The 138,640-nt window shown below is 49.7% G+C and overlaps 6 protein-coding genes and 1 long non-coding RNA gene across 8 annotated transcripts; 4 read left to right on the top strand and 3 right to left on the bottom strand.

Annotated features, from left to right (window-relative positions):
* Positions 1-10,545: 10,545 nt before the first annotated feature.
* UCK2 (uridine-cytidine kinase 2) lies at positions 10,546-32,920 on the bottom strand. The gene is made up of 7 exons (XM_055815568.1): positions 32,630-32,920; positions 22,334-22,493; positions 21,299-21,395; positions 20,296-20,438; positions 15,261-15,358; positions 13,194-13,242; positions 10,546-12,641 (listed from the first exon to the last, which is right to left on the bottom strand). The coding sequence occupies exons 1-7, from the start codon at positions 32,879-32,881 to the stop codon at positions 12,502-12,504; spliced, it is 939 nt and encodes a 312-aa protein (XP_055671543.1). The 5' UTR covers positions 32,882-32,920; the 3' UTR covers positions 10,546-12,501.
* Positions 32,921-37,045: 4,125 nt separating this feature from the next.
* TMCO1 (transmembrane and coiled-coil domains 1) lies at positions 37,046-55,358 on the top strand. The gene is made up of 7 exons (XM_005241216.4): positions 37,046-37,211; positions 38,685-38,762; positions 42,209-42,268; positions 45,316-45,362; positions 45,953-46,020; positions 49,584-49,728; positions 55,014-55,358. Exons 1-7 carry the CDS (start codon positions 37,142-37,144, stop codon positions 55,110-55,112), a joined length of 567 nt encoding a protein of 188 aa, XP_005241273.1. The 5' UTR covers positions 37,046-37,141; the 3' UTR covers positions 55,113-55,358.
* A 1,500-nt stretch (positions 55,359-56,858) lies between these two features.
* ALDH9A1 (aldehyde dehydrogenase 9 family member A1) lies at positions 56,859-67,006 on the top strand. Its single transcript, XM_005241217.4, has 11 exons — positions 56,859-57,158; positions 57,846-57,991; positions 59,067-59,196; positions 59,513-59,647; positions 60,124-60,320; positions 61,145-61,285; positions 61,942-62,130; positions 64,736-64,823; positions 65,179-65,320; positions 65,865-65,977; positions 66,089-67,006. Exons 1-11 carry the CDS (start codon positions 56,978-56,980, stop codon positions 66,181-66,183), a joined length of 1,557 nt encoding a protein of 518 aa, XP_005241274.1. The 5' UTR covers positions 56,859-56,977; the 3' UTR covers positions 66,184-67,006.
* A 208-nt stretch (positions 67,007-67,214) lies between these two features.
* MGST3 (microsomal glutathione S-transferase 3) lies at positions 67,215-73,826 on the bottom strand. The gene is made up of 6 exons (XM_055815477.1): positions 73,691-73,826; positions 71,041-71,164; positions 69,789-69,862; positions 69,065-69,122; positions 67,819-67,891; positions 67,215-67,450 (listed from the first exon to the last, which is right to left on the bottom strand). Exons 2-6 carry the CDS (start codon positions 71,155-71,157, stop codon positions 67,341-67,343), a joined length of 432 nt encoding a protein of 143 aa, XP_055671452.1. The 5' UTR covers positions 71,158-71,164; positions 73,691-73,826; the 3' UTR covers positions 67,215-67,340.
* A 1,051-nt stretch (positions 73,827-74,877) lies between these two features.
* LRRC52 (leucine rich repeat containing 52) lies at positions 74,878-78,448 on the bottom strand. 2 transcript variants are annotated; one of them, XM_027792181.2, is made up of 2 exons: positions 76,670-78,275; positions 74,878-75,294 (listed from the first exon to the last, which is right to left on the bottom strand). In XM_027792181.2, the coding sequence occupies exons 1-2, from the start codon at positions 77,295-77,297 to the stop codon at positions 74,987-74,989; spliced, it is 936 nt and encodes a 311-aa protein (XP_027647982.1). In that variant the 5' UTR covers positions 77,298-78,275; the 3' UTR covers positions 74,878-74,986. The 2 variants fall into 2 exon arrangements, 1 of the variants encoding a protein (XP_027647982.1); XR_003556049.2 differs by lacking the exon at positions 76,670-78,275 and adding an exon at positions 78,282-78,448 and having other exon boundaries at positions 75,174-75,294.
* Positions 78,449-78,582: 134 nt separating this feature from the next.
* On the top strand, positions 78,583-95,191 carry NUF2 (NUF2 component of NDC80 kinetochore complex). The gene is made up of 13 exons (XM_055815532.1): positions 78,583-78,797; positions 80,362-80,436; positions 81,876-81,952; positions 82,606-82,667; positions 83,569-83,666; positions 84,260-84,333; positions 86,188-86,284; positions 87,209-87,271; positions 88,039-88,176; positions 89,114-89,254; positions 90,060-90,235; positions 92,064-92,199; positions 93,216-95,191. Exons 1-13 carry the CDS (start codon positions 78,669-78,671, stop codon positions 93,363-93,365), a joined length of 1,416 nt encoding a protein of 471 aa, XP_055671507.1. The 5' UTR covers positions 78,583-78,668; the 3' UTR covers positions 93,366-95,191.
* Positions 95,192-100,602: 5,411 nt separating this feature from the next.
* Positions 100,603-107,056, top strand: LOC129785254 (uncharacterized). The gene is made up of 2 exons (XR_008749030.1): positions 100,603-103,972; positions 104,849-107,056. It is a non-coding gene; the product is annotated as an uncharacterized LOC129785254 (long non-coding RNA).
* The last annotated feature ends 31,584 nt before the right edge of the window (positions 107,057-138,640 follow it).

Raw genomic sequence — 138,640 nt, forward strand, 5'->3', positions numbered from 1 at the left:
GTCTAGAATCATTCCTGGAGGGAGGTGGCCCGCGGGGCCCTGGGCACGCAGCGGCCACTGCCGCCTTGCTGGGACATGGGCATCCACCAGGCATCTCACTGGGAGGTGGGCACCCTGCCGGGATGCGGGGCCCTCCTCCTGGAGCACGGGTGCCTGCGGGGCGCCTCACAGCCATGGGTGCCCGTTCTCTCCCAGCCCAGCTCTCCCGCTTCTCCTGGAGCGCACGCTCTGCAAGCCCTCACAGAGCAGCCTGGCTCGCACCACTGCATTTCCTCTTCCCGCTTCCCCGGCGCCCCTCGGTACCCAAACGACACGTGCTCCAGGAGAAATACACTTTATAGATCTGAACAGCGCTCGAAGACTGAGAAAGCAGGCTGCTCCCGGCAGGAGTTTAGCCGAGTTTCCCGGGCGTCTGCTGCACAGGCATGCTCTGGCTGTCCGCTTCGAGGAGACGGAGATGAGCCCTGGCCTTTGGGATGCCGGTGGGCCCTGGCAGCACCTTGGGGAGGGTGTCGAAGGGGCCCTGCGCAGAGGTCCTCGCCGAATGCCCGTTGGCTGTTGTGCAGGGCAGGCACAGGCGGCCCACCGATGGCGTGGTCACCCGTGGGCCATGGCCATGGCCACCTTGCGGGAAGATGGTCACCGGGGCCCAGGTAATGGCCTCCAGCCAGCGGAGGAGGCTGAGGTCTGTGGAGGGGCCCTCATCCCAGGAGCCTTTGGTGGGCTGAGGCATGGCCTGAGGCAGCAGCCGGCGGTCACCCTGAAGAGAAGTCACTGTTAGCTGGGTGAAAATGCCACGGGCGGAACTGTTATCCACCGGGTCCCTAACACCTGACCCTCTGCCTAGTGGGATGCTTGCCCTTGCACCAACCTTGGAGGTCCTAAGGAACCCAGTGGGTCACGGGGAGGCACTGGCCATGGCCACCTTCCTGGGACGTGGGGAGCAACCCCCACACCCCTCACTGAGACAAGGGCACGCACCAGGCACCTCAGTGGGACACGCGCACCCACCGGGAAGCTCACGGGGACACGGGCACCCTGCCGCGATGCGGGGCCCTCCTCCTGGGACGCAGGCACCCATGCGGCACCTCACAGTACACTCTTGTAGTACTGGTGCCGGAGCTCTTTCAGGCAGAGGCGGTAAACAGTCCTCAGGAGCCTGAGCAGGCAGGTGTTTTGGGCGTCCAGCCGGCAGAGCAGTTCGTGTCTGGAGAAGGTGCCCTTTTCCCGGCTGCCTGTCCGCACGGAAGATGAGGCCGTCCATCCCCTTCCCTGCGAAGGACAGGGCCGGGAGCACAATGAGACAGACGGGGACTTGGGGGGCCAAGAAGTGTCCTGCTGGACTTGGCTTCCTCCAGAAGAGCTCGCGCCTTGCCAGTCTGCTCTGGGCAGCACGCTGGGCTGAGGAAAGCTCTGGCAGGCCCTGTGTCATGCTGGGGGCTGGGGAGGGTTTCAGCCCTGCGGCCTGGTGTGTCCCTGGGGAAGAGGCAGAGGACCTGTCGGGGCCTTGCTGAGGCTTTCTTGCCCGTGCTGGGGTTTGTTTTCTCATTGCAAGCCTTCTGGGCCAAGGCTGTTGCGGTTCCCTGCTCCCCAAAACCCAATCCCTTCCTGCGCGACTGGTCTTGATCGCTCACCTGTTCCCGGCGTCTCCTGTTACTGGCGTCTGCTCCATTGTCTCCAGAGGTTAAGTTCAATCCAAGCCATGATGAGCGGCCACACGATTTGCCCGGATTTGCAAAGCAGCCAGGTCATGTCCACCTGGGCAAGGCAGTTCCAAAGCCAGACCAGAGTGTGGGGCAGGTCAGAGGCCGTGCTCTCTGCGCCGACGGGTGGTTGCTTCAGGCCCTCGGGATAGACACCCATCCTGACCCTCACCCTGCTGCGGGGGTTGCGAAGGCCAATGGTGCTCGTCCATTCGGCGGCCATGCTCTCTGCGTCGAAGGGTGCTTGCTTCAGACCCTTGGGAAAGATGCCCAGCCTGGACCTGACCCAGCTGCGGGGGATGCGAAGGCCAATGGTGCTCATCCATTCGGCGGCCATGCTCTCTGCGACAATCAGCGCTTCCTTCAGGACATCATGAAGGATGTTGATCTTGCTTGTGATCCAGCTGTAGTAGCTAGAAAGGTCAAGGCCACCAATAGCTGGAACTGCCACACAGAGAGCCATGCTCAGGGAGGCAACGAGGCAGAGCCACTTCATTTTCTCTCCTGAGAGAAAAAATCTGGATGCACAAGCTGGCTTGGGCTGTCGCCCTGAGCAGACTTCAGGGACTGACCACCAGGTGCGAGGGGCTGCCCTGACTGTCTGCGCTTGCAAGGGTTGCCGGTGAGACAAGCCATGGGCTGATGTCACGCCAGGTTCTGTGATGTCACAATGCCCTTCCTTGCCCACCCGGCAGGTGACGAAGGATGAGGCGGAGCTGGGCAGGACCTGTGTAGGCGGGTTTGGAAATGTGCTGCTCGCACTTGCTGCGCCGCCGGCAGCCGCTGAGCCCAGCAGGGGAGCGGGACTGTGTCCCCGGGCATTTGGGCAGTGCCCTGAACTGCTCAGCGAGAAGGAGCTGTGCCCAGAGCTCCAGCCAAGCTGCGTTCAGCGCTGTGCCGCAGCTGGGCAGGCGTGACGCGGTTCTGCTCCAAACCCTCTTGGGGACCCTGCTGGGGGCTAAGTGGCAGCCCACGTTAGGAGGAGAGCCGAAAAGTCACACGCTTTGACAAAAATCTTAACTCTACCCGAGCAAGGGGCTGGACAAACTGACTGCCAGAGGTGCCTTCCAACCTCCGCCGTTCCGTGAATTTTCAAGTATTTTCAGCACTGAGAAAGCCAAAGGCTTCCCTGCTGTCCGTCTCCTTAGCCACAAGCGTGACACTTGCACGCCCACACGGGGCTCCTGGAAGGCCTTGGTCTCTGGTGCTGGTGGGCCACTGTGCTCCAGGTTCAGCTGGCAGCTGAGCTGGTGCCAGCTTCATCCCTTCTCCTGCGTCCCCGAGCTTGGCTATGACATGTGTCCCTGTCCCTCCTCATGGGGACTTCCAGCACAGCTGCCCGCAAAGGTGCCTCCGCCCCTTCCCCCAGGGCCTTGACGGATAAGTTCAACGGGACAGGACCCAGTGCTGACCCTGGGGAACACTGCTGGCTGCAGGCCTCCAGCTAGGCTCTGCGCCGCTGGTCACAGCCCCCTGAGCTCCGCCGTTCAGCCCGTTCATTATTTCTCTTTCAGGACTGACCCAGCGCAGCTCTCACCCCGCAGAGGCCTGCTCTTTTCTCCCTGGCACAACTGCTGGTTGCCGAGGCAGAAATGGCCGTGTGCCACACCAGCCAAGACCCTGACAAGCCAGCCCAGCGCCTGCCTTACCCAGAGGTGGGCAGTGTAGGAGCCCACAGGAAAATGCCTCGCTGTTCGTGCGACCCACGCACGCCTTCTGTTGACCTGGAGCGTGCGAGAGAAGGGAGGTGGCAGGGTGCTCCTGGCAGGAGGCTGGCCACGTTTGCCCGCCAGCACTGCTGCATGCGGGTGCTCGTATCCCCTTGAGAATGAGGAGTGCGAATAGTCTAGAATCATTCCTGGAGGGAGGTGGCCCGCGGGGCCCTGGGCACGCAGCGGCCACTGCCGCCTTGCTGGGACATGGGCATCCACCAGGCATCTCACTGGGAGGTGGGCACCCTGCCGGGATGCGGGGCCCTCCTCCTGGAGCACGGGTGCCTGCGGGGCGCCTCACAGCCATGGGTGCCCGTTCTCTCCCAGCCCAGCTCTCCCGCTTCTCCTGGAGCGCACGCTCTGCAAGCCCTCACAGAGCAGCCTGGCTCGCACCACTGCATTTCCTCTTCCCGCTTCCCCGGCGCCCCTCGGTACCCAAACGACACGTGCTCCAGGAGAAATACACTTTATAGATCTGAACAGCGCTCGAAGACTGAGAAAGCAGGCTGCTCCCGGCAGGAGTTTAGCCGAGTTTCCCGGGCGTCTGCTGCACAGGCATGCTCTGGCTGTCCGCTTCGAGGAGACGGAGATGAGCCCTGGCCTTTGGGATGCCGGTGGGCCCTGGCAGCACCTTGGGGAGGGTGTCGAAGGGGCCCTGCGCAGAGGTCCTCGCCGAATGCCCGTTGGCTGTTGTGCAGGGCAGGCACAGGCGGCCCACCGATGGCGTGGTCACCCGTGGGCCATGGCCATGGCCACCTTGCGGGAAGATGGTCACCGGGGCCCAGGTAATGGCCTCCAGCCAGCGGAGGAGGCTGAGGTCTGTGGAGGGGCCCTCATCCCAGGAGCCTTTGGTGGGCTGAGGCATGGCCTGAGGCAGCAGCCGGCGGTCACCCTGAAGAGAAGTCACTGTTAGCTGGGTGAAAATGCCACGGGCGGAACTGTTATCCACCGGGTCCCTAACACCTGACCCTCTGCCTAGTGGGATGCTTGCCCTTGCACCAACCTTGGAGGTCCTAAGGAACCCAGTGGGTCACGGGGAGGCACTGGCCATGGCCACCTTCCTGGGACGTGGGGAGCAACCCCCACACCCCTCACTGAGACAAGGGCACGCACCAGGCACCTCAGTGGGACACGCGCACCCACCGGGAAGCTCACGGGGACACGGGCACCCTGCCGCGATGCGGGGCCCTCCTCCTGGGACGCAGGCACCCATGCGGCACCTCACAGTACACTCTTGTAGTACTGGTGCCGGAGCTCTTTCAGGCAGAGGCGGTAAACAGTCCTCAGGAGCCTGAGCAGGCAGGTGTTTTGGGCGTCCAGCCGGCAGAGCAGTTCGTGTCTGGAGAAGGTGCCCTTTTCCCGGCTGCCTGTCCGCACGGAAGATGAGGCCGTCCATCCCCTTCCCTGGGAAGGACAGGGCCGGGAGCACGATGAGACAGACGGGGACTTGGGGGGCCAAGAAGTGTCCTGCTGGACTTGGCTTCCTCCAGAAGAGCTCGCGCCTTGCCAGTCTGCTCTGGGCAGCACGCTGGGCTGAGGAAAGCTCTGGCAGGCCCTGTGTCATGCTGGGGGCTGGGGAGGGTTTCAGCCCTGCGGCCTGGTGTGTCCCTGGGGAAGAGGCAGAGGACCTGTCGGGGCCTTGCTGAGGCTTTCTTGCCCGTGCTGGGGTTTGTTTTCTCATTGCAAGCCTTCTGGGCCAAGGCTGTTGCGGTTCCCTGCTCCCCAAAACCCAATCCCTTCCTGCGCGACTGGTCTTGATCGCTCACCTGTTCCCGGCGTCTCCTGTTACTGGCGTCTGCTCCATTGTCTCCAGAGGTTAAGTTCAATCCAAGCCATGATGAGCGGCCACACGATTTGCCCGGATTTGCAAAGCAGCCAGGTCATGTCCACCTGGGCAAGGCAGTTCCAAAGCCAGACCAGAGTGTGGGGCAGGTCAGAGGCCGTGCTCTCTGCGCCGACGGGTGGTTGCTTCAGGCCCTCGGGATAGACACCCATCCTGACCCTCACCCTGCTGCGGGGGTTGCGAAGGCCAATGGTGCTCGTCCATTCGGCGGCCATGCTCTCTGCGTCAAAGGGTGCTTGCTTCAGACCCTTGGGAAAGATGCCCAGCCTGGACCTGACCCAGCTGCGGGGGATGCGAAGGCCAATGGTGCTCATCCATTCGGCGGCCATGCTCTCTGCGACAATCAGCGCTTCCTTCAGGACATCATGAAGGATGTTGATCTTGCTTGTGATCCAGCTGTAGTAGCTAGAAAGGTCAAGGCCACCAATAGCTGGAACTGCCACACAGAGAGCCATGCTCAGGGAGGCAACGAGGCAGAGCCACTTCATTTTCTCTCCTGAGAGAAAAAATCTGGATGCACAAGCTGGCTTGGGCTGTCGCCCTGAGCAGACTTCAGGGACTGACCACCAGGTGCGAGGGGCTGCCCTGACTGTCTGCGCTTGCAAGGGTTGCCGGTGAGACAAGCCATGGGCTGATGTCACGCCAGGTTCTGTGATGTCACAATGCCCTTCCTTGCCCACCCGGCAGGTGACGAAGGATGAGGCGGAGCTGGGCAGGACCTGTGTAGGCGGGTTTGGAAATGTGCTGCTCGCACTTGCTGCGCCGCCGGCAGCCGCTGAGCCCAGCAGGGGAGCGGGACTGTGTCCCCGGGCATTTGGGCAGTGCCCTGAACTGCTCAGCGAGAAGGAGCTGTGCCCAGAGCTCCAGCCAAGCTGCGTTCAGCGCTGTGCCGCAGCTGGGCAGGCGTGACGCGGTTCTGCTCCAAACCCTCTTGGGGACCCTGCTGGGGGCTAAGTGGCAGCCCACGTTAGGAGGAGAGCCGAAAAGTCACACGCTTTGACAAAAATCTTAACTCTACCCGAGCAAGGGGCTGGACAAACTGACTGCCAGAGGTGCCTTCCAACCTCCGCCGTTCCGTGAATTTTCAAGTATTTTCAGCACTGAGAAAGCCAAAGGCTTCCCTGCTGTCCGTCTCCTTAGCCACAAGCGTGACACTTGCACGCCCACACGGGGCTCCTGGAAGGCCTTGGTCTCTGGTGCTGGTGGGCCACTGTGCTCCAGGTTCAGCTGGCAGCTGAGCTGGTGCCAGCTTCATCCCTTCTCCTGCGTCCCCGAGCTTGGCTATGACATGTGTCCCTGTCCCTCCTCATGGGGACTTCCAGCACAGCTGCCCGCAAAGGTGCCTCTGCCCCTTCCCCCAGGGCCTTGACGGATAAGTTCAACGGGACAGGACCCAGTGCTGACCCTGGGGAACACCGCTGGCTGCAGGCCTCCAGCTAGGCTCTGCGCCGCTGGTCACAGCCCCCTGAGCTCCGCCGTTCAGCCCGTTCATTATTTCTCTTTCAGGACTGACCCAGCGCAGCTCTCACCCCGCAGAGGCCTGCTCTTTTCTCCCTGGCACAACTGCTGGGTGCCGAGGCAGAAATGGCCGTGTGCCACACCAGCCAAGACCCTGACAAGCCAGCCCAGCGCCTGCCTTACCCAGAGGTGGGCAGTGTAGGAGCCCACAGGAAAATGCCTCGCTGTTCGTGCGACCCACGCACGCCTTCTGTTGACCTGGAGCGTGCGAGAGAAGGGAGGTGGCAGGGTGCTCCTGGCAGGAGGCTGGCCGCGTTTGCCCGCCAGCACTGCTGCATGCGGGTGCTCGTATCCCCTTGAGAATGAGGAGTGCGAATAGTCTAGAATCATTCCTGGAGGGAGGTGGCCCGCGGGGCCCTGGGCGCGCAGCGGCCACTGCCGCCTTGCTGGGACATGGGCATCCACCAGGCATCTCACTGGGAGGTGGGCACCCTGCCGGGATGCGGGGCCCTCCTCCTGGAGCACGGGTGCCTGCGGGGCGCCTCACAGCCATGGGTGCCCGTTCTCTCCCAGCCCAGCTCTCCCGCTTCTCCTGGAGCGCACGCTCTGCAAGCCCTCACAGAGCAGCCTGGCTCGCACCACTGCATTTCCTCTTCCCGCTTCCCCGGCGCCCCTCGGTACCCAAACGACACGTGCTCCAGGAGAAATACACTTTATAGATCTGAACAGCGCCCGAAGACTGAGAAAGCAGGCTGCTCCCGGCAGGAGTTTAGCCGAGTTTCCCGGGCGTCTGCTGCACAGGCATGCTCTGGCTGTCCGCTTCGAGGAGACGGAGATGAGCCCTGGCCTTTGGGATGCCGGTGGGCCCTGGCAGCACCTTGGGGAGGGTGTCGAAGGGGCCCTGCGCAGAGGTCCTCGCCGAATGCCCGTTGGCTGCTGTGCAGGGCAGGCACAGGCGGCCCACCGATGGCGTGGTCACCCGTGGGCCATGGCCATGGCCACCTTGCGGGAAGATGGTCACCGGGGCCCAGGTAATGGCCTCCAGCCAGCGGAGGAGGCTGAGGTCTGTGGAGGGGCCCTCATCCCAGGAGCCTTTGGTGGGCTGAGGCATGGCCTGAGGCAGCAGCCGGCGGTCACCCTGAAGAGAAGTCACTGTTAGCTGGGTGAAAATGCCACGGGCGGAACTGTTATCCACCGGGTCCCTAACACCTGACCCTCTGCCTAGTGGGATGCTTGCCCTTGCACCAACCTTGGAGGTCCTAAGGAACCCAGTGGGTCGCGGGGAGGCACTGGCCATGGCCACCTTTCTGGGACGTGGGGAGCAACCCCCACACCCCTCACTGAGACAAGGGCACGCACCAGGCACCTCAGTGGGACACGCGCACCCACCGGGAAGCTCACGGGGACACGGGCACCCTGCCGCGATGCGGGGCCCTCCTCCTGGGACGCAGGCACCCATGCGGCACCTCACAGTTGTGGATGCCTGTTCTCTCCCGCCCCACATCCCACCTCGCATGGACAGCAAGCACTCGCTTGCACCGCTGCCTTTCACAGTGCCAACCCACCGGGCGCACGCTCTAGCTGCCGTTGCACGGGGAGCTACCAGAGGCTCTCCTCGTCTCGTCCTCTTCTCGTGCCCTCCTCTTGTAGTACTGGTGCCGGAGCTCTTTCAGGCAGAGGTGGTAGACAGGCCTTGTGTGACATCAGCCCATGGCTTGTCTCACTGGCAACCTTGCAAGCGCAGACAGGCAGGGTGGCCCCTTGGACCTAGCGGTCAGTCTCTGAAGTCTGCTCAGGGCGACAGCCCAAGCAAGGTGACATGTCCAGTTTTTTTCCCATGGTAGGGATGAGATGAGGCTTGGCCTAATTCTCTGCCTGACCACGGCTCTCTGCATGGCAGTTCTGATTTTCGGTGGCCTTGACTTTTTGCCTACCTCAACTGGATCATAATGCACATAAACGTCCTTCCCAAGGGCCTGAATGAACAACCCGTTGTTGCTGAGATCATGGCCGCCGAATGGACGAGCACCATTGGCCTTCGCAACCCCCGCCGCAGGGCTGAAACCCTCCCCAGCCCCCAGCATGACACAGGGCCTGCCAGAGCTTTCCTCAGCCCAGCGTGCTGCCCAGAGCAGACTGGCAAGGCGCGAGCTCTTCTGGAGGAAGCCAAGTCCAGCAGGACACTTCTTGGCCCCCCAAGTCCCCGTCTGTCTCATCGTGCTCCCGGCCCTGTCCTTCCCAGGGAAGGGGATGGACGGCCTCATCTTCCGTGCGGACAGGCAGCCGGGAAAAGGGCACCTTCTCCAGACACGAACTGCTCTGCCGGCTGGACGCCCAAAACACCTGCCTGCTCAGGCTCCTGAGGACTGTTTACCGCCTCTGCCTGAAAGAGCTCCGGCACCAGTACTACAAGAGGAAGGCACGAGAACAGGACGAGAAGGGGAGAGCATCCGCTGAACAGAACTGGTTCTGTTCTCTTTTCACCTTCCCTTTTTGCATTTATATGCCTTAAGAAGATCCCCCTTAGCCTTCTCTTCTCCAATTTGAGCAGTCACAGCTGTCTCAGCCTTTCCTCATAGGAGAGATGCTCCATTCCCTTCGTTATCTTCATGACCTTTTACTGCACATCCACCAGTAGCTCCATCTCTGTGTTTTACTGGGGAACCCAGAACTGGACACAGTATTCAAGTGTGACCTCACCTGAGCAGAAGGGATGGATCACCGACCTCGGCATGCTGGCAACTCTCCCCCTAATGTAGTCCAGGATTCCTGTAGCTCTCTTTGCTGCAAGGGCACATTGCTGGGTCATGGTTAACCAGGACCCTCAAGGCCTTTTCTGCAAAGCTGCTTTCCAGATGGGTGGCCCCCAACACGTATTGGTGCATGGCAGCGTTCTTCCCCAAGCACAGGACCTTGCCTTTCCCTTTGTTGAACATCAAAAGGTTTCTGTCAGCCCTTTCCTCCAGCCTGTCAAGGTCCCTCTGGATGGCAGCAAGGACCCTCTGGTGTCCCAGCTACTGCTCACAATTTTGTGTCATCAGCAGACTCCCTGAGTGTACACTCTGGCCCATCGTCCAGATCTTTAATGAAGATGTTGAAGAGATTTGGACCTAGCATTGACCCCTGGGCTACACCACTATTTACTGGTCTTCAACCAGATTTCATACTACTGATCACCATGCTCCTGGCCCAGCCATTCAGCTAGTTTTCAATCTATCTCACTGTCCGCTCATCCAGCCCATACACAACAGCTTTGCTATGAGGATTTTAGGGGAGACCGTATCAAAAGCCCGACAGAAGTCAAGGTAGACAATAAGCACTGCTCTTCCCTCATCTACCAAGCCAATCATTTCATCATAGAGGGTTATCAGTCTTTAAGCATGACTTCCCCTTTGTGAACCCACACCGACATAAAGTGATTTACCCCTTTGCTAAAAGCAGCCTCACCCTTGCCCGATACCCCACTAGTGCTAATGCCACCGTGGCTGTAAGGTCTTCTGATGAAGTTCACTTGACTGACGGCTGTTCAAGAGATTTACTGGGAAGGGCTGAACTTGTCCATCTCTCTGCTGTCCTGAGAGCACAGAGGTGTTTCACAAAAGCACCCCAAGCCACGTGTGCACCAGGACTTGCTGAGACCTAGCTCACCAGCCAAAAGCCGGAGCCACTGCCTTCAGCACCTCCTTCTTCACTAAAGCAGTTTGTGCCTGGAGCTTTGCTTCAGGTCTGGCTTTGATTTGCAGAACTAAGACAATGTTGGCCAAGTCTGCTTCCTCACTGGGACCACAGCCAGCAACATGCACCAAACAGGAGACAAGTAACACCAGCATCCATTTGTTCTGTCTTTATTTACAGGGCAGAGGAGGCCAGTATTTAATCTTGAGAGCTGTCTTGGCTGCTTAAGCCCTGAGAAGCCTCACCAGTTTTGCAGGTCTTTAGTTCCTCTTACCTGTGGCTGTACCTAGAATTAGCCAGTGCCAGCCCTTTGATTATGGCAACGCCGACATGCCTCAGGGAGTGTCTGCAGACAAGGAGGGGGATAAAGGGTTGCCATGTGCCCCCATCACAGATCAAGAGGGAATTAATTTCCCCCAGCAGCACTTATTGGAGGCAGTGCTTCCTTTCTTGTTCTCTTTGTTAAAAATCAAAGCTTTTCTCAGCTCACACAAGGCTGTGTTGTGTGTCTATGGTTTATAAGCTTTTAACCATGCAGAGCAAAACCAATGCTCTGGAAAGACTGAAAATCATCAGAGTGCAAGGCTAACAGTCCGTGCTCCAGGCTTTGTGGGATGCCTGTGAAACTTTGTTTTCAGTGGGGTGAGGCAGTCCCAGCAGCATGGGCTAAAGGATCTTTCCTGCCTACCATCCCACCACATCCCCTTCCCTGGCTCCCACCAAGCCCCTGCCCCAGCCCAGCTGCCCCACCTTGCTCTCCAGGCATCCCCAGACCTGCAGTACAACCCCACCAGGCTCTCCTGGAATGTGGGTGTTGGCAGCACTTCTAGGTTAGGGAAGACTAATTCTCACCCCCTGGCCAAGGGAGGGCACACTCTGGGGGCGACATACTGCAGGGACAGCAGGACACCAGCCAGGCAAGATCATGCTCTGAAAAAGCAGGGCAGAGGACTCCTGGGCTTCCAGTTTCATGCTACTCACAGCTGGGACCTGTGGATGTCCGATATGGGGATGCTAGGCAGCCCAGGAACTGCTACACATGCTGCCCCCCTCCTCAGACAGGCTGCTCAGCAGCTGCCTTTCATCTATTGCCCCTTTCTTTCAGAAGAGACTGGTTCTCCATTAACCATACCTTACAGACCCAAAATCACCCCTCCAAGAGCAAAACTGTTCCAAATGAGGAATGACAGGCACACCTCTGACATTCTGCAAGCCAATTGCCAGGCTTAGGGTTGACCCAGGGCTCTCAGCTTGGAGTCCCACCACACACGTGGCCACTGAGCTCCAAAGATATCCATGCACCTCCTCACCCAAGCTGGGCAGTGAGACTGCTAAAGATGCGAGCTGCCACATTTATATGATCACATATCCAGCATCACCCACCAGGTCCTTGCTGGAGGGTGTGACAGCAGATTCACACCTGTGGTGGGAAGGGGCAGCACACACCGAAAGGGATGCTGGTTGAGGGACTGAGACCTGGAAGTGCAGAGACAGTCAGGGGGGTATTACACATCATTATCTCAGCTCCCAGTGGTGTCGTGTGGTGCCTGCCAGTCAAAACCAGGCTGCTCGGACCTGAACAGCAATGGCAGGAGGCGGCAACCCCAGCCCAGTCACAAAATCCATGCCACATTCAAGTCGCCACCTCCACCGCAGCCTGTCCCTTCCCCGGGATGGAGGCCACTGCGATACCAAAGCAGCTGCTGAACCTCTTCCTTCCTTACCGCCTTTGAGCTGAAGATCCTGACACCTCCTGGGACCCTCTTCCCAGCCCCCTCCCAGCAACACTGAGCCTGGCAAATACCTTATGGCAAGTAATTTTACATTATTCTGCATTTACACAAAAATAGAGCAATTCTATATTTATAGAGATTTATAGCCGGTTCTGTGCTGGAGGAGTTATTGAGCAAGGCCAGGAGCTGTGGGCGGTCCAGGCTCCCGAGCAGCCGGCTGCTTCTCATTCGGCATTTTCAACATACAAAATTAAAGGCATTCATCTCCGTCTGGTTTCTTAAATAGATAAGGGGGGAATGAACGGACAGTATGTACAGGGGGGCGGTGCTGGGGCCTGAGTGCCCTCCGCCCCCAGCCTCACACCTGCTGCTTGGGGTCAGTGAGGCCGGCTGCTGGACTCTGAGGGCTGCCGCTGGCGGGGAGGAGTGTAGCCGTTCAGGTAGCCGTTGCTCTGGCGTTTGCTGAGTCCTCCGTTAAGAATGTCCTGGATGTGCTGCACAATCAGGTTTATGGCCACTATGAGCAAAAGGGAGGGAAAGACACGGAGGAGAGCTTGCATTAGGATTACTGCAAATAAAGCAGAGCCAAGCCAGAGATGATGGCCCTGCTGTCTCCCCTGCTCCTATCCACCACCACCCCCTCCCCCCCGCCATCACACGGTGGGGAGCTGCAACCCTGTGGGGAGGAGCTGTCCCACTGGGACTTCATCCCTCCTGCCCCAGCTGAGCCTGGTGCTCAAGCCAGTATGGTCAGGCTGATTCCAGCCAGGTGGAGACCTGGCTGTCCCAGTCACACCTCTAGCCTTGGAGAAGCACATTTCCCTTTGTGTGGGATGAACCAGGAGTTTGCCTGGAGGCACTGCACATAGGCCGGCTTCCAGGCTTGATCAGAGGAGCACGAACTCCCAGTCACTAATGCTCCAGGCAGGAGCCAAGGGGATCTCAGCGCATGTGTGGTAACAGCACTCTCTCTGTGGCAGGTCCTGCTACGTCCTACCTAACTCCGCTGCAACAGCAACAACCCAAAGCCAGTTGCCAGGGCGTAACAACATGGTCTGGGTTCACTCACCTTCATTATCTGCTCCTCGGGGAATGATCACGTCAGCATATTTCTTGGTCTGGGAGGAGAGAGAATACTGCGTTACAGGGCAAGTGGAGAGCCACCAGGCTGGGGCACTGTCCTTGCTTCCCAGAGCAGGTCCTCCCCTGCTCCTTACCAAACCCAAACCCACTGGGAGGTACACCATTGCTGATAATACATTTTGGATGCTCTTACTTGTCTTCTGCTCTGTATTTCAAGGGCCATGCTTTGTGCCTTGACTCCATTTCCACAAGCTCATGCAGATTTCCATTAAGAGGCACCCTAACAAAACCCAAAATTCAAAACCCTCATGATTGCAAGATTCCAGCAGCTGATGCTTTTGGGAACAACCTCCCCACTGAATCCAGCCAAACTTGGTACAAGAGCAAGAGCTGGCATGTCCTGTGTGGACATGTGGGGCACAGCCACGTGACCTGCTTCGGCTGTGGGGAGAATTTTCTATCAGCATCACTTGCAAAAAAGATCTGATTCAGGACACCAGTCCTGACCTATTTTCATTTGCAGGTGCCAGTCTGTTTCCTCTCCTATTTGCGTCAGCTTTTACAGCTGATCAGCTTCCTGACAGCCAAGCTCTACCACCAGTAAACAAGGCAGCCCGATGGGCAAAGGGTGTCATCTGACATCCCCAGGTGTTTCCAGCCATATCAAAAATCACCAGGACATGCTAGACCATTTCAGTGCTGGACCACCTGGCCCAGAGCTGGTTTAGGAGTCGAGTAACAGCAACAGTGGGTGCTAAGCCTGCTCGACATCTGCATGCAATTGCTCTGCAGCTGAGCGCACCACCAGGTTGGAAATGGGAGCAGACCCCTGCAAAGCTGCTGGGTATGGTCAAAGCAGTTGTGTACTACCCTCCTTGTTTCACATTTTGTCCTCCTACAGACCCTTCAACAGAAGACACTGATGCAGCATCTCCTGCCTTGCAAAGCAGAGGATTTACCTTGCTCTGGGCACTTGCAAGGAGGGGAGCCACCATGCTGGACCTGCCTCTCAGGAAAAGCCTTTCTGGGATTACACTGAAATTGGACCTTGGTCCCCACAGCCACAGCTGAGTGAAACAGAGGAAAGGGTGCTGCCCAGGAGCCAGGAAAAGTTCTTGGACAGAAAGAATCAGCCCCTCTCATGGGAAAGGGCAGAGCTGGCCACACAGGCACAGAGCTGCTCCTGAGCCTGGAGGCATGGGTTCAATTCCTGCCTGTGGTGCTGGCCAGCAGTTCCCAGGTTGCAGGACCTGCTGGCTCAGTTCCTCCAGAATAAGAAGAAATTCCTCATGTTACTAGTACATCTACTTTAAAAACCCTGAGAAACAAGGCACCGGCTCCTCTCCACAAAAGCCAGGAGGGGTGTGCAAATGTGCTATTGCACCTGCAAGTTCTGCAGGACTGCTGTGGTCTGCCACACACGCAGTCCCCATCTGCCAGGGAGCCCTGCCTCCGTTATCAGCTCCCAAAGCAGCTTCCTTTATCCAGACAGCCCTTGCAACCCTGGCCCCCAGCAAGGTCTGTCTGCTCTGCACCCTGGCCTCTCACCAGCCACAAAATGCCACCTGCAAGGCCACATCCCTCAGGACGGAGTGAAGGAAGAAGCTCCCCCGCTCTCCCAAGCATCCAGCCAGCAAGAAGCCAGCAGCGCTGCAGGGTGAGAAGGGCAGGCAGGACAGCCCAAATGTGGAGGCAAACACAGCGGATGCTGCCTGGGGAGAGGGATCTCCCCTTCCCCGGCCAGATCCCTCCTGGGCTGGCATCTGCTGAGCTGCTGGTGTTGGTTTGTCAGCCCCTGTACAGAGAGGGGTTTCTCTTGCCATGTCAGCCTTCCTATAGCTGGGGGTTATCTCACCAGGAAAGCAGTGGCTGTATAAATAGTCCCCATCTCAGCCAGCATTGGCACCCCCGTTTTTGCCAATGCCTGCAGTGAGGAAGCAAGGTGAGGCAGGCTGACCTGAGCTCTGGGGCACAAAATGCTCCTGCCTGAGGAGCTGGGCAGGGTGTGAGGCATTTTTAGCAGATTCCTGTGAGTGTTGCTCCCCTTACTTACTGGCAAACAGAACTCCTCAAAGGCAGGCTTGACGAAGGTGATGTACTGAGATAAGATCTGCTCGAGGTCCCTGCCTCGCTCACTGATGTCTCGTAGCACTGTAGGGAAGATGCAAGGCACAGTCACGAGCTGAGACATGAATTGCTCCACCTCCCTTCCCTTCAGTACAGCCTCTGGCCAGCCACCCGGGTATTTTGCCCAAGGTCTGAGTTCCTGGAAGCTGTTGCCCACATGTGTCCCAGCACACCCCAGCCCAGGTACATGCTTATAACCCACTTCCAAGCTTTCCTGGGAGCCAAGGGCTGGCTGACCTGACCCAAGGCTTTTCTTGGCCTCCCTCTCTTCTCAGCTCTGCAAGCACATTCCAGCTGTAACCAGTGCCACCCTGGTCCTGACTGTTCCCAGCCTCAGCCCTCACATCCCTTCTGTCACTCTGCCCTGCCCTTGGCCTAAGGACGGGGCATTCTCCCAGTCATCCGAGAGCTGAAGTGCGCAAAGAATAGAAAAACAGTGGGGGTCACCTACGCACACCATCCCGACACAGGTTAACTCAGGTCTGCAGCGGTGAGGAGAGTAAAACTCACCCACCTACCCAGCCCTGCCAGGCTCCTTGTGCTGTCCCCAGCTGAGCGGGGTGGGAAGGCAAAGCAGGATCCCACAGCCAGAGGCTGAGAGGGCGCTTGGAGGAGATCAGCTCCGGAGGAAGCCAGGAGGCAGGAGAACAAGCCGGCCTCCTGCTTGTTCTGCCGTTCGGGCCTTACGCCTTGTTTGCATGAGGTATTTGGGCCCCTGCCATCTCCGGTCTGATGCCACTTCAGCGTGGATGAGTGCCTCAGTTCAGCAGGAATTCAATCCACGGGTAAGAGCCAGAACAGCCCTGTGGCCGAACAGACAGCTCTTGGCTCTCCCCAAGGGGCTGGCTGGCTTCTCCCCAGCCTGCTAGCGCCTGGCACTCGGCTCCGTGAGCCTGCTCCACATGCCAAGGAGAGCCAAGCCATGGCACTGCCAGCCTGCGTGACCTGCTCGGCAGCCACTGCCCGTGTGCTTGCCGGGCCAGGACAGTGCTGTTCTCCCAGTGCTGGTTTGGCACCGTCCCCACGGCTGCGTTTGCCCGCGGCCAGCAGCTTTGCAGCGTGCCTTTTCACAGCCCGGCGCAGGGGAGGTGATGGGGGGAAGCAAGGGCTGACAGCAGGATGCGTGCCAGCTCCCTGCCTGCTCCACGAACAGCTCAGCCCAGCCCAGGCTGCTCTAGCCAGCTCCTTGCCTTCTCCAGAGAATGGGAGCAAGCCCCAGCTCAAACAATACAGAAAAACAGGCGAGGAAAATAAAACAGAGACACTTTTGTTTCCCAGGTCCCACACCCTGTTTGTTGGCTGCTCTGGGGCAGGGAAGGAGCACAGCGAGGGCGTATTTACAACACACCCGGCCCAGGACGGCGTGCGGGAGGCGTGCAGGCTGCACAGGGCGAGTGCCCAGGCTGCAGAGGCTGGTCCTGGCAGGACAAATATCTCCCCTGCCCGCTCCCAGGGCAGACCACAGCAGCGCAACCGCCCCCCACACATAAGTCAAGCACCTGCTGTCTTGTGCCCAGCCCTAAAGCAACGGGTCCCAGCAAGCGCAGCCAAGACCACGCACCCTATCTGGAAATACCATCCTCTACTTCCAGGGCAGGCAAATGTCCCAAGGACAGGTCGTCACCTTTCCAGAGCCAGCACGCAGACATCACTCCGATCAGGCCCAAAGCATGCACGTGACACCTGGCTTTAGCTTTGTTTTATGGAAGCTGGCCAAGGACACAGCAGTGAGGGACTTCAGCCTGAGTCAGCTCTGCATGGATCAGGCTAAGGCACCTGACAGACCTTGCCCCTCGCGTTTGGGTAGCAGCGTTTTTCTTGGGAGAGGTGCCGAGATGGGGACAGCACAAGCTGCACGCACTGAACCCCCACACTGCTGACTGAGCTGTCAGTCACACTTCCAGGCACCCCATCTCCTGCTGCCACCCAGCTGAAAAGCCCCTTGCTGCAGCTCTTCAGGACTTTTGGCAGAGCAAGATGACTCGGGGCCACATCCCAGTGCAAGATCCTGACTTTTGCTACAAGCTGCCTCCAGCTACGTTCCAGGGACGTGATGATATCTTCAGCACCCCACACAGGCTCTCCATTTGCAGAAACACCAGGCAGACATATAGTAAACAGGTTTGCTGCCGCAGTGTCCTACCAACCGCCGCCAGCAGGTCAGGAGACTGCCAAATGGTCGGTCCCCTACCAGGAGACCGATGATTTGCCCTAACTGGGAGACACCAGCACCTCAACCAGCCTAGCTGCCCCTTTGCAAGGTTGTAGCGATTGATGGTGGGTGGGAGAAACACCCCAAGAATGGCCTGGGCCCATGTGGCTCAGAACTCCATCCAACAGCTGGAGCACAACAGGGTTCACATCTGTATTGTGGTTGGCAGCTGGATGGTCTTGGTTCTCAGTCAATGGGATCTCAGCCAGTTCTCCAGCACTGAGCTCAACACTTCTGCACCAAGTCTAAAGCGACGGAACCACACGCTCGCAGTAGGATTGCGATGCATGCACGGTCACGTGGCATGGCAAATGCACAAGGCAACACCTTGCCTTCAGACAATTGATACAGGGCACTGCCAAAAATGTTGTAATTTGAGTTGCACGTTATGGGAATGACTATGACAGGAATCCCTTGTTGCTAGCCAGGCTAGGGGCAAGGGGAGGGTTTCATTGTGACATTAAGCCCTACGGTCTGGTCCAAAGGGACCAGGGGTGGAGATTGTAATAGAAATACCTTAAAATTGTTGTAACCTGGGATTTGAGTTGATTGTTATAGGAAGTGCTATAGCAGGAACCACCCAAACCAGTAGAGGATGAGCCTTACAAGAAGCAGTGCGAGTGCAGCAGTGACCCGGCCTGAGCTGGCTTTGGTGCCCAGTAACTCCACACAACACACCACCTCTCCTGTCCCGAGTGACCACCATAACAGATGGAGCCCAAAGTCACAGGCCGAATGAACTCAGTGGACAGATTACAGACATTATACAGGGATGGTCCATAAACTAGCAGAATGATACCAGCGTATGATATCAAAGGATGGGAACGGGGTGGTGGTTAATGAGGCTGTATTGGATATGTGGGACCTGAGCGTGATGTAAATGGTGTGGAATAAGGGGTGGAGAATGTGCTGGTGTTGGCTGGGATAAAGTTGATTTTCTTCACAGTAGCTAATATGGCTATGTTTTGGATTTGTGCTGAGAACAGTGTTGATAACACTGGGATGTTTTCGTTACTGCTGAACAATGCTTACACAGCGCCAAGGACTTTTCTGCCTCCCATTCCACCCACCAGCAAGCGGGCTGGGGGCAGGGGGGGGGGCACAGCCGGGAAGCTGACCCCCACTGCCAAAGGGATGGCCCATGCCGTATGGCGTCATGCTCAGCATATAAAGCTGGGGGAAGGAGGAGGAAGGGGGATGCTCGGAGCGATGCTGTCTGCCTGCCCATGTCCCTGTCCCACGTGCTGGAGCCCTGCTCCCCTGGGGGTGGCTGAGCCCCTGCCTGCCATGGGCAGCGGTGAGTGAACTCCTGGGTTTGCTTTGCTTGTGCACACAGCTTTCGCTGTACCTGCTAAACTGTCCTTGTCTCAACACATGAGTTTTCTCACTTTTTTCCTTCCGATCCTCTTCCCCATCCCATTGCGGGGGCATGAGCGAGCGGCTGCGTGGGGCTGAGCTGCTGGCGGGGGTTAAACCACCACAGTGTGCTACCCCGTGGCTGGGTGTGAACCCAAGCTCCTGCACAGCACAGTCTGCTTAAGGGATAAGGTTCACATTGTGGGATCTTGCAAATGCATAACTGTGATTTGCTAATATGTTTCCCTGCAATGACTGTGCTGTCATCTCCCTGGATGAGTCATGCAAGAACAGTGGGCAGGGTCAAGAAGTATGCGTAAAAAGGAGCTTTTAATCAGCACTGATGACATCCCAACAGCCAAGGAGGCTGTGTATCTGTCTGACAGCAGGAGGGCAGGCAAGACCAGTTCCTTCATGGAGTGAAACAGTCCCCTGCACACAAGCAGTCCCAGGCTGACGCACTGAGACAGGCTCATCAAAGCAGAGGTTTGGATGGGACCTCTCCTCTAAGTCATCTTCTGAGGACACCCTGCGGAGCCTGTCGGAGCCAGGCAGGGGTAGGGACAGTTCAGACAGAACTGAATTCTGCCCCAAGAGTCCCCAGATGTGCTACATCAATGACCCCACTGACTAAAGGCTGCTTTTAAATGAACATCACCTTAAGCCATGCAGACCCTAGAGAGCTGGAGTCCCTCCTAGGTCAGCTGGCAACCCACAGACAAGCCAGCTGGACAAGGGGAGTCCTAGAGAGGGATGCTCTGGTTTCTAGGGCTCTTGGCCCCTAAAGCCATCACCCCAGTGCCAAGTTCCACAAAGATGCTCCACGCTGCACTGGCTGTGCTTGCACAGACCAAGATACACAACCAGACTCTTTATGTGCATCATCCATGATGGACACCCTCACATCCAAATGCCATCCTCAAATCATATCTCTACCCCAGGTCCTGAGCAGATCTATCAGGCACCACCTTCTGATTGAACTATCGACATGTTTTGCCTCACCCGTTGCACACTTCCCTGCTGGTACCTGCTGACCAGCAGTAGCTGCCATTCAGCCGATGGCACAGGACTGGTGCCACAGGGCCATGTGAGGACACAGCGCGCTCAGTAGTCACACCGCTACATGCATTGAAGAAGGAATTCCAGACCAGACAGCAAAAACCCCACTGGATCCTAACAGACATGAAGCAAGGTGTTTTCCACTGCCATAAGCTGCCCTATGCAACATTCTCCGCTGGGGAAGAAAAGGTCCCTGGCTCTTTGCTAGAAGTAGCACAGCTTTGTGCCAATTCCAGTTCTGCTCTGGTCACCATCACCTGCCTTTGCAACCAGCTGCTCAGATCAGTTAAGTGACAGTTCTGCCCCTGCTGCAGAAGCCATGTCCGGGCCTCACCTCTGCGGGACAGCCGGGTGTCTGCATCCGTGTCCACAAAGAGCTTCATGCGAAAGAGATCCCGCACCTCCTGGCTGTAGAAGGCCAGGATGCCTTCGAAGAGCACCACGTCGGCAGGGTAGACTGTCACCGTCTCCTCTTTCCTAGTGGAAGGAAGGAGAGTCAAAATATGCTGGGGGGGAAAGAAACAAGCCAAGAGAGGTGGGGGGAAGCAGCAGTGCTCCTAGGCACTGCTCCAACCCTGGGACATCGCTGCTGCACCAGGGGAACAACCAAGGAGAGGGCAGACCTACCCCACCGCGGTGAAGGGAATCCAAGGCATACGTACGCTTCCTAGAAGGACAAACGGCAGAGCAGGAAGCAGACCAGCCCTTCTCCCCCCACCTTGGTCAGCCGCTGCTTGCAAGTGTTATGTGCCAAACCAGAAAGCCCAGAAAGCCTATGCATGGGGCTTGACCCACGGGAACCTGCAAGGGCCAGCTCTGCCCCCCTGGGAACCAGGCAGTGCTCCCCTGACACCACAGCGCTTGTGTGGGAAATGCAGCAGGGTCACGCCATCCACGACCAACACAGGCATGCAAAAACAAGCTGAACACATGCAAGGGAAGAGTTACAGGAACAAGAACTATCATTCTCTTCCTTTCCTGGCAGTGCTGGGCTGTTTGAGCCTGGAAAATTTGTTAAAGCTGCAAACAGAGTTTACGGGGAGACAAAGTGTGGATGAGGGAAGAAAGGGGGGCCATAACCCCCCTCCATGACGCCTGTATGATGCTGCATGCCACTGCACGGCAGCACAGCTTTCCAGACCCTCAGACTGCGCCTGGATCTGCCCTGGATCCTCTAACCAAGGGGTCTGGAGTAGATAGGGCTGAAACTTTCAGTTGGCACATTAGGCGCCTAAGAGTGGGCAGGAGCGGTGGGGCAATGGTTTGGGCTGGCAGGGCTGCGTGCTGCACTGCAGGGCGTTAGCAGAGGCACAGCAAGGCAGGAGCGGCTGTTAGACCTGGAGTGGGAGACAAAGTCATAGACAGGAATCTGGACCGTTTTCCCTTCCGTGATCTCTTTGAGTGTTTTCACGATCAGCTCGTTGTCAAAGGCATCTGAGGAGAGAGGAAACGTTACCCGAGGCAGCTTTGCAACCTCTCCCACCCACCAGATGCTGAGCGTAGCCTTGCCAGAGCCACTGGCACCCTGCACCGGGGACAGGCAGATGCACAGACTTAGGAGGAGAGCCCTGCACGTCCCCATGGGTGTAGCAAGGCCCAGCTCTCCCGCAGCCCCCAGGGCTTCACTGCTTTGCACCAGCCTGGGATCTGGCCCACAGAGATCAATACTGCCCTTGTACGGTGGCACTGACAGCGCGGGCTCAGGAAGGCATCTCCAGGGCTCCAGCCCTCGGAGAGACTGGAGCAGTGTTTCAGCCTCAAATCGCCAGACAGACAGGGCTCTGTTTGCTCAGTGCTCTCTGCCTCTGGCCATTGTCCTTGCAGGGACGAAGGGACAGCGGCTCTGGAATTTCCCCACCAAGTGCGGACACAGTTCAAAAAGCCCCTGTTGTAGTAACAGGGCACGGCCCCCTCAGTGAAGGGCTTTGCAGAGCAGCTGCGCAAGACTGTTCCCTCCTTGAAGGAGGGACATGGAGCTGCTGGCTCCAGGGGGCTGTGCCAGGCCAGACTGCCCTGGTCCTGACCCAGCTGCACCAAAAAGGTTTTCAAACCAGGGGATGTTTTTGCAGAGAAGAGGAGCATCTTAATAAGTCTGAAGGTTCACAGCCTGCCCTTTCTCATCCTAAACACTCCACCCCAGGGGTAGTTTCTTCCCAAGAGAGACAGAGGTTGTACTGCAGGGGACACAGACAGCCCCCAGACACCCTGGCAGGGATGCACCTGGCTCCACAAGAGCTTAACTAAGCCACCCACTCCAGCAGCACGCAGAGTCCCAGTGTCTACACGAGGCTCTTTGCTGCTGGAGCAAGGGGTCCTGCTCCAGCCCTCACCCCCCAGCACGAGGCAGAGCCCTGGTGCCCTTCTCCATTCACCTGGGTGGTCAAAATTGAACTGGCCTTTGAGCGCTTTGGATTTCTGTTCTGAGGTGAGGACCCGGTAGAAGCTGTCTTGGCTCACGATCACCACCTGCTTCTGGCGGTAGTCCACCTCGTTCTGGCCCAGCAGCTGGACGATCTTGGAGCACACTGAGGACTGGGAAAGGAACAGCAAAGGAGACAAGTCAGCGGTAAGCGGTGTCTGAGCCACACAGGGAGTATGTCCCCTGGTAAGTCATTCCCAGGTCCATGGGGCACTGCTTGCTGGACCTCCAACTGAGAGTTCGTGGTCCCCTCAAAGGCACAGCCCAAAGCCACTGAGGGAAAAGTGCTCCAGAGGCATCACTGTGGAGCCCTTCGATGTGAAAGCAGCACCAAGCTTGCTCCCTGCCTCCCTCTCCCCCGCCCCTATGGCCTGCCCACAACTCCTCTTTAGGGCACAAATGGCAGCAGGAAACCAGTTGGTTGCTCCTGGGTTCAGCTGCACCCCCAGGGCCCCTGGAGCCAGCTCCAGGCTGGCCAGCAGCTCCCCAGGGAGCGGAGCTGCATGTGGCACCAGGGCTGAGCATCCCCGCTGGGAGGCAGCCTCAGTGCCTCGGTTCCTCCAGCGCTGGTGCAGCCCAGAACCCCCAGCACAGCACGGGTAAGGAGGGAGAGAGTACTCAGAGAGGGAGACCCAGGTTGTTTTCATGCCCTAAACAAAGCCCAGGATGAAAGGGCACCGGGAGGAGAGCCCTTGGACTTTATCAGGGATCTCTGCCACAGCTGCCAGGGCTGGGAGGAGCAGCCACAAGCCTATCCTGGTGCCTCTTGGCACAGGGAGGCTAAGGGCACTGCGGAGCCACTGGCTGAAGAGCCACGTGGCTCCGGCTGCTGGTGCAAGATCCCCATGAGCGCTGCTGGCACAGGGACCGGCACCTCGCACTCCAAACGGAACGAGCTGAGTGCCGGTGGCCAGCATCGACTCTGCTGGCACCACAGCGGGCACTGGCTGTAAAGCTGAGGGCCACGCCAGACCCCTCCATCACGACACAAGTCAGAGCACAGCTTGGGGGACAAATCCCAAGCCTGCTTCAGTCCCTTCTCCCGAGTCATATGAGTCCTTGGCCACCGTGCAACGCAGCAGTGTTAACTGCATCAGTAACTGGCAGGCAGCACGCCTGCCCTGGCCAGCAAGAGCCAAGGTCAGGCTGGCAGAAGAATGCTCTGCTGCCTGCGGGAGCCCTGTGCATCAGCCCCACGGCACCCACCGTCCAGGAGGGAGCGGGTGCTCCTGGTGCCAAACCTAGCTGCTTCACCTCACGCAAATTGTGCTTGCTGCAGATGCCCAGCTGAGCTGCTCCTGGCCTCAGTCACCACAAATACTCTCTGCCGAGTCCTCCGCTTTGCAAAGAGAGGCGTGCTTGTCCCAGCCTGCCTCCCCAGCCTGCTGGTGGCTCCTTCCATGCTCTCACCTCCCCGCTGGCTCAACCATCTGCTCCATACCTGGCTGGCAACCTCCAGATGCAGCGCTGAAGACAGCGGTAAGAGGGAACAGGGAGGGGAACGCATGCCTGGCAGAGGAGGTCACCTCAGCAGGCAGAGGGCAAGACTGTTTGCCTGAGAAGCTGGAAGATTTGACGGCATTCCTGTCCCTAGAGACCATCTCTTCCCCTCCAGGCCAGGCTGACCTGACTTGGCTGTGACCGCTGCGCTGTGAGTCAGCCCCAGCCTGGCTGGAGAGCCTCCGCACACAGCACTGCTGCAGAGCGAACCGGCTCGGGCTGCCCAACAGCAGCTCTTGTGGCCCTGGGCACAAGTCTGGGTTTGGGCACAGCGATGAGGTCTCCCTGAGCATCCCACCTTCTTCTTCTGCCTCTCACAGCTGGCACGTTGTGCTTCCTGAGCAATGTCGGCAGCCCTGCCCTGCAGCGTGCTGCTGCCACCCACAACAAAGCACTCCAAGTCGGCACCAGCCACTCGCCCTTCAGCACGCGCAGACATGAAGCCAGAGCCCATCCTTCATTTCCTCTGTTTTCCCACTCCCCTCATCCTTTTCCAGCCTGCATCATCCCTATTGCTTATCCAGCTGTATCCCACAGGTTTCGCAAAAACAGGGTGCGCTCAGCGCCGCTTCTCCTCCCTGCTCTCTCCCCCGGACTCTGCTGCCTTCCTGTGCTGCCAGTGCAGCGAGATGCAGCGCAGCAGGGTTCAGCCTTTGCCACAGCTGCTGAGGATACCACACCTCCCAGGCCCTTTGCAGTTCGGAATAAACCACCATCCAGCACAGCCACCCAGATGGATTGCCAGCCTGTAGATCAGCAGGCTCCATACAGATCTGCACCAAGAACCACTCTCCCCAGCCTGGGGGAGGGAGCAGGGCTCCTTTACTTTGGATCAGTGAAAGCAACACACCAGTTGCACTCATACCCTCCCCTCAGACCTCAGCATGTGGGTGGACAATTAAATCCTTTGAGGGCATCACACCGTTCCTGCCAGTCTTTCTCCTGCCTTATGCACACTAATCTCGGGTCTACTGATCCTGGAATGTGGAGAAAAAGAGTCCCCCGTCAGGTCTGAAAATCACCCTCCTGTTCCATGTCCCACAACTCAAGACACCCAACGGTGAGAAAAAAACAAGGAGAAAATGGTCCTCACCAGCTAGAGACAGAAACATGTTTTCCCACGGGGCCCAGGACAAGGATCAGACCATGTCTTGGCTGCATCTACCATCTGATGCTCTGGGGTGGTAATTGCCTATTGCAAAAGCATCCAGGCAGAATGCTACGGACCCTTCCCTTTTCTCTGGTGGACTTTGGAGAGCTATTGGCAGCGGGGGAGAAAGATGAACACAAGGACATCCTGCCCTCGGGACCGAGCTCAGGTTCAGCATACCGTGTTGCCCAGGATGTCACCTCTGGGGAAGAGGCACTCGTGTCACCTTCGTTCCACAGAAAGTGTGGGCCAGGGCACTGCTCATGTTATACATGCGTATATATGTGCAGTGTAAGGAACAGCGAGAGACATGGCATGTTCCTCCAACCCGAGGGCTGCATTCAGCTCGCCTTAGTGGGGCGGCAAACCCTGGCAAGCTCTAAGTGAAAAAAGTTTTTCCTTTCCTCACAATCATTTGTGATGGAAACAAGAATGGTTCTTGAGGGACATTCCCTGATGCCAGTCTGAATACCTCCTACAGCTGAACAGGCAGTTTTTCCCCTTGGTTGATAAACACCCTATGTTAAGGAGGAAGAAAAACCAGAAACACAGAGATTACAAATTCCCCTACACAGCGGGAACAGAAACCCCCAGCCTCAGGACGCACCCCTCCAAATGAATGACGCATGCCTACCGCTTAAAACCCCCTTCTCCCAAACCAGCACAGTAACAGGTACACGTGACTGACAATCAGAAGTGCAAAAAAATCCACTACTACCTGGAAAGGAGAGCAGTCAGGCTCTGAGGAGGCCTGATGACGCTCAGCAAGACCATGACCAAAGCATGACTGAAAAGTACCATGCCAGGGTGCAACCAGCATGGGTGCACAGTAACCCAGGGGACACATGATGCTGACACATGCGCTCAGCATGCACCTGAAGGGACAACCTGGATCCTTCCTTTGCCAATTCCTGACTGCTTCTCCCAGGGAAGATGACAACAATTGTCTCTCGTCCGAGAAACCCAGGACAGCAGAGGATGATGAGAAAGATTATGACACTATAGATTAATCCCGATACAGAAACTCTGGGATTTGAGCCTCATCCTGAGCTCTGCCCTGTGTGACACACCTCATCTGCAGGAAGATGAGAGGCATGACAGGGCTCCTTGCTTCCGCTCAGCCCTTTCCCCAGATCTACGTAGCCCGTGCACACCTTGCCATGACCCAAAGCAAACACTGATGGCAATTCAGCATCCTGTTGCCGGGAGCACGCTGTGGCTTTCTCAAGCAAAAGCCTTCCCCTCCTCCAGAACTCATTTAAGACTAAATATAGACAGGACACAGCAGCCTCTGAGCCTCCATGGTTGCCAAGCAGACCTTTCCCATGTTAGCCACGCAAAACCAATACAGGACTTTCCAAGCACACCGGCAGGGAGCCCCGGCCTCTCTGCCATCGCTTGTTACTTTCCACACGCTCCAGGTTTGAGCAAACTGGCTGCAACCCACTGAGCTGCACTCCCCCAGACTTTGTGCTCAAGCTGCTCCCTGGGAAAGCTGTGCAAACCAACCCACACCACAGACAGACGGTTGAAAGGGAGGTATCTGCACATCGCAGTGCAAGAAGCGAGCTCAGAGATGTTATTCCTGAGCAGATGCAGCTGCAGCTCCCCTTGCAGGATTCCTCCTCTGAACCAAGCACACAAATAACCAGTGTTTAAGGAAGAAATACAGCTTTATTCTGCTGGGAAGGGAAGATGCAGAGGGCACCTGGGGAAGAACTCCAGTGTGTTTTTGCAAAACAAGAGGTGGTACACAGGGGAAGAAACTCAACAGATGGGTGTTCAGAGCCCTACCCCTGGCATTTATTTGAAATATATTAATTACATTATATACTTAAGTCATATTCACTCATGGCATATAGGCAGCTGCTCAGATACTCTTCAGGAGTTGACTAATTCCCCAATATTATTACGCAGATTATCCCACAATCCCTCTTGGGTAGCTCTGATCAGCCAGTGAATTACAGCTTCAGATGGTATTAGAGAGAAAGCCGACGGACAGCGTTACAGCTAACACCGTGTGAAGGTAGCAGGCAGGACACCGTGGATGCCCCAGCCTTGCAGCGGCAGGATGGATGCTCCTGCCCCTGGCTGGTAAGGCCTGTCCTGGGCTAGGAGGAATCCATAAGCCTTGTGCATGTGCATATGCAGAAGTCCACTTGCTCAGAGCAGTCCCATCCCCAGGGAGCCTGGCACTGCAGAGGGGTTTCTACACCAAGCTGCTCACTGGGCTTCCGATACAGCAGCAGGGAGGACTTTCTATCCTCCCAAGGACTCTAGGCTAAACACCCAGCAAAAGTGACTCACACCTGATAAAGTGACTCCAGCCCTTAAGAAATCTGGAAGCTGCCAGTCCCCTCAGAGTGGGTACAGGGAGAAAGGCTGTGCCCGAGGCAAGACCCACCAGGAGAGGCACAGGCTGGGCTCCAGCATGGAAGGAAGGGAGGCACAGACCCTGCAGGCTGCTTGCCCTGAGCCAAGATACTGCTCACCATGAGGACAGTCCTTCCCATCACAGTAAGGCCTTGGCCCATGACAAACACTACATCCAGGAGCAAGGACAGGCTGTAGCAGCTACATCCCACCAGGGAGAGAAGCTCTGAGGCTATCTCTAGGGGCACCACTGCCATAACACCCGTCCTGTAGGATCTGGACATGAACGAGCTTGGTGGGGGCTGTCGATGGCTTTACATCTGCAGGAGCCTGGTTAGCATGTCCTCATCACATGCTTGCGGATAAAACAGTCCAGTTTTAGAATCTGACAGGATTTTCCTTAAGATGACATCAGGGACCACTGGGATGACTTCTTGCATTTCTCTGATAACCCCCATAGCATGGTTCCCTCTCCAGGCATCGCAGGCAACTTCTAGGCAATTGGGGCCCTGAAACCAGGAGCCACGGTAATGCTGCCCTTCTCTCCAGCTTATCTCCTGCAGCACACAAGTTAAGGATTTTGGTCTTTTCTCATAAGGTTATGTTAATTACACAGTATTAGGAAGTGCTTGGTGGACTGGGGTGACACAGAAGAGATACCAAATTGGGAAGGGTCCCAGAGCATCCATTAAATGTCTGCCTGCGACTGCAAAGGGCTAGTTCACGACCCACACAATCCTTTCCAGTCTTAATGGAGTACATCCGTATGGCAGCACTGGGACTGGAAACTTGCTATTCTCGTACCAAAAGCCTGGGCCTCCACCCAGAGCTTTCCCAGGCAGGTTCACCATTCCTGCCTTGCCCTTTGTGAGCCACAGGCTAACCAGTCTGAGACTGGGATAGCCAGGTTTCTGTTCACTCACCGTGGGACACCACACATGTGATCAGCAGTTCTAGGCTGGAGCATAAACAGGCACACACAAACACAGAGGATCTGGACACAGATTACGTGCAGGGAGGAAAACAAACTCCCTAACACAAGCCCTCCCAATCCACCGGGTTTAGACGCAGGCTATTCTCTAGCCCCTGCTGCAAACTCCATAGCCTGGAGCTGGCTGAGCCCACGGGACTACGGTAAGCAGGCTCCATAATGAACCTGCACATACTCCATCAGTAACAGCAAAGGGCTGACCCATCAGAACGTCCTGTGTATCAGTCTGATCAGGCACAGAATGATGTTCTACTAGAAAGTTTGACTAGTCTCTAGCACACGTTGACACCAGCATTTAACAAGTCAGACCGTGTGATGCAGGGCTCCTGCCAGCCATAGAACAAACGTCACCAGGTGTCGAACAGACACAGGACTGCTGCAATCCCTGCTAGTCCCCCTCCCGTGGCTCTTCACCGGGTCACTGCTGGGTCTCCTCCAGGCTTCCCTGCCAGGCATCCAAGTGGTGACATAGTGGCAGTGACCCCCAGGCTGCTGTAGGGGACCTCAGCCCTTGCTAGGGTAGGGAGGGGACTGAGCTCTGCCATGCTCTCTCCTGGGCAGCCAGCTTGGCCTCAGACAGCGTTTTTGGTGTTTAAAGCAGAAGTACCTAATGGATTAGCAGTGAAGAATACATCGGGCTGAACATGCTGCAATTTTGGCACTCTACACTCTGGAAACTCTCAGGCTGCATGTTCAAACAGACATTTCCAACTTTATGTGCTAACTCAAGATTCAAATGACGCAGCGCCCGGGCCACAGTGGCACCCACATTCAGCCCTCACCAGTCTGAGGGACAGGCAACCAACGAAAGTGTTCAGCCTTTTGTAAATCTATCTTTTCTTACAATCTCCTGTAGGAAGGTAGCAATCAGCACCCTGCTTTGCAACACATGGGGACAAGCAATTAATGCTTCAGCCTGAGTTTGAAGAGCTCTCCCCACCCCTGCAACCACCCCAGCACCAGATGCTTCCACTGCTGCTGGGAGCGAGCCACCCCAGCACTGCCAGCAGAGCTGCTGCAAGGTCCCAGGAAGTAAGCTGAAGGGAGGACACATGAAGAGCTTAAGGGAGCATCCCAACGCCTTCCAGCTCATCTTAGTAGTCAGTCTGCTGAACTTTCCTCCAGCCCGCAGCCTGGCTGCCTGCCTCGCATGCTGCAGTTCTTGGTAGTCAGGAATCTCTTGCATGAGGGAAGAAGCTGTTAGCACAAAGACCATGGGTGTAAGAAGGAAACAAGAACTTCAGCAGAGCACTTGAAAGCATACAGGATGAAAGAAAATGCTACAACCAGCCTTGTGAATCCCTCTGAGGAAGTGAGGCGACTGCAGTCCTCTCCAGCTTTGGCACAGGAGGGGGTCTTAATGCCATGTCATCTCCTCCCCATCAGGAGACTGCAGCAAGCTTTGGCCAGGCTGCACAGTGCTTGGATTTCATGGGACAGTGGGAGAAATGCTGTCTCCCAGTAAGCTTTTATGAAAAGCCCGTCCCAGCTGAGCCGGCACAAAACAGCCACTGTGCAGCTGGCACTGCTCTTGCAGAGGCTGCAGCATCACAGCCTGCCCAGGACCTCTGTGGCTCCCCAGTTTTGCTCCCAGTGCAGTCCAGATTTCTTTGAAGAGCCAAAACCAGGAGAGCACTCAGGTTTCGATCTCCTATTTGAGTCCTGGAAGTTGCTCAAGCCTCTTTCACTCACTAGGGAATAGCAGGCAGCTTTTGAATTTGAGTTCTCACCAATTTGCCTTTAAGAAATACCAGCCAAACACTGCCCCCAGCTCTTCGGGGAAGGCTGGCCGCTTTGGATGCCAGCTTCCCCAGGGCACCACGCGACAACAAGTTGCAGCAAGCTACAAACAGGATCCCTTCCTTCCACAGCCTGACTGTGCTGGTACATCGAGAGGGGATGGGGGTGGAGTGGGGCGGCTGTGGATCCTTTCTCCCCATCTTAGACTCAAAAGCAGCAGTGGAAGGAGCTGGGGGGGACTTGGAAGGCAAATGCCCTCTGTTATCTTCGGGCTGGTGTGCTGCCAAAGGGGTGTGTTACAACAACAACCCTCAATTGGTGTGAAGAGGAGTCAGATGGATTTGCCACTTTCCCAGTGGGAAAGATGCCTGCTTCACTTTCCCTCTAGGACTATTTTGGTTTTGCCCACAGCCAGCACACCAGCATGGCAGTCCCTAGGCTGGATTTTAGTTGCAGGCAAGCCCTTAGGTAGGCAAACCACACCGGCCCCACCACTGCTTTCCCCGAGTGTGCTGTGGCACCCAGCATCTCCCAGCACAGGGCACACTCACTAGCCAGGTGGGGGACAGCCTCACAGCACCCCTGCCTTGCAGCTGCATCAAATGTGAATTTGAGCGTCTGGGTGCACAAGCCCTGGGTCCTTTTGCCTGTTACTTCTCCTCAAGCAAGCTTTTTTTTTTTTGCCAGCATATTTCTTGCAGCCTTTTCCCACAAACTTTTTACTGATTTGCTGGATTCCCTTCAACAGGCAGCAGTGCACAGAGGTTTTTAAGTAGCCAGAAATCACTGTAAGAGGGAAATCAAAGCTGAGAGACAGGAAAAGCCAGTTAGTGCATCTCCCTTAGCTAGAAAGGACCATTTCCCCATTTTTTTTTCCTCTAGGCTGCTGCTAAGTATTTTAACTTTGAAGTTGAGAACAACTGTGGCATATTGTGCCATAATCACTGCTTTTACCTTGTGGGCCAGAGATACAGCATTCAGAGACATAACAGTTCAGCAGCGCCAGACGCGATGTTATTGGGACAGCTACAGAGGCAGACCCACGCATCAGAAAGACAAACCCAGTGCCTTTGAGTCACTGGGAGCTGTACTGCAGGAACAATCCAGCTCCAGTTCCCAGTGAGAGGAGATTGCATCCTCTCTTACCATCCCTCCCCTGTTATATCTGGATTTTCCCCCCTTGCAGTAGCAACAGCAGTCCAAGAATAAATAGGGTACTTTGAGACACATTCTCCAAACACTGTTGTTATGGGCTGAGGTACAGCAGTTGTGTTATGCCATCCTTCAAGAGAAAAAGCACCCCCCCTCCAAACCTGAATCCACCCAGAGAAATAAGGCTCTGTGACAGCCCACATTCAGTTTCCTTAGCAAGAAATATTTCAGAGGTATTACTACTTCCAAACCTATTCACACTCTCTGAAATGCCTCTTAAAAATGCTGGTAGAATGTCTGTGCTGCCCTGGCTGATTAGCTGTGGATCTAGTTTTACTGCTTTTAAATAAATAAAAAAAAAAAAGTAATTCGTCTTTTTGTATTAGGATAGAAAGCAACATACATTGGTTAAACACATGAAAAAAACACTGTATGAAATAACTAAAAAAAAAATAAAATAAAGGGGGAAAAAGCCGTAAGGTTGCCGGCTTGCCCTGCGCTGCAGTGTGGGTGTAGCAGCTCTCCCGAGAAAACCCGCATTAAGCCGGGCCGGAGCGGCTCCCCCGGCCCGCAGCCCCCCGCCCCGCTCCTACCTGCCGCTGCCAAGGACCATCCCCTCCCGGGCGCGGCAGGGAGGTCGTTCTGCCGCTGTGAGTCAGCATTTACCGCAGAATTTTCACTCCTGCTAGCCCAAAGTTGGCCAAAAAAAGGGCACCCCCATGCACGACCGACACCATTCAAAAAAAAAAAAAAGAAAAGAAAAGAAAAGAAAAAGAAAAAAAAATTAAGTCACTGCCTCGCTGCGAGGAGCCCGTGGGGACACCGCCAGTGCGGGGTGCCCGGGGGAAGCGCTGGGAATGGCACCGAAGGCAGGGGGCGGTGAGGGGATGCCACCTGCATCCCCCCCCCTCCGCAGCCCCCAACCCTGCTCGCTGTGCCCCGGCAGCCCCCCGCGCCCCTACGCCGCGGGGTCCAGGGGGCAGAGGGGGGGCGAAGCCTGCACAGACCCCCCCTCCCCTCCACGTGTCCGCGGGGCTCCCGCAGCCGCCGCCCGGGCAGAGGCCTCGGCCGGCCCGCTCTCTCCGCCGAGCCGCCCTTCCCCGGGCCGCGGTGTATAAGCCCCCGCTCAGCCCCGGAGAAGCAACCCAACCCCCACCCCCCCCCGGTGCCGGGGCCGCTCCCGGGGCAGCGCACGTGGCGGAGCGGCCGCTCGGACCCGCCGCGCTGCCATGTGGCCCGCGCGCCCGGCGGGAGGAGGGAGAGGAGACCCGGGCGCTTCCCCCCTCCCGCCGCCTCGCCGCACCGGGGCTCCCCCCGCAGCGCCGCCGCGCAACCCCCCGCACCTTGCCGCTGGCCGTGCCGCCGCTGACCCCGATGAGGAAGGGCTCGCCGCCGCTGGGCTGCCCCTGCTCCTCCAGCCGCTGCTCGCTGTCCCCCGCCATCCTCCCCTGCCAGCAGCGCCGCCGCCTCGCCTCCTCCGCCTTCGCTCGCCGTGCGGGGCTGGATTTATCTGATGAGTCAAGGGCCTTCCTCCCCGCCTGGTTCACATCCCCGGCGCTGCGGCTCCCTGCCAGGTGCCTGCCGCAGCTGCACATGCTCCGGCCCAGCCTGCCGGCGGCGCGGCACAGCACGGCACGACACGGCAGGGCAGCCACATGGCCCCACCGCACCTCACCGCCGCTCTCCCCCCCAGCCCCGGGGACAAAAGCGATGCGGCCACCCCGCGCCCCACCAACCCTCACCCCCTCTGCCTGCTCACCATCAGCCTGCAGGCACCACACTGAGGTGGTCCCCAGCAGGATGCCCCAATATACATCCCCCACCTTGGCTTCTCCCACCCCACCTTTAAAGCTTTTATTAACAACTCTAGGAATAAAAATGCTACTTATGTCTTTGGCTAAATGGACCCATCTGGGAGGAGCCGCAAGCGTTCCGGGGGCCAGGGTTCAAAGTCAAAATGCTCTGACAAAAGGGGAAAAGGTGCCGTAAAATGTAGAGTTTGGGTCCACATGGGCAGGTGTGAAGTCCTGTACTTGGGTAAGAGTAATCAGACAGGGAAACACACGATGGGAACATGCTGCCTGGCCAGCCCTTTTACAGACAGAGATCCAGGAGCACGGCAGATCAGAAGGGTCAATGTCAGGCTGCTGTGAAAAAGGCAAACGTCCCTCTGGGACATACATGGGTGGGTACCATGTTTTGGGAAGGGTGAGGCCTGATGGAGAGACTCCGGTGGGGTGTTGGGAACAGCCTGGGGTCTGGCTCCGCAGAAGTACCACAGGAACCACAGGTGTTTTGTCTGGGGAAGAGAGAGCTGCGGGGACACATGATAACCATTTCCAAACACATAAAAGGCTGCCACAAACAGGAAAGGAATACATTTTTCTTACCCACGGGGATTAAAACAAAATGTTGCCAGCTCACATTGCAGCAAGGGCAATTCAGGATAGGCATCCAGGGACATCTTCGAAGTGTGAGAACCATTAAGTCCTCAAGCAGGTTGTTTAGGGAGAGTAAGGGCTCTCCACCACTAAGGATTTCAAAAAAATGCACTAGGCAAGCTCCTGTGTAGAAAGGTTTTAGTAGAGTTGATCCTGTGTTGGGGCAGGTGATGGCCTAAGCAATGCCCCATCCTGTTCATAGGATCATGCATTTCAGTGAGGTTTTTAACTTCCCACTTCAATACAGTGAAGCAGGTGTGGAAATGTTTGCCAGATGGGTCCCACATCCCACCAGGCAGGATGTGAGAGGATCGCCCGAGAAGGCATGGCCCCTCTCTGCCCACCACTCCCAATTCCTCTCCAACTGTGCCCCTGCAGGCTGCGGCTCGTGGCATGGGGGCATAGCACCGCGCACGGCCGCTGCCAGGGAAGGAAGTGCTATATGTGGACGAGAGCTTCCTGCGGGGATGAATTCCAGTGGATTCCCACAGCCTCATGCCAGTTTCCAAGTGCTGATGGTGGGCACGGCTCCTGCTCACACCGACAGGCCCCAGGAGCCATTCACAGCTCTTCTTTCTCACCCCCACACCGACACACCCATATCTGAACGGCAAAACCCCCTCAGCGTGTCATGACCTCCCAGTTATTTGGTTCTCCTCGTGTCTACACTCGTTGCTGCCAGCCTCTCTGCTGCCCTGCTTGCAGACAGATCAAAACCTCTGCTGTGCTGAAACTGTTTCAGTGTGCTGTCCATCCACCTCAGAGCTGAGCATCTCTGTAGGATGCCCATCTTAGCATTTGATCTCCAGCTTCCCCTGCTAAACCAGAGGCTGGACATGTGGCAGGAGCAGACACACTTGTAGAAGGAAGGGTAAGTAAATGCCTCTTGATAGGCCCTCCAGGAGTACAGGCTAAGAATATTCACAGTTTATTTACACAGAACACAAGGAGAACTTGCAAAGATCAGATTAAGGGCTCTTTCAAAACCAGACCAGGGCTGTAAACTGGAAGCAAATCAAATCCAAGTCCCAGTTAGTTTTAGATGGCATCTTTCCTCAAAACTTAATCTGAGAATTTTGCACACACTTCTTCCTAGCTACTGGTCGCTAACATACTGTGCAAAGCAACTTAATTCTTTTGTTCAGTTTAAGTCTGGAGACTTCAGTATATGAAATCTGTTTGGATGAGTCTCTCTCTAATCTGGTTTCAAGGTTACCTCCATATACATTACCTCTGCTGTATCTAGAATGCTTGTAGACTGCACTGGCCCTGAACTCTTGCATCCAGAGCTACGTATTATGAAAATACTTTCAGTTTTCTCATATCCCAGGCTTGTTAGATCAAATCAAACTGCACCCAACTCTTCATCTGTCCTTTACGTGTTGATCAAAGCACAGAATGTGTTTTAAAAAGGAAATGCCACTGACAGTAATATGCCTTCTGTTGTCTGAAAAAAACCCTGCTGATAAGGATCCTGGTGTGATACAAAAAGACAGGATGAAATTACAAAGAGCTCGTGTCACCTCTACCTCCAGTTCAAAGCACAGATATTAGAGAGGAAAGAGGTTCATGTCACTGACCGTCTTCTCCTGGCCTGGTTTCTGCTGTGCAAGTGTTCTGTGAAAGACCATGCCCAGTAACTGATACCTTGTGAATCATTTCCCATAGTGGTATAAGAGAAACTATTTCCAAATAGTTCCAAATGCCTTGATTGACACCAATACATCTCACAGCCTGGAAAGCCAGGGACCTCTAAAGAGAGGGAGCGAGGACGGAGGACAGCATATAGCACAGCCAAGTGCATGAGGTGGCACACAGCAGGGCACAAAATATTATCATGGGTCCTGCCACATTATCAGCTGTCAGTATCTTCTTGCTGCTTACGCTAAACTGAAATATCTATCCTTAATTTCATTCCTGTCTCCCTGATGGCTCTTGCTCCCACACTGGACTCCCATTGCTTATGGCCAGGTTCTGCTCTCAGTTCTCCTCCAATGTGGCTGAAAGCTTGCTGTGTCTAGAGGCAGTGCTGGGACTTTCCTTGGGACACTGGGGGTGCTTAGCTGCAACTTTCAGTGACGCCTGACTCATTGCATAGCCACTGGCACACACACGTGGCTTTCATCTTTTCTTATATGCAAATGTCACCAGGTTCCGGAGGATTTGTTTGCTGTCTGATCTCCCACCCGCACTTATTACTTGCACTGCCTTCTCTGAACTGTGGTTTTGTCACTCTCCTTCTGGATGGAGGGTTTAACTTCAGGGCAACAGCAGGGCTTTTTACCTCCCCTATTTTTCACTTAGTTCTGCACATGTAATGCCACAGTGCATTGCTCTTCGCTGATGGCAAACTCCTCTGTTATGTAAGGACAGACATAAACCTGCCCTTCCCTGCCTGCCCTGTTTCCTTTTCTGTATTTCTGCTTTCTAGGTCTCCTTACCCCATTACAACTTGTGGATTGGTCTAGTTCTGTTGCTCCAGGTCTAATTGCCAGAGCCTCAACAAAAGTCAATTAAGTCTCTCTGCTAAATCCTTGCCATCATTTCACTGTCCTCGTTAGCGTTCTTGCCTCATCCCATCCGCGAGTATGTTACACACACAGAGCAATGCAAGCCTGACTTCCCTGCTTCCAGCCCCGTGAGCCATGGAACGCAGCACTCTGCTGCTGGCCATACGAGGAGCGCAACAAATCCTGCTAAAGGGCAGGCAACATTTGATCCCAGAAAATGCCTCCTGCCGCTCTGCGCTAACAGGGTATTCATGCCATTGGCAAATCAACCCAGGGCACAATTTTAGAAACCAGGAAGGCTGCTTCCAGCCAACCCCTTCATGACTGCTAGGGGTATGTTCAACAAAAGCCAAAGCTTCGTGCGTCTTCCCCCGGAAAGGGCCTCGGAGCGGCTCAGGGGCAGCCCTGCGGGACACCACGGCCTGGCAAGAGGTGGGGAAGGGTGGCGCTGGCAGCAGGAACCCCACCGCGGGCCCTGCGCAGGGCCTGGGCATCACCAGTCCCAGGTATGCGGGACGCGGGGGTGTTGGGGCAGGAGGACGGGCCGCCCGGGTCGCAGGGCCGGCGCCTAGGGGCGGTCCCGCTCCCCACGGAGCGCCGTGCCCGCACATCCCCGCCGCCATGACAGGCCGCGCGGCGGCCCGAAGCCGCGCTCCCCCGTGCCAGCACTGGCAGCCGCTTCGCCCAATCAGAGCAGCGCCTGCTCGCGCTTTCCCCGCCCCTCGCTCTTCCCGCCGCTTCTCTCCCAGCGCCGCGGCCATTGGCCGGCGTCGTCTCCCGGAAGTGCGGCCTCTCGCTTCCGGCCGTTGCTAGGCGACTGTGCTTCCCGGCAGCTTCCGGGTAGCGGGATCTAGTTCCGGGAGCGCGGCGGCGTTATTGGGGTCGGGGGGGTGGTGACGCCGCCATGAGCACCATGTTTGCCGACACCCTCCTTATCGTCTTCATCTCCGTGTGTACCGCGCTGCTGGCCGAGGGTGAGTGCCGGGCCCTCGTGGCGGCCTGTGGGCCTGTCCCGGCTGGGGCCGAGGGAGGGACCTGGCCCGGTGGTGCCGCCCGCGGGAGACACGGGGAGGGGGCTGCAGGAGGCTGCTGCTGCTCCTCGCCTGTGCCGCGTCGCTGCTGGGACGGGAGCGGGGTGAGGGGCGGGGTTAGGGTCACTGGGGAGGGTGGGCGGAATGGCGGGAGAGCGTGTGGCGGAGGAGAAGCGGGGCAGCGACGGCTGGAACGGGGTTCAGTTACTCGGGACCACCCCGGGCCTGGTGCTTGCAGGCCGGTATAGGCACCCCAGAGGACAGTAGCCAATAACTCCTGGACAAAACTGACCTGTGGTGCAAAGTGGTGGGAACTGGGTTTGTTTCCTCTAGAAGTAGAACTGCTGTGGGAGGATGGGCTGTTTTCAGTGTGCCTGAAAGGGGACACTGGTGGGTTTTCTGTAGCTGTTCCAGGAAGGATGTGAAGAAATCGTCTCAGCTTGCAATGATGGTGACTTAGGTTGCTTGAAAAGGCTTTTTACATGGTAAGGTCTTGAAATAGGTGCAGCTTTTTAAGGTGGGGTTGTATAGATACCTTTTGGGGTAGTCAAAGTCAGAGGCTGTTCCTTTTTCCTGGTGCGGAGTTATATCCCCAAATCTCCATCCCAGAGCTGCAAGACACTATCTTTGGGCATTCAAGGGCAGGGAGAGTCCTAGGTGGAATATGGTACTTGCTTTTCAGGGGCCCTACTGCATTGCACTTGGGCTTAGATGGTATACAGATCCATTGCCTTTCACAGCACAAACCTGTGTTGACCTCAGAAGTGTGGGACTCGGCAGCACAACCCCGTTGTCAAACCAAAGCAAAAAAAAAAAGGGGGGGGGGGCAGGGGAACCTTTGTGTAGGAGCTCAAGATTAAACTGTTCACAAATCAGTGGTCCTGTACTTGTGGCATGACTCGTTTTGATCATGTTTGAGGGTGGGGATTTAAAGTGGAGAATCTCTTGAGGTCTCTTCTAGCCTAATATTTCTATTTCCTTTTTCAAAGTGTGACACTAGTAATGGGCAGGTCCTGGTAGGAGTGGGAATTATTCTTCAAGCCTTAATTAGGTGCTGTGAAAATGCAGAACACAAGGATGTTTATTGCCTTAATCAACTCCTGGTTTTAAGGTGAGCAACAGCTGGTAAATATGAGCAAGAAGGAACTGAATGAGTCCCACAAAATAGCCGTGCTCAGTAAGATAGCTGGTAACTTCTAAAGATGTCTTTTATGGGCACCATTACTATATGGAACTTGAGAAGAGGATTTGAAGGGAAGTGATGATATAGCTTGCTGGTGCTTTGTGGTACCTTTGCTGTATTGTAATGTGGTTTTGTAGACACGACGTGTATTTTTTGCATGTGTACTTGCTAACTTGTATCCCTGTTGCAAGAGCTCTTTACTTATCTACTTACTTACTGAGTCTTTGTTTCAGGTATAACTTGGGTGCTGGTATACCGAACAGACAAATACAAGAGATTAAAGGCTGAAGTGGAAAAACAGAGCAAGAAATGTAAGTATTCTTCAGACATCAGCGAATGTGTCCTGCTGCTCCTGTTACACCCTGCTTTAGCAGGTGTCAAATTGAGTAGACTCTGTGATCTGAGAAATCCCAGCTGTCTCCTCTGCTGAGGGAGAGAGCTTTCTTCAGCTTGGATTTCATAGGAACCTGATTTTACATGTTATGCAAATCTGTACTGAGAGGACTTATTTCTGTCCTTTATTCTTCTCTTTTGCTAGAGGGAAGGTGAGTACAAGGACCTATCGCATTGTCTGAATTGCCCCTCCTCTTAATGGAGGGCAGAAGGGAGTATGAGATCAGTATGGCATCTTTTTTTTTTGAACATGAATAGCTGGTGTCTGTATATGTAGATTCTTTTAGATGCCTGAAATGTTCAATGATGCAGTTTCTGCTTTTTAAGGGCAGGGGAGAATTTGAGAACTGTAGTAAGAAAGAACTAGGGCTGAAAAATGAATACCATGAGAGGAAAGCATTCTATGTAAAGATTAAAAGTGATGATTAATGGTGGTGGGGTGAATAAAGACAAAGGTATGAGCTGTCATCTGATATAAAAATAAATCATACTAGTGTAAACTGGGTGCAAATAGAATTGCTGAAGCGGGGAAAAATGTCCCAGGTTACTTCCATGAGAGGCCTGGGAGGGCTTGAACAAAGAATGAGTGAGGAAGGGAAAAGGGAGCTGAGGGTGAGCAGTCAGAAGGTATGCATCAGATAGCAGGAGGAATGGTAAATGGGAAGGTCTGAGCACGGAGAGTTCAGGTGAACCTGTCTGTATCAGAAGCCAAGGGGCAGTGGAGCAATTCAGCTGATCTTTCAAGCTCAGCTGTATGTACCTGCACAAGCTGCAGCAGTAAGAGACAGCACATGACAACTGTGGCCAAACCTGGACTAGTTTTACCTTAAAAATATTTCATCATGATGTCAGCACTCTTGGTGCATGAGAGACCAATATTATCAAAGCATGCTTTTTCCAGTCTGGCTTATTCCAGCCTTCCCCTGGGCAAAATAAAGCAAAGAGTTGAAGTATAGTCGTTCTTGTGTCACAGCTTCTAAATTAGGGACCTTTGTCATCACAGCAGTATCAGATGGGGATTATGACTCTGCCGGCCTCACTTTAATCCCACACTTTAGTCCCACGTGGCTCACAAAAATGTGTAGGGTAGATCTGGCCCCAGAAGAGCAAGTTGGAGAAGTAGTTGAAACCCAGCTGAAAAATTAAGAGTTAATGTCCTAATGTGTTTGAGCTGTGGAACTCCAAAAGCAGTTAGCAGAGCTTAATCTCTGGGGCTTAATGATTGCTGTAAGAGTTTAATGCTGTTTGTTTCTATAGCTCTCCTGGTATCTAGGCTATAATCTGTGAAGGGGAAGATGTGAGGTTCATGCATCTCAATTAGTTTCTAACCTCCTTGTTTGATTTCCCACCCCCAACAACAGCAAAAAAAGTAAAACTGAATAAGGAGTCACTAAAAATTCAGCTTTGCTTTTTTTTCCCACCTCCTGTGCTAAGAACATCTGGCTGACCTGATGGTTTACAGACAACTTGCAAAGTAGACCACTTGAGCCACACCTTCCAACTGTTATCTAACACATCTGAAACAGGAAAAAACACATTTGAGATCTTTAGGCTCTCCCCTGAGAGTCCTAGCAGTCCTTAGGATTTGCAAAACCAGATGGGCCAAGTAGTGTGCTGGAGCAGACATTGTTACTCACAGTCCTTAGTTTCACCTCTTCTTTCTATTGCGAGGCACAGCATTTGTTTGAGGCTGCTGCAGAGGTTATAGTAAGTGTTATGGGGTAACTCTAGAGACAGCCTTCAGCCTCACAAATTCACCACTAGAATTGCTGCTATGTTGTAATGTCTGTTCTCACAGACAGGCTTGCCAGACTGCCTGATGTTTACTTGTTCTGCTTGAACCATAAGGGAATTAGAGTTGTAAAGTTCCTTGAGGTTGGCATAAGGCTTAGTGGTGCTGTCTAGGATGAAACTGGGGTCTAGAGGAGACCCTTTCTTCGGGCTGGGAGCACTAGGTGAGCCTGAAGAGGGTCAGGATTCCCCAGCTGGGTTTAGAGTTGGGGGTCATGGGACTGAGCACTAGGGTTTGGATGGAGTGATCAGGATCCCCTAGTTGGACCTGGCTTAAGGAGGCTTATGGAGAGAGCATTCTGTGGGTGTCTTGTGTCATCTGGCACCTCCCTCCAGCATTCCCTCTGAGCAGACTTCCCTGTTTTTTCCCTTTGTACTAGCCTTCCCTGTCAGAGAGATGCTTGTTTGTTGGAGAAAACAGTTGTCTTGCTACATTACCATGGAAGAGATGATGTTCAGGTATCCTGTTTGGGCTAGTGTGGTTTTCTTAGCAGTTGTGACTCACTTATCTTAGGTATTTCATAAGGAAGCACTACAAATCCTTGTGTGACTTGGAAGGCTGTCTGTCTTTATTTCACCTGTGCTTTGAAATCAAGGCTAGAAGAGCTGTGCTGAGCTACTACTTCATATGAGAGAAGTCCTAATGCTCAAGTCTCTAAGCTGATTCTGTGAGCTAACAAGGAGCCAGGTCTGTTGATAGAATAGATATAGTACCGGTATGTAGAGTTTAGAGTAAAAAAGGGCTGCTATCTGTTGTTAGACCGTAGTCAAGCTTTATCATCTTCACTTCTTGAGTACTTCTGTTATAGGGTTTAAATTAAAATGTCTCTTACTTCCTGGAAAAGCTCTTGCTGTCAGCAGAAGAGCACTTGCAGATGAGCAGCCCGCTTACTGTGTTAGGTTCACTATGCTGGCTTTATGTTAGGCTTTTTTTTTTTTTGCTGCAGTAGTAGTTTGCAGATGCTTGGTGAGTGTCTGATCTGGGGTTTTCGTAACTTTGAGCTTAGGCTCCTACTTTAAAATATTGGAAATGTTTCAGTACTAATTAATTGAAGAATGGAGAGGCTGTGGCCGACTGCTTGGACAGCATTTCCCCTGAGAATGCCTGCCTGTGAAGAAGGGATGTACGAGAACACAGGCTTTCCTGTGTTCTGCTTCCCACTGCAGATAATCGGGAGCAGAGCTTGCCACAAAGCGCTTTTCATTACACTTGCTGAATCAAAAGTACTGTCTAGTACTAATGACAAATCAGCAAGGGTCATTTGAGCCAAAACTGTCCCCAGACTGCTCAGTTAACAATGTAATGGGCTCTTGACAGAGTTTAAAATTAACTCTTTAAATAGTCTGACATCTTATCCAGGGTTTTGAAATTTTTTTCGTTATTTTTAAGTGTTCGGTGAAGTCAGCCTTGGTGGTTTATAACTTGTTGCTTCTGAATATGTTCTTAGTCATACCTAGCTTCCCTTTGTGCCCCTGCTCACTAAAGGACTAAAATGCTTTGTTTGGTATGTGGAAAAGCAGTAGTGATATCCCTATGCAGAAATGATGGAATATCTTTCTTTTTACTTGGTAGTGGAAAAGAAGAAGGAAACGATAACTGAATCAGCAGGCCGACAGCAGAAGAAGAAAATAGGTAAGACTGGGAAACAAGCGTGGTGCCCCAAGAATGGGGGAAAGTTGAGAAATTTATGGAAGTGATTATCCTTTCCTTCCTTTCAAAACTATTTAAAAGTACTGAACTATGCAAAACAACATGGTAGATGTTTAATGGATGCAGGCTTTAGAAAATTCTGTTATCTGCTGGTCTCTAGTAAAACGTGCAGCAAAGCTCAGTTAAATTATTACAGAAATCGTGGCAGGAACACTTCTGAGAGCTCCTGGGAGTTGGTTTCCTCATTCCTTTGTAACACCAGGTAGCTGGATTAGTCATTTGATCTGTACAAAGCTTGGGAATAATTATAAACATATCTTCAAACAGTTCTTCCTAGGTATAAAACCTGTTATCGTTGGACTCCTGAAGGGACAGGAGCCAAAATTCTTCCTCTTGCGCATTTTCAGTTCTTAATCTTGACCTGTGTGGAATGAATGCTACTTGGTGGATAAGACAACTTTTTAATGTTGCATGCTGTTGTTACATATGGGCACTTTTGAATGCATGGCAATGACTTTTTTGCAGAGCACCATCCAAGCTATGTACATAGCAGCAAATATTTCACTTGTGCTTGGACTAAACTAATAAACAGGAGAAGCTGAAGAATTCAGATGTTCCACCAATTTTTTTATACACTGAAATAATCTTGTTTTGCAAATGAAAAACAAAGCACAAAGGGACTAAGAACAGAACTTAGGAAATGACCACTGATTTTGTTTGCTATGGTGCTTGCTGGACAAGCCTAAGATACTGATTTTTTTTTTTTTTGCAAGTGCTGCATAACTTCAGTGTTTCATTTGTTTTCAGGCAAAGCTGAATTCTTAGTGTTTCTGAAAAATCAGGCCCTAAATGTCAAGTTGGACATCCAGAAAATGACTCACAGCTGTTTGCTTTTGAAGTCTCTGATTCCAGTAATTAGTGGATGTCAAATCATTCTGCAAGGTGTAGCATTGTTGTAATAGCAAACTTACTTGAGCTGGAGTTCCTTTAAATTCTACCATTCCAGTTTAAAAAGAAAAAAAGAAAGCTGAGGCTTTACAGGTAAGTTACAGCTGTGGTATAGACCTGCCTCAGTTGCCACCTGTTTTGTGCACATCATAAAGCAGGAGGTATGCGTAAGAGATTACTTGGTTACATAAAGGATGAATCATGCATGTGCACAAGGAGATGGGGTGAAAGTTGCATGGGAAGGTGTAATTTGGTGTTGCTTATCAAACTTCTTATTTCAAGTGTAAAGTGAACCAACTTCAGTTACATTGTGTCTGAGTCACCTTTCACACTGCTGGAACAGGACACCTTTAACATCACTGTGCAGCCTTCTCTCATTTCAGCTTAAGGAGTCTGTTTGTTAGCTTAAACTTTGCTACTGCTTTCTGTGTCCATGTGCCCCTAGAAGAAAAGACAGTGATGTTCCCAGAAGTCCACATGAGTGCTGGGTAGACAGCAAAACAAAAATAAAAACCCAGTGCTGGCAAATGATATTACTGCTGTATCCCAATGTCCCATGGTTTATGTTCCAATGAGTAGAATAAAGACTATTTTGGACTCCAGGGTGCTGCTTGTTGACCCAGTCCTCTTTGTGTCTGCCTCCATTCAGCTGTATAGTGAAGACCTGGGCAGGAACAGACCATTTATGCAAGGTGGTAGAATACCTGGAGCCTGTTCTGTAGAAATGGCTGAGAAACAGGTCAGGTATATTGAGGGGGTAAGGGCTGAATTCTTTATCCTTGTGTAACCTTTAGCCCATCTAAATAGATGATTAGTTATGTAGCAGAGGGGAAAAAACAAGTATTTGTGCCAAATGTGATGCCTAAAGAGCTGGCCTGAGGTTGCTGAAATGTCCCAGAACGAAACGCTCCACCTGGGTCAGGAAGCAGGTATCTGGGAAGTTCCTGCCAGAGTGTATGGCTTGTAGTTAGGAGCAATTGAAAGCAGCAGTGAGGATTGTAAGAAATTGGATAAGGGTGGTGTTATGGCTTTTCATAAGTTACTCTGAGTCCCTGGGTTTAGCAGCAGCTTGGAAGGTAACTGTTGAGCTTCTGTGCTGTGGGCCTCTTGTACTGAAACTCCAGCAGGGATCCACTGGACAAATTGCATGCTGGATAGCCCTTGGCAGTCCTCCTGCATCCCCCCCTCTCTTTTTTTAACACGGTTCTCTGGATATTTCTTCATCGTCCACATACTTCATCTAGGTGTTGCTTCCAAGCCTTGGCTGCCCCTCTGGATCCCCAGTCTGAGAGGAGCACAGTGGGGATGTGGGGCGAGAAGGGTGGCAGATGATGGATAATGCTCAAGGCCAGAGAATTCTCCATTGGGGGTTATGAAAAATGCCTTCTCAGAAAACTGCGCATCTTTGAGGCTTGTGGTGACTTAAGGACAAGCTGAATTTCCAAAGGAGTATTTTAAAGTATTCACTGCAAAGCATAGTTATATGTGCGTTACTGGGAATTCACGTAGGAAATATTTTCCTCTTTGGGGAATCTTCTAGGTGTGACAAGGGTCTGAAATTTATTACCAAGACCAGCAGGATATTAGTGTTGCTGAGGTGTGGCTCCCAGCTCTGTATACAGTTTCAGCATCCCTACTGATATATAAATAAGGATTTCATTTTGGAGATAATGTATTTATACTGGTGAGCCCGATGTGCAGCAAATTGAGACTGCTCCCTTTGGAAAGTGTGACATAGAGGCGCTGTCTCTCTTTTCTGGCAACATTGTTCATGCTACTATGTTAGTTGGTTGAGTTGGCAAATTTGACATTCTGTGCATTTCTTTCAAAAGTGCTGAACGTGTGATTCTAGCCGCCTCCTCTTTTGTGCCTGCTGTGCTGCATGTTGCTGTGGTGGAGCAGCAGTTGGCTATGTACAGTTTTTTCACTTTCTACTGTCTGGCATAGAGAGCTGGAGTTGATTTTGGAAGTGTTTTATTTGTTCAGAAAGCCAAGAAGGTTAAGTCTTCCTGGAAATGAAAACACTTTGGCTTCTAGGTTGTTATAACTGGTTATAACTGTTATTGTTTTTGTCTTTCCAGAGAGACAAGAAGAGAAACTGAAGAATAACAACAGGGACTTGTCAATGGTAAGAAAATTAAAGCCACTTCCTGACTGCTGAAGATTTCCATCTGCTTTTCAACAAAGACTTTGGTTGGCAGACAGCAAGTTTTCCTCTTGAAAGGTCCTTCTGGATTATTCCACTAGCTGCAGATCTCAGTATGAGCCACAGAGTTCTCCAGCAGTTACTGCCTCATCTCATGTCCAGCCTTAGCTATTTCCATCTCCATGATGTGTTTAAAGTAGAATTAATTTGTCTGACTTCTTCGTGTAAGTTCTGTCTTTGTAATAATCTCCTGCTGATTGGTTGTACCAGCTTAAGGAAAGAAAACCCAACCTGTGGAAGGTAACAGGACGCTTCTAGAGCTTCTCTCCTGCCTTGCCCCAAATCAGTTTGTCACATCAGTGGTCCACTCTGTGGCTGCCTTTGTACCCAGCTGTTGACCAGACTTCTCTTTGGGAATTCTCTGGTCACTTTTGCAATGCCTCTGGCCTTCTGGGTCACCTTTTTGTCTTCTAGACTCCAGTGATGCTGTACAAAGCCTGTTCTTAAGGGTGTGAGCTCATAAACCCTCAGCATAGGCCTGTTTTGATTATCTCTGACCTTTCTGCTTGCAGGTTCGGATGAAATCCATGTTTGCCATTGGCTTCTGCTTCACTGCCTTGATGGGAATGTTTAACTCCATGTAAGTATCAACTTTATGGATTTTTCTTAAATTCTCACGGTGAATGTATTCTCTGCCTTCCCTTTATCATCTGAAGTGTTACAGTGACAAGAGTCCATCCAAGAACAATAACTAATCTGTTTAAAATGAATCAATAGTTGATATGAAGATGCAGTTTGGTCACCATATGCGTGTTCTGCTCAAGAGGGAACACTGCATGCTGAATGTAATCAAATTGAATAAATTGCATTCAGTCTAGACACGACTCTTAACATCCTTCCTGCATGGGAACATCTCTACTGGGGCAAGTTTGGTAGATGTCAGGCAGGCAGCTACAATCTTCAGCTTCTTTGACTTTGCTGTGACCAAAGAATGCTCGTGCAAGCAAAACTTGGTCAGCTCCCTTGCCCTTAGAAATGAGCTGTAATTGCAGAGTTTGTTGTTGCCCTACTTAAGGTGATCAGAGTCAAGATACTAACAGGCCCAGGCATGGGCTTGAATCTTCCTTTTGCTTTAAAAATTACCTGGGAGAGGTCTAGTTTCAAAAAAAAAAAACACCTACAAATAAAGCACAGACTGATTTGCATGGTTATAGGCAGCTGTGTTTCAGATATGCAAAAATGAAAGCCTGTGCTTGACTTCCAAAACTTGATTCAATCTTGAAATATGAACTTCTCATTGGCTGTTAAAACTGAACGTGGCATGAATATGGTTGGTATAACCTTTGGGAGGCTGCTTAATAGCTGGGCATTATACTTGTCCTGCAAACAGGAATTTGCGTTCTTGGGCACCAAAACCTTTGGCCTCTGTTGCTGGCAGTCCCCAGGAGACAGTCAATTGTTGTTTTACTGCAGATCTGTGGGAGGATAAATTGCAAATAGGGGCAACATAATAACAGAAGTGCCACTGTGTGGATTCTTACTTATTCAGCTTAGAGTTCAGCACGTAGCATTTTCTGGAATGCTGTGAAACTGAGCAGAGGAGCACTGCACTGAAGGACTTTAAAATTTGGCTACAATCTTGAGTCATTGATGTCTCATTTCACTGCAGCCCTGAGTCGGGATGGAGGTGCATTGTGAGTCATGTGCCCAGCCACGTAGCATCTGGGGTGGGGGAGATTTATAGTGCTTCACCTGAGGCCTTTAAGTGCTAGCCTAGCTATTTGGGTGCAATACAACCACCACCACCTCTGCCCCTAAAACAAACTGAAAAATAAACTTAAACCCCCACAACCCACCTTACTCTGCCCGCTTTGTTAAAGTGTGAAGAGGCAGTTGAGAGTATGCTGTGACTGACAAGTGTTACAGGACTGGAAGTTCATTAATAGCTTTAGGAAGAACTGATTTTGGTTAAATCCTGTGAGGCACCTGCTTCCATAGATATTAACCTAAAAAAACAGTTTATTAGCTTCTTCTCCTTTAAAACCACCAAGTTTACTTGTCTTGTTCCTCTTTTGAGGATTCCTGCCTGCAGAGACCATGCTACCAGACACAGAGTTGTTGCGAAGCTTTGCTTTTGGGCCTATCTTTCCTTTAACTGGCTCTTTCTTTAGAGGAAACCTGGACTTGAACAGCAGGATTATCCAAAGAGCTTGCTCTTAATTCAAGCTGAAATTGCTTTCTTGCTAATAGCTGAGGCTGTTGAACTCAAATGTGAAGATTTGGCTGTCTGGCCTCTGGGGCTAGATAAATTTTTGCCTCTGGTCTCAGTACAAGGTAGCTAGTGTGTGTGTGTCTGGATGGCAGCTTTGGTGGGTTGCACCTGCACTGTCTGAAGCCAATAGAGTGGTTTGATGGAGCTGGTTCTCACTGATACATTGTCATCCTCTTGACATAACAGAGAGCAGCTGCTTGTCTCAGGAGGAGAGTACTTCAGTTATGAATTCAGAGGCTCTTAGCTTCCCTCTGGGGAACCGCTGCTGCCAGGTCATCCGTGGAGGCGCTGTGGGTGTGGTAGGAAAAGAAGGAAAATAGTGGCTGACACCTGCAGTGGCTATAGCCTCATTTGCTTGCCTTTCCTGTTCTTGAATGAGTTTGTTGCTCTGGGGAACAAAAGGAACAGGAATTGCATGGAATTAGCATGATGTGCTGCCCTTTGGACAAGTACTGTGCAGGTGCTGCTACTCTGTGGCTGGGCACCTTACCTTTGCCAAGTGCCAGCTTAGCCAAAATGGAAATTACTGTGATGACTCTCTCTTAGTGTGTCAGTAGTAATGGGGCAGCAGGGTGGACCATGCTGGAAGGCTGTTTTAAACCCAAAGAGCAGAATGCTGTGCTGAAGATGAGCATTTGAATGACTCTTGTGGCTTAAAAGGCGTACTAGGACAGTGAGTTCTGTAGCAGTGGTGGCCTCCAAGCAGATGGGATTTTTCCTGGGAGAGAGATTAGCTTCTGTGTGTCTCTATTTTCTCTTGTCAAAAACTTTTTAATGCAGTCAGTTCTCTTGTCTTACTCTAGGAGTTGTGTGTTTCAATACCCCTTCATAACTGTGAAAACCTGCTGGAATTAAAAGCAGGTACCTTGGGGTGCTACTGCTGAAGTACTTGTCATTCTCACAGCAGGAATAACGCAGAATTTTAAGCCACTGGGGGATGTTACAAGGAGATAAACATCCGTTCCTAGCTCTTTTGCCAAACTGCCTGTGAGATGTAAACAAAATTGGTGTGTGTTTGAGCTGTAGCTGTGTGAATGCATCTCCACAGGAAAGAAGGCTCATTTAGGATCTCTTGAAACAAGAAACACCTGTTAGAAAATCAGCACATGCAGAGAAAATAACATCCAAATATACACATGCTGATGAGGCATCATACAGACTTACTTCAAAAGATTGGATCAACTGTCGGGGTTGGGAGAAATCTTTGCAAACTGGCCAGAATTCACACTCTGCCTGATGCCCTGGAATGTGGACCTGGAGGGGTTCCAGGAGCAGGACAGACTGCTTGGAATATGTGGTGTCATCCTGCCTCTGCACTGCCTTTGTCTTCGGAGCTAATGCAGAGGAGACTGTTGGTATTAAAAAGCATTCTTTTGATGGCTGTCTTCTGCCAAGAGGCATAGCTGCTCTCGGAAAGGAAAGGTGTCTTTGGTTTATTCTCTGCTTAAAAAATGCTTTTTCACCTAAAGCACAGAGTCCACCTTCTCGTGGTAACTGCAGTACGGCAGGGTGAGAGTGATCCATCTTTTAGTCAAGTGCTGACTGTGTTCTGAGAAGTGATCTGCTAAATTTGACTTTTGAATAAAATGCACCAACAAAACCACGGTTGGTGTTTCGCAGTTTATGAACCAACAGCTTGTCCAGCTGATAACTTAAATCACTATGAACACTTTGACTGTGGCAAAACTGTTTTGAGGGAAGCCTGCTTACCCTGTGGATGATGGGCTCTGGAGGGATTTGAGAGAGGTGTATTAAGTTGCCTTGGTCTATTGTATATAGAGGTGGGCTAGAGAAGACAGCCTGGCTTTTTAGCCTCCCATGTGGTCTTATCTGCTCTGGTGGCCTGTTAAAGATGCTCACTTCACTTGTTCTTTCTACAGCCAAAGACTCTTTTACTGTCCCCAGTTGTGATCCAGTGCTTTCGTTTCCAGATTTGATGGTCGAGTGGTGGCAAAGCTTCCATTTATTCCCCTCTCATACATCCAAGGTCTCTCCCACCGCAATCTTCTGGGTGAGGATTACACTGACTGCTCCTTCATCTTCCTCTACATTCTCTGCACAATGTCAATCAGACAGGTGAGTACGTTTCAGTGTTTCTTGCATGCCTGGAGCAGGGAAAGCACATCTCCATCCATAAAGAGGAGTCTCTTACTGCTGTCCAGTTTTGCATGTATAATCTTTGATATGCGTGTGGTTCCTGGTTTCTGTGTTTGCCTTCATTCCTATGCTTCGTATTCAAAGCAGTTCTAGGTTGGGATCAGCCACTATCCTGGACTGACATGGAAGACTTGACTGGAGATTTGCACCAGGGCGCTAGGACAGAGTTGGCAGAAATGGGTTCCTTCCTCATGCATGTGTCTGAACTTTGCAGTGTGACATACCAAGAGATTGTCTCCATCAGAAGCCAGTCTAAGTACTGCTTCTTAGTAATTATGACTTTTACAGTAATATGAGAAAAGAGAAGTGTAGCATCTTTAAGGGAGGCTTCCTTCATGGCTTGAGGCTCTATAAAGGTTCAATGAGTCCATAAAGTTGCTAGAAAAGCAAGGAAAGAGTTAAACCTGTTCTTTTGGGTTTGTCCTTCCTGTTTTTACTGACTTCGTGATTTTTTTTTTTTTTTCCCCAGGGTCTTAAGAGCTTTGCTTTTGGTGTCAAGACTCTCCCAGTGCTGGGGTTGTGACACAGAAAGGGGGTCTGGTGTGGTAAGCCAGGAGTAGGCTACACACAGCTCTCTGGCAAAGCTGGCTAGTCCTATCTTTTGGAAAGAGAAGCACCAGCAAGGAAGAGGGAAGCGCTTGTTCGGGAAGGTTCACTAGCAGCTTAAGTGGCAGAATGGCCGGTGAGGACAAGTGAGCCTTCTCAGTGCAACCAGGAGTCTTTAATTTGTTTTCCAAATTTCCCCAGAGAGTGCTGGGGATAAATTAATAGACTCTGAGGGCTGGATGAATGCAAGTGCAACTAGCTGGAAATTATCTGTTCTTCTGTATTTGTATTTCCTTTTTGTTCAATTCTCTTCCTGAATTCTTGCTGCTTTTCTCCTTGACTTGTTGCTTTTCCTTAGAGAGTGCCAAGGGACTTAGAACAACTTAAAGCAGATCAGCAAAGGGAAGCGATGCCAGCTGCTGTCAGAAATTTGGATGAGCTTGATGAAGCGGCTTCATGATAGCGAGTTCCTTTAGCCATGAAGTGCATGCTAGTGAATAGAGTTCTCTGTAGCCCTCTGCATTGAGTGCTTGTGTTGAAATGGATCTGTGTCTGATCCTGTGCAAAAGCAGGTAATGAATTGTAGAATAAGTTGTGTTGAATGGTCACCTGGAGGCCACCTAGCACACCCCTCAGTCTGTGCAGGGCCATCTTCAGAGTACCAAAGGCCAGGGGCTTCCTCATTCCTCATTGTGTTTACTGCAAGACAAATCTTGTTTCGCTTCCTGGTTACTGGAACAGTGTTTGCTGCTTTGAAAGAAATGAGACCTTAAAAGGTCTCTAAAAAAACTCTTAAGGATCATCTTCCAGAATACCTGGGATGCTGTGGTCTGATGCTATTCCTTCAGGCAATCTTGGCTGGTGCTGCTCTGTATTATTCACCTGTTACATGGAAAGTCCCTTCTTTCCAATGTTGCAGATTATTATACAAAACTAACACTGTCAGCAAGATTTTCTGCACCCATTGTGTTGACTGGGGAACTCCCGTACTGAAAAATCCCCCACGGATTTTTTTTTTATCAAAAAATACAATTCCTGTGGTTAATTCTAGTCCTGGGCATTTCCTGATGTTTTCTATGGTGAAATCAGTAGACAGCATGAACTGAGTGGTGGTCCAGTCTGGTTCTGGGCAGAAATGCTGAGCTATTTGCAGTGAGTTGGGCTTTCAAGAGAAATTCTGGAAAAAAAATTGGCCTTGTGCTTGAGAGTTCATGCTGATGGCCCTGTGGAGGATGGAAGATACCTTATTGCTTTGGAGAAGAGTGGTTCTGCTCTGAACTGTTAAGACTGCAGTCTTCATAGTGCTGCCTTATCTATGTGGTTGTGGTTAACTATACCTGCAGTTCTCCAGCTGTTGGGCAGCTCAGTTTCTTCCTCCTCACTATGTGGAGGGAAGGGCAGAGACCAGCCACATTAACTTGTGCAAATGCTAGGAACTGAAGCTGTGATTGCTGGCATCCTGCTCTTGGCTATACTGCTATTTGAAAGAACTTAGGTGATAACAGCATTGCAAAGAGGAATTTGAAGGGCTGCTAGAGGCCAGGGGAGAAGGGAAGAAAGTAATTAAGGGCTTAAAACATGCCAAAGACTTGCTTTCTATGACCTTGGAGGTGAAAGCTTGGTGACCCTTTGTGTTTCAGTGTGTGCAGAAGGGGAAATCTCACCAGGTTGGCTTCAAAGCAGCTGTTAGCCCAGGGGAGGAGAACTGATGTGAGGGTTACTGTCTGACTTGATGCTGCTGGTACAAGAGGAGGAGTGGAGTTGTACCAAAAATCAGGGAACAGGTTGTGAACAAACACGAAGGAGACCATACTGCCCTCATCCTTCCCTTAAATCCTGGAGCTGCCTGTGAAGGCATCATAGACGGGAGAGAGACGTCCCTGTGGAGCTTACAAGTAGAGGAACTTGTGTGTGTGAAAAAGGTGACCTGGAGGGAAGTGCAGGGGGGTACGTGAGGGTGGGGAGACTAGCTGGACAGTGATTAAACTGACATTAGTGGGATGGGCAGTAGCAGCATCAGGCAGTCTCTTCATGTGGTCCTCAGGCATGTGGGGGTGATAAACTCTTCAAACACAGACTGGGAAGCTTGTTGCTTGTGACCTGGCCAGCATCTCCCAAAATAGTCAACTCACAGTGAGTAACTTCCTTTGCGCTGTTCCCAGCTCTCCCTGGCACGTAAATCCTGTCCCCTAGTTCCTCCTGCCTTCCTGTTTGGAGAGAGGAGGGTTGCTGGGAGAGGCCTTCCAAGGGTCCTTGAGCTGTTGGGTTTCAGCTGGGAAAAGTGCCGCTGGGCTGGGTGGGAGGCTTAATTGTCAGGGTTACATCCTCTGTCCCTGCTCCTGTTTCTGGGCTCCCAGCCTTCACCTGTGCTGTTTGTGAAGAGGAATATGCTGCTATTCCTCAGGCGTTTGCTGGTCTTCACTTCCTTTTCACACACGCCTGAACTGTAGATTAGGCTGCTTCTCTCTGAAATATGTTCCCAGTAGGAAGGGGAGCCAGCAATTATCCCTGCTGCCAGGAGTGCACTTTCCCACAAGGGGGCAGGGAGCTACTCACTGCCTTGTCTTTGAGGTCCCTTCAGGGTTTGAAGACAAAAGCAGAAGCAGCTCCTGTCCTTCCTGCAGTCATTTGAGGAAAGGTCAGAAGAGCTCAGATGTGGAATTTAGGTCCTTAAGTCTTACGGTCTTCCCTCCCTGCTCCTGAAGGTGATGCTCTTGGTCATGTCAGAAGTAGACTCTGTGGGCGTCCTTGTGCAACATGGCCCACAAGAGACAGGACAGGTTTCTGTTGGGCCTTGCTCCAGCCCTGGTGTTTCCAGCTGTGTAGATTTCAGGATTGCTGTCCAGCAAAACTTTCTTTGCCGCTAGTGCAGAAGGCTAGCTGCCTTCCACAGCAAGGAGGGGACTGCTGTGGAAGGGTAATACTGGAGAGTGGCTGTAGTCTTGAATCCACATACAGACACGTTGTCAACACTCTCTTGGAACTGTCCGAGCAGATGAAGTGAACTTTAGCACCACAGTTCTCTTCCCTTGATACTTAAAGGAATAGGGAGGAGACAGTGCATGCTTACTTGCTTCCATGGATGCTCCGTTAGGATCTCTGTGCTCCGTGGTGAGCCAGTACAAAGCTGGGAAGAGCCTGATCCTGCCTGCTGCTGACTCTGCAGCACCCTCTGGTGTTGCTGAATCTGTCCCTTGGCTGCTCTTGGTTTTCTCCTTTCTGTCTCCTGACTCGGGACGCGTTGAGAAGGGGAACTGCGTGAAGGAGCCTCCCACAGTAAATTCTCTCATTCAGTTGCTGAATATCAACCAGTGGCTGATTTATGTAGGCCATGGACTAAACCTGATATGATTCCTTTTCAAGTGTTCCCTTCCCTTACTTTAATGCTTGCGTATGGGCTGAAACCTTTCTTTCCGTAGTCTCCACCTGGAATGATTCCCCATTTTTTTAAAATTTTTTAGTTTAGCTACTGTGGAATTATGAAGCTCTGTCTGCCTTTTTTTTTTTAATTTTGTTCTCTTACCATGATCAAAATGGTCAACTCTGACCTCGCTATCTGACCTATCCTGACATTTATTTTGGAGAGGACATTCAGGTTTGAAGAGAATCCTTCTTCCTCCTTTTGTTGCCTTGATAGCCAGGACTCGGCTGGTGACAAGAGGAGGACACTGTTGTTTTCTTTTCCTTGCATCAGATATCCCTGTTTTGCTAGCACATTTTAATGAGCAGCCTCTTGAGCTGTAGTTATTTACATTGAAGGATGAAACTGTAGTCACACTACTGCAAAATTTGAATTTCAGAAAAATCAAGAAAAACATCAAATTTAAATATTCTGCTGTATGTTTTAGCTGACGTCTGGCTCTGCTACTTAATTCTTTGTTGTTTTGCACTGAAACACCCTGCTCAAATGCAGATGAGGTCATCTCAATAGTCAGTTTTGGGGTTTTGCTACATATGTCCTGTTACACTGCATGTCTCCACCAAACCATTGTTCTGTCTGCATCACCAGCATTCAGTTAATTCTGTGCCTAAGCTCCTGACTTGAACTTGGCACACACCCTGTTTGCCATGTTGCTGACCCAAATTCCAGCTGCATTAGGAGAGAGTCTTCCTCGCCAGCTTGCAGACCCTCAGGCTCTGATGGCTGCCATCAACAGTGGCTTTTGGAACTTGTGAAAACAGAGGGCTACTTTCGTTCTGCCTGTGAACAGATGTTAGGAACCCGCTCCTGTGCGTGCACTGCAGTTAAATTGCAAAGATAGCTATTGTAGGTTGATTTTTAAATTGACCTGTGTGCAAAGACATTAATGAGGTACCTGCCAGCTGGCTGTGTGGTGTGTAGCTGGAGGTGGAAAAGATTCCTCAACCAAAACGCAGATTTAATGATCAGATGGCTTTTGTTGAGGGGGGTGAGAGTGGCCCAGCTCTAACTGTAGCTGTTGTGGATGGTTGTCTGGCTGTGTGCTAAGCCTTTTTGAATTTATAGGGATAGAGGCCCAATATATGGGAGCCAGAGTGGTAAGGCTATGTGGGTAAGAAACTGAATCTGTTGAAACTAGTAGGAAGGTTGTGCTTGTAAGCAGAGTTGGAATTTCTTCCTTTTTGTTTCCCTCATCACGGTCTGATATTGTCATGCTCCTCTTTTCCTGTTTTTGCAGAACATCCAGAAGATGCTTGGACTTGCTCCTTCCCGGGCTGCCACCAAGCAAGCAGGGGGCTTCCTTGGCCCACCACCTCAGGCAGGGAAGTTCTCCTAAAGCACACTTACGGCCTTTGTTGAAGGTCTGACCGGTGCACAAGACTGCCTTTGGGAGGTAACAAGATGGGATTCTGCACCAGGCTTCAAGTGTCCAAAACCAGCCTATGCAGTATTTGCCACGGTCATGGAAACATCTTCCTTTTGGAGTATTCTACCAGCAGTTGTTTGCTCATCAAACCAAGAAAGTTCTCAGAAGATAATTTGACCTTTTGTTTCTGAGAAATAAATGGCATGGGCATGTTTATTTAAATGTGTCTTAATTGCGCTGTAGGACAAGGAAGAAATACATTGATGTAGTGCAGCTATGTTGGTATCATCTACTGCTGCTGAACCCTTTATTGCCTGAGTGGCTATGACAGCAGCTTTTTTGTTCGTGCTTCTTAGTTATTTGGTGAAGCAGAAGACAGTGTAGAGAGCTTCCTGGCCTAAGAAGCAAGCTTTTTAAAATGCATACTGCTCAGTCTGTTTAGCAGTCTTGTTGGCTGAAACCTGCTCACCTTGTTTAAAAGGGGTGAATAAATCCTGCTGCCACTCTCAAGTTAGGCTGACTGTTTTCCTGAAGCGAGCAGTACCCCAGGAGCTATTAATTTCTTGCTTCTGTGACGAGGGGTTTATCATCCTGTAACTCTTACTGGGAGTTTTTGACTAGATGCATGGCAAGGGGATAGATCTCAAATACCTTATGGCAGTGTGGAGCACGTGCAGGACCATATTAAATAATCGAGTTTTTAGTAGTTGTTACTAATAAGTACGGGGCACTCTTACAGGACCATTTAAAGATAAATCATGAGAGTGGAACCTCTGTTCAATACTCTACCTTTCAGAAATGAGTATTTGGCAGGTAAAGAAAGCATACTGTGTACTGATGCTGCCTGCCTCTAAAGTTGTGCGTTTTGTTTTTACTTATCATTGTGTCTGGTGTGGCTGCAAACTTCCACAGGGAACAGCCCTAGCTGTGTAATTCCTGTTTCCCTAGCATAGCCTCTCTTAGTTCAAGCAAAGCAAGCTCTGACAGCAAAGCCAGAAACACCCCAGCCTGTCACCTGCACGCATCAGCTTGGCTGAAGTGGTTTATTCTACAGGATGTAGTTGCTGGATCAAAGAGGAGCTGGTTAAGACAGCCACATCTGATCCAGTGTAATGACAAAACTGTGCTTTAATGGCTTTGGAAGTGTTATGTGCAGTGTAGTAACCTTCCCTGCTGCTGTCACTGGGGAAGGGAAGAGTTTGTGCATCCAGAGACTATCTGAAAATTGTTGATCTGTTGCTGTAAGCTGGTTACTTTCTGGTTCCCTGGGGGTTGTTGATAACAAACTGAGAACAGTTCTCCTACACTTAGCCACTGAAAGGTCTGAATTCGAAGAATCTATCAAGTGGAATGGAAAACAAGTTTATGACTGCAGGAAGGCTGTGGTTTAGAGGGGAGAAAAAAAAAAAAAAAAAAAAAAAAAAAGACCTTGTTTCTGTTTCGCATGTAACTTCAAGACAAAACCCCGCGTGTACATCTCAAGCTAAATGGCAATTGTGCTCGCATCTTTGAGGTTTAACTGCTGCCAGCTGGTGCTAATTTACATATACTCGATGCTCCATCGATTCCTCTGTTAATTTTTTTTTTTTGGTCCTTTTTGACCCAAATTGCAACTTCTAGACCTCCCAGCCGGCAGGGGGAGCCCAAGCGCTGGGCAGGGCCGCGGGTTCAGGCGGGGCGGGGGGGGGGGGGGGCGGAGCCGAGGCCCTGAGGTAGAAAGGTGCCAGTGGGAACTGCGTCTCCACGGTGGGGGGTTACGTGTCGCCTCTACGGCCTTTACCCTCTTCCCGTGGGGTTTTCCCGACTCCACCGCAGCCTTCCCGGCGGCCCAGCTCATGCTGGTGCGGTCCCGCTTGGCGAACCTCCTGCCCCGCCTGTGTGTACTCCGTCCCGGCCTCGCCATGAGCAGCGCTACCGGTACCCTCACCGTTAACCAGCCCCTCAACTACCGAGCGGGCTCCCGCGTTCAGCCTGCCGACGGCGGCCAGGCTGAGGAGGTGTATGAACCGGCCACAGGTACCTGGGGTGGGGGGGATAAGCCTGCGCTGAGGTGCGGGGCCGGGGGTTGCCCCCTTACTCCCCTGCAAGGCCCGGGTGCCTTCGGCTTCTCCCAGCTCTGCAGACGGGATCGCGCCTGTGCGAGCTGCCTGAGCGCCGCGGTGGTATGTGGTGGCTGCGTTTTGCCTCCTGCAGTGCAAGGCCAGCACTGGACTTTTTCACAGAAATTAGCTCTTGGCTCTCGGTTACACAAAAAAATCGAGTTCTGCCTGATTTTGGCAAAGGATGCGATTTAAACGTTGATAAAATTACTGATTTTTAATTGGAGGAATCTAGGTTTCAGCAGAATCACTTCAAGAAAGAGCGTGTTTAACTATGGTGAGGAATGCGTAACAGAGTCCTGAAGCTGGTAGTAGAAGTATAACAGGCTCCATGGGAAAGAGGAATTCTGTAACAATTAGAGTTAATTAGTAACTAGAAGATGGCTGTGGAGAATGGCAGATCTTTTAATTCAGACCAGCTGAATTGCAACACCTCTTCCATAGCCAATTACAAATCCATGGGGACCATAGCGTGAAGTCCTGTAGCCTGGTATAGGTGGCTGGAGTGAAGTGCTGGGGTTTTGATGCAAGATAAAACCATGTTCTTATTTGCTCCTTTACTGAAATATTCCTGTTACTAAATTCCTGTTTAAAACATGCTCAGGTCGCGTGATATGCAAGCTGCTCTCCTCTGGGGAGAAGGAGGTTGATCTGGCTGTGCAGAGTGCAAAGGCTGCCTTTAAAATATGGAGTCAGATGTCTGGCATGGAGCGAAGCAGGGTGCTGCTGGAGGCTGCTAGGATTATTCGGGTACGTCTCCTAGTTGGAGAGGGGTGGTTCTGTGTCTGAACTTTATTGTGGGTTAATTGGCTGTTAGGGGCTTCTAGCAGGTCTTCCAGAGCCCCAAAAGAAATAAAGGAGTTAACAACCCACCTTTGCCCAGAAGAGACTGTAGGCTGCCTTGGGCAGGGCTTCAGTTTTATCACTGTATTCAAGGCCAGCATATACCTTGTCTGCTTAATTCTGTTAGAATAAATGGAAGCCATCCAATCGACTTCTTGCAGGGCTCAGACTTCCTTTCTCAACTCCAGAGATTAAGCTTCACTCATTTCAAAGCTGAAATTGTGTAACGGTCATATTGTTGATCTTTCAGCTTGTCGGACCTTGTTGCATGACGAGTCTGTCTTGTTTTAGCAATATAAAAAACGCAGGAATGCTGTTTTTTATCTTAGATATCAGATAATACACATGGGAGTGGATACAAATAAGCTAGCTCTTACCACAAATTCCTTTGTGAGATAACATGTTATTGGACATTGGAAGCTAATCTCCATCAAAGCGCAGATCTGTAAGAAACCAGTGTGTATATGCGGTGAGAAAACTGTTTTATTTCTGCCAAATGTCTGCTTTTTTGCCAGACTTCTGCAGCAGGGTAATATTTCTGTCTGGGTGATGGTCTGTTAAAGGATGCTTCCCAGCTGCCTTGCTTTGTCAGTCCTTCACTAAGCCCCCTGGTTCCACTTTGATCTTGCTGTTTGCTCTTCTTCCCACTGTAGTTCTGTGAATTCTAAACATTGTTTGCCATCTGGCTTCCAAGTTCAGGTTTGCTCATCTGTTGGATAAACAGGGATGTTAAGCAAGACTGGTCTAGCAGTGAATCACAGCAGCTGTCCGTTTGACATTCCCCTGCAATCAGTTGACCCTGGGAAACCAATAAATACCACTTAGGAATGCACCTTTTAGAGATGACAGTTTCTCATGGCGGAGCCTGGCTTACTGGTGGCAGTTTTGTTCAGGACTTGTGTGCTTGGGAAGCAGGTATCTCTTTGTGGAGTTCTACTACAGGCTTCTCTCATCTGTTGTCACTGTCCTGTACCTCTCACAGGAGCAGAGAGAAGAAATTGCCACCTTGGAAACCATCAACAATGGGAAATCCATCTTTGAAGCCAGAGTGGACATTGACATATCCTGGCAGTGCCTGGAGTATTATGCAGGACTGGCAGGATCTCTAGCTGGTAAGAACGTGATTGGAGTTTACTTTGTCCTGCTACTTGCATTTCCTGGTAACTTCCATGGCACACAACCATCTTTGCTGCTGATTTCTCTTAAGAGATGGACTACTCCTTTTTCTCATGATCTTGGAAGGATTTTCAGACCTCTCCACCTAATGCTGTTGCGCTCTGTGGGCCCTTGCGCACCTTCTGTGGGCATGCCTGGGGTAAAAGCCCTGTGTCTCTCTGCAGTCAGAGCGTGATCTGGCCCCTGAGACTCTGATAAGATGGGAAGGGGCTTTGCTGTTCTCTACCTTCTGGCTGTTTCTTTTCTTTGCAGGTGAACACATCCAGCTTCCTGGGGGATCCTTTGGGTACACTCGGAGAGAGCCCCTTGGGGTGTGTGTTGGAATTGGAGCCTGGAATTACCCTTTCCAGATTGCCTGCTGGAAGTCTGCCCCAGCTTTGGCTTGTGGTAATGGAGACTCTGCCCACACAAGCTTCTCTTTGAAGCCAAATGATCCTGTGGGGGAGAGTGATTTTGTGGGTGAAGTCTAGGATTACCTTGAAGGAGGTGTTGAAGGATTAGCAGAACCTTCAGGCTGTTACTCTGGGAGCAGGGGAAAGGAAATGGAACTGGAAACACGGCAGATGCCAAGAGGGTGGGAGTACACCAGGAAAAAGATTGATTGCTTGGCTGCGTACCAGACAAGGAAGGTCTCTGGAAAATGTCTGCAGTTGCAGGACCAGCAGCCCAATCTCCCCCAGCCCTTCCCAGGAGGAAGGTGCAGTTCTTCCCTTTTGCTGCTTGCAGAGTTCAGCTGAAACTGTTTCCTCCCGTCTCCTGGGATCTGTTGAGATGAACTCATTGTGTGGGGTGGGGTTTTTCTGTTCCCTAAAGCAGTTTGCATGTTAATCCCACCTTGCCTTTCTCTCTCTGGATTCCCCTAGGCAATGCGATGGTCTTCAAGCCTTCTCCCTTCACCCCCATTTCAGTGGTGAAGCTGGCAGAGATTTTCACAGAGGCCGGTGTGCCCAAGGGGCTCTTCAATGTGGTGCAGGGTGGGGCAACCACAGGCCAGTTTCTCTGTCATCACCCAGATGTGGCTAAAATCTCTTTCACTGGCAGCGTGCCGACTGGTGTCAAGGTAAAGGCACCTTCGCACTCAGGGACACAGGGGGTGTATAGTGCCAGCTGTCCTGGTGTGTTGTGGGTGTCGATACCTCTTTGAACTTCTGTGCATGAGGCTTGTAAAAATGGGGTGTGAGTTGGCATTTTTAGACTCAAGCCATGAGCTTGCGCATATAGGGTCACACTGGGGCTCCAGTTAACCTGCTGGGCCTGGGCAGTTGGCCCTTTTGAAGAGCCTTTTGGTCCTCTTCTCTTGTTTAGCCTCTGGTTGCAGTGAAGTCTCTGAGCTGCTAAAGTGGGTGTATGTGGGGAGGAGGGTCCATAAAACAGCAGCACTGGGAAAATGTTTGAGCGTTTCTGGCAGTAATAGTTTGGTTTAGCTGCAGACAACCTACTGTTTTTAAGCAAGAGGCTAGTTTGTGTGGATTTCTTACCCTCAATTGATTCTTCAAAAATTAAAAGTCTCTAAAAAGTCTTCTAGAAATAAATTCTGATTTGAAAGAGGGGAAACGTTGCCTGTTGAATGCTCCGTGTACATGTATCTGAGGTGCAGTGACACAGATTCAGTTACAGCTGTCCTCAGCTTATGCTAAGCCCAAGACTTCCTTGTGGATGATTCTTCGGGTTTTGTTGGTTTTATCTCTAAAAAAGGAACAAGCCCCAAACCCTCTGAGACTGTCCCCAGTCTGATCTAAACACATCTAGGAAAGCTTGCCCTTTGTGCTGCTTCTGTTGTTGAAGGGCCCTGGAGGAGCTCTCCCTTGGGGGTCTCTTACCTCCCTCCACCAGCCTCCCCTTTGCCAGTGGGTCACTTGTCTCTTCTGTCCTTGTTTCCCTCAGATCATGGAGATGGCAGCTAAAGGGATCAAACCAGTCACCCTGGAGCTGGGGGGCAAATCCCCCCTTATCATCTTTTCCGACTGTGCTTTGGAGAATGCTGTGAATGGAGCCCTCATGGCCAACTTCCTTACGCAGGGTGAGGTGAGTGTCCGTGGGGAGGAGCAGACCTTCGCATTGAGGCAGGGTGATTTGAGAATTGGGCAGCAGAGCCAGCTGTGGCCTTTCGTAGTGAGGCATGCCCTGAAGTTCCCATCTTGCCACGTGTTTCCCTGTGCAGTGTCACAAGGGATGCCTTTGCAGAAGCCAGTGCAGGGTGTCCCAGCAGAGCGTGCCTTAGCCCTGTCCTTCCCAGAAGTGGAGCCTCTCTAACACCCATTACCCAGCTCAGAGTGGCTGCTTCTGTGCCCTGGGCTCCAGTCCTGCACACAGAGGTCAGAAGAAGCTGTGCTGATGTCCTCTGGAGAGGCAGAGAGTTCCAGTCCAGTGTGCTGAGCCACAGCCCTATGGGGCTCTCTCTGTTCCAAATTTTGGATCTCCACAGGTGCTGCAGATTTTGTGGAATCCTGCTGGTAGATTGGCTTACCAGGGTCATCTCTGGGAACTGAAAAGTCAGCTCAAGTTCGCTTCTGTTGGTGACGTGATGTGTTTTTGCCACCTGGTGGCATCAGTACCACCGTGTCCAGCATGAATGGTTCGGGATAATCTAGTCGTCTTTGTCCCCAGGGACAAGTTGGCTGTTTTAGCAGGACTGTGGAGTGCTGTGTGTCTTATTCTGAGCAGTCTGTCCTGTATCCCAGGTGTGCTGCAATGGCACACGTGTGTTTGTGGAGAGGAAGATATTGGATGTCTTCACAAAGGAGGTGGTGAAACGCACCCAGAAAATCAAAGTTGGAGACCCACTTCTGGAAGACACACGGATGGGAGCCCTCATCAACCGGCCCCACCTGAATCGTGTCCAGGGCTTTATCAAGCAGGCAAAGGAGCAGGTGAGATTGTGATGCTGCCTTGTGATTTCCCTGAAATGTGTCTCTTTTGTTAGACAAACAGACCAGCAGCTGCTTTTCTGCCTCTTGCCTTCCCATTTAAGCTGTTTTTTTTTTCTTGTGGTTGAATTACTCAATAGGTGTCTTGGCCACCAGATACATTAGTCTGTGGGACCTGATGAGATGCATCCCAGAGTCCTGAGGGAATTGGCCGATGTTGCCGAGCCACTCTCTGTGATATTTGAAAAGTCATGGTAGGCAGGTGAAATCTCTGGTGACCAGAGAAAGGGAAACATTGCACCATTTTTAAAAAGGGTAGGAAGGAGGACCCTGGGAGCTGCTGACCTGTTAGCCTCACCTCTGCACCTGGGAGGATCATAGAACAGATCCTCCTAGAAGCTATGCTAAGGCACGTGGAGGACAGGGAGGTGATTCAAGGCAGCTAGGGTGGCTTCACTAAGGGCAAGTCCTGCCTGACCAACCTAGTAGCCTTCTATAATAGAGTGACTACATCAGTGGTCAAAAGAAGAGCTGTGGGTGTCATCTGTCTAGACTTCTGTGAGGCCTTTAACGTGTTTCCCCCCACAACATCCTTCTCCCTGATTTGGAGAGATACGGATTTAATGGGTGGACTGTTCGGTAGATGAGGAATTGGTTGGATGGTTGCATCCAGAGGATAGTGGTCAATGGCTCGACGTCCATGTGGAAATTGGTGATGGGTGGTGTCCCTCAGGGGTCTGTACTGGGACCGATACTGTTTAATATCTTTATCGGTGACACAGACAGTGGGATTGAATGCACCCTCAGCAGGCTTGCAGACGACAGCAAGCTGACTGATGTTGACACGCCTGAGGGATGGAATGCCATCCAGGGGGACCTGGACAAGCTCAAGAAGTGGGCTCATGCAAACCTCATGAAGTTCAGAAAGGCCAAGTGCAAGGTCCTGCACCTGGGTTGGGGCAACTCCTGGTATCAATACAGGCTGCAAGATGAAGGGATTGAGAGCAGCCATGCAAAAAAGGACTTGAGGGTATTGGTGGATGAAAAGCTGGACACGAGTCAACAGTGTGCACTCACAGCCCAGAGAGCCAACTGTATCCTGGCCCACGTTAAAAGAAGCATGGCCAGCAGGGTGAGGGAGGTGACTGCCCCTCTGCTCCACTCTTGTGAGACCCCACCTGCAGTACTGCATTCAACTCTGGGGTCCTCAGCACAGGAAAGACATGGACCTGTTTGAGTTGGTTTAAAAGAGGGACACAATAATGATCAAAGGGGTGGAACCCCTCTCCTGGAGGGAGGGCTGAGAGAGTTGGAGTTCAGCCTGGAGAAGAAAAGGCTCTGGGGAGACATTACTGTGGCCTTCTAGTACTTAAAGAGGTCTTGTAAAAAAGATGGGGACAAACTTTTTAGCTGGGCCTGTTGCATTAGGGCAAGGCGTAATGGTTTTAAACTAGAAGAAGGTAGATTTATACCAGATAATAAGGAAGAAATTTTTTTACAATGAGAGTGATGAAACACTGGAACGGGTTGCCCAAAGAGGTGGTAGATGCCCCATTCCTAGAAATCAAGGTCAGCTTGGACAGGGCTCTGAGCAACTTGACCTAGTTGAAGATATTGCAGCTCATTGAAGGGGTGGGGGGGAGGGGGTTGGACTAGATGACCTTTAAGGGTCCCTTTCAACCCAAACTATTCTATGATTAAAAGTGACCTGGTGCATATCTCTGAATCAGCATTGAAGCTGACATGACTTTTCTTATCCTGATGTTGCCAAGTTTCAGAGGTTGTGAGATACCCTGCGTGGCAGTGTGTGAAATGGGATAATCCATAATGTGTGGACTGGTTCTAAGTTGTGGTGACAACTTGCACACTGGGCAGTTACCTCCTTTGGGTTCCAGTTTTGTTGATTGGAGAAGGAGCTTACTAAGGATCAAAGGGCAAATTTATAGGCTGCTGGAAACAATCTCTGTCAGAGCAGTAAGATCTACTGAGGCTCTTTGGGTTTTTTTTTCTCCAGGTTTTATTTGTTAAGTGTGAAGATGTTTTAAATGTTAGCACTAGGTATGTGACCAGGTGTAGCAAATTGGGGATGGGCTGGAGAAGGGGAAACATGAGGAAAGACAGAAGGGCTAGGTGAGGATTTGGAAACAGGAAAGAGGGATGGGGAAGGAAATCCCTTTAGGTTTAGATTTAGAGATAAAGCAGGGCATTTTATGGCGGTAGGTGTTTGTTGCCAGGGTGCTAAGGGACTGGTTGACTCGCGAACAAGGGAATTTGCACCTTGTGAAGATGTGGACATCAATATGATGCCAGCTGAGAATCTGCTCCTAGTTATAATTGCTCCCCTCCAATGTACACTGGCTCCTGTTTGGGGTGCAAGCGCCACTAGCACTGTTTGGACTTGTAGGATGAGTCTCACCCCCTGAGCCTGATCTAACAGTGGTGATCTGTCAGAAGTCCTGACCTGGAGAGACAACAGGGAGGGCACAGGCACTGGTTTGTCAAATGGGACTGTAAACCCAGGAGGGAGTATCAGCCAGCCAGAGCTGCGGCAGCGGGGCGGGACACTCCTTGGACATACCTGCCTACCCTCTGCTTGGCTCTTTTTCAGGGGGCAGAGGTGCTGTGTGGTGGGGACCTGTATGTGCCAGATGACCCGAAGCTGAAGAATGGCTACTACATGCGACCCTGTGTGTTAGGTGTGATCCTTTCTATTCATGGTCTTCTACAGGGATGTTGCTGAGTTTCTTCTAGGGAAAGCCACGTTCAGCATAACCTGCCTCTGTGTACGTCCATGGTGGACAGGCACTCATATGGGTGTTCTAGAGAGAGCTGAGGCACCCAAGAGCTGCATCCAGGGTCTGACAGGAATCATGCAGTTAGTGCCTTTGCTGCCTTGAGATGCAGGATGCGACTTGCTCCTCTGCTGACCAAGCTGGGGTGGGGGGCTGTGCAGTGCTGAGTGCTGTCTCAAAGGCTCTGTGGGTTGCTGAATGCAAAGACTGTGCCACTGGCTCTTCCACCTGAAGCACATGTGCTCTGTCATGCTTCCAGGGAACTGCAGAGATGACATGACATGTGTGAAGGAAGAGATCTTTGGGCCTGTCATGTCCATCCTACCATTTGACACTGAGGAGGAGGTTATAGAGAGAGCCAACGCTACTAAATTTGGCCTGGCAGGTGGTGTCTTCACCAGGTACGACTGGATAGTGTGGCTGGTGTGGAAGCAGTCTAGGGAGGGGAGGAAAAGGAGGAAATACTGCAGCAACTTGATGCTTCTCTTGCAGTGCCTGGCATGGGTAAGGATATCCTCTTACAGAAAAGCTAGAGCAAGGGATTGCCAAAAGGAGAGTTTTGTAAATGACTGCACATCTCCCAGTTTTTCTTGAAAGGTTAGGTGGGCCCAGCTGTCCAGATTCCTTCCAGCCTGCTGCCTTCCTGCCTCTCCAGGAGATGTGCATCAGGAGCCTGCTACGCTGCTGAAAGTGTGCAAAGATGGCTTTTGGCAGCTTGCCATAGTCTGCTTTGCTGGTGTCCTTGTCCTGCCCTCTCAAATCAAATGCAGTTTTGAATGTCCTTGGGAATATGTACTGCATCCTTTGAGCAGGCAAAGACAGAGTAGGGCAGGTCAGGCTCCAAAAACCACTGTGACCTGCTGGCTGTTGTTTAGTATGACGTTGGCGGGCAGGGACGGAGGGCATGGATGGGAAGGATCCAGCTGAATTGCCCTTTTCCTGCAGGGATATCCAGAAGGCTCATAGGGTAGTGGCTGCTCTCAAGGCCGGGATGTGCTTCATTAACAACTACAACATCAGCCCTGTGGAGCTGCCTTTTGGAGGATACAAGTCATCAGGTGAGCTCTGTTTGACCTTCCCCGGTATGACTACATGACAGTTACAGGGGGGTATGAGTGATACCGGGCACTGCCTGGAGCTGTGTTCTCACTTCTGGCTTGTCCCTGCAGGATTTGGCAGAGAAAACGGGCGGGCAGCCATTGAGTACTACTCACAGCTGAAGACTGTCTGCGTGGAGATGGGTGATGTGGAATCTGTATTTTAGTGGGTCTGGGTCCTGCGCAAGGGAGCATCAGCCAGCTCTTGCCCATCAGCCAGAGAGGTGGATCACTTCCACAGCAATAAAGTGCTCTAAAATTCTAAGTGCCTGGAGGGAGACAGGGCTGGAGCAGCATTTAGCCACCCTGCTCCTGCAAGGGGGAAAGGCATGCACAGGGCTCAGCCTGTGGGCCTGCTCTGTCCTGTCTGGTGGAAGATGGGAACCATGGAGTAGGAGGCAGCAATATAGTTTTCCAGCTGCAGCTTGTGCAGCTACGTAGGTGTTACTATAGGCTTGTCAGTGGCAGAGGCCTGGCCCAGGCTGCTTCTCCTGCTGCATGCCTTGAACCCCATTGCCTTCCACCCTCGGTCAACTTCTGTTTTGGCTTCTTAACAGAATGCACATACAAGCTCTTGGACGCACTCATGTCCTGTAGCCATAGGCTGTGTCTATGACTACATAAAACCTTTAGGGTAGGATTGTTTGTTCCTTTTAGTCCCCTTATAAACACAAATCTTGTTTTTTTCTATCTGTACCTCTCTTCCAACATGGAACAAAATATTGTGGGGAGGGTTAGCTGATGCTCATAATTCTACACTGCCTGGAACAGGCACGGTCCTGAGAATCATCGCCACACACAGAGTATGGAGCACAGCCAAAGTGGTAGCAGGCTCCACCACAGGATAGAAGGCCGCTACTCTTAAGCAAAAGCTATTTGATTTTTTTCCTATAGGCCTACTGTTCTTTATAAACATGATACAGCAACAACTTTTTAATGTTTACCTACATCTTTTTTCAGCAATCAAATAAATGTTAACTCTGTTTGGAACATCTTATTGCAGAGTGACATGAATTGAGTGGTCCAGAAACAGGGCTGCTGCTGTATGGGTAAAACAGGCTCCAAGATTGCTTTTCAGTCACTAAAATCATAAAAGCTAGAACTTCTCTGCCTGATGGGCAGATTTCTCTATTCCTACAAATCAAGAGCATTTTGCATTCTGCAGAACTTCTGAAGAAAACCCTCTAAAACTTCAGGATGAAAATACAGAATTGACAACTTCATTTTATTGAATAAGGAGAAAAGGAAAACAAAAAACAGGAAATGAAATAGAAATCAAAACAAAACTCCCTTTAGTTTCCCAGGCAGCCATCACAATGGTCAGTTAGCCCTGGCAGATCCAGCCGAGGTGCTGGCAAGCTGAGCACACACCTGTGCCCACCAGCCCAATGAGTGCAACTGAACCAATGGCCCCTCTCCTTCGGTTTTTTGGATCTGGTGGGGGGAAAAAGGAAAAAAAAAAAAAAAAAAAGTGTGTTTTGTCAGGTCACCAGCCCATGACTGAAAGACTAGCCCATCCTGAAAATAAAAGAGAGCAGGAACTACAGATAAATCTCAAGGCAAAACAGCAGGCACCAGCTCAGGCCATGTACCTACCCTCTGTCCGTGCTGTTATTAGACTAGAGCTCTTCCTATCAGTCAGAAAAGCATACTGCAGAGTTAGCAAACAGCCTGTGGACCTGCACCCTGACTGTGAGCTTTACGCTGCCTCCTTGATGTGAGCTGGATGAAGGAGCCTTGAGGCTGCTGTAAGAGACTTGAGTTGCCAAGTGCCCACTGGGTGCTGCAGGGTAAAGACTCACCTCCTGTGTAGTAGCCATAGGCATAAAGGATTCTCCCAAGAATCCAGGTGATGCCAAGCCCTGTGGCCATTCGCTAGAGAGAAAGGAAAATCATTAAAGGTTTTAGAGACCTGCGTCTTGCACCTGTTTAGCTATTATAGCTGCCCTGTTTCAAAGGAGTGACTACCAACTATGGCATGGGTCCTGACCTTGCTAGGACAACTGGGAGTCAGCACAGTGGAGGCAGGCGACTGATGCAGCATGTTTGCTGGTGACTGATGCAGGTGAGTTGGGTATAGGAGGAGTCACTTCCATGACACCTATGGCGAGGGAGCATGTGATCTGCTGCAGAACCTTGCTCTTTTGTAGCACAGCTCTTCCCAAGCAAGAAATGGTGAAGTACTACAGGCAGCAGGTGCTGAATCTTGTTTCACCACAGTCCAATTAATGAGCTAGACCAAGTGCCAGGATCTTGGAGGCAGCTGTTGCCTCAAGCCCTACTCCACTGCCTCCAGCAGGTGTACAGGTTTTCCTGCTGTGGGCATTAAAAACTTCCACCTTGCTGCTTTATTTAGAGCTTGCTGCAGTGTGGCTCCTGTTTGCCAGATTTGCCTGTGCTGCTTGCTTCCCTCTCCAAATATGAATATTCAGGAAGGACCTGATTTGTCTTTTGGTGGCAAAGAGCCTCTCCCACATGCTTGCCTCCTCGTGAGTTGTCTACCTTGTTCAGCTAAAAATAACCCAGGGTTTTTTGATCCTTTGCACGCCTTCTTTGGTGGTGGGAGTGAGTGGGAAGATCATCATGTTCCACATCTATTCTTGCCAGATAAACTCCTTGTGAAAATGTGTTTAGGTGGGGCTAAAAGCGTTCCTTGTCCTCCATGCAACTAGCTGCTGAGAAGCACTACCGTGAGTCCAGCAGGACCCTGCAGAACTCAGAACCAGGCAGTGTTGGAGGGACCCTTCCCACTCGATGGACTGGAGGCTGTGAATGCTTCCATTTGTCCAACAAGGCACCCTTAGGGGAAGGGAAGGGGTCCGATAGCTGAAGCAGCAGTAATGAGTTTATTAAATACTTGCAATTCCCCTGCACAAGACCTTCTACAACTACATTTTCAGAAAGGGCACAGCTGTGAAGAGTGACACGGCTAGTGGAGCAGCCTGCTGCCTGCAGAGGGGCTAGCTTGGCCTACTGCCCCCCACAGTCCCCCAGGCAGGGAGCAGGAGCAGGGTTAGTCATACAGACCTGCACCACAGCATCACTTACCGGGTGATAGAGTCCTCCGGTAGCTAGGAAGAACAGGAAGATGGGGTAAACTTCCAATCTGAAAATAAAAACAAGGAGGTTGTGTTTGTGCTGAAGTTGTTTACAAAAAGGAAACTCCAGAAATGCAGAAGCTGTGAGCATCCCCTGCCAAAGTCTCTGTTGGGCCTGACCTGGAAGTCTCTGTGCTCGATGCTGTGGCCACAGATGGAAGGAATCTGAGCATGCACAAACCTTTAGGAACTTCCCCCATCTGTACGTCTCTCCAAGGCCAGCCACCTTCTGTTTTATGTCCAAAGCCACTGCTAAATACTACTTAACACCAGCTGAATCAGTTGTTGTTCCTCCCAACACCCCTCTGTACTGTTGCAGCCTGGTCCGTGGTAGCTGGGTGGACTTAAGCCTGTCCCCAGGGAGACCTGGGCAGCACCACAGATCAGCAGCCCCCAGACAGGCTCTTCTGGAAATGCGATTTCTAGTGTCCCAAGCTACCCATGGAGGCAAAGAGCTGGGTGCTTGGGAAGAGGAGGCTGCTTCACAGCCCTGTCTTGTGGTTTTAAGGCATGGCAAGGAGCCAGCACGGCCTTACTGCTAAGCATTACGTGGCCATGTGTTTTCATCAAGTGTTGAGCCTGAACTTAAGCACTTGGCAGCAGCAAGTCTAGCTGTAGGCCCTGCTTCACAGCCCTGTTTATTTTCAGGGCCTGAGTTCATACATGTTACTCACGTGTTCTGGTGTGCCCGCTGGATGCAGTTGAATATACGTCCGTGTTCAGGGTCTGTGCTGTACATGGTTGGATACTGCCAAAAAAAAACACCAAACCAGCAAAATATGAGCAAGTGCAGTTTGGGCTCAGGAGCCTGTTCTCCAGCAGTGAGGAGTGTGCCCTGCAGCTGCTGCCTGGCTGCTTGCAAGACTGACTTCCATTGGCAAGTTAGAGCCTGGCTCTGGCCCTGTAGCCCACAAATGTTTTGTTGAAATTGCTGCTTGCCCCGGGCCACTTCCCGAACTCCCTGAGCAACCCGACTGTCCCCTGGAGCTGGCCCTGCTTCGAGCAGAAGATAGCCAGGCACTGGGTGACCGACCGCCTTGTTGAAATCCCATCTCTGTGGAGGAGAGAGCAAAGCAGCATTACTGAGGACACCCCCCCACCTCTCCTGGGGAGCTGGCAGCAGCCCATCACTCAGGAACAGGCTGGGAGGACGCTGCCAGCTGGAGCTGCTGCTTGGCTGCAGAGGCTTCCCTAAGCCTGACATCCAGTGCTCTGTGCATCATACACACGGGGTACGTTTTCTGTAACCCTGACTTCATGCAGTACGAGCAGGGTCACTCCAACAGGCACGTGGGGCGTGCAGCACACACCCAGGGCTGTCCTTGTGCCTACCGCCTGCTTGTCACTTTGCCAAGTGATGTGGGGGAAAAAGCAAAGAGCATTTGTGCTCGGAGCCAAGTGGCAATGCAGCCTCTGCATGCCATGGCCCTGACTCATCAACAGGACCAGCTGCTCAACCCAGCCCAGAGCCCTGCCCAGCTCAAGGGCTCCTCAGTGGATGCTGAGGGAAGGTCACTTTGAAAGACCTCTTGTGGTAGGGCTCACATGCTCCCTCTGAGTTTGGGAAACCCTCCTGTCACTTTTGTTCCACTACGGTCCCTCTGCCCTCCAACACTGCATCAGCCTTCTCTGCAGGGAGAAAGGGCTGCGCAGTTTCTTGCTCATCAGTGTTTCCAAGTGAAAACTTGTGCTTTCAGCTATCGTGCCTTGGAGCCAAGCGCCTGGTGTCCCAAACCCTGAGCTCTGTTGTGCCGTCTGCTCCAGGCTGGAGAGCCAGAATAGCAGCTCCATCCCCTCCACATCTGTGTGGTGGGGCAGGAAATGTCAGCAAGTCACCTCAAAATAAGCAAGGTGTCACCCAGCTTGTTTGCAACATCTCCTTCAGTCTGGCTCCGACCTTCCCATTCTCTCAGCCTTAGCACTAACCTCCACGTTGTACTTCTTGCGGGCCTTGGCCACTTTCACCGCGAGGTGTGTGACCAAGACGAAGCTGGCAGCTCCTGTCAGGATGACGTAGCCATACTCCTTTGAGAGAACAGCCATCTTGGTGCTGTCAGAGAAAGAGAGTCCATTACTATTTCAGGGTATGACTGGAGAAGTACCACATGCAGATATGTGCGTGTAGAAGAGCTGCTGAGCATGGACCCAAGACCTTGCAGCACGAGGACTAGCTGACAGAAGAGTGAAATGGCGAGCTGGGGAATTTTCACTTCTTGGTGCCTGCTGGGAATTCAAGCAGAGCAAACCAAAAGGGCTCTCTGCGCAGTTCCTGTCAAGCAAGCTTTAAAATCACTTTGGTGTTCATGGGAGGTGGTATCTGGAGGAACCTTGTCCAGCCTCTGGTTCAGAGCAGGACTACAGCCAATAGTAGGTCCCATCAACTCACCGCCGCAGTGCGGTGCCTGCAGGGATGCTCTGGAGAGGTGGACAGAAACTGATTGTTCATGGCCACTCCCAACACCAGAGCTAGGGGCCACCAAATGAAGTCAGGAAACAGATTCAAAACAAACCAAAAGAGGTGGGTTTTTTGTGCAGTGGGAAGCAGACCTGTGGAACTCCTGGCAGAGGGTTGTTGCAAATGCAGGCAGTTTTCATAAATTCGAGTGGAAACTGGGCAAGCTCCGGGAATATATTATTCAGAGGTAAATTGGGAATTACAATACAGACAAACACAAGCTGGCTCAGAAATCCCCTGAGCTGAAAGGAGCCGGGCTACATGAATGGGTAGCTTGTACCCCTGAGGTCATCCTTACATAATAATAAACCCCACCACAACAGCAATAATAGCCAAACCTTTTCAGGAAGGAGGCACTGCCCAGATGAGCACTGCTCACCCCCACAGCTTCAAGGAGCCCTCTCCGAGTCACAAGTCAGTGTACAGCCTCAAACAACACCCAGCTGCTGGCATTTGCCAACATCTGCACAAGCAGGACAGCCAGCCAGGAGACACCAGGGCCTGCGTGGTTCTCATTTAGTGGTTCTGCGCTTCCCCACACAGGCCTGAGACAGAAGCACGGAGCAGAAGGCGCATCCAGCAGCCTCCAGCACCTCCAGCATGCTGCCCCGCAGCAGGGCTGTGTTGCGTGCTTCTTCCTCCTTCCTGCTCCCCATCTGCCGGGCCTGCCGTCAGCTGTCAGCTGCGCTGCTGGGAGCTGCTCCACACCCAGCACTCCAGCACCTTCCCCGGCTGCAAGAGAGCACAGCGCCCTTCCCTGCACCCATCCGACGCTGGTCATCTTGCACAATCCCAAACCTCAGATGTCGTCTGTCTGCGTGACCCAAGATGGTGCCGCATGATGCAGCACATCAGAAAGAGAGCAGACATCTCTCTCCAAAGCAAACCCCAGCTGATTCCTATCTCCATCTGGTGCCTCCACCATGTAGCAAGGTTTTGGTGTCTCCTGCACTGTCCCACCAGCACAACCTGTTGGTCTGGGGGAAAATGGGCCACCGGTGCAAACAGCCTTCCTACTGCAGTAGCACCAGCACCCCTCACGAATGATCTTTAGGGGCTAGAGGATTTTATTTCTCATTTGCAAAGGGGCTGTTATCGATAGAGCAAGGTGAAGACAACGGCTGGCTTCGTCCGCATAAAGCTTGGTAAACAGTGATCAGTAAGAACACTGAAAACCTAAAGTAAGGAAGAAAAGTCAGCTGCACCCATGTGTAATAGAGGTTACCACCTGACAGATGACACCCCAAAACCAGAACACGTTCCCACCCAGCAGAGAGGTTGATGGTCACATTTCCCCCTTCAAATTACCCGCCTGCCAGCAAGACCCAGACATCTCACCTTCACAGGGCTAAACGATAATCTGGGGTTTTACTTTAGCAGCAAAGAGCACAGCAAAGCATTAAGCCGGGTGTATTATAAAGCTGCTACTCTGACACCACTGGTATAAAACTGTACCTCAGGCCACTGCTTTAGGAATGTGGAGCCATCTGAAAGCACTCCAAAGTCACCAGGACTTTGGGCCTCTCCCATGGCATGCCTTGCGGCTGATTCCGCACTCTGGTGCCCTGAGCGTTGCAGCAACCTTTGTCAGCAGCTGCAAGGACTTTGCTGCGAGGACTTTGCTGCCAAGCACTGACGCGCCGCACGAGCTGAGTTTGTATCTTCCATGCAACAACGTTTCAAGCCAGAGCCCCACGATTCTGGAGCATGACCCGGCACAGACGGGGAGCTGTAGCAAAGAGCTGCCCGGGGGTGCTTTTGCTCCAGAATAACGGCTTTTACCGAGCGTTTTGAGTCAGCAAAGCTCCTTAAGTCTCCCCGCGCAGCCCCACGCTTGGACCCTGGCTGGCCCACCGCCTCCCAGCCCGGACTTCCTCTCCAGCCAGCAGAGCCCCTGCCCCCCCGCTGCCGGCGGCCGAGCCCCCGCAAGCCCTGCGAGCTCCGGCTGTGCCCCCGCGGGGGTGCGGGCCTGCCCCCCCCGGCACTTCCCGCCGGCGCCCCGGCCCGGGGGGCAGCGGTCGCTCTGTCTGTGGTTCAGTCTCTCCGGCTGACTGGCACAAGCATTCGGATCCGCTCGGAGCCCCCGGAGGGGCGAGCGGAGGGTCCCCGGGCTGCACTCACCCTCCGGCGCGGCGCGGCGCGGTGCGGGTAAGCAGCGAGGAGCGGCGCCGGGGCTGCCCGCGGTACCGCCCGCAGGCGGGGCCCCACCGCGCCGCCCCGCCGCACCGGCGCAGCTGCGAGAGGGGGCGGCCCGGGCGTGCCGGGGGAGGGGGCAGCGGCCCGGTGTCGGGGGGCACTGCAGGGCGTGTTCGTAGCCCAGCGGGCCGCGGGGTGCACCGGGGGCAGCTCCCCTGGCCCCCAGCTCTGCCTGTGTGCCCCCAGCACACAACACCCTCGGCCGGCTGCGCTGCCGCCCCTACTCGTAACCCTTCGTGTCCCACCTAAGAAAGATTGCAGCTTTGGTTCGGAGCCTGCAGTTTAGTGGCCCTCAGAGAGCGTGGCGGTGCTGAAACCTTGTGCTTTCCCCTTTTATTTCACCAGATCCTGCTGGTGTTGGATGAAGAAGCCAGTGTTTCACACATGGAGTTGCTGTACTCGGTCGTGTAAGCAGATACTTCTCCTGGCAGTTACCAGCGTTAGCGATACGAAGGGTCTTTCTTACATCTCCTGTTGTACTGATCTGATGTGCAACCCTGGGGCTTTGGCATCGAAACACAAGCGTTTCCGAGAATACTTGGAGTGTCTGTAACCAGTATTTTTTACGTTTTAAAAAAATACCTAGTTTTAGGGATATGTGATAGAAAACTGGAGCTGGAACAATGTTCCTAAACCAGCGGAGGTCCAGGGGATCTGGCCGCAGGGGGCTACAGATGGTGTCTTTTGCTCTCACTGGTGTAATGAGGAGGATGGCAAGACCCAGTGAAATCTCAGGCCCCTGGAAGTCCTGGTTTTAATCTCTTTGCTCACACACCTGCCTTTCCACAGCAGAAATTTCTTGGATTCCCCGGGGCTCCAGTAAGCTGTCTAGGCTGGTCCCAGTAAGCTCTGTAAGGCTTTCTGGCCAGAAGGTGCTTGGTGAAGGCCTTGGCTACAGCACAGTGCTGGGGTCTGGGGTCTTTCCCGTATTTCAGATTGCACCTCTTCAGGCTGGTCCCTGTGACCCTGCGTTTCTGTGGGCTCACAGTAAAGCCGAAGCATAAATGCCCGGCACTGTGCACAACTCTCACATGTGTCGTCCACACCCCCCCCCCCCACCCCCCCCCCCAATGAATATTTTGCCAGTGTCCTGAGTCCTGGTGGGAAAAGACAAGGGGAAGCAGCACTGTGAGTGAAACTGGAGTGCAGGGAGTTTTTTCTCTTGCAGTTTTATTTCACTTTAAAAAAAACAGACTCTAGAGTGGAACATCATGTGGGAAATCACCTGCCTTCAGTTGCCATGATGGGAGTTAGAGGGATTTGTAGGGCTGATCCTAAGTGACTGTCTTCCTCCTGCTCCTCCTCCTCCTCTCCTTTTGAAGTGTAGACTTTGTAGATGACAGCACAGATGCCAGCCAGCCAGGCTGCCATGATGCCGGCAAAGAATATGCAGAAGCCAATGAGACACAGAAAGATGTAGTCTTGCTTGTAGAGCTGGGTCAGGCAGTTGGAGTGGAGCTGTGCCTCCACTGCAGGCATTTTCAGGGCACGCAGGCCTTCTGGGGTGTAGCAGGTGATGTTGTCAGCATCTGCAGAGGGAAAAGCAGAAGCAAGAGTCTCTCATCTGTGTCTTAAGCATTAGTGAACCGGACTCTTGCTAGAAGAATGGTGGTGGAGTTTGCTAAACTCCTGAAAAACATCTACAGGTTTTGCACCACTCTGCCTCTGTGGCTTAGGTAAAATCAGGCAGGCAAAGCCCTGCCAATCCGCAATTGCCAGGTTGCCAGAATTATTTCTGTGGTGTTGCCTCCATACGAAAGTATCGCCTGTCAGGTTATGCCACTGTGGTAAGCTGTTGTCCCGGCACTGTTCATCTCTGCTGACTGAGCATTTTAATTTAATATAAGACGGCTTCTGCTTGGTTTTTCTTTTAATCTCAAACACCTTCTGAAGTGATATAGCCTAAATTATGCTGGAATAATGAGGCTTGTGCGCATTTGACGGCTAGGGTGTTTTGCAGTAAGGCATAGCCTTACCTGCTGTGTGAGAGAGGAAGAGGAAACTCATCAATGATTCAGTTCTACTGAAATAACAACTATACCCTGTCGTATTGTAATATATGTGGTGATAAAACAGATGCTGTTTCCTCTGAAGTTAGTGAAGGCTGAGCATGGTAAAAGCACTGTCTCCTTTTGGTGTCTGTAGGAGCACAGTTAGCCCTCTCTTTCCCAGTAGGTTTTGAATGCTGCTGCTTGATGCCCCGGGTGGATGGGCCCGAGGGAAAGGGAGCAGCGGAGAGGAGGAAGCTACAGGGGATTTCTGTTATACTACGTAACATTGTATTATATCACCTTACATTATATATCATCTATTACTGAGTGACACTGTGAGGGACACTGGCCAAAGAGTGGAGAGCTCAGGGCTGGAGGGGCTGCTCCAAGCAGGTCAGAACAGAGGCAGGAGAGCATTTTTGCAGAGAGCAGGGGGGTTAACTGATAGTTACGAACACACTGGTACTGCAGCAGCACACCAAACGATGGAGCAAGATGGAGACAAGGCAGGAAATTCAGAGCAGCGGCTTTCCCAGCACAGATCTCCCCAGGGCTGTGTTGGGCTCCTCGTTGTTGGCACTGTAGCCACGGGGTGCCGTGACTCGCAGGCACCGGGACACCTCCTGAGGCTGGAGCCAGGTGTTGTAGAGCAGCAGCGATGTCCTAGCTACAGGCTACACCCCCCTGACTGTCCTGAGGATGTAAGTGAGTGTGAGTGTGACTCTGTGTGCGGAGTGCGTGTAACCCAGCTGCTCTGAGCCGTGTTTTGTGCAACACCAGCAAGTGGGCCCCACAGTTGACACGCAGTGGCACAGCCCCATGAGTTGAAATTTTGGGAAGGAGAGGGCCCTCTCCATTCCACACAGATAAGCAGGAGAAGGGAGGAGAGAGGTCCTGCTCATACAGCCCTCACCTGGAAAATGAACGTTGCTCTCTGTCACCCAGGTGATGAAGTCCAAAAAGGAACAGTTGCAGTGCCACCGGTTGTCACTGAATGCCAGAAAGCTCAGGTTGGGCAGGTCCTGGACAGTGCTGGTGTCCAGGAATGTCAAGCCCGTCCGGCTGACATCCAGGTGCCTCAGCCAGGTGTTGTTGGAGAAAGCATCCTTCTTGATGGCCACAAGGTTGGGATTGTCTGAGATCTTTAGCACCACCAGGCTGTGGAGGTGTGAGAAGGTGCTGAAGGTGATCCGTGTGAGGTTGTTGAAGCTCAGGTCCAGATAGACAAGCTTGGCCATACCTAGGAAAGTGAAATCCAGGTCATCCCCCAAGAGGTTCTTCCTGCAGTCCAGGTAGACCAAATCAGCCAGGAAGGTCAGCTCCACTGTCGGCAAGTATGAGATGTTGTTGGCCGCCAGAATCAGCTGCCTGGTGTCCAGTGGGATGGCCACAGGGAGCTCCAGCAACTGCTGCCCTGTGCAGTTCACTGCCAGGTTCTGGCAGCTACACTGGCTCGGGCAGCTGCTCCTCTCCAAAGACATCCCCATCCCCAAAAGAAGAAACATGAGTCTCAGGGCCTGCTGTCTACCTAAAGGAGACATGCTCTAAGACCTTCCAGGCTGCCCAGCCCTTTGGGGACTGCGAGTGGCCCTATGGAAGCTGCATTGTCGTGGCCATGCCAAGCAGGTGTCTGGTGCAAGGCTGTCAGGAAGCACTTTGTGTCTGTGCCTCACCTGACTCCTTGGCAGAGTGCCTGGCTGGAAACAGCCTAGTTTCTACATCACCAAGTGTGAAACAGTGTCTGCAGTGTCTCCGTCTCACACTGGGTTCCAGATGACACCTCTGTGATGTCAGTGCCTTTGGGTACAGTACCATGACCTCTCTGGCTGAGCAGGAGCTGCGGGGAAGAGTGGAGGTGGTACAGTGCTGTAGCTGCTTCATAAATCTTTGTGCCATAGATGCTTCGTAAGCCTTCGCTCCAGTGTGTAAAAACAAACCTATCCGTTGTTCCAGTACATGAAAAATTAACATTTAAGTCAACTACGTCCTTGGGACCAGCTACTGTTTAGGCTCTGTAGTTCTTGTGTGTAGCTACTAACTGTATGTGGAAGTGTTGTTCTGGTTTCAGCTGGGATGGAGTTAACTTTCTTCTTAGTAGCCGGTACAGTGCTGTGGTTTGGCTCTGATGTGAGAACAATGTTGATAACCACAGTGATGTTTCCAGTTATTGCTGCATAATATTTATACTAAGTCAAGGATTTTTTGGTTTCCCGGGCCTTGCCAGCCAGAGGGCTGGAGGGGCACAAGATACTGGGAAGGGACATGGCCAGCGCAGCTGACCTGGAGCAGCTGAAGAGGTATTCCATGCATTCCATGCCATGGGAGTCATCCTTGGTATAGAAACTCGGAGGGTTAGCTGGGGGGGGTCGCTGCTTGGGGACTGGCTCGGCATCGGTCAGCGGGCGCTGAGCAGTTGTACTGTGTACCGCTTGTTTTCCTTTTCCCTTTTCCTTTGTTTTTTACCTTCCCCCCCACCTTTCCATTATAATTGTTATTATTATTATTACTGTTATTGTTGTTCTTACCTCTTTATTCTGTTTAAATTAGCTTCTTCCCGAGGCAGCCAGCTCCGCTGGCTCACACAGTGTTCCTCCGCCTGCCCCGCCCCCCGCCTCCCCAGAGCGCTGCTGCCAGCCCCCGGGCCCAGCGCGGACCCCAGCTGGCGGCGACACCCGACCCGGCACCGGGAGCGCGGGACCCGCCGCCCCCCTTCCGCTCAGCGCCTCAGGCGGCCCCGCCCCTAACGGCCGGGGCGGGCGGGGCCTCGCCAAGGCCCGCCCCTTCCCGCCGGCGCGGCCGCCGATAGGCTGGCGCGGGGCGGGGGCGGCACCGCCAGATTCAAGCAGCGGCGGTGGCGGCCGCGCTGAGGGCGGTTGGTCGCGGGGCCCGCGGGGTCGTTGCTCGCCGCCGCCATGGAGATGATGACCTTCCCCCGCTACAGCCCCGACGACATCATCAGCTACCTCCGCAGCCACGTCCTGGCGGGGGCCGAGGCTCGCAACTTGGCCAAGGGCGACGTGTTCGGCAGCGGCAGCGCCAAGGTGCGAGCGTGGCGGGGGGAGGCCGCGGCCTGTACCGGCGGGGGAGCGGCGCCGGCAGCTCCGCCGGGCCGGGCAGCCCCTGCCCTGTGTGAGGGGAGGCCGTTGCCTCCCGCCGGTGCCGTGGCCCGCTGGGGGGGCCCTGGAGCGGCCGCTACCCCGCTGGCATGGCCTTTGGCGCCCGGCAGTGTCCACCGGGCGAGACGGTTGGGGTTCCCGCAGGGGCCGATGAGCCCCGTAGGAGTTACCGGGCTGGCCGCGGCGCTGCGCCCCCGAGGCCCGGGAGGAGCGGGCTCGGGCCTGGCCGGGGAGGGGCCGCCTTCATCAGCGGCCGGGCGTGAACCCGCACAGCCCTTCGCCGTTTCGGGGTGGCTGGGTTACCACAGCCGCTGTGTTTGCTGTAGTGTCGTCCCTTCAACAGCTTAATCGATCGGCTAAACCGAGCCGGTGCAAAAGCAGCCCCTCCCCCCTCCGCCGCCGCCTTCTCCCCTGCCTCGGCCCGAGCGCTGGTGTGGGCGCAGCCCTGCGGTGGCCTTACACGAGAGAAGCGGCTTTGCGATCGCATCGCCGCTTCGGTGCGGTCCTGTGTGCCGCTCTGTGAGCGCCTGTGCCCGCTGGAGGGTGAGCTGAAGAATCAGTCAGCAATATGCAGGCGAGCGGAGGAATCTTTGTTCGGCAGCGCTGGGTGCGTGGGGGATCGCTCCACCAAAGTCATGCACACCGAGGGGACTTTTCAGTCCTCCCTTTGTACAAGCTACTCATACCTATTCATTAGTTTTCCAAATAATTGTTTACATATTCATTACAATTCGGAGAATTTATTTACATATCTCGTGCCTCCGCAATGTCCTTGAGGAGTTGTCTCTGCACAGACTCTATTCCTCAGCGGCTGTGTTTAGTCTCCATCTTCGCCACGTTGCATGTACAACAGGACTCTAAGACAAAATGTCCCTTCTAAAGATAACCAAGCCAAGGGCTTAGCAGTCTGTGCATCCATCATGTTGCAATAAGGGTCCTTGGACATTTCCCGACTTTACCTAAATATAGGTGCGTCATCCTTTAGATAAGTGGTACAGCATGCGCTATTCAAGGGGCAGGTGGCCCGGCGTGTGCAGGGGGTGGCCGGCTCGGTCAGTCATGCGACTGACTTGAATTGATCCTGCATTAGTGCTTGCCAATGAATAACTGTTCGGCTTGTGGGTATTCTTCACCCCTTCATTTTAATAATGTGATGAAGGGCACGTTTTGCTATGGGATTATAGTTTCTGTGGCCTTTTTTGGTGTCACTTGGTTTCAAAAATGCTCAGTGAGCAGCGATGTAGTGAAAACCGATGTATTGCTGTGGTAGTTCAGACTGTAGCTGTCTGAGCTGATTGCCGTCTCGTAACTGTATTATGAGATAGTCATGCTTGAACTGCAAACTATTGGAAAGTAAAGTTTGTTGGTCTTGGTGGCTCAGTGAAATTGGTCTTCACATGTAACAGGCAGCACTACTTTTAGGGTCTAGTGCGGGAGCCCCAAATAATCAATCATACGGAATATTAATTTGTGTCCTTTCCTCTTGCAGCCTGAAGTTTTACACATGATTTACATGAGAATCCTGCAGAAAGTCTATGGAATCCGCCTGGAACACTTCTACATGGTATGTCTGTAGTGGCAGGTGTAACAAAATGCAAAATGAAACAAATATTGCCCCTAACTAATGTAGTGTTGGAGCGTCTCCTCCTAATGGCCAGTAGCTTACTGTTTTGTATGTTGTAATTGCACAAAAAGGTGCTTAGAAATTCCACCTCTCTTGCGGAAAACTTGTGTGTGAGATGCTGTATACCCATGGGCATTTGCGTTTGGGTTCAGGGAGGCAAGGAGCCTGTTCACTTAGGAATGAGAGCACAGTACTGCTGTGCAACCGTCAGTGTGGGTCACTTACCAGAAGTAAATGAACCTGGGAGCATCATCTGTGCGCTGTTGCTGAGGCCTTGCTGATTTTGTCAGAAGTTGGTTTGATCATTGCTTCTGCTCTGGAAGTTGGCTTCAGCTCAAGATACTTGTAGAAATAGTGGTTTTGTGAGTGTGCTGCCTCAGAGCTTCCTTTTCTTCAACCCACCCCATGGAAGGGAGACTCCCTTCAGTACAAGTAGTAGTAAGCACAAAGACTAGCTCATTTACTGCTGTAGGCTGTAAGGACAGGCTCTGTGGAGAGCCCTCTCCTCCTGCGGCTAAGCTGTGAATTCTTTGAGATACTGTGGGTACCAGGAGTGTCTGTAAGGTTCAGGAGGGATTGGACGAGGCTGTGAAGGGACACCATCTCTGCCCTTGAAAATGCGTGCTGTTGTCTTGGGCATCCACCTTTGGCCATGGCTGGAGGAGGGTCTCTGCTTAGATGTTAAACTGGTCTGGAAGGGGGGAAGGAAATGTCGCTATTAGTGTTTGATCATCTCCACTTCTCCTAACTTTCATCTCATGAGGTTAATGGAGAAGTGGAGCTGGAGGTTAACTGATACCTTGTTGATTAACACTTACCTTCTGTCTGTTAGGCAAGACCTGAATCCTGAAAGTGAGAATAAATAGTGTTGTCTCATGCTATTTTTGGATAAACTGAAAGGGAAGATCTTGTGTGCACAAGATAACTCTGTTCGTCACAGGCAGTGACATTACCTGGGATACTGTATTATGAGGTTTAAAATATCAGTAAAAGGTGACAGTGAACCACTACCTTCTCCTTCTGACTTCTTCATAAACCAGTTGGGCCTGTCGGTTTTGGGGTGTTTAAAGAAAGAGCTTGTTGTGGTTAGGTGTGTAATGCAGAGACTGTTCTTCTGCACCACTTTTGAACATATGAAACCAGGGTTTAGACTGAATTTCAGATTTTGTTGTTCTTTAGATTTTGACCAGCCAAAATTGACACTTGTAGTCTGCCGATTGACTTGATGGCATTCTTTAGGCTCTAATGTGTTCCCTGGGGATGGGGAGAACATCCTTGGTGTGGTTAACTTACTTGACTTATGTTGTGGAAACAAACGTTTTCGTGTATTTTTGTTTTAAGTAGTCTTTACTTATGCATTGACTCTCTTTACTTTTTAGATGCCGGTCAACGTTGACATAGTTTATCCACAGATATTTGAAGGCTTTCTACCTGTTTGTAACTTGTATATTCACATGTAAGTAGAAGATGGTGCATCTGTTCAGTTGCTATTCCTTGTAAAAGTCCAATTTGCTAGACCTGTGGGGCTTTATGCCTTTTTGCTGATGGTGGTTCCACTGCTTGTTGACTCTGAGCAAAGTGAAATTTGTAGGTGAACAGGGGGCAGCAATAATTAAGAATAAAATTCTAAGCAGGCAGCTGTCTTGTCAAAATTAACTAATCCAGCCTCGCCAAGATGGAGCGCAGATCTATACTTTGACTGGCTAGAGGGTCATCATTACACAGAGAAGAGGGAATCTTAAGTACCTGTTGTGTAAATTTGCTGTCTGAATTCTGTGTAGGTTATCTTTGTTGGAATGAGGCAAGTGCTAGACTTTAAGTGTTATTTCAGTTAAGTGTAGGAGGTACCTAATGAAGGTGAAATCTTGATCTACAGGCAAGTATTTTGTCTCTCTAAGTCTTTGTGAGATACTGTAAGAATACAAATTTTTAATGCTGATCTGTGTGTGGAGTCCTGCTGTGTTATTCTCCTGAGACTTACTGTTTTGTGCTTGCTGTACGCATGCTCTGGGATGAGAGGACAGGATGTGTTTTTTGTAGTAAATGGATATAGCACAAAATCTGAGCAATGGTCACTGCAGTTAAGATTGTATTTTGTTTTCCTTGCAGGGAGCGCTTACTTCCCGTGTGCCGGATCAATGATTTTCAAATTGCTGATGTGTTAAACCCAAGTAAGCAAGTGTGTCCTAGTCCTTGTGTTTCCTGGTGTGGTGGGTGTTGCTTGATATCCAGATACTTTGTCTCATTGAGCATATCCAGGTGGGCAGCTGGCACTGAGAATTGTCCCTGGCTCCTAGCTGTCCTTCTGACTCTTGCTGTGGCCCTTAGACAAACTGGTTCTAATGAGCAGTTCTCCTTATTCCTTATGTAGGCTAATCCAGTTAAATAACTGGGGGGACTTTTGTTGCTGGTCTAGAGAGTGGACTGTGACATACTTGAAATGATGTAAGAATACATGGTTATGAAGATGATCCTGGCAACTCTGGAATGCTATGGGATTTCTTGTACTGATGCCTGTGTAGGAAGCAATTGAATTTTTGGTTTCCCCTTTTCAATACCCAGCTGTGGTGATTCTGGAACAACACAGAAACTTGGACAAAGCTGTTCTGAAGAGCTCTTTCACTTCTGACTCTGTCTTGTCTCAGGCATTCCAGGACTTTATAATAATCTTTCACAGAGTTTGCTTGGAATAGAGCCAAAAAGTCCCTACAGTTCAAAGTGATGTCTTCAGTTAGCTTGATAGTTACAGTGAGGTTCTGTCTTCAGAATTGTAGTTGAAGTTTGACACTTTCTCCCTGACTTCTGCTTTAAAGGGAGGCTGTATATTAATACTCTTTCTCCTAGGTGCCATTTTCATTTGTTAAATTGCATAGAATTGCTGACATTGTAAGTTCACACCTTGGTGCTAGTTTTTATGTAGTCTGTGAAATGTTTGCAAGGTGAGCAGAGGAAGAACTGATTTGGATTCTTTTGTTTTGTGATTTCCGTCTCTTCTCTGAATTACATTTTGCTCTAAGCAATTGCAATGCATGCAGAAACCAGAGCAGTGATGGCTTGCAATTCCTGTTTCAGAAACAAAGAGGACAGCTCGCTTCTTGAGTGGCCTTCTCAACTTTGTAAACTTCAGAGAATTCCGACGTGAGGTCTACTTGGACTTACAACTGAACTATGTAAGATTGGGTGCCATATTGCTCCAGATAACTTAGACTTGGATGTAATTAATGTCAGCCTAGAGCTGGGAACATCAAAGTTGTGGGGTTTTAACTGCATGTTTACGTAACACATGGGAATCTTAAATGTGGCCAAATAATACAGGAAGGTATCAGTTTAATAGTATGGAAAACTTGTATAATTGTATTGCATGTTCTAAGCATACACAGCTACTGTAAATGGTTTATGAAAAGGCTTTGCAAAGCCCTTAAGGAAACAGGTTGGCTTGGAAGAGTGGATGAGCTTGTCAGTATTGTAAAGGTTTCTTTTTGACCATGACCCAAGTTGTTACTTGGGCTGTTGTCTGAAGGGTAGCTTAGCCTGATAAGTGAAGGTTTGACACCTCACGTTGTTTTAGGGAAAGACAGAGGCGACAGTCGGTGGGCTGAAGCTAGAACTGCAGGTGGCTTCTCTTCTGAATGTCTCAGTAGTTTGGAGATGGTGCATTGCATTTCACATGCAGTAATGATGAGCAGGGCTCCAACAGAAGCTCAGAGAGAAACCATATTCCTCTAAAATAAAAAAAAAATCCCTTGGAATATTTAATTTACAGAAATCGGCTATGGAGAAACACCAGCAACTGGAGACTGCAAATCGGGAGGCAGTAGTAAAGCTGGAGAAACTGAAGTGAGTATGAGGAGTAAGCACGGTGACATGCATTACTTTGCTGTTCACTGCAAACTATCTGGACAGTCTGGGTTGATGATGGGCCCAGGCCAACTGTAGGAGGTTCAACAAGGCTCAGTGCAGAGTCCTGCACTTGGGTCACAACCACCCCATGCCACCCTGCAGGCTTGGGGAAGAGTGTCTGGAAAGCTGCCTGGCGGAGAAGGGCCTGGGGGTGTTGGTCAGCAGCTGGCTGAACGCTGGTAGTGTGCCCAGGTGGCCAAGAAGGCCAACAGCGTCCTGGCTTGTACCAGAAACAGCGTGGCCAGCAGGAGCGGGGCTGTGACCGGCCCCCCGCACTCGGCACTGGGGAGGCGGCACCTCGAACCCTGGGGTCAGTGTCGGGCCCCTCACGACAAGAGGGACATTGAGGGGCTGGAGCGTGTCCAGAACCGGGCAGGGGCTGGGGAAGGGGCCGGGGCACCAGGCTGGGGGGGGCGGCTGGGGGAGCTGGGGGGGTTCAGCCTGGAGAGGAGGGGGCTCAGGGGGGACCCTATCGCTCCCTACAGCTGCCTGACAGGAGGGTGTAGCCAGGTGGGGGTCGGTCTCTTCTCCCAGGTAACAAGCCATAGGGTAAGAGGAAACAGCCTTGAGCTGCAGGAAGGGAACTTTAGTTTGGAAAATTCCTTCGCTGACAAGGGTGGTCAAGCACTGGAACGGGCTGCCAGGGACGTGGTTGAGTCGCCATCCCTGGAAGTCTTTGAATGATGTGTGGATGTGGCACTTAGGGACACAGTTTAGTGGTGGGCTTGGCAGTGCTGGTTTGACAGTTGGATGCCTCTTTTATAGTCTTTTCCAGCCTAAATGATTCTGTGATTCTATATGGGATGCTTAAACAGGAACTGAGTAGTTCAGCTGTGTGATTTGATAGAAGTGTTGGATAACTACTGTAGGAACTTTTGAGCAGACTTGACTTCTCCTTTGACCCTTGTCTGTGTTTGTTGATGGTTAGCCTCCCTGGGAAATAAGTCAGAAAACGGAGATGTTGCTGTTGTGTTGTGCTCAGAGTTGCACAAGTAGCTGTGCTGGCATTGGGCTAGAAGAGTTGCTGGCAGAAAATAAAAATGTGATTTCAGGAGTATGTGGTTGCTTTGAGAAGATACTGTATTTTGTATGTTGGGGGCTATGGTGAAACTTTTTGTGGTTATAGTCATTTTCTGGTGATAGCCATAAGAAGCCCATCTTTAACTTAATAAATGCGTAAAGTTGTCTTCTGTAGTTATTTGTCATGTTTGCCCTGTTCTGTCTTTCAGGCCACGTAGTTCTACTGCCTGCATCTGCACCTTTAAGTTTTGGTTTTGCTTGTGGATAGTAGGATGAAGAGATAGCTGGTTTCCAAGATAGCTTTCAAAACAGAGTAGTTTTGTTTTGTTTTTTTTTTTCTTTTTCCCTGATAGCTGCTCTGGGTAAGTGCTAGACAGGTGGTTCTCTAGCTATCTATAGCTCTACCCTAATACAAGCTGTTTCTATGGTAGGTAGTATTATGCAAATTTCATACATTAAAATAGCCCAAAAAATTGGTAGAAGTGTTGTTCTTCGTGCTTTGCTTAACATTATCTTTAAACTTAGTCCTCTGTCATGCTTGTGCCACTTATTGCCAAAATAGCTCTTTAGATTATGCTTCAGCTCCAAAATCTTACAAGCAAAGGAAACAAAGATGTATTAATTTGAGACTGTCTAATACTAAATAATACTAAATTTATTGTTTATGTAAAATGTCTAAAGTTATTGTTTGTAAATTCTTTGGAGGGAGAGTTTTATTTACCTGTCTATAATGATGCTGAAACTGTCCAATATATTTTATTTTTCACTTAGCACTGTTCCAGTTGAACATCAAGCTGAGGTCCAGCAACTGACAGATAACATTCGAGAACTGGAGCAACTACTGAGGCAAGAATATCGTCGGAAACAAGTATGATCTTGTTATAAATTTCCCTGAAATGCTGCTATAACTTCTGATCATGGGTGTTCCTTACTGCCGTTGATTTAGCTCCCCTTCCCCTCCTTCTACAAAGGATAAAGGGAACTTCCTTGTTTAAAACAAAGGTCACTGCAACACAGTGTCTTATGTAATTCCTATACCACCTCGTCATTTCACTGTAAAGAATGTTGAAACATACTTGAAATCAGACTTGGGGAATACAAAAGTGTATTTGGCTCTTTGTGAAATGCCTTACTGCATAATTGGGAGATAAACATCATACTTGTGTACAGTAACACAGGTGTATTTCGCTTTTGTTTTCCATCTGAATTGGAACTGGAGGTGTGCCGTGGCAGGAAATAAGGCCTGAGAAGGGTCATCCAAGGGAATGCCTGGTAAAAAGAGTAGGGCTGATGGCAGGGGTAACTTCCCAGCAATGGCAGCTTATCCCTAAGGTCTCACAGGTAACCTTTTCAGCTGCTTCAGTAAAAAAAAAAAAAAACCCAACCACAGTATTTCTTATGTTGTCAAGTCTCAATATTATTAATCATGTGTTTGACTTCTATATTGCTGGGAAACTTGTATTAACTTACTTTTTTTTTCTTAAGAACAGTACCTCTGGTGAAGAAGGTTGTGTGTATAATGCTGCCAGGGTGCCAGGGTCAGTAAGAATAGAGGTAGTCTCTTATCCCTGTTCCTAGCTAGCTGCTGGTTGCATCCCTAGTGCTCCCAGTGGCTTTTGCAACAGTGGTGTTCTTCCCTGCCTTTTACGTCTTGGACTGCAATTTTGTCTGCTAGTTATGGCACTCCAAAGAAACCGTAAATGGGATTTCTCTTGTAGACAGATCTATGATAGAAAGGTAGAGGAGGCAGCAGTTGTAGAGATGCTTATTTAAAGCTTGTTGCTTTGTTTAGGCAGCTTTGCAAGAAACTATTTCGCAAAAGAAGTTGGATGCTGCAGAGGGCACCCGAAAACTGGTAAGTACACCTCTATCTAGGCCATAGCTTGCATCTTGGATTAACTAATAGATCATCTCTCTTTCTAGAATCAAATTATTCTTGGAGCTAGGTAACATCGAGGTGGTGATTGTTAGTTTGTGTTGTTTTTTTTTTTAAACTGATTTAAGTTTTTTCCCTCCATGGGAAAAGCTACTGAAGTAGCTTGTTTTATTGTTAACTTTAAATACACATCTCTATAATGTAAAGCTCTGTCTGTGTTTGGGAAACTGATCTGTTAAAGGGCAAGGAATGGGGATTTCCGAGATGCTATGGGCTTACCTTAAGTGCATAGAACAGCAAATGAGGCAGCCACTGATGTGGTGGGGACAAAACGGGAGGCTTTTGAGAGGTTGCACAGGAAGCTTGTTGCTCTTCTCTCAGGCTGATACAGCTGGCTCTGAAACCCTGCAGTGACTTCCTCGGTTGCCCTAGGTGAGGGATTCTGAAGGAGAGGCGCTAGTAATATGTGTTAGCTGGCAAGCTTTTTGTGGAATGCTGGTTAAATGCTGTTCTTGTGACTAAGTGTTGCACATCTGTCAGCATGTTCAAGGAGCAAAATGGATTGTTAACTGCTTTGGGAATGTTAACACTGTTTGGAGGAATTTCTTCTTAAAACAAACTTCCTAATGAGGAAACACTTAAGATGGAGATAAGACCCTGTCTAGCTGTGAGATCCTGGCAAACCATGCTTCACAGCTCTTTGTTCACCTAATTGCTAATATTGAAAGTGTGTTTGTCTTAACTAGAATGAGCTTAAAGTGACAATGGCTTCTTTGAAAGAAGAACAAGAGCAGCTGAAATCAAAAATTGTGGAGAGTCCAGAAGAACTGAAAAATTACAAAGAACAGATGAAAGAGACTGTTAAGAAACTCAAGAAGTCCAAGGTGAGGTTTTCCTCTGTCCACACAAGGAGGTATTCTATTAGAAAAAGCACATGCTTTACTGGACTGTTGTCATCTAGAACTGTTTCTTGAATGACTTATGCTTCTAGTCAAAACCCAACAGAACAGTGGTCAGACTGAAATGAAATCACAAGTTCAGAGAAACCTGAAAGTTGGCTGTGGGAATGTTTATTTTTGCTTTTGTGTTGGCGGATTTTCTTTTTTTTTTTTGAAAAGCAGGGTTGCAGTCACTGCTGCTCTGTCCTCGATGAGTGACTGTTTACTTGTGAAGCTAGGTGTAGAACTCTTGGATCTATACTATACCTTTCTGGCTGTTTGGTGTCAGGAGTTTACAGTATTTTTGGCAGCTCACAAATGTCTTTGGATTTAGAATACATGCTGCTTGGTGTCTTTGCTGCCATTCACTGTTTCTGGAATTGATGGCTGTCGCCACTAGTATGCTGAACACTGAGATCCCTTCCTAGTTTTTTTTAATAATGATGTCCAGTCTTTAAATGTCTGTAGTTCATGATTGCTTGTACGTCACTGAAGCTTGCATAATTTTGTCTCCTTAGGTATTTTTGTTCCAAAGGTGTAAACTTTAGTGCTGTAATTCGACATCTGTTTTTATGATGCTTTATGTAACTCCTATTTTACCAGCATAGAATTTCTTCACTGTACTACTTTTCTGTCCTGAAAGCTCTTGTAACAAGCCGGTTAGTTCAGTGTAAGACACTTGCATGTCGCTTTTCCTGTGCTTTCCAAGCAAACACATTATTTTTACAAACTTAAGATCTCATTTCAGTAACTACTAAATATTCAGTCTAGTGTACGTTAAGCAATGAGGGAATGGGTACAAAAGTCGATATGCAGTAATACTTACACAAAACAACTGCTGAACTCCTAGTCTGTTTTATTAACAAGGCTTTTTTCTTTAAAGCAAGAAGTTACTGAGAAATACGAAGCTTATAGAGACCTAGTTGAGATTCTGCCATCATGTCAAATGGAGGTGCAGTTGTATCAAAAGAAGATAGAAAGACAAGGAGCAAATGTGGAGAGACTGGCCAGTGTATTATCAGAGGTTTGTATTATCCTAATTTTATCTGGTTAGGGAGAATTTAATGTCTCAGCAAGATAGGTGATCATCAGTAAATGTCTGTGTTTTGAAAGTTCCCATCTCTTCTCTTCCCCAAAAAGAAAGAATTTAGATAACTTCTAAATCTCCTTTGTAAAAACATAAGTAAAATATAGCTGCTGCTTTGTTGTCTGCCACTAGATTATGTACTATTGACCACTTTTAATAGTCAAAGCCTTTGTTGCCATAGAAACCTGACCTAAAATAATTTGAACTGTCTTGGGGTTGTTGGTAGGAAACGACGGAAGAAGAAAAGTGAGATCCAGTTTCTTCTGCCTAGAGAGCAGAAACTAAGAGTAAAAAAAATCACTACTTCAAGAAGAGTCATGCCTTAAATGCCTTTAACTTTATTAATACTACGAAAGCAAGCCTTTCCCTGATGAAATGTCTGTCACAATACAGTACTTTGCTCTTTGCTACCCAGTTCCGGGAGAAAGCAATTGTTAGGAACACTTGAAAAATGGTATGCAGTCTTTTTGGGTATTTGTATAGCATATGTTCAAATTGCTCTTGGTTAAGATCTATAGCAGAATTCATAGTAACTTCTGCAGATCTTTCTAAGTGATGTGATCTTGTCTGTTTGGATATATTAAAATTGGATAAAGACCAGGAAACTGGGATTTAACCAGAAGACTTATTTAGCAATTTGATCTTCAAAAAGCAGGAAGCTAGTTCTAGTCTTAGTAAACTAACAGGGTGTGCTGTTTTGATTATTCTTCCCCCATTTAATTTCAATACTTGTGTACTCTAGGTCAGAAATCTGGAAGACCAGATTGAGAGTGCTCAGATAGAGCTGAAAAAGTGGAAGACAGAAGAAATATCCTTAAAGAGACTGGTCACTGCAAAACGTGAGAAGCTATCTACAGCTGAAATGAAGATAACAAAGAAGCGTGAAGATGCTGAGCAACATAAGCACTCTGTGTTTGAGTATGGATGCATCGACACTTCTGCCTGATGCTACTTTATGTTTTTGTTATGTGCTACCAAAGTTCGTGTCTGGTACAAACATGTAGCTTAGCAGTAAGAAGAAAATGAGCGATGTGGGATAGCTTTGTACGGAGACCAGTAATGCTGCAGGCAGGGACTTGGGGTCTCAAATCAATAATTGCAATGTGACTTGACAGCAGTTCTTTTATTGGAGCACTAATTTAATTTATAATGCTTATTCTTGATTCTTTTATCTTCTTAAAGAGAATGTCACATTGGGATAATTTTCCAAGTTATCAGACTTCAACAAAGCCCCATTTGCCTTTCATGAATTTTTCATAATTTCCCTTGCCACTTTTGCTCATTATCAAAGATGTTCAAGACCCATGGGGAAATGGGGCTCGTATCTCAGAGGAGTATTATCCTGACATGATGCTTCTAAAACAAAAGGAAAAGTGTCATTTGATCAAAGCCTCTTAGCCCATCTTCCTTCCTACCATATGCTAAAGGCAAACTCCAGGGCAGTGTTTACAGCCCAGCAGTCGCTTCTGCAGCAGCAAACGGCAGTGTTGTATGGTCGTGGCTTCACTGTGAGATTAGAAACGCTGAACAGTTATAGAGAATGCTTATTATATAACTTCTTTTGTACATGGATAGGAAAGGGAATATGGAAAACTATTGGTGGGTTAACTGTGATGAAAGAGAGCTTTTTTACTTAGCTGAGAGAGCAACGAAGATCTAGTCGTGCTGATAAGGCTTGTGTGGTGCCTGGAATGGCAGCAAGATTCCCAGGCTTCCTTTGCTCCTCATGCAGGGTATTGTACCAGCTAAAGGATATTAATTAAAAGCTACTTTTCCTTCCAAATAGTACAATCTAATGCTCCTTTATGTTAAGAGTTGCTGCCGATTTATCTGTTTTTAATGGTGTAGCTATTTCCTTTGAGTGATAAAATTAGATGCTTTGATAGGCAAGGGGGAAGGGGAGGTAACCTTTGTTTGAAAACAAGCATTTTTGCTGGTGAATAAGAGAATGTGTCCTGACTGTTCTCTTGAGGAAGGAAGATGTAAGTAGGCTTTTGCTACGTATGAGTCATTTCAGCCATTTAGAGAAAGCAGCTGCTACAGTTCCAACTGTAATTATCATACAAATGCTTAGTATAAACTGGTAGGTGTGGTTTTGCCCTTGAAGTCAGGAGTAGATCTGTTCCCACACTAACCCTTTGCTGATTACATGGCAGCTCACAGCTGGGGATATCTGAATTTACCTGCAAGCTGGGGAAATGTTATTTGGTCTTTGTTTGGGATGAAGTGAAATGATCGACTAGAAGCTGCAGATAACATACATAGATGTATGGGATTAGAGCTTTAACTTGGTGGGTGGGGATCTGGGGCTAAGGATAACATGTGACTTTCAATTATGCTGAAACATCAAGTGCAGCTATGTTGCTTTTAACCTGGTCTGGAGGCTGGTCTTCAGGCAGGGCTCTCCGCTGACACCTGTAGCGTGTTACTCAAAGGCAGGAAGATGCAGTGTCTAGCTGTCTGTTGGGCTGGTTCCACTGGAGCCACTTCAGTTGCCTTGATTAGCAGCAACTGAGGATCTTCAACATGCTCCTCCTAACTCCACTTCAAATTTAATTTCTTGTACCCAAGTTGTTCTAGGTTAAGAACTGGACAAACTTCCAAGCAAGTGAATTCTATACAGTATCGCTTCTAGAAGCTGCTAGTTTCATGCTTGTAAAAGGCAAGCTTTGCTTGTGGTGGAGTTAAATTTAATCTGGGATTAGTCAAATGGCTCAGTACTAACTTGTTTTTCTCCCACCTTTAGATATTGTAACAGAGTTCAGGAGAAGAGGGGTGTTGTATATGATAAAGTGATGGCCATTCACAAGGAAATCCAACAGACAAGGTTCAAAATTCAGCAGCTGAATGAGAATGCTGAAAAAGAAGAAATGAAAGCCAAGGTGACGTGTTTTTCCTAAAGGAATCCCATTTTAAGAATACTCAAAGCAAACCTGTTTGTTAACTTGGGCTGTGTAGATAAAAGAACACATATTGGCCCTAAAACCAAGTAGGCTGGGTAGGTGGTGGTTCGGCTGGATAGTTGCTGGGGTGAGTGCTTCCTTCTTGTGGTTCCACTGGGTTGCTAGATCTTGTTTTCATCTCTGCAGTCTGTATAGATGGCCTACAGGAGAAGTGGGCTTTGCAGTCCTGAGAGAAAAGGCTCTGGAATGGTGTGATTGCCCAGTATTTTGGGATGTGAAATTAAACTTTTCTTCCCACCTGTGCCTGTAGCAGATACTATGTTAGTTCCATGCTATCTGGTTTTGTATTGTGGTAGTTCCAGGTCGAAGTAGTGGGGTTTTCTTGTTTTGTTTGGCCCCTGGGACCTGACCTGTGAGGCTTTACATTCACGTTTTAGTGGTGGGCAGTACGGTGGTGATCTCAACAGTTTCCCTCGGATACAGGGCCACTTGCCATGTCACAAACACTTTCTTCCTAGGATTTCAGGAAGATGACTGTCCAGCTTAGCTTTGGAAAGAGGCAGAAATCCTGATGGGTTGGGAGTAGGGAATAACGCTCTGCCTGTACCATCTCATCCTGTCTATTCATTACTGAAGTACTGTCTATACTGGGCAGTCAGTGGCAGAAACCTGGGTGGCGCAGGCTAACCCAGAAATGAGGCAGCAGTAGTGTGAATAACAGGGCTAGTGCTGGTCGTTTGACCATCTTAGTATTGGAACCACCAGCATTGCAACAGAACCATAATGTTGGTGTTTTCTTGTGGCTGCTCTTAATCTTCTGGTGCTTTGTAACTTCCCTGTGTTCTGTGAATGCTGCTTCTGAAGCCAGGAATGAGGTACCTTTGAAATATCTTGAGACCACCAGATCACTATTAGTTAAATCCTTCTAAAGCATAAACGTTAACTTTGCTGATGGATTTTTAGTTTGGTTTTTTTCCTCCTTTATCTCTTTCTAGGAAATATACCTAAACCTGAAGGCTGCGTTGGAAAAGCATCATGACTCTCTCATTAAGACAGCAAAGAGTTATGCAGCCTCAAGAGAAGATAAAATTGCTGAACTGAAGAAGTGGCTGCTTAGAGTCCAGTCTCCTGGAAGTAGTTCTTAGACCTGTCTTTACTTTCATTATGTTTATCCTCCTATCTGATCTTGTGCTTTGGATAATTATTCCAGGCAAAAGCCAGCTTTCTCAAAAACCATGTCGGATCACATTTAGACAGATCCTGATGTCATGAGCTTTCTAATGTGGATAAGAAAACACTTGATTTAGCCTGTTTGTATTCTTTCAGTCGGTATCTCATTTATTGGTAATAATGCAAGTCTTGCTAACACGAAATTGCTTGACACTTAGAATCCTGTTTTTTGTAGAACCAGTTCTGCAAACTTTGATCTGGGAAGACCTGGTGCTTTGGTCTGGCCTAGATGGATACGCTGTTCAGAATTAGTCAGTAATAGGTGATGTTCCACTACCGTTACTCAATTAAGGTTAAATCCTGATGGAGCAGTAGCATTCATGTGAATGCCTCCACTCATCATGAATATTGGTGACCCTAAATGCTCAGGACTCTCACTTCAGTTAAAACAGTACAGTAGCTCTAGATGCTTGAACTTTGTTATTTTTGCTCTGTGGGGTACTGAATCCTCATCTGTGTGTGTTAGTCTGTGTTTGGGTGCTTAATCCTATAAAAAATTAACGTAGATGATTATTTTTGTACCTTACTTGTGATGACACTGGTTTGCCACAGTGCTTTTAATTATTTCAAAAAATAAAATAAGAATTTTTAAAATAGTTGATTTAAGCATGTTTAACCCTACTCCTCTTCTGTGTTTTCCCTCCCCACTTGCAGCTGATTTGGCATGACATTCCAATTTAAAAATTTTGCTTTGTACTTTTGGGGGAATGTGTACTGCTGGAAGGTTTTTATAACAAGGGGAGGAGGATTCAAGTCTGTATAGATAATATCTTTCTGGCTTTGCTTAATTCTTCAACTTCTCTTCTTAGCTAGGGGTGCTAGCAAGTCAGTCAGGAACAGCAGATGATCAGTGCTTCTAAAGCTCTTAATGAGGCATCAGACTCTTCTAATGTTTTGCTTTGATTTTTTTTTATCATTGTAGAATGTGAGATAATTCAGTGAAAGTCCATATTAATCTGCAGATCTTAACCTAGCACTAAGTTTCTCATACAGTTTTTCCATTTCCACCAAATATAATCTGTGTGATAGGTATGTGTGTGTAGCACAACTTTGTGTTTTTAGGCGAGTATACTCTTCATCCCCACGCTCCTGCAGTGCTGTGCAGCAGCATCTGGTGTAGAGACCAGCAAAAGTTTAACTGTTAAGGTAAATGATTTTTGCAACAGCTGAAGATGTTGAGTACATGCAAGGCACAGAAAAATTCTTTATGCATTTCATGCACTAGGCCACATATGGAATAGCTAGTGATGTCTTGGGCGTTGTGCTTTGAAAGTGAGTTTTTTAATGAGTCTCTCATTCTGTGCTGTGTGTTAAAGCATTATGTTCTTCATGTGCAGGTGTGCTCCACTCTCTTTGCCTTAGTGTGGATTTTAGTGTGACACAGATGCTATCTGCCAGAAGATGTTGCTTCTCATTGGCAGTACTTGCTAATGAACATCATGTCTGTTCAAGGATGTTCATTATTCAACGTGTCTGTGTGAAATGCTGTAACTAGTTTTTTGGTATTTCCAGACTGACAATACTATGAATCCTTGAAGACAGATGGCAAGGCTTGTGTAGGGTTCTCCCCGAGGTTTCTTGAGATATCCTTGCTTCTCATGTCAGTCTAGCCTATATCCTAGCTTGACTGGAAGCCAAGCATTCCTCCTTCTAACTTCTCTGAGAATTCTGGGGTGTGGCTTACCTTTTGGGGTTGTTTTGGTGATGCTATGAAGATTCAAAGTAAATTCATGTGACTTGGGATCTGCTTTCTTATAACGGCTGGTTGGAGGCTGTGCTCCACAGCCTGGATGTTACAGCAGCTCTTGGGGAAAGATTCCCAAAAGCTTCAAATAGGTGCTGCAAAGGATTACTTCAGCCAGCAGATGACTTTGACAGAATAAGCTTGCTGTCCTGCAGGAAACTGCGTGTGAAGAGCAGGATTCTTAGGCTAGAGAGGTCGTGCTTGTGTAGTCCCCTGATGAGGAATCTGCAGGAGCAAGAAAACACTGGATTCTGGTTCCTGTTCTCAGGGGTTTGCAACACCAGCTCTTAGGTAAAATAAAAGGCCTAAATCATGAGGAAACAAAACTTCTTATTTCTAGGGACAGTCTTATGCATTTCCATTAAGTTCTCGTGCCTTCAGGGTGGCCTATTTGTTTGTACCTAAAATACCTATAAAAAAAATTAACCAAGACTATATTTTATCTACAGATAATTGATTCCTAGGTGTGAGTCTACTGCTGCTTCTGAAGAACTCTTACTCGTCTTGAACCATACGGTAGGGCAGCTTGGGGAGTTTTCGTGTGACCTGACTAGCAGCGTGGGGAGGATGGCTTTGCTAAGGCAATACAGCTCAATTTCCCTCAAGAGGGCAGCATTATTCAAAATTTTCTTGTTTAGGTTTTCTTGTTAGTACTTCTGTCTAAACACCTAGAGCCCTCTGCCGAGGCCGAAATCAAACAAAACTGCAGAACTCCTTTATTTTGAGGCACTGGTGTGAAATCAGTGAATTAGCTCGACATCTATCATGAAGAGAATAGCCAGGCTAGACTTACTGGAATGAGACCTTCACAGCCTTCCCTGTGGTCTACCTGTGAGAATAATTAAATGTCGGTGGCTGCTATTTGCCTTGGTGTAATGCTGTTTAAAAGTGTGGTTTGAGTTTTTAAATACTTTTGCATGTATTTCATATATTGCATAAAGCTTGTAGCAAACTTGACCTGCACTGCGTGGGCTGGTTTCGCTTGTTTCAAATGTGTTTTAGTTACGATATTTTGTAAGCCATGAAGCAGCTGGTCCTTGAAAATAGCCTTTGAAAAGGTTATGCACAGCTCTGCATGCTCTTCCCTTAGATAAGGATAAGTGATCCTCCTCCCAGTATTAGTGTCTCTCTCATCTTGAATGTATGTGAATCTCCGATTCCTTGATAGCTCTTGTTAGCTTCCCACCACTATTTACCTATGTGGTAAATAGTCCTGTTTTAGGACTAGGGGGAAAAGCATTCCAAGATGGTGTTGAGGAGGGCTCAGATCTAATGTGTGTGTTTCAGTTTAGCTTTAGTATTGCCTTAGGGAATTCCAGTCTTACCTCCTTTGTACCACCCCTTCAGCTTGCTAGTGCAGCTGTTGACCGGTTGTACTTTTGTACTCTGGGTTTTTTTTGTTCTTTAAGGCTGAGCGCCGTACTCTGACCTAGCTTCTAGCCTAGCTGTGTGTGTGCTCCCCACAGTATTTGGGTCAAGTGATGCTTTTGAGGAGGTTTTTTTAAAACAAAACCCACAAAAAGCCTACCCTGGTAACAGTGGTATTCATGACTACATCTTATACCCAGCACATGGATTATTTCAGGGTGAAATCTTTAGCAGTACAGAAATACAGACTGCATGCATGAGTGTATTTGTGGCTAGATATTGGGTTTAAAGAGTAATGTGAAAAATATTCTTAGCTTCCAGTCTTGTAAGCAAACACATACTTTCTACTGAGGTGAGAGTGCTCCATATGAATGTATTAGTCTAATAATATATGTATAGTGTCTCCCCTTCTCTGGGTGTATATGGAACCAAGCCATCTTGGTTGGCCACCCAGGCAGGGCTAGTTTGTTGTAGCTGTTTGAGCAAAGTCCCTGACTCTCCTATTGTACCAATGCTGCTTATGTGTTCTACTGTGACTATGCAGTAGTCTCACTTCCTTCTAGCACAAGTCTTATGTGAGAAAAGATACCTTGTTCTCCTTTGGCCATACAAGCCTGTTGATCTCTACAAACTCCACACACACACCCCTACCCCCAAATACTAATATTGTAAGCAATATGTATGTTGGGGAATGTGCCGCTTTGTGTATTGCTGACCTGAAAAATATTTCTTTTTTTTCCTGATAGATGTGCATGCTAGAGTTTTTTTAAGCTAAAAGCTCAAAGGGAAGCAGGAATCTTTTTAGTGGTCTTGTGAGTTGATCTGAGTTACTGAGTCTGGGAAACCTCCGTACAGCCTTCATGCTTACCACTGGCTGTACTTCCACTTTTGACCTTGGCCTTCATCTTGCTGTAGTGCTGGTGCCTGTTCTTGGGTAGATCAACAGTGAGAGCATTTGGATGATGTCAAGCAGCATCAATAACATACAAGGTCAAATAATTCATGTGTGCTATTAACGTGGCTTTATCTGTATTCTAAACATCCGGTGCATACTGGCAAGTCCTTGTGCTGAATTTCTGTAGCTAACCTAATGTCTGCAAGACCTTTTCTTTGTTTAGGTGTTGTCTAGATCCAGTTACAAATGCTTATCTTTTGTGTGGACTATTTATAGGGTCAACCTGAATATGCCAGACAAAGGTTTTTATCTTCAGAAGAAACGTAGCTCCCTTATAGTCGTATGTAGATTATGTGCTGCCTATTCCTTTGGTATAGCAAAAAAAATCTTGTAGCTCTATAATGATCCAGAATGTCCTTTTCTTAAACAGTAACCACTTTCCCTCTGATGCTAAAAATTGTCACGTATCTTACTCTAAGATGGGCTTGTTTAGTATCTGACGTGTTGGTAATCCTTTTGCTGGGCTGTATGTGTCTTCCATATGTGGAAGGCCATATGGTGAACTGCTTCTGGTGATCTTTGGGAAACCAGGGCAGGATGTAGCCCTGATCTGGGTGTGCTATCCTATGTGGGAGACTTAATGTCTACTCCATCTTTGTGTAAATACCCTGTGAACTTGGCTCTACATCTCTGCTTGTATGCTTGAATAACCAGGTACCTTTACCAGTTCAGATTAATACAGAGCAGAGCCCAGGCACTTGCTTTGCTCTGATTTAGCATTGTCTGGGTCATAGTAGAGCTTTTCTTGGTGGTTTTTTTTTTGGTTTGTTTTGATTTTAGGGAACCTGCATAGATCTGGCAGTAGCTTAGATTACCCAGAAGGTCACTGTGAGTATAGGTTACTGCTCAAAGTTCACTTTCCAGGAGCAGGAAGTTTAATTAGGATTGTCCATAGCTTGTCCCCACAACTCCTTCTTTAGAGCTGAACAGTTTTAGCTTAGGATTTTTTATTTTTTTTTAAAAAAAGTGTTTATGTGGGGGGAAGTGGGTAGAGCAGAGGAGAGGGCATGGAGCTTATCAGCAGTTGTGTATGCAGCTGCTCTATTGCTGGGAGTGCTGTGCATTAGTACAGAGGTGAAAATACCTCGTCTTACAAGCTCAGATGTATGAATGTCCAGAATATTTGTATGGATAGCACAGCTGGAGCTTCCTGTTATTTCCAAGTATCCTTCCTTTGCACAGATTCCGTGCCATAAACTATTAAAAAGGCAGGCAAGCGTCTCCTGCCCACAAGGATATGTTATCTCGGGGAGGACAGGTCGTTGTTCCACGTTTTGAAGAGTTTAAACCAACTTTTGGTACCTTTGCAAGCAGAAAAAGCAGTAGTGGGAAAGATGGGAAATGGGTGGGCAACTTGCGATTACGGCTCGGCACACGTACGTGTGTATGTGGACACTATCAAAATTTTAAGAGGCTGTGGGATACCTTGTCCCCTGCTTGCGTGTCTGGCTGCTCCTTTCCTTATGAAGGAAGGAAGCCTCCTTGTCAGTCCCCTGCTTTGCCTTTACAGTCTTGCTGGAAAGAAGATCTCTAGAACTGTGTCTCGGAAGCCCCCTTTCTGTTAGGCTTTGGGCAGGGTGAGGAGGGCTGGCTTAGGTGAGGAAGTTTTTCTGTTTTTCGACAGCGCTTGGTGAGAGGTTTCTGCTGGGGTTGTGGGATGAGCTGGAAGAGGAGCTCCAGGTGTGCATGGCCACGTGGTGGGGCTGGTGGCACGGACCGTGGTGGTGGATGCAAGCTTGTCCCTGCGGCGGCTTGGCTGAGGCAGCCAAAGGAAACGCGCTGAATCGGCGGCCCCAGAATAACACCTCTGCAGCTTGACATTTGTATATTCTACGCCTAGCCGGGACCAGGTAAACTAAAAGTTAAACCTTTTTTTATATAAGGATTTCAGGCAACTGGTGGTCAGGTTTGAGTGAAGACCATCCAAACAACTGCAAAAAGCCACAGCGTCTTTCTTGGTGTTGTCTTCAGACCGGAGAACACGAGGGTGTTTTGAGGTCACCGGTACCCGTGAAATCACGTTGCGTTGTACATTAGTTGGACTCAGCTTTGACGTGCCCTTTTACCTTCAGCAAAGCTTGCTCAGGCGCTGTAGCTGGTGCTGAGTCTCCAAAGCTTACTGACAGATGTTTCCAGCTTAAGGATATGACCCTTTATGCTGCTGAAGTAAGCACTGGTCTGGGGAAAGGAGATAATAGCGCCTGCACTTGGTAGTTGCTTCCCTGCGGTTTATGCAGCTGAGTACTCTAGGAGTGAGTGTGAAAGGCTCATACGCGTAGAGCTGTGTTTTGGTGTTAAGGTGAAGTGTGTGTAAGCTATGAGGTTGTGAAGTGCAGAACAAACAAACGGAATCTGACAGAGAAATACTCCTGTGCATCAAAGTCTTGTAGCTGGTGGGGCATCTTCCTTTTGGAAAGACTCTCCTGGTGTTTCCATCAGACACGTTAAGGGTAATCCCTCTTATTATAATAGAGTAAAATAAATGGCTAGACATAACTGGGAATAAAACCAAGAAAAACTGAATATCCAAATTATCTTTGCCTGCAAAATGCCTCATTTCGCCAAGCTAAAAAGGGAACACTCAATGTCTTGACACCTTCTAAATAGGGGCAACTATCTGTGACGTGATAGCATTTCTCACTCAGTTGGTCCCCCTTCTGTGGCACTCAAGGGACCCTCTTAATTTGTGGTATTTTTAGTGCCAGCATTTCTATGAAAACGCTTGCAGAATATTGGCTATGGTGGACTTCCCTGATGTCAGTGGATGCAGGAAAAGGTGGTAGGTATGTGTCAGCACTACTGCGATACACTCCTGTCTCTTCAGCCCCAGAAGGTTTGGGTGCTCTCCTACTGTTGTACGGTTCGTTGTTCAGTAACAGAAGGGTGACTCCAGGGTGGCAAAACCCAGTACCAGTTTGTGAAAACTGAACTGATGTCTTGCAAGGTAGAGACCAAGGTTTTGTTTTGTGTATGTGCACGACTTGATGAGTTCAGGTTTGCTCCCCTTGTTCTTCATCACCTTGTGTCATTTTGGTTTTTGTAGTAGTGCCAACGGGCCAGAATCTGGTTTGGTTCCTGTGGTGCTGATAATCTAAAGGAGACAGTACAACAGGTAAGGTGAAATAACCTTTCCAGGGTTTCTCCAGCATCACTGCCTGTACGTGATTCTTTGCCAGTTTGTAGTAATATTGCTAGATTGTCACCTGGCATCCTCCGTGCTGTACACGTATAGTCACTGACGAGGCCAGAGCTATCTAACAGAAGAATCCACAGGATCCTGCTTTGTCTCTTGCTGTGTTCCTTGCTTTGATGTGGCTGGCTGACCCTACTGCAAATACAAAGTCTATTTCTAACAGGGTTTAAGTTGCTTTTTGGGTTTGGTCTCGCTCGCTATATGGGAAGTTAGTGGGCAGAGCTGCTATTGGGAGTACAGCAATTTGGGAGTGAACACCTGCAATGCCTGGAGCAAGACAGGTCCTTACAAGTACTAAAACACAATCACAAGAGGTGCATGTTGCTGATTCTGGGAGAAGGGAGATTGTGTATGTGTGGGGTTTTTTTTTTTCTTTCCCTGAATGAAACCCAGGAACGCTCAGTTCTATTACCATGAGGCTTTTCTCCCTTTTTCCCCAAGCTGGAAGAGTGAGATGCTTAGGAGCAGAGTTTCCTAATGGGTAGCAAATTATAAAAGTGCTTATTGCAAAAATTAAGAGTTTGGAGGTTGTGACAGTGATACTGCGAAAGGCAATGTACTGAAAAACATACTTGGAAAGAGAAATGGACATTAGGAGGAAGATAAAAATCTGTTTTGCAAGCTGCAAGCCCAACTGGAGAGGATTGGGAGAGGCCAGTGTTTGTAGAAAATGAACAAACAAAAGGAGGGAAAACCTGGGTTCTGTTGCGGTTTCCATAGCAACACAATACTTTTCCTGGAAATATCAAATGATGAGATCTAATCTATCTGCTATTTAACTCTTGCATGCAAAGCCCTCTCCTTTCTCAGCTTACCTGCCATCCTTCACAGCATCCTCTCTAGTGATGGGCATACTCACTGTGCAGCAGTCTGCGTGGGGAATGATCTGCCTGGGACAAAGCTGTTCCTGTTCTCTTCCCCCTGTTCCAAAGCACGTAGAAAAGGACAGCTTTTGAGGAAGAGGCAGCGTGTGTGTGATGGGAATGACTTTACAGTTATGCTGGTTTCCTATAGACCCCAGAGAGGGCTGGGCTGAGCTGGTACTGAGAGCAGAGCCACCAGGCAGGTATGTGGCTGAGGTGTTGCATAGCCTGCAGGGTTTACAGCATAAGGATGCATCCTCCTTGGAAATGATGCAGCTTAGTGCCCATCTGAGAACTGCAGAAAACCTTCTGTGGCTGTTTGGAGAGTTCATCAAAGTAGCCTGACTTAAATTTGTACCTAGTAGTCCTTTGAAGGGGCTCAGATGTGGGGAACAAGAGTCCTTGATGGCAAGGGAAGTTTCTGATGGAGGAAGGTGGAAGGGTGGCGGTTTTTACCTTTGATAAAAAGGACAATTGAGAGAGTGGGCAGCATGATAAAAGTCCGTGAAATTACTAATGGTCTCAAGTATGTAGAAAGGAGCATCTGCTCTTTATTGAGGAGAGAAGCCCTGAGCAGGTATGGGAGACCTCACCCCTGTGCAACAAAGGAAACTGATTCTGCTCCCTGCCTTCTGCCTGTAGCAGCAACACCCTTCGCTCTATCACCCTTCTTGCCTCTGTAGCCCCTGGCAGGCAGGGCAGAGCAAGCTTTGCATTGGGGGCTGCTGTTGGAGGGGAGAGCTGTCTGCAGTGGGAGACAAAGAATTCCTCCTGCCCTTGTATCTGAAGTCTCCTGCATGGTAACTAGTTCCCTGCCTTCTCTTACCACCCTCTCCTTGTATCCCAAATGATGCTGTGTATATTATGTATGTACCTTTATAAATGCATTTGGGGTGGATGAGTTCTTACTCTTCGAAGGAGTGAAACCTGGGGACTAGTTTGCAAGCTGCTGCTGTGTTACTCCGTCCTAGCACGGTATGTGAGCTGAGGGCGTATGAAGATTTGGGAGAGAATTTTGCTTATTTCTAGGAACACTTTTCTGCATTTCCGTGGGTGAAAGCTGGAGCGCTGGTGATGCTCCGTCATGTTATGGCCTTTGTTTTTGCTACAGGTCTTTAGACTTGAGCTGCAGTGCTGTGGTGTGCAGTATGTGTGCAGCGCAGGCTGTTTGCAGACCCTTCTGTTGGAGACCCCGTTGTCTGGCTGGCCACAAGTGCAGCAGAGGGAGCTCAGCCTGTGCGATGTCCCTGGATCTGTGAGCCTCTGGCTCTGAGGGGCAAGCAGAGCATCCAGAGGATGATGTACAGTGTGTCAGACTTCTGTATTTAGATGTTACAGTCATGTTAAGAGCCTGGCTGTGGCCAGCCCCTGCAATACTCGGTAAAAGCAATATTCTGTTTTAATAGGTGGGCTTCACGCTGTTCCGTTTTTTTTTTTTTTTTTTCTCTCTGGCTGTTGTTCTGTTGTTAACCTGTTAATGCTTATTGAGCCCTGAATCTTTGTAATGACTGTCGTTTTCTATCCACAATATTTACAAGGAAACCAGTTTGGAGGGGTTCAAAGAGCAGTAAGCCGGGTACGTGCCAATAAATAGGCAGCAGTACTTTAATGTCTCTTAAAAAACCTGTCCCCCATTTTAAACACTTCCTATATTTCCTCACGTTTCTCCTGACAGCCACCTGTTCAACTTCTGACCTGTTTGTAAAAATCTCCACGCCATCTATCAGAGGGATACATGCACTTACAAACTTCTGTTCTGTGGGCATTAAGTAAATTATTTCTTTAAGATCATATGGCAGATCTATAATTAATTAAACCCTCCATGATATTAGCGCAAAATAATTTAGCCTTTCTAAAAAGGTAAATGTAATTTGCCGATCTGGTATTTGGAAGAATGCTTTCCCCAAAATCAATTCCTTTAGTTTCCAGAGAATAGAAATGAGAAGCAATCTCATTTTAATTATATCTCTTTATTGCTAACAAAGGAATGATTTATGCAATTAAATTAACTGGCTAGAAAATTATTCTCAGCTGGGCTGTCCTAATTCTTTGCTTTCTGAATTGCAGGCTCTTACACTTCTCTATGTAGATTAATTTTTCTGATATGCAAACAATGCTCCTTGTGTTCATTTTTAACATTTTTTATTCACAGCTCCCCTTTTCTTAGTGTCAATGACATGAGTAATATTTGTGCACTGCTGGGCTCTGATTCAGGCCTTTTTATGTAGAAAGATTGGAAAAAAATCTTTTCTTTTGAATCTCATTATTGCCAGCGCAGAGCCAGGTTTTGAAGTTTTCTTATCTATTGCTGAGAAACAGCAGCAGAAACATGGAGGGACTGCAAAGATGTCAAAGGATGCAAACTTGTGAAGGAAAATGTATCAGCATTGAGGAGACAGGTGAATTTGCAGCTAGTGTTAAGGAAGTAGGGGGTTGATGTATTCGTCTTAAACCCCTGTCTCCTTGCAGAAAGCTGTGGCACAAGGAAAAAAAAGAAATAATTCTGGTTTATGTTGTTACGCAGACTTAATAGGGAAAGAATTTGGTTTTGGGTTTTTTTTTCTGCCTGGAATTACCTTGCAGTGGCTGGCCAGCACGTTAGCTAGTGATATTTGGGCTGAGGGGAAAATTACCATGTAGCAACACATTGTGACCATGTGCCAACACAGTCTGACATCTTCTGAATGGGGCATTGGTGTAATCTCCCGTTTTAAAACAGCAGTGAACATATTGCAGAGCACGTGTTAGCTCTGTCTGAGCTGTCCTGCCCTGTATCAGTGGAGATGTGTCAGCTGGTCAGTGTTTGCTGTGCTGGCACTCTCGTGTTGCTATCAAATGGTTTTGAAAGAAGAAAAAAAACCAAAAAAACCAAGCCTTTTCTCTGGGTTGGTATGCCGTGCTTTGGGTGTGGGAAGGTCTATGCCGATAAGATCCTGAAGGCTTTTGAACTGCCAGATAGGATGGGGCAAGCTATGATGGTTTGGATGGGACAAGGGTGAACGCTGAGCCTGCTTCCTTTGAGTGTGGATCATCCAAGGGGAATCTTCCTTCTGGGCTGAATAGCTGCTGGGTGGGTGAGCGATGGGGTGGTTAGTGCGATGCCTGTCGACTGCAGTTGTTGGTGCCATCCTTCAGGACACCGCTGTCAAAGCAACACGAACTGAATTTGCTTAGAAAGTGGGATCACACTTACTGGAAGAGCCTTCCTCAAAGAGCAGTTGCCCTGGGCTTACTGTCAGAGAGTGGACTTTCTTTTCTTTTTTTCTTTTCCCTAGTCCTGCAGGCTCTCTGCACTGGGTGGTACGGTATTCCTCCAAGAATCCCTTGGCTCCCACAGGAAAGGACATCTTGCAGTGCCTGAGGAAGAGGATGCCATTGGGAGCAAACTTACAGTCACTCTGTAGAGCAGGCTTTGAGTTCAAAGTGATCTAGACTAAAAGAATGGTTAGCGAGATGAAATTCATGACAAACATTACCTTTAGGGAGGAAACATCTGATCAAAAAAACCAAGAGAAACAGCTGCCTAGGCAAGCAGTACTGCAGGCAGGGATTAGGGCTCATAGTGAATCACAGCTAAATGAGTCAGAGTGATGTTCCTTTAATGAGAAATCTTATTCCTGGAAGTATTAATAGGAGTGTCATGTGCAAGTTGTGGGGGTCAGAGGAGATACAACTGCTCTGTTATGTGGTGAAGTCTAGGCTGGCAGAATGTATCCAGCTCTGCATGCTGCATTTCAAAAGCCAGAAATGGGAAAGAGCTGGGAAATCGTGACCTGTGGGATAAGTAATGACAAGTCTTATGGAGGGAGAACAACTTCACTTACAGCAAGGGAGAGCGAAGCTGATACCAGGGAAAACCTCAACGATAAGCTTCAATGCTCCCAATCAACCTGCTAGAAAAAAAACCCTTGAACCCAGTGGATGTGTCCTTTGGTCCTCCAACTTTACCTGCTTCTATTAACTTGTAAAACTGAGCTTTTTCCTACCCTGTGGTTGCCTTATGTTCCAGCAGCTTGTGTGGGTAGATGGTTTCGTACTTCTCATCCTCACTCAGCTCCTGTTCCCTGCTACCTGTTTCATTCTGCTTTGCCAGCAAATCCCAGCGGGGGCTGGTACTGAAAGCTGCTTCTAATGATGACTTAAGGGAAAGGTTTCACCTAGCAGTGCTGAAAAGCCTCTGTTCCTTTTGAAACAGGCAGCATCTGTAAACATACAAGGAACAGGGTAAGCAAAAAGATGTGTTCATAGTGGAAGGGAATGAAAGATGGGGAGGGGGAAATTAAAAACCACACAAACAAAAAAACCTTCACAAAATCAACAAAGTACCACTAACAAAAAAAACCAAACCAAAACAGAAGACTGCTCCTTTCCTACAGTTGATGGCAAGGTGATGCTTCGCTGGCGTCTTGGGTCGGTTGCCTTACAAAAGGTGTGCTGGGACCACCAGAAAGCTTTTAATGTGGAGCGGTGTAAGCTGTGAAAACAGGACAGTCCTTTGTTTTATGGCACTGAAATAAAGGAGGTGAACACTGCGGTCCCAGGGAATGTCCAGTTGCAGGTGCATCTCCATGGAACCGCTACGGGAGGGAGAGGCGCAGAGCAAAGCCTTCAAACTTGCAAAATGTTAGGAAACACAGAATTTAAAATGCACTTGCTTATGAACACAGCCAACTTGTCAAGGAAAGTGGCAGTTTCAAGGATCGGCTCCAGAAGAAATTGTGCTACAATCTGAATTCCAGGCTCCTTTTCTGTTCCTTTACAGAGGAAATAAGTGAGTTCCCTCCAGATAGTCAAATAGAACTAATAACCTCTCCATGGACCATTTCCCCAGCGCACCAGGATTTAATTTCACAGGAGCTGATATCCAGATGAAAAGCTGTTGTGGTGATGCAGGGACTCTCTCTTTCTACAAAAGCAGAACTTCATTACAGGTGGCTCTTCTCCCTGTGAGAAGATCCCTGCCCCTGTGCATCACTTGGTTGATCCTGCAGAGACGGCTGCCTGGGAATGCTTTTCCTCTCTGATAAGGTTTAGTGCTTTGTGAAGCTACTGTGGATGTGTTCTCTGCATGCTCTTTTCTTCCAGATGAGATGCTGCTAAGATATTAGTGAAACGGGCTTGACCTGGCGTAAGAAAGGTGTGTGGCTGGGACTAGATGCTCTCTAGAAAAGTGGGTGGAACTTGAGAACCTTGTCCCTTTCTCCACGGTTTCTTAAAACAGGAGAAAAAAAAACCCTAGAAAGCCCTATGTTTGCTCCTGCTTCATTCTTTACTCTTTGCTGTTTTGTTTCATCCGGATTTTGGGTTTATGTACAATATCTTCTGTTTCTGTTCAGGTTCTTGTGAAGCGGGACCCAGCTAGATGGAGTTTGGACTTGCTAGCGTCAGAGCGGTATTTGAATAAAAACAGTTTTCATGTATTTTTGTTTCATTGTAGAACATTAAAAAATTAATATTTTAATAAATATTAAATGAATAGTTAATATTTAATTTTAAATAACAACGATACTTTTGTCCGTACCAGATTCTGGATATCAGAGTGCTAAAATCAGATGTTAAAATAATCTGGCTCACTACGCCGAAAGAGATGCAAGTACTGGAAAGCTTCGTGTTGGCCTTGTATCTTGATTTCTTCTGACTTTTTTTTTTCATTTCTAGTCTTTCCTATCTCCCAGTAAATTACTGAGAGATAGCTCCTAGCTATATCTGATAAGCAGCAGCAGAAATGCAGCAATGTGAAATATACAGAATGCATCCTGAACAGTACTGTATGTAATTAGACTATATAGTTGTGCATGTATGTGTTCTCTGTCTTGTTGCATTTCAGAAATGCTGTGTAACGATAAGCTCAGGGGGCTTATACTGTGACCTTTTAAAACCTGCTTTGTTGCTATTGTTGTCTTGGACGATATCTAGTTTGGAGCTGGGTGATCTCCTGAAGGTCCTGGCTGTTGTGTCCATGTTGGCAACTGCTGCATTGCTTGTGGGAAGCTTTGCACCGAAAGGCAAAACCAGAGCGGCTCAGTGAAGGTGTTTCCTTCAGAATGTCACGAGGCTCCTGTCAACTTGCTGGACTCGGGCTGAAAAGCAGCCCCGTCCTCCCAGCACGGGGACTTGCCCCCACTGTTCGGTGTTTTCTGCCTACTGGCTGAGACTGCTCCATCCCATCATGTTTAATGGCCTTGACATCCCATATGGGTCCCAGTGCCCCCCATCCCTTAGGGATGCCACTGGTAATGGACCGCCAGTTGGGCTTCATTCTGCTGATTGCCAGGCCCAGCCAGTTTTCTGCCCACCCTGAATTTTCTTCTTGATTCTTTTTTCCCTTTTGATCCAAATGAACTCCTCCTTACAGGAATCTTAGTGTCTAGAGCTGTCTTGGCAAAGAATTGGCCACTCCATTGGCTCTAAAGGGCCTTTGCAAAATTTTAAATATGCAAATAATAATAATTATTGCTGGTAATAATAGGAGCAGCATGGGATTTCTTTTTTTTTTTTTTAGATTTCTCTGTCCTCTGCAGATGCCACTTTAATGCAAATCAAACTTTGCGGATTGTGTTACCTATTGAAAAATAGTTTCAATTAGAAATTCAATTACACTGTCTTGGGGGGATGGAACTGACAGTTTCTTTGAATTTTGCACGTTATAGAGGGCTCCAAAGTACCATAAATCTGCTAATTGATTTCTGTACCTGTAATGTTTGATTAGGTGTATTTTATTGTCTTCTTGGTTTTAATTAACCCCAGGCTTGTCAAAATGCTTCCACTGACAAAGGATATATGATGAACTGAGATAAACTCTATTAACAGAGGCTGACTTTTGTCAGTAATTGCTATCATGCATAAGAGTTATTAGAAATTATCGCACACAAAAAGAAACTGTACTTTTGGTAACAACTTTTATGGGCTGCTATAAATCTGTTGCTTGCCCCCTACATGCAGGAGATAAGCAACTGTGAATGACAAGGGGTCCGAAGGAAAATCAATCATTTGCTAGATGTCTTATAAATATTAAGTGTGACAAAATGGGAAGAGTTATGAAGTGTAAGTGCTGAAAATGAAATGGATGCTGATGCACCTAAACTTGTTCCCATTAGAGATTGCGAGGGCCGTGGAGACAAGGGCACAACTACTTCTAGAAGCTCTTGGTTTGAGTGAAGCGGAACATGTTACCTTGGCGGTGGAGCTCTGGAAGACTAAAGCAACACTGAGCTTTTTGCTTCTAGGCCCTTGGTTGGTGTCCCAGCGTGGGCTGTTACAGCTTGGCAGCTGTGTCGCCTTAGAGGGCAGGCATCCAGCAGGGTCACGTCACCAGTGCGTGGGGACAGAGGCAAGCAGGAGGGTCGATGGGCTGAGGATGCGCAGGTTTTACCTAAGAGGCAACTGCAGAAACTGCAGTGGAGACGTTTTTGCTGAGCACAGAGGTACCCAGCGATGCTGCATGCTGTTTGTGTGGTCTACTCTTAGAAATGCTTCATCTAGGAATACTGTAGCAAACCTGACAAACCGTCTTTTAGACAAAACAGGAAAAAAAGGTTAATATCCACATCTTTACTGATGTACCCAGCTGTAGGGACAGAGTTTATGCAAGATCTATAGATAGTAATGTATATAAACATATGCAGAAATCTGTGCATAAGTAATTTTAACTGAACTGCAGCTTCATCTGTCGCAGATCTCTGCCCTGCGTTGGTCCCTGGATGCTCTGTTTGTCTGGAGCTCTGTGTGAACGGGGTGTTGATGCGGGTGTAGTCCTACAAATGCAACTGACAGAATACTGGGAGTACAAACAGTGCAGTAATTAAGCCATACAAAGTTGTAAAAGTATGAGACAAACTTTCTGCAACATACAACACAGCTGTTAAAGCTGATAGGACTACTTCTTAGAAATGCTATAAACTTGCTTTTATTGGTAAGGCAATGTCTGTAAGTGCTGTGGGCATTTCTATTTTGTTTAGGGGTTTGTGGTGGGTTTTTTTTTAACTGTAAGTGAAGGGAGCACATACAGTCCCCAGGAGCTGCAGAGACCTGTTTCTGTCTTCTGCCAACTTCTGTCCAGGCTTTGGACACTCTTGGCTGCAGCAATTTTGAAGCTGCTTGATAGATCTTCTGTCTCACTCAAAATGGTTAATTTTAGCTCGATTTTTTTTTTTAAAGAAATTTTTAGCTGAGAAGGTATTTTAAACTGACCTTCATTTTCTGTGCTGCTTTTCCTAAAAATTGTCACAGTGACTTAGCAGTACAGTTGTGTGTGTGTGGAGAAAGGAGGAGCAGAGTGGAACCTTCCTGAGCAGAGGTCCTGTGCAGTCCTAAAAGCTGTTTGAGCTAACAGTATCAGGATATTTAACTTATTAATATTTTGGAGAGCTTTAAAACATCTCCGCAGCTTGTGAGGTATGAGATCCTCACTTTGCTGTCTTAGTTTAGCCCAAAACAGCTCTTCAAATGCTTGGGGCTTTTTGGAGTAGCCCTTTTTTTTTTTTTTTTTTTTTTTTCCTGGGCGCTAGACACTGCAGTGTTTGAAGTAGTAGGAGCGGCTGGAGTGGATCTACTGGTGTGTGTGGGTATGCTGGGGTGGAGAGGCACAGCTGGCACCAGGGGGCTGCTACCAGGGGCACGTGCATTCTCCAGCTCCCAGCAAGAGAGAACCACTTAGCCTGCCGATCCTCACGGGTGAGGCAAGAAACCGCACTGGGCTTGAGTCCCAGGTCCTGTGGGGCACTCCCACGCAGGACACGCAGGGAAGGTGTTCTGCAGCATGCTGGTTCCTAAGGACTACGTGTCTTTAGGTGAGCTGCTAGAGTGAGAGCTGTGTCATGGGTTTCCGCAGCCCAGCAGGGGATCTTGGTGCTGGACCCCTGGCATGGCGTAGGTGGGATTTCCTATGAGACTCTCCCCTCTCCTGCTGTGAGTGGGGAGCTCTAGTAGCTGCCAGTTGTGATCTGGCTTGATGTTTTGCGGACTGTCAGAAGAATCCTAGACATCCCATAACTTGTGATATGGGAAAGTGAGTTGAGGCAGCAGAGGAGAGAGGTGCAGAGAGGGCTAAGGATGCGCCGTACTGAGGAGCAGAGACAGGTCTTCTAGCCTTGGCTTGGTGGGAATGGTTCTGCAGGCTGGGCAGGTCAAACTGACTTGTTGCCCGTGGTTTCGGAGTGCTGCAGCTCAGTATCGCAGCCCTCCTACCACACGTGGTAATTCCCCCAGCCTCCAAGGGGCAGTTGGTGTGTTTCATAGCTGCACCCTTGCACCCTTCTTTCCGCTTGCCTTGGTTTCGGTTACGTAGCTCTGTTTAAGAGTTTCCATGCAAGTCTCGTGTGTGAGCGCACATATATCTATATTCCCTCCTGGGGTATGCTGAAAACAATCCATTTAGAAACCAGGTGTCCTTGTCTCTCTCTCGGCATCTGGTTAAATATCAGCGAAGTAGGAGAAGGTAAATCCTAGGATGCTTCAACAACTGCTAGGTCTGTGAAGCCCTCGGCTCCAATCTGATGGGATTTGAAGGTCACGGTGGTTGCCCACAAGTGAAAGATGTGTCCTTATTCCCCATAGATAAAGCGGACCAAAATGATCTATCTTAAGGTGTCCCTCAACTGAGCTGGAGGGAAGACGTGTGCGTTTCAGTCTGCAGAGACCAGAGGTCGCTGTTTAACTGGGAATGGAGACCCCCTCGCCTCCCCAGAGCCACCTTCTCTCTATTGTGTCCAGCTCTCAGCCTGCTCTGTAATACCTCAGGCTGCTTTTCCCTTACAAAAAGGCTGTTCTCTTAAAAACACAACGCTGGGCTTCTGCAGATGAAGGGCTGAATAGATGTAGCCGGAGGAGAACGCAGGACGGTGTGGCTGAGCTCGCTCTCTTCGCACTTTACCCTTGCCCCATGCACCTACCAACATGTCCTGCAAATACCCCTCAGTCTTGATGTGCAGCTCCTCAGCTTCATTCATTCCTGGTCCCCAGCACAGCAGGCATCTCTCTTTAGCATGAGAAATGCATGTAGTGTTGAGCAGCAGCCAGGGCAGGGTGATAGTGGTGGTGTAAGGATGAGGGGCGCGTGGACTTGCAGGTGGTGTGATCTCCCTTCTGTTTGCAAAACGAGGGATGAGACTGGTCAGAACCAGACAGACCTTTGGGTAACGTGGCCATCCTAAAAGTGAGATGCTGTAGAAGGGGAGCACATAGCAGGAGCAATGCTCAAGGTTTGTGTTCGAGTGGGCCGTACGGTATTTTCTAACGGTGGGGTATGGGAGGCTATGTGCCATGGCCCTTCATCACGTAGCTGGACTGAGCTGACTGCATGAGCAGGTTTGGTGAGGCTCAGAAACCGCGTTGCATATAGGCTGCGCAGGTGAGTTCATCTCAGGCACGCTCCGCTGGAAGGGCAGCGTGGCAGGCATGCCTTGTTACGTGGGCAGGTGACAGCTGCGTGGGTCCTGGTTAAAACTCGGTCTGAGTAGCAGTGCTACAGAGAAACCCATTTTGAAGCTCATTGAGCCTCTCTTGGTTGTACTGGAGGTTAAATTGCTGCTGCTGCAGACAAGTGCACCCCTGCAGAGGGGTATTGTCCTCTCCTGGGCGGTCCTCTGGCAGGAGGTGTAGACCTGCACTATTGCAGCACCAAGGCTGGACCACTGAGCCCAGCTGGTCCTGACCTGGCCGTGAGCATGTCACCACCAAGTCTGTTCCAGGACAAGGAGAACTGGCTGAAAATGCTCAGCTCCTTTTATGAATCTCCATAAAATCCCATGGGTCACAATTTTCTGCAAGTTGCATAAGTGAATTAGCTGCTTACGTCAGCATTCCTTACTGCTTGAAAACACTTTGGCTTTTAACTTCATTGCCTCTCTCTAGAGAAAAGGCAAATGAGAGCTTCCAGCAGAGACGATGGACACTTGTGCCTTTCTTCAGAATGGTCAGGAGTGCCTAGTCTTGACCAGATGGGACATCCACGGCAGCAACAGCCTGGGAAGCAAACAGTTTCGCATCACTCCGCTAATTCGGTATTGACGGCAGACTGAGATTCAGCGGTATGTTCTCAATGAGTTTATTATAGTCAATACTTATTAACAGATGAAACAGACAAGATCTGAGCCTTTTGATATTGTAAATCAATGTAGATCTGTTCACTCCCCAAAACTACAATCTGTTCTCAGCAGAGCCACAAATCCTTAGTTAAAATTTTAGTCTTTTGCCTAGACCTGTAAACTTATTGTGGATACCTTTGCCTTGGCAGAAACAGGTCTCTTGTTAGACCTGTCATTCCAGTACACGTGGGGAATAAGCTATCCAGCAGAAGGCACTATTTGGCTGGAAAGATTAGCATGGTGTCGTGGTTTAACCCCCGCCAGCAGCTCAGCCCCACGCAGCCGCTCGCTCGCTCCCCCTCGGTGGGATGGGGAGAGGATCGGAAGGAAAAAAAGTGAGAAAACTCATGAGTTGAGACAAGGACAGCTTAGCAGGTACAGCGAAAGCTGTGTGCACAAGCAAAGCAAACCCAGGAGTTCACTCACCGCTGCCCATGGCAGGCAGGGGCTCAGCCACCCCCAGGGGAGCAGGGCTCCAGCACGTGGGACAGGGACATGGGCAGGCAGACAGCATCGCTCCGAGCATCCCCCTTCCTCCTCCTTCCCCCAGCTTTATATGCTGAGCATGACGCCATACGGCATGGGACATCCCTTTGGCAGTGGGGGTCAGCTTCCCGGCTGTGTGTCCCCCCAGCTCCTTGTGCCCCCCAACCCGCTCACTGGTGGGTGGGTGAGGGGCAGAAGATGCCTTGGCGCTGCGTGAGCGCTGCTCGGGGTAATGAAGGTTATCGTCCCTGTGTCACCGACACTGTTCTCAGCACAGAGCCAAGGCACAGCCCATAGTAGCTACTGTGAAGAAAACGAACTCCGTCCCAGCCAAAACCAGCACGCGTGGTGTGGTTTATTGGAAATGCCATGCAGCAAGCCAGTACAGCTGTCACACTGCACGTTACCTGTGTTTGGGTGGGCTTGAGCTGTGCCCCTCTTGGGAGCACAACTAGCAGAACTCTGCATTCAGAGCAGTGGGAGTGTAGGACACACTGCGTCTAAATAACTTGCAACATCCTGTAATGTTACTGCACAAAAGGTCTGAGTTAATGATCCAGTTGATTTACAAGTCAACTGCATGACAATAGAAATTAATATTCACTGATGAGCCAACCTAAGAGGCCTTGAATTTTTTTTTTTCTTCTCTAATGGTTTTGTGTCAAACGTGTGGGTGAGTTCATATACCTGGGTATGGATCAGAGGGTATTTGGGCATAAGTAGTATTTGATTAACTTTTGGACTATCCTGAAAAATGCAATGCAAGAAATCTTGTGTGAAACTGCCAGGTACCGTGCTGTTCTGAGAATATCTCCAAGTACCAGTGAATGGGTAGCTGGAAAAGGAGATTCTTGATCAAACTGGCTTTGTTTAGGGGGCAAAGCATCAGTTGCTGAGGCCAGATACTGCTCTTTTTCTTCTGATTTATACCCAGTTGAACTTGCACCATAGTAAAATCACAGTGAGAGAAAAGCTTCGGTTATTAGGGGAAGAAGGTGGCACTTTAACTGATTTGTAGTTAAAAACAGGCTTGCTGAGTGAAAGCTGCTGGCTGTGGCAAGTCCCCTCCCTGCAGCAGAAAGCTGTACGGAGGGGACTTCTGTCTAGTGTATCGGTAGTCAGAAGTGGCTACTTAAAGTCTGTGTTTAACCCAGAGAACCGGAGCATCATCCACCTGCCTGGTGTGAGGGTGGGTGATGGCTGCCTGAAAGCAGTTCCTTGGTGTCTGCAGGAACGGCTTTGGACATCTCTGCTTTTAAGGTTTTTCTCTTTTAGGCTGTGCTGGGCTGTGCCATGCTGAACTCCGTTCATGACACAGGAACATGTCATGACATGTTCTCATGTTCATGACACAGGAACCCTGTGCTGTGCCTGAAGCAAGAGGCTGCGCAGTTCCCCATCAGCCCTGGGCTGCGTGGGACATGAGGACCTCCAGGGATGCACCATCATTCCTGCCTCCTTGCACTGAATGAGTCTCTTTCTCAGAGAAAACAGGGAGATGAGCTCCTCTGCTCTCTTTGTTCTGCTGCTCAGCATCAGCGGGGACTGGGTGCAGATAACTTGTCAAAGGGGCACATGATATGGAGCTCCTGGGCCTGCTTTCTGCTCTCCAAGCCCCAGTAAGGTCTGCAGCATCCCCAGGCTGTCCCTCTCCTGTAGCTTCTCTCTTGCAGAGCCAGTACTTAGCAAAACTCCTCTAATAGCCTTTATGGTCTTAACCCAATTTCCTTCAAAACTGCCATATGCTGTGAGCTTTGGGAGGGATTAAGAACATGAAGGCTGCTCTTTTAAATCCCATGGAAAGGAGGAAACGTGGCATTCTGAGTGCCTGCAGGCAAGCGGTACAGCAATCTCATCACTCCTGTATTGGGGCAGAAAAAAAACCTTATGCCCTTACTGAACCTAAGGCTGCCTTCTTGAGCAAGTATTTTTCCTAATCGGAGGAAATGTGAGGGAAATTTTGCCTGCTGTTTTGTTGTCATATTGGGTGATGCTCTGAGATGCTTCTAAGACTTGTGAAGAAACAAGACCACGTGGAAGATGGTGAACTCCAGAGAAGAACCAGATGCTGCAGAGATACTCCTACTGAGTAACCTCTTCCCTCTGTATCAGCATGAGATCTATCCCAGCTGTTAGGAAGACTTTTGCAGGGTGCTGAGCCAGCCAGGTGCTGTCTTGTGAATCATTGTTGTGGCATGTGATGGGAGGCAGTGTCTAATCTGGGAGTTAAAGCACCTGGTACTAGGGGTGGCACTTCAGACTGGGCAAGGTGAGATAGATTTCAGGAACAACCTCTTGGCAGCTGTGCCGGGAAGCTGGTGATCCTGGAGTTAGGCTTGGAGGGTCTACACGTGGTAGGCTCAACCTTTTCAGAATCTCTAGACCAGTGCTGAAATCCACAGGCTGTCATGGAGCAGGGCACCCTCCCTTCCAAATAGCCCAGTGTTCACATGTGGTGGTCCTCAGTCCAGATCATCATGTGAGGCTCTGGTGTCTGGCACCTGGAGGGAAGTCCTGCCTGGATCTGGATTGGGAACGGTGCCCTGTGGCCCCAACGCTTCCATATGTGTGAGAAGGAAGAGTCTGCTTCTGTAGCTATGGGTAGACTTCATGCAATGAAGCTGAAGTACCAGGAGGTGGGCATTTCTTATGTATCTGTAGAGCATCTGTGCACAGTGCATAAAGAGATTAAAACTGGAAGTATTTTTTCACCTGGATCACCTGATCTTTGATCCTGCGGGTTTTGTAGCCCTGTGCAGGGGGTGTTGCATCAGAGCACTAGGGTAACGAGTGAGATGGACCCTGTCTCCTGCCTTGGAGGTCTACAATATGAGTTTATCCTGTGTTTAAAGTGCTGGAGAGTCTTTGTTGCAAGCTGTGGTTGAAGGACAAAAACACAGTGATGGAAACTATTCTGAGAAGCGGGATCCAGAGGTCAATTAGTGAATGAGCAGGGATAAGAAAATGGAGGTTGAAAAAGAGTCAAAGATATTTACAGCCTGCATGGCCTTCCCTCTCCTGGTGCTTTATTTTTAATGGCTTGCTGCTTTTACCTCTCTTTGTTTAATGAATATATTGCCGAGTTATTGGAAGCGCAAACTGCATCCAAAAGCAGGACACTCAGGGTTTATTATATTCATATAACTCAAAAACAGCCAAATTGATTTTCTCTTTCTCTTTTTTTTTTTTTATTCCTCCTCCTCCACCTCATCTTTAAATCTTGCAGCGGGTTTAGTGGTAGTGACAGGTGTGAGACTGACAGCACTGCAGTCAGAGAAGCTGTGTTTAGGTAATGACCCCAGCCACGGGTGGGGAGAGCACCCTCTCCTTGCTTTGCCTCCAACCACCTCTCCTTGTGGCTCGGGGCAGATGCAATGTTTGGCTGCCTGCTGGGGTCTCTACTCCTGCTGGAATGCCTTGGAGAAGCTGGGCCTGTCTTTTCCATTCACTTAGCAGCACAGCTTCATGTCGGTGTGATCACCTGCTCTCGTATGACCGGAGAGTGGAGGCACAGACATCCTCAGCCATCACCACCCAGAGTGTGAACTTGCAGCTCGGCAAAGGCCATTGGACCCGGAGCCCCTGGGGTGACTTCAGCTCCCCTTGCTGCGGGAGATGGGTAGATGAGTAGCGTGTGGGAAGAAGCATGTGAAATGGTTGCTCTGGGTGGTCTCTTTATCTGAGCATCTCCACTGTCAGGCTTAGCTCCGGTAATTCTTTCTGTGAAGTGACAGAGGGGTATATTTGGTGGCTTCTGCTCTCTTTAGTGCAGCCTGCATCAACCTGTAGGCTGCCTGCCCCCTCCTGGGGTGTTCCCCTTGCTGGTACAGGTGGACGGGGCAGGTTTTGGAGCCATGCTAGCTGCTGGAGCCTGGGGCTTTGTCCTGGAGCTACCCCACCTGTCCGATGAAGCCCACTGGTGCTAGGCTTCCAGAAGCACCCCTGCCCTGTCCTCCCAGCGTGGAAACGGGGTGAAGGAGAAAAGCTGGATGGTGGGGTAGGGAGATCTCTGCTCCTGGACCCCACCCTCAGTATGAAACAGCAAGAGGTTTTCATCTCAGCCCTGGTTAATGAGGGCATTTTGATCTACAGTTGTTGACTGCAGAAAGCCTCCCTGATAAAGGGGGAAGGGATGTCCTGGGGGAGAGGGTCGCTGAATATGCATGGCCCCGGGTCTCTTTGTTTAGCTGATATCTGACTATATTTATTCTTCTAGATTACACATTCTGACTGCGGAACAAAGGGCTGGCAGGAGCTGCTCTCTTGTGCTTAATAATTTGAGTGAATTTACATTTCAATGCAGCCCTGCGCCACTTCCCACCCCCCCCACCCCCCCCCCCCGGAAAGAGCAGAATTTCCCTGTTGCAGGGAGGGGGCGAAAGGAGTGGCCAGCCTGGGAGATTTATTGATATTCCCCTCTAAATTTATTCCTTGCGAATCCTGTGAGCATGTGTGCCCACCTGCCTGATGCAGAGATATTTTCTTCCCTGCCACCCTACTCCATGACTTGCTCAGATAAGGCTGGTTGCCCCACCTCCCCGCTGAGCAGTGTGATTCATCATCAAGTAATTAACCATCGGCAGTACAGAAAGTACCTGGCTAAGCAGAAGTGTGAAAACACATCTACACCTAATGGGAACAGGACGGAAGGTTTCTAGTTTGAGTGACACCCGGGGAGCTGCAAAGTGACAAAAAGACAAGAGTTAGCTATTGCCAGGACTCCCCAACATGGTCTGGTTTCTGTGTGATGTCCTTTTCACTCTACTTTGGGGCCTGAAAGTGCAAAAAAATCATTTGCTGAGTCAGAGTTAGTCACAGGGGGGGTCTAGAGGTGGCAGTTTCTCATTTGTCTCTCTGACCAGGCTTGGATCCCTGCCTGTAGCGAGTGGTTTGACCAGGGTTTGGCTCGCCTCTTGCTTCTGAGATGAATTTTCCCTGTTCTGCATCCCTAAGCTTATCAATGAGTATGATTTTGTGTCCCTGTATAGGATCCTGGGCCTTGTGTGCCTGCATGTCCAGGCCACCCAACTCTGACTGAGCCATGGTCCTGCAGTTTAACATCCGTGCTTTGCCTCCTGTCCTCCTGATGATAGCCTCGCAGGGACAGGGACTTGGCACATTGATAACCCCGGCGTGCTATGCTGCATTTGGGTCTTTACCACTACGGCTCTGCATTAGCCCCTTATAACAAATGTTTGATTACAGGAACAGGCCCTTGTTGCTGTTTCTGAGGATGTCTCTCCTGGTCTGGAGCCCCTTAGGAGGCGTCTTGTGAGCCCGTGAGCACAGGACTTTGCTGAGCAGGGTCTGTGTGTTGAGGGGTGCCTCAAGGAAATGCTTTTCTCCTATTTGCTTTCCTGTCTAGTCCCACGCTGTCTCACGGTGCAAAGTGAGATGGACCCCCGCTGCTTTTGAGGCTGAAGAAGCAGGACATGATGGAAGACACAGCCTCCGGCATAGCTGAGTGCAGCAGCAGCCTCTTCCAGAAGCTTGTTACATCCATGGTGGTTGCTTTGGGCAGCCAGAGGACAGGTACTTTTGTCTTGAATAGTTTTCTCACCAACTTTTTCCTTCTTTTTGACTCTGTGTGAAGACCTGTGCATGGGAGGTGTGAGTTCTTGAGCTGAGCTGCAGAGTGCTCCCATGTGCGAGGGGACCCTGCTTCTAGCCAGCTCCAGATATGTGACTGGTGGCCTTGAATGCATTCAGTTCAGGCCTTTGTTCCACCCTGAACTGCAGAACAACTTGGAAATGGGTTTCATGGCCAGGTCTCAGCCCTCCTATGTACTCTGGGATGCGTCAGGCTCTCTGTGGATGTGCTTCCCTGTGCTGCTTGGAGTGACAGGGCTGAATTCTTGGCTCTGCAGAAAACAGTGCAATGATCTGAACTTAACCAGTGCTTATAAAGTAAAGAGCCTGTGCACGTGTGGTGCTGCTCTTTTTGCTGTTACCCTTTCTAGAGGTAGTTGTTCAGCATCAGAGAAGGCAGGATATAATGCTCAAGGAACACAGGCAGAATGAGGACCTTGTGCTGTGTCCTGCTTGAGCACAACAGAGGAAATTTCCTGCTCCGTGGAGCTTCGGTCTAAAGGGTGAAACAGTGGGTGGTTGTCAAGAATTGTCTGAAACACCTGCTGGAACAGTTAGCCATGTTTTATTTTAATGGATAAATATATACATTCATTATTTTCCATTCGTTTTGCATTGTGTACATGCATAAATGTGGAAACATACATATGTATGTTCCATATCATACACATATACACAATCTGTAATATACATGAACACAATGCAGCATTAAATCAGGGGGTTTCGCTTCCCTTAATTACCTAATTATATTGATTTTTACGTTCTGTACATCTTGGTTTTATCTGAACTTTACAGAAGGTGTAAGCAATACACATCTTGTCACATCCCATTTTCACACTAGCGCTGTTGCTGTATGAACCATTGCTAGAAATAAAACACGACTAGAATAGTCAGCCATCTGTCTGGAAAGCACATGCGGTCCCAGATGGCAGTTTCTCTCCCGCTCACTGGTAGCAAAGTCCTCTGTCTAAGGAACACAGCAAAAATGTGTAACAATTCAGCGGGGATATGTACAATGTGCAGCCCTCCCCCGGGCTGGGGCTGAGGGCCCTCCAGCAACGGGAGAGGAGGGAAACTTTGAGCCCAGAGTCCATCCCTGAGGGGGCCCGGTGCCCACCTCCTGCCAAGCAGAGGGATCAGCATTCAGAGCTACCCCACTCGGCTGCAGCCCCCTCTGAGCTCTATGAATGAGGTTCTTCAACCCGTTCGTTCCTATGCGTCAATATGCCTTTGCAAGGGTGCAGCGGGCAGCAGACCCAGAAGAGAGTCAGCAGAACCTTGGCAGGTGAAGCTGGAGGGAGACTAAAAGCCTGTCAGCTGTTCTCTCCGGCCTTCCAGGACCATTCATGGGAGAAATGACTGCTGCAGAGCTGGGTGCTAGGTTTACAGACAGCTTGGCCACCAAGAGCTGACACTTGCCAACCTCAGTGGCTCTCAAACTACCTCCCTCAGCCAGGGAGTCGCTCTGTGTCATTCAGGACAGTTACATGTGGCATTGTTGCCTGCCTTTAGTTTTGCCACTTGTGAAAAGACAGCACGAGAATGTCTTTCCTACCAAGAGAGGTGAACGAGTGATGAAGCACCTCTAGTTAGCAAAGCATGGTCATTCCTGCTGGAAATGGGTGGCTTTCGCTGATCAAAACGAGCAGGAAAAGCCCAAGAATGTGAAAATCACCAAAGCCGGGGAGTGACTAGGTGAGAACGCAGCTTAATTATCCTTTGAACTCTTTGCCTCTTCATGCAGTTTTGAATCTGGCCTGCGGGAGGGATGAAGGATAACTGAACAGGTTTCTACAGAACTGAGGAATACGGAAGAAATCATCACACAAGGAATGACAGCACTCTGTGCCGTTGGGAGAGGCACCCAAAGCCACCGGCCCCTTGGCTGTGCTTTCGCTCTTGCCTTCAGAAATGCTGAACAGTGGTCCTGAGTTGCCTTATCTCCTGATCATTTTGTTTTGCAAAAACATCTCCTTTGTGGGTTTCAGTTTTCTGGAATGTCTTTCAAACCTGTCTCCATTCCCAGAAAAGTCTTAGCACAGTCTACTGTTTTTTTTTTTTAACCTCCTGATACCTGTCCCCATCTGCTGTTTTTTCCTGGGGAGACTCACGGATGTGGTGTTGTACTGCAGAGGTTGGCACGAGCCCTTTTGTACAGGGGGGAAACTGCTTTCTGAGCTCCGAAACCTTCAGGAGACAGCAGAGTTTTGCTTCAAAACCTGTCCTCTGCTGGGGGTGTTGAGATCAACCAGCTGTTTGCTCTCGTTGCTGAGCAAATGTCACTTTTTTTGACACTTCTGAGCACTGTCACCGTGGTGGTACAGAATGATGGTGTGTGTACAGGAGGTGTTGCGAGTCGTGTGGCCCTCTATTGCCGTGCTTGCCTCCACAGAGCCTTTGTGGGACCACCAGAGATGCCCACCCCGTGCAGCCGCAGAAGACTGCAGCCTCCGGAGCAGCCGGTTCCCAGTTGTGCCCTTTGCACTCCCACCGTCGGGAGGAAAGGCAGAGCGCATTGGGAGAAGGTCCTGCTGAGATGTTGCAAAGGGTCAGATTGTTTTGGAGGCAGGAGAAAGACAACTGCTCCTCTCTCCCTCTTGGAAACAACTTTGCCTTGGCCCAGCTTTTGCAAAACGGAATTAGAAAGCCTTGCTGAGCATTGGGAGCTGGCAGGAGCGATCACTCGGCCAATTCATCATAACGGGAGCCTGGTATCTAATAAGCAGGTAATAAATGCACCAAGTGTCCACCTTTAACTTGCCTGCCTGCCTCCCCGCAGAGGCAGCCCCTGGGCTGCAGCTGCTGATGAGATATTCCCCTGCCTGATAAGCAGATGATGTTGGACCTGCTGGAGTGATAGCTGTCCTGGCCACGGAGGACAGCTCCATGTCCTGGGCATGGCAGGAGCTCCCCAGGGCAAGGTGCGGGCTGGGGGAAGCAAGTTAAGGCATGAAAGCCTCATCTTATGTAAATCAGCCCTGGAGGCAGTGAGGCCTGTCTGATTTCTACAAGTCACGCAGCAGGTTGTGATGGGGAATGGGTAGGGTTTCACTTTGTCATGGAAAAACTTCACCTCTTTGGTTGAGGTGCTAAAATTGTGTTCTTTCCGGTTTTCTTTCGAGGGTTTGCGGTGATGGACAAAGGATGGCTGGAGGGAGAGTCTTAGGAAATGTAAAGGATGTTGAGTAGAGAAACATAGGGTGATGCTCCCCCTGCTCTGAGAAGACAGCTGTGGAACCAGGAGGACCTGGGCACAGGCCTGGGGTCAGAGAAGCTCGAGGGAGGTCTGTGTGGCAGGGAATTGGCCATCCCACCTCCCCTGCTGTGCCACAGTGGGTGGCTGTTCTTGCTGGGCGATGTGGGTGGGGAGAGGTGATCCTGGAGAAGGTGACAAGTTCAGAGGAGCAGATCCTAACCTCGGGGAAGTGCAGATCCCAAGTGGCAGTCACTGGGGATGTGTGGACTTACAAGGGCCTTTGATGGCATCAGGCAGCCATCAGGGACCAGGCCACCAGAGCAATCTGTCGTGGGACTGGGAATGATCCTGGCTGGAGGAGAATGCAGGAAGAGCTGGGAAACGAGGACCCCTTCACATCCTTAAAGTGAGAAGGACCTGCCAGGACATAAACCTTGGGACCACCACCTGTGATTGACAGCTCCTTGTGCTGTCAATCTTCTATCCTTGCTGGGGCTCTTCCCAGGGCACCCACCAGCAGATGGGGGATGCTGCTCTCTCTGGTCTCTGCTGATCCTGCTGGTCCAGGCTCCGAGCAGCCGCTGGCAAGGAGGTCATTATTGCAGGGCCCCACTCGGCAAAGCAGAGAAACCTGTCCCTATTTGTCACCGCGCGTCGGGGCCTTGGAGGTGAATCAGATGCACTGTATTAATAGATCTAATCATCGCAAGCCTTGGTCGTGCTGTATGTAGCAATCTGTTTCCTGGCTGACAGCGTGTTTGCTGCTGGCAGGAGGGAGAGATGGAGGAAGAAGCATCGCCCGTCCGCAGCTCCGCGGGGCAGGACCTTGAGCGTGGCTGAGCGGAGTTTCTTTTTGTGTGTTGGATGGGCAAGATCCTGGTCTCGTGGTCGCTGATGGCAAATCTAACGGGAGTGGGTTGCAGGCCGGCAGACTTTGGTTTTTGGAGAACTTCCCATACTTTCAGGACAGGGGTTTCCCTTCTTTCCTGGGTATCCTTGAAGAAGAGGGTCTGCTTCTCCTTTTAGCTTGCTTGGCAGCCCCTTCTCTTGTGTTTGCTCGGTCTAGTAGTTGGTGCTGCTGCTGGCTGATGTTTCAGACTTGCCTGAGATCAATAGGAGAGTACTCGCTAGCATCATATTAATTGAGTCTTATGCTGAGAGCCCTTGTGCTATTGATTATAACAGTAACTTCAGCTGGAATTTGGGAAGCACTTACTTGAAGTCTAAAAAATGAGAAGAAAGCAGAACACTGGGTGATTGGATTGACTTTATTTCCAGCGGATTACACTGTAATAATTGCGTATGTCCAGTCTGCTTTCATTACTTGTCCCTCTAATAAAAGTACCGGGAATGCTTTCAAATTTCAATATGCAGGATTACAGGGCTTGCTTGGAGCAAGCACCAGACTACGCTGGTCAGGAGCAATATGAGAGACTTTATCTTAATAACTGGCAGAAGTTACCCACTCACCCTGCTGTCTGCCCCATTCGCATCCTTTTCTTTGCTTTCCTTCCTCTAAAAAAAGGAAACAAAAATGCCAATTACTGACTGAGAACATGAATTTTTCATTGACCTCCTGCAATTCCCCACAAAGCTGAGGAGCCGGGAAGGTAATAAAATGAGATTTCTTCAAAGAACAAATGAATGAGAGAAGATGACTCCTGAACCAAAACCCCGGTGAGATGAGGGCATTGTCAGGGGCCTGTCTTTAGGGTGAGGGAAAGACAGAGATGCTCTGGGGTCAGGAAGGACAAGAAGGGGTGGCTGGAGGCTCATCGCACATCTTTGCTTTTCCTTACACCCAGGGGTAGCCCTCTCTCTAAGCAACTGCTGAGACTATTGGATGGTGTGGGATGCCCTGAGGGTTGGGGCAACCTTAGCATGGGTGTGCAGGGCTGTTCTGGTGTGGGGTTTTTTTGTGGGTTTTGTGTTGTGGGTGGTTTTTTTTTGTTTGTTTTTTGTTTTCCTGATGTACAGCCTTCTGCTGTCACTCTTGGTACAGGGCGAAGTATCCTGAATGCACCCAGGCTGAGGGTGCTTTGGCTGTGGAATGTCTTGGCTTGTTTTGCAGAGCTCTTTGCAGAGGGGCCCTGCTTGCTCATGGCCCCAGGCTTGCTGGGGTCTTGCCACCACGCTGGTGTTTTCTAGGACTTTTGTTGTTTTTAATATGCTGCTTTGAAATAACCCAGCAAAACCTGTTCTCAAACTCATTTATTATTTTTTTATAAAAGCTCCCCCCCCCCTTTTTTTTTTTAAAGATGCTGTCAAATTGCACTTCTTAAGATTCATGGTGGATCTCCTCTGCCTGACTCTATTACCCAATTTAAATACACAACAGCAAGAGGGGTTGAATGCCACTATGTTAACACAGTGCCAGAGACCTCTGTGAGGTTGTTTGTTAAAAGCAAATTGTACCTGTTAAGGGGCTGGGAAAGGGGAGCACAGCTGCTGTTAACTGCTTTACCAAATTGACTCTGACTCATTCCTTTCAAATGAAAATTGAAATGCTTTTGACTTCTTCTTTTTCTTCTTTTTTTCATCCTTCCAGTGGCAAATTTGCTTTACTTAACGCTAAGTGGGGATCATTTCTTGTGATTACTGAAAAATGCATCATAACTTTTGATTACGCTGCTATTAAGGATGCAGAATGGCAATTGCTGCTGCTTGCAGAGAGGGAGAGAGAGGAAAGGCGGCTGGAAGAGCTGGTGTAACCCTTTGCTGTGCCGAGCACTGTGGAGGAGGTGTAACTGCTGTTGGTCTGGGGCTGCAGGCTGCCGGGGCAGGACCTGGGGGCTGAATTCAGGCTGGATGCAAGTGAGTGTGAACGCAGGTGACCTCGGAGGGATGAAGTGAGGGCTGGAGCACATGGACCTGCCACCGCTTCCCAGAAGTTTGCCTCTTGCAGGGGCTAATGCTTTTTTTCTTTAAATGGAAACACCTTGGGAAGATGGGCTGTTGTTTGAAAGATTAGAACGTTTTTGGGGATGGAAAGGGAATACCCCTAGCAGCAAAATAAAGGACACGCATCCCAGGGTTGTACAGACGCTTCAGTGGGATGGAAGTTTCTGGCAGGGAGATTTGGATTTACGGTGGGGGAGCGGGGAGAATGATGTAGACAGCTTGGGAGATGCAGCAGGAGAGGGATTGTGGAGTGCTCAAGGGCATTGTCTACAGTTCTGGGGAAACTAAGGCAGGGAAATGAAGGTGGGAGGGTGTATTGCTTGACACTGTATTGTTTTTCATGCAGGGGTTTCTTGTGTTTAGGGAGCATCTGCTGTGCCATAGGGAACACCTGCCCTCCCCTATGCAGAGATCCTCAGGGGCTGAGTGGAGCACGGGGAGATGATGGAGTATCTGAAATGCTGTGTGTTGGAACCGGTCAGCCCTGCTCCTGGGGCAGCTGGGCTGCAGAGCAGCAGCAAAGGCTGACGTTGGTGAAGCTGATGAGCATACTGGCAGTAATACCCACTTGGATAGCGGAAAATGCTCTGGGCCACTGCAGAGAGCCCTTTCCTGGTGTGGGAAAGGTGTAATCAGTGTTTGACTCCTGCAGCTCGGCATGGTGGGCTATAAACAGAGCATGTGGACCGGTGCAAACCTGTGCATGTCTCACACGCCAGAGGGTTGGAGCAATTACCTGACTACTTGGGAGCTGTGGAAGGGAGGGGAGGCACTGGCTCTGCACTGTCAGCCTACAGACTGCTCACCAGAGGGGCCACCAGGACCGAGGCAGGGAGTTTCGGTGGCTGGTCACTTCGACATTTGCTCCTTTGCAGCCCCTTTTTCCAAGGGATCTGGCTTCACTATTTTTACTGCCCCTTTTGTAGCTCTCACAGGGCACCAGCAGCCCTCTGTGGCTGCTTTAGCCTTGTTTTTCCACTAGGCACTACATTTCCCAGAGTCCCTGCTCTTAAAGCACTGAAGTGCTGTAGCAGGCAGTGCCGAGCTGCCTCTGATGAGACCGAACAAGAACAAAGTGTTGGAAGTCATGCTGCACAGACGAGTAGCCATAGCAGACATTTACAACAGGTTGGGAAGATGAGGCTCCCTTAAGAATAAGGGAAGGAACCCTTTCTTTCTACTGCAGTCCTCGTTGCTCTGGAGGATGCCGTGGCCAGCTGCAAACAGCTGGTTCTGTCTTACGTCTTGAAACAGTGGAGTTGTTAGAGAGGCCAGGCTGAGTTGCCAGGGCTGTGTTTCTAAGTGAGGGCTGTGAGGCTCTCGGCATACTCAGGCTGGGGGTTCTGCCTTGGCTGTGCTTTGCGAATGCCTTGAGGCTGGAAAAGGTAGGTTTGAGGACAGAAATGTGTGGAATGGCCGCATGAGGAGATCAGCCTGCGAAGGAAGAAATGTAACGGCTGCTAGTATTGACGAGACGGGGCCCTCCACGGAGAATTATGATTTCTGCGTTGTTTTCTTCCTTCTTTCTGCGCACCAGACTGAGCTAGGCAGCAGTGTAGACTTGGCTGGTCCATCCAGTGGAATCTGGTTATGGGAAGGAGCCTGCTCAGAAAGCATTGGCAGCTGTCTGGGCTGGGTTTCTTGGCTAGAGAGCTCTCCAGGGATCGTACCTTTACCAGCTCACCATTAACCCCATTCCCAGCTGGAGGGGACCTAAACCAGTCCTCGCAGCCCACCCACCTCTAAGATAGACAAGTAGGGGTTGGCTTTGTCTTGGGAGAACAGGGATCCTCACGGCCAGAGGCAATGTGCCAAAAGTCAACTGGTCTCAGGTTCCCAAAATACATACATGCGTGCATATTTATAGATATACATATATATGTGTATGTGTGTGTATATATATATAAAATACATGTATATATTTTTTTGCTGGCAGCTGAGATAAAAGGGATATAATGAAAATGTAAACGAAAAACTTTACACCAGGCATGGCCTGACAGAGGGAAGATTGATATCCCATGATGCTTTGTCTTGATGAGACAATGAAAAATAACCACCACGGCAGCTGTGTCAATATCAGACTTGGTAATGCACCACTAGCTGTGGGTTTTTATTTAATCCGCTTTGCTTTAAGATGATAACGGTTGTTACTTTTCAATGCCTGTCTGTCAGCACCCTGGCATTGCAATATTCCTCCGCAGCTTTGCGAGCGGGTTTCATTTATTTTAAAATACCATTTCACACACTGCTGACTTTTAACAGTGTTCCATGTGAGTTTGGGAGATTGAATAGTGACAGAAACAACACTTTTTATGAGAATACAGAATATTAAAAATGGGGCACAATATACAGATGGCAGTTTTCACTACAGCTTGTTTTTTTCCCCCCAACCTGCTTCTGCTACTCAGCTTCCCACTGAATGCATTTGTAGTAACACCATAAATGTCACTTTCGCTGACTGCCTTTTGGCATTTTATTTAAATGGGAATTCGGCTCTTGATGCTGCCGCCACTGCATTGAGCTCGTGTTTTGCAGGAGTGCCACTGTGCACGGTCCTCTTGTATCCAGGGCACTTGTGATCAGCTCTGATCTGGGGGCTGCCAAAATAGCAACCCCAGCTGTGGCAGAGCGATGCTGTGTGCATCTGTGTGTACACACCTGTGTATCTCTCTGCGGGAGGACTGGGAAGGTCACTGAAAGCCATCCAAGAGTGGTTTCTACTCCGTGAAATACTTTTTCTTTCTGCTTGGCTTCTCAAAGACCCACATCTTGCCAGCAAAATCATTTGCTGCTGTGATGGCACCAAGAGGCAGATGATATCTGGAGTTAGTAACTCTAGATTTTTAACTCCTGGGGCTCTTTTGGCTGCTTTCTGTCTAAAATCTGGCTGCTCGCTTTAGCTCAGTTGCTGTGGTGTTGAAGGAGCCCTGTCCCCTCCAGGCTTCCTGGGACAAATAAGAGGAAAGGCTTCCTACGAAGTGATGCAGTCACACGACTCGTACCTTTGTGGGCCTGGCTGGAGCTCCTATAGCCGCATAGATCTCAAAAGTCTCAAAAGCTTAGACTATGAAGAACCACAACAGGTGATGGTCCTTGCAGTCCTGATCTGTGTCCCATCACAGGGCTGGAGACAGCTGCTGGTCTGCAGGCGCTTTCCTGTGGGACCATATAGACTGAAAAGCAACAGGGAAGGGGGTGAACTGAAGACTTGCTTTGATTTGCTGTCCAAAACACTTGTGTCTTGGTGTCTTGGGACAGCTGGAGATGACCAGTGACCTTCTGAAGCATTCCTCCTCATTGGGAACAGACAATAGTTTTGCTGGCTTTTACCCCATCATGGTCCCTGAGGAAAGAGTGTGAACTGCTGCTTGTGTCCTGGATGCCATCGCTCATCTTGCTGCCCGAAGCAGCTCTGCTCCCTCGCGTTCCTGCGTGCTAGCTCGTTGGGCTGTGACCCTGAAAATGCAGGAGGACCCTACGCCCGGTGCTGTGTGTATCCCCTGTCGACAAATAATTCCTTCAGCATGGGGAGGAAAAGCTGGTGCAAGCCTTTTCCTTGTATTTCTTGCCCCTGTTCCCGTCCAACAGCCCTATTGATAGTTCCCTCTCGGTGATAACTCGCTGTCCTCTCTGAACACAGCTGTGGGAGGGGTGGGTTGCGATCCTGTCTTCAGCTTCGAATTCCACAAGATGCCAAAGTGTTTCTGAGGACATGTAGTTGCCTGGTTCCCCCTGTTCTTTGCATACCTTTCGAATGTCTAAGCCTCTGCATATCCACATCTAGGCTGGAAGGGTTTGACTGAGTTGTAGGGGCTGGTTGTGGCAGAGCCAGGAATCCTGCAGCCCCAGGGACAGAAGAAATATTTTTGTTTGAAAATGGAAATATTTATTTTACTTAACATGGGAAAGAAGATTATCTAAATATTGTTGGGGGTCTTTATTTGTCATTTTGAGGCGATGGCTGGTTACAGGGAAATATTTCTTTGTTTTCTAACTGTGTGCCCTGTAGAGGTCCTTGACATCACCAAATGCTTCATAAAGTTCTTCTAGTGTTTGGGAAAATGACAGATGTAGGATTATTACTTTCATCTCTGTAAAATGCTTTGGTTTTAATCTTTCAGCTGGAGGTTCATTGTACAGGTATACAAGGACATTATATATATAAAATATACACACACGCATATATATATATATATATAAAATGACCTGAAACAATATTGTTCCACCCTCCCTGTAATATTTTTGCTGTTACAGATGCTGTTACTGCAGGACTAAGCACACCTGCATACCTTGAACCCTTCTGGGAGGCTGGAAATTTGTCCTTTTCTATCCTACTGGGACAAAGCTGCTATTTCTGGCTTTGTAGGTTGCAATGGCATCAGACTCACAAGTGGTGATATTTTAATGTACATAAAGCTGTTTTCCAGTGCAGGCTGAATCTTCTCTCCTCTTGGCCCCAAGGGAGCGCATAGCAGGGGGTGGGAGGAGCAGGATGAGCCATTACTGAACAGGGTGACTTTTTAAAGAAAATGTGAGCTGTTTGAAACTGCTCCTACATGTGCAATGTTCCAGGCAATCCTGGGAGATGGATGATCAGTGAGAGTGCAGGTGAGGCAGGCAGAGGCACAGGAGAAAATGTTGCTTTTGTGTCTCTGTCCCAACAAGAATAATTTCCACATAAATAGCACCAATCTGTTATTTAACACTTAAATCATCGGAGTATCCATTGGCACAGAGCTCTTTTTGTGCTGGGTGCTCTGCAAATATAGAAGTGTGCGCATGGGGAAGTATGGAGTTGTTTTATGGCTCCTGTTTTAGGGCAGGGAGATGGTGCAGGTGACCTCTTCAGAGCCCTTACACCCCATTATCTATTCATCATCTGTTATAACTCTTCCTTGTTGCACAAAGTTTATCCTACATTTCATCAGACAGGAGCCTGGTGCACACAAATCACATCTATGGTCTGGTTTCCTAGAGTTAACTTAGGGAAGCTAAACTTTTCCTCCCAGTGTCTAGGTGAAAATCACTCAGCTACGCTTGTGTGTGCGTTGGGTTGTGTAAGTCAATAGTCATGCTCTATTTTGCATGATCCATCAGGAAAAAGAAGTACCATCCCTTTAGCCTGATCCTTTCTGGGTTCTTTGACATGAGGCAAGATGGATAACAAGGCAGCAGTTGTGTAATGAAGACTGTTTTCCAGCTCTGCATGTTTTGGCCCTACACTAGCATTTCTGAAAAAAAGTTGCTTTCCTGTTTCCCGGTGCTACGGTGTTTGCATAGTGCAATTAGTTGCCAGTGTTAATTCAGTGGTTCCCCAGCCTTACCTGGCATGGCTCTGCCAGGGGGTATCGCTGAACTTCAGCGTGCCGTGGGTAGTGTACGACTTGCCCCTCGCAGCTCCTTGAACAAGCAGAATGGATTAATTAATCTGAGATAAAGAAGGGAGGTTCCTTAACATCCCCCTCCCTCTAAATGTTTGTTTTCTGTGGGTCAGAGCAGCGACACTTCATGTGAGACAAATGGGGAAGTGTGCGGGGTAAGGGGATGCTGTTGAGGCTGGGTGAGTTATAGTGACGTGGGAATCGCGGGTCACATCTGTGTCTCGGCTGTGCACCGAAGGAATGTGTCTTTCTAGTGATGGACGGCATGCCTCATGCACCCTGGAAACCTGTCTCTTAGCTCCTAGTGTGGCGGGTTTTGAGCATCAGGGAAGCAGGAGGAGCACTGGACAACAGGATTTTCTGGGACTGAGTGGAAAGGATGCTAAGGCATCTCCCAGTTTAAGCTCTCTCCATCGGTAGGTGCAGCTTACCTGTGTGAGGGGGTTATAATGGCTGTATTTTTGCAGATGAACACAGTTTTGCTTTCACGCAAAGGCCCTATTTCATCTCTGAGGATGCTTGTGCTCCTTGAAGGAGCCATGGCAAATGGCAAAGGAGTTTGTCCCTTTTGCGTTATTTCTTCAACAGGAGGCAGGCTTTTTTCTTTCTTTTTTTTTTTTTTTTTTTTTTTTTTTTTTTTTTGCACAGAACTATTGGTGCTAGGGTGCTAGGTTGGGGTTTTTGGAAGTGGGGCTCTGCATGCATTTCTGCGTGAGCTGCTGGGTTTGTGGGGACAGGGTGACCCTGACAAGCTTCGCTAGGCACTACCTTGCACCTCTCTGACAAACATCGTGCCTCAGGCGGTGTTCTGGCTGCCTGGCTACTTCTGCTTATCCATTCCAGCCCCTTTGGCATATAGAGTCCCATGAGGGGTTATTTTCCACAAATACAGTCTGAGACCATTTAGAGGTCCCAAGGCACCTAGTGACAGAGTCTGCCTGGGTGGCAGCACCAGGGATAGCCAAGCTCTGTATAGAAGAGCCGGCTGCCTTCCCGATACGCAGCTGCACTGATGGACTCTGGCTTTTGGGGGGGTGCAGGGTGATGGTGGTGGTGATCAGAGGGTGTTTGAACTTTGTGGCGTTTCTCTTTTCTCTCCAACAGAATCTGCTCAGGTGCACCTCCGGAGTCCATTCACCACTTCTAAGGATGTAGGTTTACGTTTCCACTAAGTGGGAGGAAGGACTTGCTTCTGAACAGTGTTTGTAGCGTCGGCACAGCGCTCCTGTGTTTCGTGTCTGAGCTGCCTGCCTGTGTGCACTGTGTCCAGGGCAGATGGGCATTGTGCCTTCTCCATTGCATCACCTAACCAAGCTGTCTCGTTCTCTTCCCGCAGCTGGAAGTATCTTACTGCTGCTGATCTACTGTGTGCTGTGGGGCATGGCACAGCTGGCTGGCCTGCAAGGCTATCTATCCATATGTCCTGTTGAGACCTGTCCCTGCAAGAAGAAGACTTTATCCCAAGAGCAATGCCCACTGGAGTATGGAGAACCTCAGAAGGAAGTGAGTACATCCCAGTTGTGTTGGTGTTGATGCTATGGTCTGCTGTGTTTGCCTTGGTCTCCGCCGTGTGGCACTGACACAGAGTCTTCTCGGTGATAGTAATCTCTGCTTTTTTTGCAGATGATGATGAAACTCCCACACACTGGGGTAGATGCAGAGTTAGGCTCTTAGGGCAGTAGATGTGGGTGTTAGCAGAGGCTAGTCACTTAAGTGGCGAGGTAACGTGTGGGGAGGCAGGGTGGTTTGTGAGAGAATGTCCTGTGTGGTGACTCGGAGCTGCAGGGGCCAGAAGGTCAATTCAGTGTGCTCATAGGAGTTGGATCTAGGATTCTTCCCAGACTCCAAGTGATTCTTCCCAGACCTCAGCCTGGGACCTGTTCTGGGATTTCTGGGGCAGGAGGTAGCAATTTCACTTCAGGCCTGGTGCTGCAACTGCTGATTTTCCACCTCTCCTTTGCTTATGCCCCCTAATTTTGCATGAGTTACGTAGACTACAGGTGCCAAGCCTTGTGTAAGGGTGACAGAGTTGTAAGGAGAGCACTGAGCGGATTGTGGGTGGTCAGTGGGTTGGGTGGGTGGGATTAACCCTGCTCCTGCAATTCCGTGCATCATGCTTCCCAGGTGGAAGAACGGTAGGTACCTGTGCCCCACATCCCCAGCCCTGAAGGGCTGGCAGGTCACCTGCACCGTGGTCCCTCCACCACGTGTCACTCCTCCAGCATCCCATAGCAAACTCTGCACTGTCACAGCTATGTGTGGACAGAGACAACCTGCAAGGGTCCTCAGCTGTATTCAGGGGTCACTAGCTCCCTGTGCAGAGCTCTGAATGCCATTAGAAGTCTCCAGCACTTCCATGTTCTGTTGCCATGCTGTTGTTCTGGACAGCAGTATCGGTACCTGGTAACTCCTGTGTGGCAGATGCCGTTTCGGAGGCTATCAAGCTTGCAGCTGAATAGCTCTAAGTTAGCGCCTAATCTTTAGCCTGACAATATCTTTATGGCTATACCCATCTGGAGTCTGAGTCGAAATTAGATTTGCTTTCTGTTAAAACAGCGGATTTGGAGAATTTACACTGTCAGCAGGGGAGCAGGGGGGGATTTTTGGCAAGTAGGTGGGGGTTTGGATACAAAGTGGTATGCTGGTTTTGGCTGGGATAGGGTTAGTTTTTTCCACAGTAGCTACTATGGGCTGTGCCTTGGCTCTGTGCTGAGAACAGTGTCGGTGACACAGGGACGATAACCTTCATTACCCCGAGCAGCGCTCACGCAGCGCCAAGGCATCTTCTGCCCCTCACCCACCCACCAGTGAGCGGGTTGGGGGGCACAAGGAGCTGGGGGGACACACAGCCGGGACAGCTGACCCCCACTGCCAAAGGGATGTCCCATGCCGTATGGCGTCATGCTCAGCATATAAAGCTGGGGGAAGGAGGAGGAAGGGGGATGCTCGGAGCGATGCTGTCTGCCTGCCCATGTCCCTGTCCCACGTGCTGGAGCCCTGCTCCCCTGGGGGTGGCTGAGCCCCTGCCTGCCATGGGCAGCGGTGAGTGAACTCCTGGGTTTGCTTTGCTTGTGCACCAGCTTTAGACTTACCTGCTAAGCTGTCCTTGTCTCAACTCATGAGTTTTCTCACTTTTTTTCCTTCCGATCCTCTTCCCCATCCCACCGAGGGGGAGCGAGCGAGCGGCTGCGTGGGGCTGAGCTGCTGGCGGGGGTTAAACCATGACAAATGTCAGCATTAAATCTTTGTCAGAGCATCTTAGGAGCGATAATGTCTTGCTACATTAAAAAACCACAAAAAAACCCCCAGAGATAATGGACATTTATGTGAAAGCAAATGAGATATGATTTTTGAGCATGCTGGAATCTGGGTAATGGAGTATTTGTTCAGATGTCATCTTTTAAGTTCATTAGCTTTGTTCCACCTTCCACTTGGTATTTTAATATATATCCTAAAGCACTACTTGTATTATATTTCTACCCCTGTGTTTCAAAATATTGGTTACAACAGCTTTAGTTCATAGAATCACAGAAGGGTTTGGGTTGGAAGGGAGCTCAGAGATCCCCTGATTCCAGCCCCCAGGGACACCTCCCACCAGACCAGGCTGCTCCAAGCCCCATCCAGCCTGGCCTTGAGCACTTCCAGGGATGGGGCACCCACAGCTGCTCTGGGCAACCTCTGCCAGTGCCTCACCGCCCTCCTAATAGATAAACCCTTGCATTATCTCTTGCTTGAGATGTGAGTATTAATATGATTTGGAGCATGAAATACAGGTTCACATATTTTCCATGCTGCTCGCTATAGGGCTAGGAAATTACTAACTTGACACCTTCCGTTTGTCTCTGTGTTTTCAGTTGTGTGAGGCTCCCTGCCAAGCACGGGGAGTTACAGATGGCAACTGTTGGGGTTTTAATCTTTGATGCTGTGTGCTGTAGGCAGAGTTTTCAAAGGCCTCTGACCTGATCCTGTGTTTCTGATGAGAGTTTTGCTTTTTCAGGTAGAACTGTGCTGCAGAAATACACATACACACATGCACCCTGGCAGTCCTTAGACCTCTAAGTGTTTCTTTCTCTGCAAATAGTCTGTTCTTCCTTTCTTTTTTTTTTTCTTCTCTCTCATGCCCCAGGAGCTTTCAGTTGTGCCCCCTCCCACTCCCCAGAACAGCCTACTGGAAACCACAGCAATGCTCTTGGGAGGGAAACGTCTGTTTGCTCCGTGCACAAAACTGAGGGGGTGCATGGATGGGATAGCAGTGGAAAACTGCAAACAATTCTCGAGTGTGAATAATTCCCCCTCCCCTTTGTGGTTTCTCTTTCTAACTTGATTATATTCAGATTACTTAAAACAAAAAAGTGTATCTCCCAAAATGCTAGGTTTTATATTCCCACTTGCTCTCTTCATCACTCATGAATCCTGTTTTTTCTCATTGTGTTTTTATTGTCTATTTTAATTTCTATTAATGTGAGGAATTTCTAACTGGTGTAGCAAGGTCTTTTTTTCTTTCTTTCTTTCTTTCCTACGTGCCTCTACTTGTATTGGAAGACAACTTGTAAAATGTGATGTGAAAATACCCTCATATTTTCTAGTTATGCTAGATCTGTCTTGGGCTGTGGTGACCCTCTGACCAAATAATAACCTCAGTTGCTTGGATATCCTCATTATAACCATTAGGTTAAGTGCTGAGGACAAAATGTATATACTAAACCTTAAGTTTCTAATCACAATGGCAGTGTTTAGATTGGTACTATCTTTTTTTTTTAATGACAAGCAATTTGGTTTCTTGGATGAGGTAGTTAATTGGTTCTTTATTGTCTATAGCCTCGGCAAAGCTTTTTTACTTTTTGTTTGTGAAAACCTCTTATCCTCTACTTTTTTTTAGTTTTTTTTTTTGTAAAAAAAATGTGGGAAAAAAAAATCTACAAAATGCATGGGGTTTTTTGTGAGATTTTTATCTAAACTTCAGTTTTCCAGTGCAATGAAAAATCCCAGCAAAGTGAGCATCTGGAAATGAATCTGAAACTCCAGCTGAGATCAGAGTCATGACTCTTGAGTCCTAAGGTGAGGAGAGGGGCTGTCAGGGGTTATGTAGGGGAGTGAAATTTAAGGAAATTTCCATTTGAGACATTACATTTGTTTGCCTGCTGGTTTCAAGGAATTCACAGCCATAGAGATTAGAAACTTTAATTATCCTTTAGTACAATTATTGTGAATCTCCTGTGATCGCTTGCCCCAGCAGCTGAAAAGCTGGGGAAAAAAGTTCCTAAGATACTTTAAGACAAGGAAATCATGAGGATTTAGGAATATTAGATTAGGCACCTGAATTTTTATCTGTTTGGATGTGCTGGGGAACTGTTGTTTCATGGATTGGGCCTGGGGTGCTGGGTGAGTAAAAGGGCTGAGGCACTTGTATACATGGAATGACCACAAAGCAAGCTGTTTCATACCAAAATATGAACTACGGTCACACTGTATACTTAGGTGTGGGGTGTTGGTTGGTCTAAGAAAAACCTTGTCAGCAGGGGAGCCTGCAGTCAGATGAGCTGAACACAATCTAACTTTTCTGCGGAGCTGAGGAGCTGAAGGCAGGCATGGGCATGCCAGTTGGTGAGTGTAATCCCAGTTTTACACCCGAACGCCAGCCTTGTAACTGGAGGTTGCCAAAAATCCCTCGGATTTTCTTTGGGTGGAGGAGGAGGAGTTTGGGTGTTGGAGTGCCCTTTGGAGAAGGTGACGCTGGGGATGGTAGCTGGTTGTGGACCACAGAGGGCAGGAAATGCCGGGGCTGCACTTTCACCTTGTGGAGTCGAGGATGTTTTCCTTGCAAAGCAAACTGGGGCTGTCCAGGTCTCTTGAGGCTGGAGCCCACGGCTCAGAGTCTGCTTATTCCTTGTGGGTCACTGATTTTGGGGAGGAGGGGGGCTGGACATCTCTCTCCTGGGAGATGTGGTGGCAAGGTTATGTGCAGAACCGGGAGAAATGCATTTGTTCTGCCAGGCAGTCGTTTGGGGTGTTAAGCGCTCCTGTCCTCATTTAGCATGGATGTTCACTGACTGTGAGTCTAGCCCTTGGAAATCAGTTCCTGTATTAACTTTTTGGAAAGAGCTGCGTATGGGTTTGGGTTCCTGTGAACACAAATGCCATGGTTAAAATATCACAGAATGGTTTGAGTTGGAAGGGAGCTCAGAGATCCCCTAGTTCCAGCCCCCTGCCCTGGGCAGGGACACCTCCCACCAGACCAGGCTGATCCAAGCCCCGTCCAGCCTGGCCTTGAGCACTGCCAGGGATGGGGCACCCACAGCTTCTCCGGGTGACCTGTGCCGATGTCTTGCCCCTCTCACAGTAAAGAATTTTTTCCTAATATCTAATCTGAATCTCCTCTCTTTCAGCTTTAGAGCCATTCTCACTTGTCCTATCACTACATGCCCTTGTAAAAAGTCCCTCTCCAGCTTTCTCAAAGAAAATTAATCCAAGCCCTGAAAGGACTTAGTTTCCTAAGAGTCTAAGTACTGGTACTGCAGATATGAGTCCTTGCAGCTCGATGAATTTGTCTTAGGAGTTGTTGATAAAGTTATATAGAACAAAGTAACAGTGGAATTAGCACGAGAAAGCGGAAATCACTGCATGGTGTTATTTTAGGGGGAAATAGTGTAGGGTGAAGTGTCCTGTAAAGCATCAGCATCCTGGGGCAGGTTTCGAGGAGGACAGTGCATGAGTGCAGGGGAAGAAACCTTGGAGGGGGCCAAAAGCATTAGCAGAAGGAGCCTGCTGGGCTGGGCTGCCTGCAGGAGCAGAGAGCTGCCCGATCATCCTTGTGCCCTGGGCTGGCCTTAAGACGCAGGGGGGCCTGATGCCCTCCCAGAAGTGTCCCTGTAGCTGTGTGCAGGTCTGAGCCTTGCAAGGGAGCAGCTATGACATGCAGAGGACCTGCCTTCCAGCCAGCCAGCTTCCTATGTGGTCTCTGTAGGAACTTCTCTTTGCATATGTAAGCCCGGGGTGGAGAAGCTGGTTTGCAGTCATTCTTAGCCCCACAGGGAGCTATGAACACTTATGTTAGCTGTGCTTACAGCACGTTATTCCTTAGCTCTGCACTTACCCAGCACTGCTAAGCACCTGCTAATGCTCTGGAGGATTTTTAACCATGCATAGCTTGATTAAATACAAACTGAGCCAGATAGGCAAGGAAAATGTGGCTGTAGTCACACACAATCTGCATGCCTGTAGCTAGATGGGGGTGACCATAAGTGGTGTTTTTTATCCAAGTGAGCACCTGGTGATAAGTCCATTTGCTACCTGTGATTGTCATTGTTGGCACTGAGTAGGGCAAATGCTTCTTTCAGGCATCAAACATTTCCTTGCTGCTTTACAGAGATTAAACAAAAGCCTGTGATGGGGAAACACATCCCTTGCAAGTCCCTCTGATTTACAGCCACGTGGGCAAGAGCAGAGCCACTTACACTTGGAGAGCAGTTTATAGAAGGAGCACAACGGCAATGAAACAGCTTTGGACCCTGCAAGGTGCTGATGAAGGGCCTCCCTTGCACTCTGTTCCCACTGGGATCTGCTCCCATAGTTACTGTGTAAGTTGTTTGAAAATCCCATTGGCTTTGTTGAGGCTTAGGATCAGGTCTGTGCTGGTGGCCCCAGACTTATAGGGAAAGAGGTGATTTCGTTAGAAATGCCGAGATGCTGGGATCAGCCTACCCCTGGGCTCCGCTGGGACCGCAGGTACCGGTGAGGCTGGGCTGGGGACGTTCCTCCCTGGGAAGAGGCCATCTGAACTGCATGTGAGGGCCAAGGCGAGAGAAGAGCGTCATTCTAAGTAAATTGTCAGCCGCCTTTCTGTGTGTCCTCCCCTCGCTCCTGCTTTCTCCTCACCGACATATCAGTGATGTTTATTAAGAGATGACAAGTCTATCAGGCCTCATAAGCAGCCTTTCACAAGGAGGAGATCTTATATCCAGAGAGCATCATCAATCTTGTCTCTGCTCTGCTCTTCTGAGCAGCTGATAGCGAACAAGGCTCCATCCTCTTCCCCCCTCCTTCCCACCCCTTCCCCTCTCCTCCCTTCCACCAACCCTCTGCAGCACAGCGGGAGCCAGCGAAAGAGATTTCATTTGCATAAAGTGGTTTCTGGTACAGAGAGGGAAGAAATGGAGAGAAACCCAGCTTCTCTTGAATTGCAGCACAGAACATCCCTGCTGCCTGGATTGCGGGTGGTCCACAGATGCATGGGGAAATGCCCCTCGACCTGCTGCCCAGGCAGCACGCAGCTGCAGGCTGGTTAATTCTGGGGGGACCAGGACTCAGCGGGGGCAGCAGATTAGTAGAGACTGGAAAATCCTCCTCCCTAGCTGAGGCTGATGCCATGCCTGCGGGGACAAGGTGTAGGAAGGAGGCTGTGGTCCAGCTGTGCCCTCATGAGCGTGTGTC

The sequence above is a fragment of the Falco peregrinus genome, chromosome 10, assembly GCF_023634155.1.
Source record: "Falco peregrinus isolate bFalPer1 chromosome 10, bFalPer1.pri, whole genome shotgun sequence".
Lineage (NCBI taxonomy): Eukaryota > Metazoa > Chordata > Aves > Falconiformes > Falconidae > Falco > Falco peregrinus.

Bases quoted from the DNA above. Each gene is read 5' to 3' on its own strand.
- LRRC52 (XM_027792181.2), bottom strand. From the start codon at position 77,297: ATGTCTCCTTTAGGTAGACAGCAGGCCCTGAGACTCATGTTTCTTCTT. The intron at 75,295-76,669 runs GTGAGGGCTGTA...TTCCCTCTGCAG, and splicing joins GAGCAACGTTCATTTTCCAG to ATGCTGACAACATCACCTGC.
- TMCO1 (XM_005241216.4), top strand. From the start codon at position 37,142: ATGAGCACCATGTTTGCCGACACCCTCCTTATCGTCTTCATCTCCGTG. The intron at 45,363-45,952 runs GTAAGAAAATTA...TTCTGCTTGCAG, and splicing joins ACAACAGGGACTTGTCAATG to GTTCGGATGAAATCCATGTT. The intron at 49,729-55,013 runs GTGAGTACGTTT...CTGTTTTTGCAG, and splicing joins GCACAATGTCAATCAGACAG to AACATCCAGAAGATGCTTGG.
- NUF2 (XM_055815532.1), top strand. From the start codon at position 78,669: ATGGAGATGATGACCTTCCCCCGCTACAGCCCCGACGACATCATCAGC. The intron at 82,668-83,568 runs GTAAGCAAGTGT...TTCCTGTTTCAG, and splicing joins TGCTGATGTGTTAAACCCAA to AAACAAAGAGGACAGCTCGC. The intron at 87,272-88,038 runs GTAAGTACACCT...TGTCTTAACTAG, and splicing joins CAGAGGGCACCCGAAAACTG to AATGAGCTTAAAGTGACAAT.
- MGST3 (XM_055815477.1), bottom strand. From the start codon at position 71,157: ATGGCTGTTCTCTCAAAGGAGTATGGCTACGTCATCCTGACAGGAGCT. The intron at 69,123-69,788 runs GTGAGTAACATG...TTTTATTTTCAG, and splicing joins CAGCGGGCACACCAGAACAC to ATTGGAAGTTTACCCCATCT. The intron at 67,892-69,064 runs GTAAGTGATGCT...CTTTCTCTCTAG, and splicing joins CCGGAGGACTCTATCACCCG to CGAATGGCCACAGGGCTTGG.
- ALDH9A1 (XM_005241217.4), top strand. From the start codon at position 56,978: ATGCTGGTGCGGTCCCGCTTGGCGAACCTCCTGCCCCGCCTGTGTGTA. The intron at 57,159-57,845 runs GTACCTGGGGTG...AAACATGCTCAG, and splicing joins GGTGTATGAACCGGCCACAG to GTCGCGTGATATGCAAGCTG. The intron at 57,992-59,066 runs GTACGTCTCCTA...TACCTCTCACAG, and splicing joins AGGCTGCTAGGATTATTCGG to GAGCAGAGAGAAGAAATTGC.
- UCK2 (XM_055815568.1), bottom strand. From the start codon at position 32,881: ATGTGCAGCTGCGGCAGGCACCTGGCAGGGAGCCGCAGCGCCGGGGAT. The intron at 22,494-32,629 runs GTGCGGGGGGTT...TTCCTTTCCCAG, and splicing joins GCGGCACGGCCAGCGGCAAG to TCCTCAGTGTGCTCCAAGAT. The intron at 13,243-15,260 runs GTAAGTAAGGGG...CTCTCCTCCCAG, and splicing joins TTGAGGAGTTCTGTTTGCCA to ACCAAGAAATATGCTGACGT.